The following is a 144,179-nucleotide window of genomic DNA, read 5'->3' on the forward strand; positions in this document are numbered from 1 at the left end:
AACCAAAGCTGCAGTAATTTGAATTTTTCAAGGCTAGAATAGAAAATAAAAACTCAAAAGCACCAGGGGACATCTGCTGAATGCCCCAAGGTGCCTTGTGGGGCGGCAGTGGCTCAGGGGTAGAGTGCCTGGATGGTAACCATAAGGTTGCCAGTTCAAACCCGGGCTCACCCAGAGTTACTGTCGAAGTGTCCTTGAGCAAGACACTGAACCCCTAATTGCTCCCGATGTGCTAGTTGGTGCCTTGCATGGTTTCCGCTGCCATCGGTGGGTGAATGTAATGCACAATCTCTGTAAAGCACCTTGGATAAAGGCGCGTAGCGCCTTTATCCAAGGCGCTTTACAGAAATTGTGCATGCACCATTCACCATTTATGTTAAATTGGACATTTTCATGGTAAAAGGTTAGCTGGACAGGGTTCTTTCAGACATAAGCCCCAACCGTTACATCTCAGGAAACAGGGGGAGAGAGCACCGTCTCCCGATGGTCCTCCAGCACCTTGATGTCATGACATGGGACTTGAACCTGCCAACTGCCTGTAGCAGAGGCAACGGGTCAAGCGCTCCACACCATTACGCCAAGGCACCTTTGGGCATACAGCAGATGTCTCCTGGTGCTTTTGAGTTTTTATTTTTTATTCAAGCCTTGAAAAGTTCAAATTACTGCAGCATTGAGCTGTAGGAGGAACAGGACTTGAACATGGAATGTCTGTACTGAAAGCCTGATGATTAGACCATTGCACCATCAGTCAGACACTCTCAGGCAAAGTCTCCTGGTAATTTTGAAGTGATCTTTTGTTCGTTAGCCTTCAGTTAGTAAAGTTTAAATAACACAGAATCATATTAATCAGATGTTTCTTAGCGCTGTTGAGGTCTTCTTTTATATGATAGTGTAACAGCCGGGAATCGAACCCTGGTCTCCCACGTGGAAAGCCAACATCTTAACCACTACGACAATTAGAGTTTTGAGGTAATCAGGCTGAGGCTGTGAGCCACTGCTAGAATAGCAGTAAATGAAGCTCAATAACTAGCATTAAACTTTAGGAAGAGTGGGATTTGAAAATGAACTCTCTGTGCGGAATAACCCCTACTACACCATCACTCAGTAACATCTGCCTCTTTGTACTGTTGAAGCGATCTTTTGTATGTTAGCCTTCAGATAGTAAAGTTGAAAGAATCAAGAGTTGAACATAGAATCACGTTCATCAGAGTGTAACACGCAGGAATCGAACACAGGTCACCTGCACTGAAGGCCAACATCTTAACCACTAAGCCAAAGCAACTGCCTATGGCTCAGGGGAGATATGAGACTTTTGAGGTCATCAGGCTGAGGCTGTGAGCCACTGCTATACAATAAAAAAATTCAAAAAACGATGGGCTATAACCCATGTTTTTTTTTTTTTTAAATACTCAAAAATGATGAAAAACGGCGTGCTATAGTATGCCGTACGGTATGGGCTATAGCCCATGATCAAAAATGATGAAAAACGAGGTTAAAAAAAAAAAAATTTTCAAAAAACGATTGGCTATAACCCATGTTTTTTTTTTTTTTTTTTCATTTTTTTCAAATCCTCAAAAATGATGAAAAACGGCGTGCTATATAGTATGCCGTACGGTATGGGCTATAGCCCATGTTCAAAAATGATGAAAAACGAGGTAATTTTTTTTTTTCAAAATTTCAAAAAACGGTGGGCTATAACCCATGTTTTTTTTTTTTTTTCAAATACTCAAAAATGATGAAAAACGGCGTGCTATAGTATGCCGTACGGTATGGGCTATAGCCCATGTTCAAAAATGATGAAAAACGAGGTTCATCTTTTTTTTTCAAAATTTCAAAAAACGATGGGCTATAACCCATGTTTTTTGTTTAAAAAAAAATAATAATCAAATCCTCAAAAATGATGAAAAACGGCGTGCTATAGTATGCCGTACGGTATGGGCTATAGCCCATGATCAAAAACGAGGTTAAAAAAAAAATCAAAATTTCAAAAAACGATGGGCTATAACCCATGTTTTTTGTTTTTTTTTTCATTTTTTTCAAATCCTCAAAAATGATGAAAAACGGCGTGCTATAGTATGCCGTACGGTATGGGCTATAGCCCATGTTCAAAAATGATGAAAAACGAGGTAATTTTTTTTTTCAAAATTTCAAAAAACGGTGGGCTATAACCCATGTTTTTTTTTTTTTTCAAATACTCAAAAATGATGAAAAACGGCGTGCTATAGTATGCCGTACGGTATGGGCTATAGCCCATGTTCAAAAATGATGAAAAACGAGGTTCATCTTTTTTTTCAAAATTTCAAAAAACGATGGGCTATAACCCATGTTTTTTTTTTTTTTTTCAAATACTCAAAAATGATGAAAAACGGCGTGCTATAGTATGCCGTACGGTATGGGCTATAGCCCATGATCAAAAATGATGAAAAACGAGGTTAAAAAAAAAATCAAAATTTCAAAAAACGATGGGCTATAACCCATGTTTTTTTTTTTTTTTTTTTTTTTTAAATCCTCAAAAATGATGAAAAACGGCGTGCTATAGTATGCCGTACGGTATGGGCTATAGCCCATGGTCAAAAATGATGAAAAAACATTATCCTCGTTTTTCATCATTTTTGACCATCCCACTGAGCAATAGCCGGCTATTAGACGTGCGTCTAAAAATGGGATAAAAAACGTCTAAAAATAGACGTCTAAAAAACGTCTAAAAATAGACGTCTAAAAAACGTCTATTTTTAGAGTTGTTTTAGACGTTTATAAACAGAACATTCAGGGTTCTAGAACATTTTCACTGTCCATCTAAATTCTAAACGGATGGTTAAATATGAGTTCCCGATTGTACCTCACATGCCAGTGTGGCATGGTAGATAAACCTGGGGTTTATAAGCAGAACATTCCGGGTTCAATTCTCCTGAAGAACATTTTCACTGTCCATCTAAATTCTAAACGGCTGGTTAAATATAAGTTCCCGATTGTACCTTACATGCCAGTGTGGCTCAAAAGATAAATCTGAGGTTTGTAATCCACAGGTTACTGGTTCAAATCTCAAACAAAACTAATACTCAACCAAAGCTGCAGTAATTTGAATTTTTCAAGGCTAGAATAGAAAATAAAAACTCAAAAGCACCAGGGGACATCTGCTGAATGCCCCAAGGTGCCTTGTGGGGCGGCAGTGGCTCAGGGGTAGAGTGCCTGGATGGTAACCATAAGGTTGCCAGTTCAAACCCGGGCTCACCCAGAGTTACTGTCGAAGTGTCCTTGAGCAAGACACTGAACCCCTAATTGCTCCCGATGTGCTAGTTGGTGCCTTGCATGGTTTCCGCTGCCATCGGTGGGTGAATGTAATGCACAATCTCTGTAAAGCACCTTGGATAAAGGCGCGTAGCGCCTTTATCCAAGGCGCTTTACAGAGATTGTGCATGCACCATTCACCATTTATGTTAAATTGGACATTTTCATGGTAAAAGGTTAGCTGGACAGGGTTCTTTCAGACATAAGCCCCAACCGTTACATCTCAGGAAACAGGGGGAGAGAGCACCGTCTCCCGATGGTCCTCCAGCACCTTGATGTCATGACATGGGACTTGAACCTGCCAACTGCCTGTAGCAGAGGCAACGGGTCAAGCGCTCCACACCATTACGCCAAGGCACCTTTGGGCATACAGCAGATGTCTCCTGGTGCTTTTGAGTTTTTATTTTTTATTCAAGCCTTGAAAAGTTCAAATTACTGCAGCATTGAGCTGTAGGAGGAACAGGACTTGAACATGGAATGTCTGTACTGAAAGCCTGATGATTAGACCATTGCACCATCAGTCAGACACTCTCAGGCAAAGTCTCCTGGTAATTTTGAAGTGATCTTTTGTTCGTTAGCCTTCAGTTAGTAAAGTTTAAATAACACAGAATCATATTAATCAGATGTTTCTTAGCGCTGTTGAGGTCTTCTTTTATATGATAGTGTAACAGCCGGGAATCGAACCCTGGTCTCCCACGTGGAAAGCCAACATCTTAACCACTACGACAATTAGAGTTTTGAGGTAATCAGGCTGAGGCTGTGAGCCACTGCTAGAATAGCAGTAAATGAAGCTCAATAACTAGCATTAAACTTTAGGAAGAGTGGGATTTGAAAATGAACTCTCTGTGCGGAATAACCCCTACTACACCATCACTCAGTAACATCTGCCTCTTTGTACTGTTGAAGCGATCTTTTGTATGTTAGCCTTCAGATAGTAAAGTTGAAAGAATCAAGAGTTGAACATAGAATCACGTTCATCAGAGTGTAACACGCAGGAATCGAACACAGGTCACCTGCACTGAAGGCCAACATCTTAACCACTAAGCCAAAGCAACTGCCTATGGCTCAGGGGAGATATGAGACTTTTGAGGTCATCAGGCTGAGGCTGTGAGCCACTGCTATACAATAAAAAAATTCAAAAAACGATGGGCTATAACCCATGTTTTTTTTTTTTTTAAATACTCAAAAATGATGAAAAACGGCGTGCTATAGTATGCCGTACGGTATGGGCTATAGCCCATGATCAAAAATGATGAAAAACGAGGTTAAAAAAAAAATCAAAATTTCAAAAAACGATTGGCTATAACCCATGTTTTTCATTTTTTTTTCCATTTTTTTCAAATCCTCAAAAATGATGAAAAACGGCGTGCTATATAGTATGCCGTACGGTATGGGCTATAGCCCATGTTCAGAAATGATGAAAAACGAGGTAATTTTTTTTTTTTTAAATTTCAAAAAACGGTGGGCTATAACCCATGTTTTTTTTTTTTTTTAATACTCAAAAATGATGAAAAACGGCGTGCTATAGTATGCCGTACGGTATGGGCTATAGCCCATGATCAAAAATGATGAAAAACGAGGTTAAAAAAAAAATCAAAATTTCAAAAAACGATTGGCTATAACCCATGTTTTATCCAAGGCGCTTTACAGAGATTGTGCATGCACCATTCACCATTTATGTTAAATTGGACATTTTCATGGTAAAAGGTTAGCTGGACAGGGTTCTTTCAGACATAAGCCCCAACCGTTACATCTCAGGAAACAGGGGGAGAGAGCACCGTCTCCCGATGGTCCTCCAGCACCTTGATGTCATGACATGGGACTTGAACCTGCCAACTGCCTGTAGCAGAGGCAACGGGTCAAGCGCTCCACACCATTACGCCAAGGCACCTTTGGGCATACAGCAGATGTCTCCTGGTGCTTTTGAGTTTTTATTTTTTATTCAAGCCTTGAAAAGTTCAAATTACTGCAGCATTGAGCTGTAGGAGGAACAGGACTTGAACATGGAATGTCTGTACTGAAAGCCTGATGATTAGACCATTGCACCATCAGTCAGACACTCTCAGGCAAAGTCTCCTGGTAATTTTGAAGTGATCTTTTGTTCGTTAGCCTTCAGTTAGTAAAGTTTAAATAACACAGAATCATATTAATCAGATGTTTCTTAGCGCTGTTGAGGTCTTCTTTTATATGATAGTGTAACAGCCGGGAATCGAACCCTGGTCTCCCACGTGGAAAGCCAACATCTTAACCACTACGACAATTAGAGTTTTGAGGTAATCAGGCTGAGGCTGTGAGCCACTGCTAGAATAGCAGTAAATGAAGCTCAATAACTAGCATTAAACTTTAGGAAGAGTGGGATTTGAAAATGAACTCTCTGTGCGGAATAACCCCTACTACACCATCACTCAGTAACATCTGCCTCTTTGTACTGTTGAAGCGATCTTTTGTATGTTAGCCTTCAGATAGTAAAGTTGAAAGAATCAAGAGTTGAACATAGAATCACGTTCATCAGAGTGTAACACGCAGGAATCGAACACAGGTCACCTGCACTGAAGGCCAACATCTTAACCACTAAGCCAAAGCAACTGCCTATGGCTCAGGGGAGATATGAGACTTTTGAGGTCATCAGGCTGAGGCTGTGAGCCACTGCTATACAATAAAAAAATTCAAAAAACGATGGGCTATAACCCATGTTTTTTTTTTTTTTAAATACTCAAAAATGATGAAAAACGGCGTGCTATAGTATGCCGTACGGTATGGGCTATAGCCCATGATCAAAAATGATGAAAAACGAGGTTAAAAAAAAAATCAAAATTTCAAAAAACGATTGGCTATAACCCATGTTTTTCATTTTTTTTTCCATTTTTTTCAAATCCTCAAAAATGATGAAAAACGGCGTGCTATAGTATGCCGTACGGTATGGGCTATAGCCCATGTTCAAAAATGATGAAAAACGAGGTAATTTTTTTTTTTCAAAATTTCAAAAAACGGTGGGCTATAACCCATGTTTTTTTTTTTTTTTAAATACTCAAAAATGATGAAAAACGGCGTGCTATAGTATGCCGTACGGTATGGGCTATAGCCCATGTTCAAAAATGATGAAAAACGAGGTTCATCTTTTTTTTTCAAAATTTCAAAAAACGATGGGCTATAACCCATGTTTTGTTTTTTTTTAAATACTCAAAAATGATGAAAAACGGCGTGCTATAGTATGCCGTACGGTATGGGCTATAGCCCATGATCAAAAATGATGAAAAACGAGGTTAAAAAAAAAATCAAATTTTCAAAAAACGATTGGCTATAACCCATGTTTTTTTTTTTTTTTTCATTTTTTTCAAATCCTCAAAAATGATGAAAAACGGCGTGCTATATAGTATGCCGTACGGTATGGGCTATAGCCCATGTTCAAAAATGATGAAAAACGAGGTAATTTTTTTTTTTCAAAATTTCAAAAAACGGTGGGCTATAACCCATGTTTTTTTTTTTTTTCAAATACTCAAAAATGATGAAAAACGGCGTGCTATAGTATGCCGTACGGTATGGGCTATAGCCCATGTTCAAAAATGATGAAAAACGAGGTTCATCTTTTTTTTTCAAAATTTCAAAAAACGATGGGCTATAACCCATGTTTTTTGTTTAAAAAAAAATAATAATCAAATCCTCAAAAATGATGAAAAACGGCGTGCTATAGTATGCCGTACGGTATGGGCTATAGCCCATGTTCAAAAATGATGAAAAACGAGGTAATTGTTTTTTTCAAAATTTCAAAAAACGATGGGCTATAACCCATGTTTTTTTTTTTTTTCAAATACTCAAAAATGATGAAAAACGGCGTGCTATAGTATGCCGTACGGTATGGGCTATAGCCCATGATCAAAAACGAGGTTAAAAAAAAAATCAAAATTTCAAAAAACGATGGGCTATAACCCATGTTTTTCATTTTTTTTTCATTTTTTTCAAATCCTCAAAAATGATGAAAAACGGCGTGCTATAGTATGCCGTACGGTATGGGCTATAGCCCATGTTCAAAAATGATGAAAAACTAGGTAATTTTTTTTTTTCAAAATTTCAAAAAACGGTGGGCTATAACCCATGTTTTTTTTTTTTTTCAAATACTCAAAAATGATGAAAAACGGCGTGCTATAGTATGCCGTACGGTATGGGCTATAGCCCATGTTCAAAAATGATGAAAAACGAGGTTCATCTTTTTTTTCAAAATTTCAAAAAACGATGGGCTATAACCCATGTTTTGTTTTTTTTTTTATACTCAAAAATGATGAAAAACGGCGTGCTATAGTATGCCGTACGGTATGGGCTATAGCCCATGATCAAAAATGATGAAAAACGAGGTTAAAAAAAAAATCAAAATTTCAAAAAACGATTGGCTATAACCCATGTTTTTTTTTTTTTTTTCATTTCTTTCAAATCCTCAAAAATGATGAAAAACGGCGTGCTATAGTATGCCGTACGGTATGGGCTATAGCCCATGTTCAAAAATGATGAAAAACGAGGTAATTTTTTTTTTTCAAAATTTCAAAAAACGGTGGGCTATAACCCATGTTTTTTTTTTTTTTCAAATACTCAAAAATGATGAAAAACGGCGTGCTATAGTATGCCGTACGGTATGGGCTATAGCCCATGTTCAAAAATGATGAAAAACGAGGTTCATCTTTTTTTTTCAAAATTTCAAAAAACGATGGGCTATAACCCATGTTTTTTGTTTAAAAAATAATAATAATCAAATCCTCAAAAATGATGAAAAACGGCGTGCTATAGTATGCCGTACGCGGTACGGTATGGGCTATAGCCCATGTTCAAAAATGATGAAAAACGAGGTAATTGTTTTTTTCAAAATTTCAAAAAACGATGGGCTATAACCCATGTTTTTTTTTTTTTTTCAAATACTCAAAAATGATGAAAAACGGCGTGCTATAGTATGCCGTACGGTATGGGCTATAGCCCATGATCAAAAATGATGAAAAACGAGGTTAAAAAAAAAATCAAAATTTCAAAAAACGATGGGCTATAACCCATGTTTTTTTTTTTTTTTTTTTTTTTTAATCCTCAAAAATGATGAAAAACGGCGTGCTATAGTATGCCGTACGGTATGGGCTATAGCCCATGGTCAAAAATGATGAAAAAACATTATCCTCGTTTTTCATCATTTTTGACCATCCCACTGAGCAATAGCCGGCTATTAGACGTGCGTCTAAAAATGGGATAAAAAACGTCTAAAAATAGACTTCTAAAAAACGTCTAAAAATAGACGTCTAAAAAACGTCTATTTTTAGAGTTGTTTTAGACGTTTATAAACAGAACATTCAGGGTTCTAGAACATTTTCACTGTCCATCTAAATTCTAAACGGATGGTTAAATATGAGTTCCCGATTGTACCTCACATGCCAGTGTGGCACGGTAGATAAACCTGGGGTTTATAAGCAGAACATTCCGGGTTCAATTCTCCTGAAGAACATTTTCACTGTCCATCTAAATTCTAAACGGCTGGTTAAATATAAGTTCCCGATTGTACCTTACATGCCAGTGTGGCTCAAAAGATAAATCTGAGGTTTGTAATCCACAGGTTACTGGTTCAAATCTCAAACAAAACTAATACTCAACCAAAGCTGCAGTAATTTGAATTTTTCAAGGCTAGAATAGAAAATAAAAACTCAAAAGCACCAGGGGACATCTGCTGAATGCCCCAAGGTGCCTTGTGGGGCGGCAGTGGCTCAGGGGTAGAGTGCCTGGATGGTAACCGTAAGGTTGCCAGTTCAAACCCGGGCTCACCCAGAGTTACTGTCGAAGTGTCCTTGAGCAAGACACTGAACCCCTAATTGCTCCCGATGTGCTAGTTGGTGCCTTGCATGGTTTCCGCTGCCATCGGTGGGTGAATGTAATGCACAATCTCTGTAAAGCACCTTGGATAAAGGCGCGTAGCGCCTTTATCCAAGGCGCTTTACAGAGATTGTGCATGCACCATTCACCATTTATGTTAAATTGGACATTTTCATGGTAAAAGGTTAGCTGGACAGGGTTCTTTCAGACATAAGCCCCAACCGTTACATCTCAGGAAACAGGGGGAGAGAGCACCGTCTCCCGATGGTCCTCCAGCACCTTGATGTCATGACATGGGACTTGAACCTGCCAACTGCCTGTAGCAGAGGCAACGGGTCAAGCGCTCCACACCATTACGCCAAGGCACCTTTGGGCATACAGCAGATGTCTCCTGGTGCTTTTGAGTTTTTATTTTTTATTCAAGCCTTGAAAAGTTCAAATTACTGCAGCATTGAGCTGTAGGAGGAACAGGACTTGAACATGGAATGTCTGTACTGAAAGCCTGATGATTAGACCATTGCACCATCAGTCAGACACTCTCAGGCAAAGTCTCCTGGTAATTTTGAAGTGATCTTTTGTTCGTTAGCCTTCAGTTAGTAAAGTTTAAATAACACAGAATCATATTAATCAGATGTTTCTTAGCGCTGTTGAGGTCTTCTTTTATATGATAGTGTAACAGCCGGGAATCGAACCCTGGTCTCCCACGTGGAAAGCCAACATCTTAACCACTACGACAATTAGAGTTTTGAGGTAATCAGGCTGAGGCTGTGAGCCACTGCTAGAATAGCAGTAAATGAAGCTCAATAACTAGCATTAAACTTTAGGAAGAGTGGGATTTGAAAATGAACTCTCTGTGCGGAATAACCCCTACTACACCATCACTCAGTAACATCTGCCTCTTTGTACTGTTGAAGCGATCTTTTGTATGTTAGCCTTCAGATAGTAAAGTTGAAAGAATCAAGAGTTGAACATAGAATCACGTTCATCAGAGTGTAACACGCAGGAATCGAACACAGGTCACCTGCACTGAAGGCCAACATCTTAACCACTAAGCCAAAGCAACTGCCTATGGCTCAGGGGAGATATGAGACTTTTGAGGTCATCAGGCTGAGGCTGTGAGCCACTGCTATACAATAAAAAAATTCAAAAAATACTCAAAAATGATGAAAAACGGCGTGCTATAGTATGCCGTACGGTATGGGCTATAGCCCATGATCAAAAATGATGAAAAACGAGGTTAAAAAAAAAATCAAAATTTCAAAAAACGATTGGCTATAACCCATGTTTTTCATTTTTTTTTCCTTTTTTTTCAAATCCTCAAAAATGATGAAAAACGGCGTGCTATATAGTATGCCGTACGGTATGGGCTATAGCCCATGTTCAGAAATGATGAAAAACGAGGTAATTTTTTTTTTTCAAAATTTCAAAAAACGGTGGGCTATAACCCATGTTTTTTTTTTTTTTTAATACTCAAAAATGATGAAAAACGGCGTGCTATAGTATGCCGTACGGTATGGGCTATAGCCCATGATCAAAAATGATGAAAAACGAGGTTAAAAAAAAAATCAAAATTTCAAAAAACGATTGGCTATAACCCATGTTTTTTTTTTTTTTTTTCATTTTTTTCAAATCCTCAAAAATGATGAAAAACGGCGTGCTATATAGTATGCCGTACGGTATGGGCTATAGCCCATGTTCAAAAATGATGAAAAACGAGGTAATTTTTTTTTTTCAAAATTTCAAAAAACGGTGGGCTATAACCCATGTTTTTTTTTTTTTTTCAAATACTCAAAAATGATGAAAAACGGCGTGCTATAGTATGCCGTACGGTATGGGCTATAGCCCATGTTCAAAAATGATGAAAAACGAGGTTCATCTTTTTTTTTCAAAATTTCAAAAAACGATGGGCTATAACCCATGTTTTTTGTTTAAAAAAAAATAATAATCAAATCCTCAAAAATGATGAAAAACGGCGTGCTATAGTATGCCGTACGGTATGGGCTATAGCCCATGTTCAAAAATGATGAAAAACGAGGTAATTGTTTTTTTCAAAATTTCAAAAAACGATGGGCTATAACCCATGTTTTTTTTTTTTTTCAAATACTCAAAAATGATGAAAAACGGCGTGCTATAGTATGCCGTACGGTATGGGCTATAGCCCATGATCAAAAACGAGGTAAAAAAAAAAATCAAAATTTCAAAAAACGATGGGCTATAACCCATGTTTTTTTCATTTTTTTTTCATTTTTTTCAAATCCTCAAAAATGATGAAAAACGGCGTGCTATAGTATGCCGTACGGTATGGGCTATAGCCCATGTTCAAAAATGATGAAAAACGAGGTAATTTTTTTTTTTCAAAATTTCAAAAAACGGTGGGCTATAACCCATGTTTTTTTTTTTTTTCAAATACTCAAAAATGATGAAAAATGGCGTGCTATAGTATGCCGTACGGTATGGGCTATAGCCCATGTTCAAAAATGATGAAAAACGAGGTTCATCTTTTTTTTCAAAATTTCAAAAAACGATGGGCTATAACCCATGTTTTTTTTTTTTTTAAATACTCAAAAATGATGAAAAACGGCGTGCTATAGTATGCCGTACGGTATGGGCTATAGCCCATGATCAAAAATGATGAAAAACGAGGTTAAAAAAAAAATCAAAATTTCAAAAAACGATTGGCTATAACCCATGTTTTTTTTTTTTTTTTCATTTTTTTCAAATCCTCAAAAATGATGAAAAACGGCGTGCTATAGTATGCCGTACGGTATGGGCTATAGCCCATGTTCAAAAATGATGAAAAACGAGGTAATTTTTTTTTTTCAAAATTTCAAAAAACGGTGGGCTATAACCCATGTTTTTTTTTTTTTTCAAATACTCAAAAATGATGAAAAACGGCGTGCTATAGTATGCCGTACGGTATGGGCTATAGCCCATGTTCAAAAATGATGAAAAACGAGGTTCATCTTTTTTTTTCAAAATTTCAAAAAACGATGGGCTATAACCCATGTTTTTTTTTTTTTTTTCAAATACTCAAAAATGATGAAAAACGGCGTGCTATAGTATGCCGTACGGTATGGGCTATAGCCCATGATCAAAAATGATGAAAAACGAGGTTAAAAAAAAAATCAAAATTTCAAAAAACGATGGGCTATAACCCATGTTTTTTTTTTTTTTTTTTTTTTCAAATCCTCAAAAATGATGAAAAACGGCGTGCTATAGTATGCCGTACGGTATGGGCTATAGCCCATGGTCAAAAATGATGAAAAAACATTATCCTCGTTTTTCATCATTTTTGACCATCCCACTGAGCAATAGCCGGCTATTAGACGTGCGTCTAAAAATGGGATAAAAAACGTCTAAAAATAGACGTCTAAAAAACGTCTAAAAATAGACGTCTAAAAAACGTCTATTTTTAGAGTTGTTTTAGACGTTTATAAACAGAACATTCAGGGTTCTAGAACATTTTCACTGTCCATCTAAATTCTAAACGGATGGTTAAATATGAGTTCCCGATTGTACCTCACATGCCAGTGTGGCATGGTAGATAAACCTGGGGTTTATAAGCAGAACATTCCGGGTTCAATTCTCCTGAAGAACATTTTCACTGTCCATCTAAATTCTAAACGGCTGGTTAAATATAAGTTCCCGATTGTACCTTACATGCCAGTGTGGCTCAAAAGATAAATCTGAGGTTTGTAATCCACAGGTTACTGGTTCAAATCTCAAACAAAACTAATACTCAACCAAAGCTGCAGTAATTTGAATTTTTCAAGGCTAGAATAGAAAATAAAAACTCAAAAGCACCAGGGGACATCTGCTGAATGCCCCAAGGTGCCTTGTGGGGCGGCAGTGGCTCAGGGGTAGAGTGCCTGGATGGTAACCGTAAGGTTGCCAGTTCAAACCCGGGCTCACCCAGAGTTACTGTCGAAGTGTCCTTGAGCAAGACACTGAACCCCTAATTGCTCCCGATGTGCTAGTTGGTGCCTTGCATGGTTTCCGCTGCCATCGGTGGGTGAATGTAATGCACAATCTCTGTAAAGCACCTTGGATAAAGGCGCGTAGCGCCTTTATCCAAGGCGCTTTACAGAGATTGTGCATGCACCATTCACCATTTATGTTAAATTGGACATTTTCATGGTAAAAGGTTAGCTGGACAGGGTTCTTTCAGACATAAGCCCCAACCGTTACATCTCAGGAAACAGGGGGAGAGAGCACCGTCTCCCGATGGTCCTCCAGCACCTTGATGTCATGACATGGGACTTGAACCTGCCAACTGCCTGTAGCAGAGGCAACGGGTCAAGCGCTCCACACCATTACGCCAAGGCACCTTTGGGCATACAGCAGATGTCTCCTGGTGCTTTTGAGTTTTTATTTTTTATTCAAGCCTTGAAAAGTTCAAATTACTGCAGCATTGAGCTGTAGGAGGAACAGGACTTGAACATGGAATGTCTGTACTGAAAGCCTGATGATTAGACCATTGCACCATCAGTCAGACACTCTCAGGCAAAGTCTCCTGGTAATTTTGAAGTGATCTTTTGTTCGTTAGCCTTCAGTTAGTAAAGTTTAAATAACACAGAATCATATTAATCAGATGTTTCTTAGCGCTGTTGAGGTCTTCTTTTATATGATAGTGTAACAGCCGGGAATCGAACCCTGGTCTCCCACGTGGAAAGCCAACATCTTAACCACTACGACAATTAGAGTTTTGAGGTAATCAGGCTGAGGCTGTGAGCCACTGCTAGAATAGCAGTAAATGAAGCTCAATAACTAGCATTAAACTTTAGGAAGAGTGGGATTTGAAAATGAACTCTCTGTGCGGAATAACCCCTACTACACCATCACTCAGTAACATCTGCCTCTTTGTACTGTTGAAGCGATCTTTTGTATGTTAGCCTTCAGATAGTAAAGTTGAAAGAATCAAGAGTTGAACATAGAATCACGTTCATCAGAGTGTAACACGCAGGAATCGAACACAGGTCACCTGCACTGAAGGCCAACATCTTAACCACTAAGCCAAAGCAACTGCCTATGGCTCAGGGGAGATATGAGACTTTTGAGGTCATCAGGCTGAGGCTGTGAGCCACTGCTATACAATAAAAAAATTCAAAAAACGATGGGCTATAACCCATGTTTTTTTTTTTTTTAAATACTCAAAAATGATGAAAAACGGCGTGCTATAGTATGCCGTACGGTATGGGCTATAGCCCATGATCAAAAATGATGAAAAACGAGGTTAAAAAAAAAATCAAAATTTCAAAAAACGATTGGCTATAACCCATGTTTTTCATTTTTTTTTCCATTTTTTTCAAATCCTCAAAAATGATGAAAAACGGCGTGCTATAGTATGCCGTACGGTATGGGCTATAGCCCATGTTCAAAAATGATGAAAAACGAGGTAATTTTTTTTTTTCAAAATTTCAAAAAACGGTGGGCTATAACCCATGTTTTTTTTTTTTTTTTAATACTCAAAAATGATGAAAAACGGCGTGCTATAGTATGCCGTACGGTATGGGCTATAGCCCATGTTCAAAAATGATGAAAAACGAGGTTCATCTTTTTTTTTCAAATTTTCAAAAAACGATGGGCTATAACCCATGTTTTGTTTTTTTTTAAATACTCAAAAATGATGAAAAACGGCGTGCTATAGTATGCCGTACGGTATGGGCTATAGCCCATGATCAAAAATGATGAAAAACGAGGTTAAAAAAAAAATCAAATTTTCAAAAAACGATTGGCTATAACCCATGTTTTTTTTTTTTTTTTTCATTTTTTTCAAATCCTCAAAAATGATGAAAAACGGCGTGCTATATAGTATGCCGTACGGTATGGGCTATAGCCCATGTTCAAAAATGATGAAAAACGAGGTAATTTTTTTTTTTCAAAATTTCAAAAAACGGTGGGCTATAACCCATGTTTTTTTTTTTTTTCAAATACTCAAAAATGATGAAAAACGGCGTGCTATAGTATGCCGTACGGTATGGGCTATAGCCCATGTTCAAAAATGATGAAAAACGAGGTTCATCTTTTTTTTTCAAAATTTCAAAAAACGATGGGCTATAACCCATGTTTTTTGTTTTAAAAAAAATAATAATCAAATCCTCAAAAATGATGAAAAACGGCGTGCTATAGTATGCCGTACGGTATGGGCTATAGCCCATGTTCAAAAATGATGAAAAACGAGGTAATTGTTTTTTTCAAAATTTCAAAAAACGATGGGCTATAACCCATGTTTTTTTTTTTTTTCAAATACTCAAAAATGATGAAAAACGGCGTGCTATAGTATGCCGTACGGTATGGGCTATAGCCCATGATCAAAAACGAGGTTAAAAAAAAAATCAAAATTTCAAAAAACGATGGGCTATAACCCATGTTTTTTGTTTTTTTTTCATTTTTTTCAAATCCTCAAAAATGATGAAAAACGGCGTGCTATAGTATGCCGTACGGTATGGGCTATAGCCCATGTTCAAAAATGATGAAAAACGAGGTAATTTTTTTTTTTCAAAATTTCAAAAAACGGTGGGCTATAACCCATGTTTTGTTTTTTTTTCAAATACTCAAAAATGATGAAAAACGGCGTGCTATAGTATGCCGTACGGTATGGGCTATAGCCCATGTTCAAAAATGATGAAAAACGAGGTTCATCTTTTTTTTCAAAATTTCAAAAAACGATGGGCTATAACCCATGTTTTTTTTTTTTTTTTATACTCAAAAATGATGAAAAACGGCGTGCTATAGTATGCCGTACGGTATGGGCTATAGCCCATGATCAAAAATGATGAAAAACGAGGTAAAAAAAAAAATCAAAATTTCAAAAAACGATTGGCTATAACCCATGTTTTTTTTTTTTTTTTCATTTTTTTCAAATCCTCAAAAATGATGAAAAACGGCGTGCTATAGTATGCCGTACGGTATGGGCTATAGCCCATGTTCAAAAATGATGAAAAACGAGGTAATTTTTTTTTTTCAAAATTTCAAAAAACGGTGGGCTATAACCCATGTTTTTTTTTTTTTTCAAATACTCAAAAATGATGAAAAACGGCGTGCTATAGTATGCCGTACGGTATGGGCTATAGCCCATGTTCAAAAATGATGAAAAACGAGGTTCATCTTTTTTTTTCAAAATTTCAAAAAACGATGGGCTATAACCCATGTTTTTTGTTTAAAAAATAATAATAATCAAATCCTCAAAAATGATGAAAAACGGCGTGCTATAGTATGCCGTACGCGGTACGGTATGGGCTATAGCCCATGTTCAAAAATGATGAAAAACGAGGTAATTGTTTTTTTCAAAATTTCAAAAAACGATGGGCTATAACCCATGTTTTTTTTTTTTTTTCAAATACTCAAAAATGATGAAAAACGGCGTGCTATAGTATGCCGTACGGTATGGGCTATAGCCCATGATCAAAAATGATGAAAAACGAGGTTAAAAAAAAAATCAAAATTTCAAAAAACGATGGGCTATAACCCATGTTTTTTTTTTTTTTTTTTTTTTTTAATCCTCAAAAATGATGAAAAACGGCGTGCTATAGTATGCCGTACGGTATGGGCTATAGCCCATGGTCAAAAATGATGAAAAAACATTATCCTCGTTTTTCATCATTTTTGACCATCCCACTGAGCAATAGCCGGCTATTAGACGTGCGTCTAAAAATGGGATAAAAAACGTCTAAAAATAGACTTCTAAAAAACGTCTAAAAATAGACGTCTAAAAAACGTCTATTTTTAGAGTTGTTTTAGACGTTTATAAACAGAACATTCAGGGTTCTAGAACATTTTCACTGTCCATCTAAATTCTAAACGGATGGTTAAATATGAGTTCCCGATTGTACCTCACATGCCAGTGTGGCATGGTAGATAAACCTGGGGTTTATAAGCAGAACATTCCGGGTTCAATTCTCCTGAAGAACATTTTCACTGTCCATCTAAATTCTAAACGGCTGGTTAAATATAAGTTCCCGATTGTACCTTACATGCCAGTGTGGCTCAAAAGATAAATCTGAGGTTTGTAATCCACAGGTTACTGGTTCAAATCTCAAACAAAACTAATACTCAACCAAAGCTGCAGTAATTTGAATTTTTCAAGGCTAGAATAGAAAATAAAAACTCAAAAGCACCAGGGGACATCTGCTGAATGCCCCAAGGTGCCTTGTGGGGCGGCAGTGGCTCAGGGGTAGAGTGCCTGGATGGTAACCGTAAGGTTGCCAGTTCAAACCCGGGCTCACCCAGAGTTACTGTCGAAGTGTCCTTGAGCAAGACACTGAACCCCTAATTGCTCCCGATGTGCTAGTTGGTGCCTTGCATGGTTTCCGCTGCCATCGGTGGGTGAATGTAATGCACAATCTCTGTAAAGCACCTTGGATAAAGGCGCGTAGCGCCTTTATCCAAGGCGCTTTACAGAGATTGTGCATGCACCATTCACCATTTATGTTAAATTGGACATTTTCATGGTAAAAGGTTAGCTGGACAGGGTTCTTTCAGACATAAGCCCCAACCGTTACATCTCAGGAAACAGGGGGAGAGAGCACAGTCTCCCGATGGTCCTCCAGCACCTTGATGTCATGACATGGGACTTGAACCTGCCAACTGCCTGTAGCAGAGGCAACGGGTCAAGCGCTCCACACCATTACGCCAAGGCACCTTTGGGCATACAGCAGATGTCTCCTGGTGCTTTTGAGTTTTTATTTTTTATTCAAGCCTTGAAAAGTTCAAATTACTGCAGCATTGAGCTGTAGGAGGAACAGGACTTGAACATGGAATGTCTGTACTGAAAGCCTGATGATTAGACCATTGCACCATCAGTCAGACACTCTCAGGCAAAGTCTCCTGGTAATTTTGAAGTGATCTTTTGTTCGTTAGCCTTCAGTTAGTAAAGTTTAAATAACACAGAATCATATTAATCAGATGTTTCTTAGCGCTGTTGAGGTCTTCTTTTATATGATAGTGTAACAGCCGGGAATCGAACCCTGGTCTCCCACGTGGAAAGCCAACATCTTAACCACTACGACAATTAGAGTTTTGAGGTAATCAGGCTGAGGCTGTGAGCCACTGCTAGAATAGCAGTAAATGAAGCTCAATAACTAGCATTAAACTTTAGGAAGAGTGGGATTTGAAAATGAACTCTCTGTGCGGAATAACCCCTACTACACCATCACTCAGTAACATCTGCCTCTTTGTACTGTTGAAGCGATCTTTTGTATGTTAGCCTTCAGATAGTAAAGTTGAAAGAATCAAGAGTTGAACATAGAATCACGTTCATCAGAGTGTAACACGCAGGAATCGAACACAGGTCACCTGCACTGAAGGCCAACATCTTAACCACTAAGCCAAAGCAACTGCCTATGGCTCAGGGGAGATATGAGACTTTTGAGGTCATCAGGCTGAGGCTGTGAGCCACTGCTATACAATAAAAAAATTCAAAAAACGATGGGCTATAACCCATGTTTTTTTTTTTTTTAAATACTCAAAAATGATGAAAAACGGCGTGCTATAGTATGCCGTACGGTATGGGCTATAGCCCATGATCAAAAATGATGAAAAACGAGGTTAAAAAAAAAATCAAAATTTCAAAAAACGATTGGCTATAACCCATGTTTTTCATTTTTTTTTCCATTTTTTTCAAATCCTCAAAAATGATGAAAAACGGCGTGCTATAGTATGCCGTACGGTATGGGCTATAGCCCATGTTCAAAAATGATGAAAAACGAGGTAATTTTTTTTTTTTCAAAATTTCAAAAAACGGTGGGCTATAACCCATGTTTTTTTTTTTTTTTAAATACTCAAAAATGATGAAAAACGGCGTGCTATAGTATGCCGTACGGTATGGGCTATAGCCCATGTTCAAAAATGATGAAAAACGAGGTTCATCTTTTTTTTTCAAAATTTCAAAAAACGATGGGCTATAACCCATGTTTTTTTTTTTTTTAAATACTCAAAAATGATGAAAAACGGCGTGCTATAGTATGCCGTACGGTATGGGCTATAGCCCATGATCAAAAATGATGAAAAACGAGGTTAAAAAAAAAATCAAATTTTCAAAAAACGATTGGCTATAACCCATGTTTTTTTTTTTTTTTTTCATTTTTTTCAAATCCTCAAAAATGATGAAAAACGGCGTGCTATATAGTATGCCGTACGGTATGGGCTATAGCCCATGTTCAAAAATGATGAAAAACGAGGTAATTTTTTTTTTTCAAAATTTCAAAAAACGGTGGGCTATAACCCATGTTTTTTTTTTTTTTCAAATACTCAAAAATGATGAAAAACGGCGTGCTATAGTATGCCGTACGGTATGGGCTATAGCCCATGTTCAAAAATGATGAAAAACGAGGTTCATCTTTTTTTTTCAAAATTTCAAAAAACGATGGGCTATAACCCATGTTTTTTGTTTTTAAAAAAATAATAATCAAATCCTCAAAAATGATGAAAAACGGCGTGCTATAGTATGCCGTACGGTATGGGCTATAGCCCATGTTCAAAAATGATGAAAAACGAGGTAATTGTTTTTTTCAAAATTTCAAAAAACGATGGGCTATAACCCATGTTTTTTTTTTTTTTCAAATACTCAAAAATGATGAAAAACGGCGTGCTATAGTATGCCGTACGGTATGGGCTATAGCCCATGATCAAAAACGAGGTTAAAAAAAAAATCAAAATTTCAAAAAACGATGGGCTATAACCCATGTTTTTTGTTTTTTTTTCATTTTTTTCAAATCCTCAAAAATGATGAAAAACGGCGTGCTATAGTATGCCGTACGGTATGGGCTATAGCCCATGTTCAAAAATGATGAAAAACGAGGTAATTTTTTTTTTTCAAAATTTCAAAAAACGGTGGGCTATAACCCATGTTTTTTTTTTTTTTCAAATACTCAAAAATGATGAAAAACGGCGTGCTATAGTATGCCGTACGGTATGGGCTATAGCCCATGTTCAAAAATGATGAAAAACGAGGTTCATCTTTTTTTTCAAAATTTCAAAAAACGATGGGCTATAACCCATGTTTTTTTTTTTTTTTAATACTCAAAAATGATGAAAAACGGCGTGCTATAGTATGCCGTACGGTATGGGCTATAGCCCATGATCAAAAATGATGAAAAACGAGGTTAAAAAAAAAATCAAAATTTCAAAAAACGATTGGCTATAACCCATGTTTTTTTTTTTTTTTTCATTTTTTTCAAATCCTCAAAAATGATGAAAAACGGCGTGCTATAGTATGCCGTACGGTATGGGCTATAGCCCATGTTCAAAAATGATGAAAAACGAGGTAATTTTTTTTTTTCAAAATTTCAAAAAACGGTGGGCTATAACCCATGTTTTTTTTTTTTTTCAAATACTCAAAAATGATGAAAAACGGCGTGCTATAGTATGCCGTACGGTATGGGCTATAGCCCATGTTCAAAAATGATGAAAAACGAGGTTCATCTTTTTTTTTCAAAATTTCAAAAAACGATGGGCTATAACCCATGTTTTTTGTTTAAAAAATAATAATAATCAAATCCTCAAAAATGATGAAAAACGGCGTGCTATAGTATGCCGTACGCGGTACGGTATGGGCTATAGCCCATGTTCAAAAATGATGAAAAACGAGGTAATTGTTTTTTTCAAAATTTCAAAAAACGATGGGCTATAACCCATGTTTTTTTTTTTTTTTCAAATACTCAAAAATGATGAAAAACGGCGTGCTATAGTATGCCGTACGGTATGGGCTATAGCCCATGATCAAAAATGATGAAAAACGAGGTTAAAAAAAAAATCAAAATTTCAAAAAACGATGGGCTATAACCCATGTTTTTTTTTTTTTGTTTTTTTTTTAATCCTCAAAAATGATGAAAAACGGCGTGCTATAGTATGCCGTACGGTATGGGCTATAGCCCATGGTCAAAAATGATGAAAAAACATTATCCTCGTTTTTCATCATTTTTGACCATCCCACTGAGCAATAGCCGGCTATTAGACGTGCGTCTAAAAATGGGATAAAAAACGTCTAAAAATAGACTTCTAAAAAACGTCTAAAAATAGACGTCTAAAAAAGTCTATTTTTAGAGTTGTTTTAGACGTTTATAAACAGAACATTCAGGGTTCTAGAACATTTTCACTGTCCATCTAAATTCTAAACGGATGGTTAAATATGAGTTCCCGATTGTACCTCACATGCCAGTGTGGCATGGTAGATAAACCTGGGGTTTATAAGCAGAACATTCCGGGTTCAATTCTCCTGAAGAACATTTTCACTGTCCATCTAAATTCTAAACGGCTGGTTAAATATAAGTTCCCGATTGTACCTTACATGCCAGTGTGGCTCAAAAGATAAATCTGAGGTTTGTAATCCACAGGTTACTGGTTCAAATCTCAAACAAAACTAATACTCAACCAAAGCTGCAGTAATTTGAATTTTTCAAGGCTAGAATAGAAAATAAAAACTCAAAAGCACCAGGGGACATCTGCTGAATGCCCCAAGGTGCCTTGTGGGGCGGCAGTGGCTCAGGGGTAGAGTGCCTGGATGGTAACCGTAAGGTTGCCAGTTCAAACCCGGGCTCACCCAGAGTTACTGTCGAAGTGTCCTTGAGCAAGACACTGAACCCCTAATTGCTCCCGATGTGCTAGTTGGTGCCTTGCATGGTTTCCGCTGCCATCGGTGGGTGAATGTAATGCACAATCTCTGTAAAGCACCTTGGATAAAGGCGCGTAGCGCCTTTATCCAAGGCGCTTTACAGAGATTGTGCATGCACCATTCACCATTTATGTTAAATTGGACATTTTCATGGTAAAAGGTTAGCTGGACAGGGTTCTTTCAGACATAAGCCCCAACCGTTACATCTCAGGAAACAGGGGGAGAGAGCACCGTCTCCCGATGGTCCTCCAGCACCTTGATGTCATGACATGGGACTTGAACCTGCCAACTGCCTGTAGCAGAGGCAACGGGTCAAGCGCTCCACACCATTACGCCAAGGCACCTTTGGGCATACAGCAGATGTCTCCTGGTGCTTTTGAGTTTTTATTTTTTATTCAAGCCTTGAAAAGTTCAAATTACTGCAGCATTGAGCTGTAGGAGGAACAGGACTTGAACATGGAATGTCTGTACTGAAAGCCTGATGATTAGACCATTGCACCATCAGTCAGACACTCTCAGGCAAAGTCTCCTGGTAATTTTGAAGTGATCTTTTGTTCGTTAGCCTTCAGTTAGTAAAGTTTAAATAACACAGAATCATATTAATCAGATGTTTCTTAGCGCTGTTGAGGTCTTCTTTTATATGATAGTGTAACAGCCGGGAATCGAACCCTGGTCTCCCACGTGGAAAGCCAACATCTTAACCACTACGACAATTAGAGTTTTGAGGTAATCAGGCTGAGGCTGTGAGCCACTGCTAGAATAGCAGTAAATGAAGCTCAATAACTAGCATTAAACTTTAGGAAGAGTGGGATTTGAAAATGAACTCTCTGTGCGGAATAACCCCTACTACACCATCACTCAGTAACATCTGCCTCTTTGTACTGTTGAAGCGATCTTTTGTATGTTAGCCTTCAGATAGTAAAGTTGAAAGAATCAAGAGTTGAACATAGAATCACGTTCATCAGAGTGTAACACGCAGGAATCGAACACAGGTCACCTGCACTGAAGGCCAACATCTTAACCACTAAGCCAAAGCAACTGCCTATGGCTCAGGGGAGATATGAGACTTTTGAGGTCATCAGGCTGAGGCTGTGAGCCACTGCTATACAATAAAAAAATTCAAAAAACGATGGGCTATAACCCATGTTTTTTTTTTTTTTAAATACTCAAAAATGATGAAAAACGGCGTGCTATAGTATGCCGTACGGTATGGGCTATAGCCCATGATCAAAAATGATGAAAAACGAGGTTAAAAAAAAAATCAAAATTTCAAAAAACGATTGGCTATAACCCATGTTTTTCATTTTTTTTTCCATTTTTTTCAAATCCTCAAAAATGATGAAAAACGGCGTGCTATAGTATGCCGTACGGTATGGGCTATAGCCCATGTTCAAAAATGATGAAAAACGAGGTAATTTTTTTTTTTCAAAATTTCAAAAAACGGTGGGCTATAACCCATGTTTTTTTTTTTTTTTAAATACTCAAAAATGATGAAAAACGGCGTGCTATAGTATGCCGTACGGTATGGGCTATAGCCCATGTTCAAAAATGATGAAAAACGAGGTTCATCTTTTTTTTTCAAAATTTCAAAAAACGATGGGCTATAACCCATGTTTTGTTTTTTTTTAAATACTCAAAAATGATGAAAAACGGCGTGCTATAGTATGCCGTACGGTATGGGCTATAGCCCATGATCAAAAATGATGAAAAACGAGGTTAAAAAAAAAATCAAATTTTCAAAAAACGATTGGCTATAACCCATGTTTTTTTTTTTTTTTTTCATTTTTTTCAAATCCTCAAAAATGATGAAAAACGGCGTGCTATATAGTATGCCGTACGGTATGGGCTATAGCCCATGTTCAAAAATGATGAAAAACGAGGTAATTTTTTTTTTTCAAAATTTCAAAAAACGGTGGGCTATAACCCATGTTTTTTTTTTTTTTCAAATACTCAAAAATGATGAAAAACGGCGTGCTATAGTATGCCGTACGGTATGGGCTATAGCCCATGTTCAAAAATGATGAAAAACGAGGTTCATCTTTTTTTTTCAAAATTTCAAAAAACGATGGGCTATAACCCATGTTTTTTGTTTTAAAAAAAATAATAATCAAATCCTCAAAAATGATGAAAAACGGCGTGCTATAGTATGCCGTACGGTATGGGCTATAGCCCATGTTCAAAAATGATGAAAAACGAGGTAATTGTTTTTTTCAAAATTTCAAAAAACGATGGGCTATAACCCATGTTTTTTTTTTTTTCAAATACTCAAAAATGATGAAAAACGGCGTGCTATAGTATGCCGTACGGTATGGGCTATAGCCCATGATCAAAAACGAGGTTAAAAAAAAAATCAAAATTTCAAAAAACGATGGGCTATAACCCATGTTTTTTGTTTTTTTTTCATTTTTTTCAAATCCTCAAAAATGATGAAAAACGGCGTGCTATAGTATGCCGTACGGTATGGGCTATAGCCCATGTTCAAAAATGATGAAAAACGAGGTAATTTTTTTTTTTCAAAATTTCAAAAAACGGTGGGCTATAACCCATGTTTTTTTTTTTTTTCAAATACTCAAAAATGATGAAAAACGGCGTGCTATAGTATGCCGTACGGTATGGGCTATAGCCCATGTTCAAAAATGATGAAAAACGAGGTTCATCTTTTTTTTCAAAATTTCAAAAAACGATGGGCTATAACCCATGTTTTTTTTTTTTTTTAATACTCAAAAATGATGAAAAACGGCGTGCTATAGTATGCCGTACGGTATGGGCTATAGCCCATGATCAAAAATGATGAAAAACGAGGTTAAAAAAAAAATCAAAATTTCAAAAAACGATTGGCTATAACCCATGTTTTTTTTTTTTTTTTCATTTTTTTCAAATCCTCAAAAATGATGAAAAACGGCGTGCTATAGTATGCCGTACGGTATGGGCTATAGCCCATGTTCAAAAATGATGAAAAACGAGGTAATTTTTTTTTTTCAAAATTTCAAAAAACGGTGGGCTATAACCCATGTTTTTTTTTTTTTTCAAATACTCAAAAATGATGAAAAACGGCGTGCTATAGTATGCCGTACGGTATGGGCTATAGCCCATGTTCAAAAATGATGAAAAACGAGGTTCATCTTTTTTTTTCAAAATTTCAAAAAACGATGGGCTATAACCCATGTTTTTTGTTTAAAAAATAATAATAATCAAATCCTCAAAAATGATGAAAAACGGCGTGCTATAGTATGCCGTACGCGGTACGGTATGGGCTATAGCCCATGTTCAAAAATGATGAAAAACGAGGTAATTGTTTTTTTCAAAATTTCAAAAAACGATGGGCTATAACCCATGTTTTTTTTTTTTTTTTAAATACTCAAAAATGATGAAAAACGGCGTGCTATAGTATGCCGTACGGTATGGGCTATAGCCCATGATCAAAAATGATGAAAAACGAGGTTAAAAAAAAAATCAAAATTTCAAAAAACGATGGGCTATAACCCATGTTTTTTTTTTTTTTTTTTTTTTTAAATCCTCAAAAATGATGAAAAACGGCGTGCTATAGTATGCCGTACGGTATGGGCTATAGCCCATGGTCAAAAATGATGAAAAAACATTATCCTCGTTTTTCATCATTTTTGACCATCCCACTGAGCAATAGCCGGCTATTAGACGTGCGTCTAAAAATGGGATAAAAAACGTCTAAAAATAGACTTCTAAAAAACGTCTAAAAATAGACGTCTAAAAAACGTCTATTTTTAGAGTTGTTTTAGACGTTTATAAACAGAACATTCAGGGTTCTAGAACATTTTCACTGTCCATCTAAATTCTAAACGGATGGTTAAATATGAGTTCCCGATTGTACCTCACATGCCAGTGTGGCATGGTAGATAAACCTGGGGTTTATAAGCAGAACATTCCGGGTTCAATTCTCCTGAAGAACATTTTCACTGTCCATCTAAATTCTAAACGGCTGGTTAAATATAAGTTCCCGATTGTACCTTACATGCCAGTGTGGCTCAAAAGATAAATCTGAGGTTTGTAATCCACAGGTTACTGGTTCAAATCTCAAACAAAACTAATACTCAACCAAAGCTGCAGTAATTTGAATTTTTCAAGGCTAGAATAGAAAATAAAAACTCAAAAGCACCAGGGGACATCTGCTGAATGCCCCAAGGTGCCTTGTGGGGCGGCAGTGGCTCAGGGGTAGAGTGCCTGGATGGTAACCGTAAGGTTGCCAGTTCAAACCCGGGCTCACCCAGAGTTACTGTCGAAGTGTCCTTGAGCAAGACACTGAACCCCTAATTGCTCCCGATGTGCTAGTTGGTGCCTTGCATGGTTTCCGCTGCCATCGGTGGGTGAATGTAATGCACAATCTCTGTAAAGCACCTTGGATAAAGGCGCGTAGCGCCTTTATCCAAGGCGCTTTACAGAGATTGTGCATGCACCATTCACCATTTATGTTAAATTGGACATTTTCATGGTAAAAGGTTAGCTGGACAGGGTTCTTTCAGACATAAGCCCCAACCGTTACATCTCAGGAAACAGGGGGAGAGAGCACCGTCTCCCGATGGTCCTCCAGCACCTTGATGTCATGACATGGGACTTGAACCTGCCAACTGCCTGTAGCAGAGGCAACGGGTCAAGCGCTCCACACCATTACGCCAAGGCACCTTTGGGCATACAGCAGATGTCTCCTGGTGCTTTTGAGTTTTTATTTTTTATTCAAGCCTTGAAAAGTTCAAATTACTGCAGCATTGAGCTGTAGGAGGAACAGGACTTGAACATGGAATGTCTGTACTGAAAGCCTGATGATTAGACCATTGCACCATCAGTCAGACACTCTCAGGCAAAGTCTCCTGGTAATTTTGAAGTGATCTTTTGTTCGTTAGCCTTCAGTTAGTAAAGTTTAAATAACACAGAATCATATTAATCAGATGTTTCTTAGCGCTGTTGAGGTCTTCTTTTATATGATAGTGTAACAGCCGGGAATCGAACCCTGGTCTCCCACGTGGAAAGCCAACATCTTAACCACTACGACAATTAGAGTTTTGAGGTAATCAGGCTGAGGCTGTGAGCCACTGCTAGAATAGCAGTAAATGAAGCTCAATAACTAGCATTAAACTTTAGGAAGAGTGGGATTTGAAAATGAACTCTCTGTGCGGAATAACCCCTACTACACCATCACTCAGTAACATCTGCCTCTTTGTACTGTTGAAGCGATCTTTTGTATGTTAGCCTTCAGATAGTAAAGTTGAAAGAATCAAGAGTTGAACATAGAATCACGTTCATCAGAGTGTAACACGCAGGAATCGAACACAGGTCACCTGCACTGAAGGCCAACATCTTAACCACTAAGCCAAAGCAACTGCCTATGGCTCAGGGGAGATATGAGACTTTTGAGGTCATCAGGCTGAGGCTGTGAGCCACTGCTATACAATAAAAAAATTCAAAAAACGATGGGCTATAACCCAGGTTTTTTTTTTTTTTAAATACTCAAAAATGATGAAAAACGGCGTGCTATAGTATGCCGTACGGTATGGGCTATAGCCCATGATCAAAAATGATGAAAAACGAGGTTAAAAAAAAAATCAAAATTTCAAAAAACGATTGGCTATAACCCATGTTTTTCATTTTTTTTTCCATTTTTTTCAAATCCTCAAAAATGATGAAAAACGGCGTGCTATAGTATGCCGTACGGTATGGGCTATAGCCCATGTTCAAAAATGATGAAAAACGAGGTAATTTTTTTTTTCAAAATTTAAAAAAACGGTGGGCTATAACCCATGTTTTTTTTTTTTTTCAAATACTCAAAAATGATGAAAAACGGCGTGCTATAGTATGCCGTACGGTATGGGCTATAGCCCATGTTCAAAAATGATGAAAAACGAGGTTCATCTTTTTTTTTCAAAATTTCAAAAAACGATGGGCTATAACCCATGTTTTGTTTTTTTTTAAATACTCAAAAATGATGAAAAACGGCGTGCTATAGTATGCCGTACGGTATGGGCTATAGCCCATGATCAAAAATTATGAAAAACGAGGTTAAAAAAAAAATCAAATTTTCAAAAAACGATTGGCTATAACCCATGTTTTTTTTTTTTTTTTCATTTTTTTCAAATCCTCAAAAATGATGAAAAACGGCGTGCTATATAGTATGCCGTACGGTATGGGCTATAGCCCATGTTCAAAAATGATGAAAAACGAGGTAATTTTTTTTTTTCAAAATTTCAAAAAACGGTGGGCTATAACCCATGTTTTTTTTTTTTTTCAAATACTCAAAAATGATGAAAAACGGCGTGCTATAGTATGCCGTACGGTATGGGCTATAGCCCATGTTCAAAAATGATGAAAAACGAGGTTCATCTTTTTTTTTCAAAATTTCAAAAAACGATGGGCTATAACCCATGTTTTTTGTTTTAAAAAAAATAATAATCAAATCCTCAAAAATGATGAAAAACGGCGTGCTATAGTATGCCGTACGGTATGGGCTATAGCCCATGTTCAAAAATGATGAAAAACGAGGTAATTGTTTTTTTCAAAATTTCAAAAAACGATGGGCTATAACCCATGTTTTTTTTTTTTTTCAAATACTCAAAAATGATGAAAAACGGCGTGCTATAGTATGCCGTACGGTATGGGCTATAGCCCATGATCAAAAACGAGGTTAAAAAAAAAATCAAAATTTCAAAAAACGATGGGCTATAACCCATGTTTTTTGTTTTTTTTTCATTTTTTTCAAATCCTCAAAAATGATGAAAAACGGCGTGCTATAGTATGCCGTACGGTATGGGCTATAGCCCATGTTCAAAAATGATGAAAAACGAGGTAATTTTTTTTTTTCAAAATTTAAAAAAACGGTGGGCTATAACCCATGTTTTTTTTTTTTTTCAAATACTCAAAAATGATGAAAAACGGCGTGCTATAGTATGCCGTACGGTATGGGCTATAGCCCATGTTCAAAAATGATGAAAAACGAGGTTCATCTTTTTTTTCAAAATTTCAAAAAACGATGGGCTATAACCCATGTTTTGTTTTTTTTTAAATACTCAAAAATGATGAAAAACGGCGTGCTATAGTATGCCGTACGGTATGGGCTATAGCCCATGATCAAAAATGATGAAAAACGAGGTTAAAAAAAAAATCAAAATTTCAAAAAACGATTGGCTATAACCCATGTTTTTTTTTTTTTTTTCATTTTTTTCAAATCCTCAAAAATGATGAAAAACGGCGTGCTATAGTATGCCGTACGGTATGGGCTATAGCCCATGTTCAAAAATGATGAAAAACGAGGTAATTTTTTTTTTTCAAAATTTCAAAAAACGGTGGGCTATAACCCATGTTTTTTTTTTTTTTCAAATACTCAAAAATGATGAAAAACGGCGTGCTATAGTATGCCGTACGGTATGGGCTATAGCCCATGTTCAAAAATGATGAAAAACGAGGTTCATCTTTTTTTTTCAAAATTTCAAAAAACGATGGGCTATAACCCATGTTTTTTGTTTAAAAAATAATAATAATCAAATCCTCAAAAATGATGAAAAACGGCGTGCTATAGTATGCCGTACGCGGTACGGTATGGGCTATAGCCCATGTTCAAAAATGATGAAAAACGAGGTAATTGTTTTTTTCAAAATTTCAAAAAACGATGGGCTATAACCCATGTTTTTTTTTTTTTTTCAAATACTCAAAAATGATGAAAAACGGCGTGCTATAGTATGCCGTACGGTATGGGCTATAGCCCATGATCAAAAATGATGAAAAACGAGGTTAAAAAAAAAATCAAAATTTCAAAAAACGATGGGCTATAACCCATGTTTTTTTTTTTTTTTTTTTTTTTTAATCCTCAAAAATGATGAAAAACGGCGTGCTATAGTATGCCGTACGGTATGGGCTATAGCCCATGGTCAAAAATGATGAAAAAACATTATCCTCGTTTTTCATCATTTTTGACCATCCCACTGAGCAATAGCCGGCTATTAGACGTGCGTCTAAAAATGGGATAAAAAACGTCTAAAAATAGACTTCTAAAAAACGTCTAAAAATAGACGTCTAAAAAACGTCTATTTTTAGAGTTGTTTTAGACGTTTATAAACAGAACATTCAGGGTTCTAGAACATTTTCACTGTCCATCTAAATTCTAAACGGATGGTTAAATATGAGTTCCCGATTGTACCTCACATGCCAGTGTGGCACGGTAGATAAACCTGGGGTTTATAAGCAGAACATTCCGGGTTCAATTCTCCTGAAGAACATTTTCACTGTCCATCTAAATTCTAAACGGCTGGTTAAATATAAGTTCCCGATTGTACCTTACATGCCAGTGTGGCTCAAAAGATAAATCTGAGGTTTGTAATCCACAGGTTACTGGTTCAAATCTCAAACAAAACTAATACTCAACCAAAGCTGCAGTAATTTGAATTTTTCAAGGCTAGAATAGAAAATAAAAACTCAAAAGCACCAGGGGACATCTGCTGAATGCCCCAAGGTGCCTTGTGGGGCGGCAGTGGCTCAGGGGTAGAGTGCCTGGATGGTAACCGTAAGGTTGCCAGTTCAAACCCAGGCTCACCCAGAGTTACTGTCGAAGTGTCCTTGAGCAAGACACTGAACCCCTAATTGCTCCCGATGTGCTAGTTGGTGCCTTGCATGGTTTCCGCTGCCATCGGTGGGTGAATGTAATGCACAATCTCTGTAAAGCACCTTGGATAAAGGCGCGTAGCGCCTTTATCCAAGGCGCTTTACAGAGATTGTGCATGCACCATTTACCATTTATGTTAAATTGGACATTTTCATGGTAAAAGGTTAGCTGGACAGGGTTCTTTCAGACATAAGCCCCAACCGTTACATCTCAGGAAACAGGGGGAGAGAGCACCCTCTCCCGATGGTCCTCCAGCACCTTGATGTCATGACATGGGACTTGAACCTGCCAACTGCCTGTAGCAGAGGCAACGGGTCAAGCGCTCCACACCATTACGCCAAGGCACCTTTGGGCATTCAGCAGATGTCTCCTGGTGCTTTTGAGTTTTTATTTTTCATTCAAGCCTTGAAAAGTTCAAATTACTGCAGCATTGAGCTGTAGGAGGAACAGGACTTGAACATGGAATGTCTGTACTGAAAGCCTGATGATTAGACCATTGCACCATCAGTCAGACACTCTCAGGCAAAGTCTCCTGGTCATTTTGAAGTGATCTTTTGTTCGTTAGCCTTCAGTTAGTAAAGTTTAAATAACACAGAATCATATTAATCAGATGTTTCTTAGCGCTGTTGAGGTCTTCTTTTATATGATAGTGTAACAGCCGGGAATCGAACCCTGGTCTCCCACGTGGAAAGCCAACATCTTAACCACTACGACAATTAGAGTTTTGAGGTAATCAGGCTGAGGCTGTGAGCCACTGCTAGAATAGCAGTAAATGAAGCTCAATAACTAGCATTAAACTTTAGGAAGAGTGGGATTTGAAAATGAACTCTCTGTGCGGAATAACCCCTACTACACCATCACTCAGTAACATCTGCCTCTTTGTACTGTTGAAGCGATCTTTTGTATGTTAGCCTTCAGATAGTAAAGTTGAAAGAATCAAGAGTTGAAGATAGACTCACGTTCATCAGAGTGTAACACCCAGGAATCGAACACAGGTCCCATGCACTGAAGGCCAACACCTTAACCACTAAGCCAAAGCAACTGTCTATGGCTCAGGGGAGATATGAGACTTTTGAGGTTATCAGGCTGAGGCTGTGAGCCTTCAGTTAATACACCTCTAAATGTTCAAATCCCTGTTCTCCTATAGCTTAATACTGGAGTGTTTCAACTTTACTAACTGAGGGCTAACACACACAATTACCAGGAGATGTTCACTGTGTGTCTGACTGATGCTGCAATGGTCTAATGATCAGTCTCTCTGTACGGACATTCTATGTTCAAGTCCCATTGCTCCTATATATCCGCAACACCCATTCTCATACACAGCTATACTTTTAAGTATGTTGCGGTAGAGAGAACGTCATCATTTTGGACCATGGGCTATAGCCCATATCGTACGGCATACTATAGCACGCCGTTTTTCATCATTTTTGAGGATTTGAATTTTTTTTTACAAAAATTAAAAAAACGATGGGTTATAGCCCATCGTTTTTTGAATTTTTGAAGAAAAGAAAATATCCTCGTTTTTCATCATTTTTGACCATGGGCTATAGCCCATATCGTACGGCATACTATAGCACGCCGTTTTTCATCATTTTTTAGGATTTGAAAAAAATGAAAAAATGAAAAAAACGATGGGTTATAGCCCATCGTTTTTTTTAATTTTGGAAAAAAGAATTTACCTTGTTTTTCATAATTTTGGACCATGGGCTATAGCCCATACCGTAAGGCATACTATAGCACGCCGTTTTTCATAATTTTTGAGGATTTGAAAAAAACATGAAAAAATGAAAAAAACGATGGGTTATAGCCCATCGTTTTTTGAATTTTTGATATTATTTTTTAATCCTCGTTTTTCATCATTTTGGACCATGGGCTATAGCACATATCGTACGGCATACTATAGCACGCCGTTTTTCATCATTTTTGAGGATTTGAAAAAAATGAAAAAATGAAAAAAACGATGGGTTATAGCCCATCGTTTTTTTTAATTTTGGAAAAAAGAATTTACCTCGTTTTTCATCATTTTGGACCATGGGCTATAGCCCATACCGTAAGGCATACTATAGCACGCCGTTTTTCATAATTTTTGAGGATTTGAAAAAAAACATGAAAAAATGAAAAAAACGATGGGTTATAGCCCATCGTTTTTTGAATTTTTGATATTTTTTTTAATCCTCGTTTTTTTTTGGAAAAAAGAATTTACCTCGTTTTTCATCATTTTGGACCATGGGCTATTAGTAGAAGTCCTAGGAGGGGTCCACGCGCACCCCCCTTATTTTTATTTCTAGTCTGGTTTTTATTCATCCTTAGGACCTCTAAAATAATAATTTTGATGATCCCAAGAACAAAAATGGTCCCTTTGGTGTTTTTTTCACTGTTTTATGAGTCATACAAGTGCTGCAGGATTACTGGCAGGAACGCCTACGAGCCCGCCTTTTAGAGACTGTGGCACGCTCAATAGCCCAGATAGCCCAAAAGTAAACATACCATTTTATTCTAGACAACCTCAGGTTTCCAATGAGACCAACCATGTCATGCTCCCATGTCGGGAAGGGCGGTCAATACGTAATGATTCAAGTTAAAATAACATTTCGTGAGGGGAAAAAAGGCCATCAACCATTTTCCGAATTACCCCTTGACCTGTCACTTCAATATATGTGAATGGAAATGGGATGCAGGGGTAGCTACAAGCCTCCATGGGATCCGGCGGTAGCTACAAGCTCCATGCAGCTTTGTGAATGCAGTACAAATCGTGGCTTAATCCCCATAGTGTTGTTGTAGTACCGCAGTTAACCAAACCTATTGTGCATTTTATGACTAAAGCATGAAACTTTCTACAGTGTTTCTATATACTATGAAGTTTGTTTTCAGACGTGGAACCACTTCTGAGTTGATGTCTGTAACTCGTTAGAGGCTGTACACATATCGGGTTGTCAAAAACATGCATTTTTCCCTTTTTTGCAGGCACAAAGACAGTATATCAATAAGAAGGGTTCTGGAACCCACTAGTCATCATCAAATTGCTTTAATAGGTTAATTTAACAGTAGAAGATATGTCAATTGTGTTTCATGGGTCATTAGGTCACACAAACACCTCACATAAACTCAGACACAAAAATCGGATTTTCAACCATTTGTGTTGGACATTGGACATCTCTTCTTAACATATCCTATTTGCAGTAAAGAGTGTCTACCATGCAATGACATTATTAGAGAGGCCTAACAGTCTCCTGAGAATGAACAAAGGGCAGACTTTTTGCACTTGCATCGCTTCGTGCACCCTTTCTTGCAACCACAATGTATCAGTTCTGTGAGGCTTCTGGAAGGGTGGTCCACAGTGGCTGCCATCCCAATTCTTCTTTCACCCAGCCCCAATCAGAAGGGCTAGGCTGGATGAAGGGAATGGCATAGAAGCCACATTGATGACCAACAGGGCACAGTGGCACAAGTCCTGTCGAGTAAGATACAATCAAACCAAACTTCAGCGACGGCGGAAGTCGTCAGAAGAGGTGAAACAGTCTGTAGTACCCAAAGTTCACACTCGGTCTACTGACACTGACAGCCATGTCTGTACTAAGGACAGGGTGTGCTTCTTCTGCAACAAGCTAGCAGGCTCTCAAAAAAAAGAAAAACTCAGAAAAGTGCTGAAATGAGGCTTCAACAAAACAGTTGGACTTCATTGTTAGACAAGCTGCTTTGGAAACGGAAGATACTGAGTTACTAGGCAAACTTGCACCTGGGGACATGATAGCCCTCGAGGCAAAGTATCATCAAAACTGCCTCCGGATGCTTTACAACAAATCAAGACAGGCGCATTCAAAGGATGGACATGAGGAAGAGAATCAGGTGCATGGTATTGCTTTCGCATAGTTATTGGCCTTTATGGAGCAAAGTAGAGGTGATGCGCCCCAGTATTCAAACTGGCAAACCTGGGTAAAATGTACCAAGAACCACTTAAACAGTTTTGTGCTACAGTAGATTATCGTGTCCACACAACCAGACTGAAGAACCGGCTTATGTCTCAGTTACCTGATTTAACGGCTTGTACACAAGGAAGGGACACACTATTAACATTTCAGGATGATATCGGACATGCTCTCAAGAAGGCCTGTGATCACTACCGTGATGCCATGCATTTAGTGAGAGCAGCACAAGTGGTACGGAGAGAGATGTTATCCAAGAAGTTAAACTTTGATGGCTCATTCCATCCTAACTGTCAGAAGGAGTCTGTACCTACATCTCTTTTGGCCTTGTTGAACATGATCCTGGATGGGGCCAACATCAAACACCAGACTCAGCTTCTGGAAAAAGGAACTTCTACCGCTGCTCTTTCAATCTCACAGCTGTTGGTTCTCAACAGTGTCAAACATACACGAGCAGAAAAGTCATCAGGTACAGTATGTACAATCTTGCCACGTGTCGCAGCGCTAGGTGTGTGCTAGGGTGAACTAGGTGTGTGCTAGGGTGAACTAGGTATGTGCTAGGGTGAACTAGGTCTGTGCTAGGGTGAACTGGGTGTGTGCTAGGGTGAACTAGGTGTGTGCTAGGGTGAACTAGGTGTGTGCTAGGGTGAACTAGGTGTGTGCTAGGGTGAACTAGGTGTGTGCTAGGGTGAACTAGGTGTGTGCTAGGGTGTTTTCGTCGACTAAAACAAAGACGAAAAATGTTCGTCGACTACCTATTTTCACTGACAAAAACGAATGGAAACTAAATTAAAATTAAACTACGATGACTAAAACTAAGACTAAATATACTGACAATTTCGTCGACAAATAAAAACTAGACTAAAATGTTGGGACTAGTGGACAAGAGATCCAGTAATTGTCATTGTCTCCACCAGCCGAAGGCATGGGGAGAGTATGTTTTGCACTCCGTCCGTCCGTCCGTGTGTCCGTGTGTCCGTCCGTCCGTGACCAGCTAATCTCAGCCACCGTTAACCCGGTCGATGCCAAATTTTGCACACACACTCCCTGGATGCCAACCATGAACCTCTGCCCCAAACTTTCCAGAACGGCCTGTTATAGCGCCACCAGGAGGCCGCTTTGTGCAAAACAGGTTTTTGCACAGCACACCTAGAGATTTTGTCCAAACATCACGCAAATTGGTACACAGTCTCTCTAGAGCCATTCAACCAAACCGGTCTTTCATATTTCTCACACTCCATCCTGATTGGTTAAGATTGGCTTCCAAAGTTCACAGGAGTGCTCAGTTTCAAACAAAATGCTGCAAATCATGAACACATCGCGTGATTTCCGTGAAATTGTGCACCCACATTCCCACTAGGCCGAGGACAAAATGCCACATGAACAATTTCAACTCAGCCTCAAGGTGGCGCTATAACTGGCCGAAAAGTGTTTTTACCTCTAACTGCACGGATCTGTGGATAACCTGGTGGAGACCTGTGCCCAGAAGGGCACTTTTTCTAGTTTTACACTTGGTTGTATGCTGAAAATAGCAGATCTACAAGCGCGCTGTGACGCGTTGTGTGCTTGTAGATCTGCTATTTTCAGCAAGTGTAAAATCAGTCCTTACAACGGCATCAAGGCCCGCCAAAATACGTTTTAGTCGACTAAATCAGCTGTAGATTTAGTGAACTAAAATCTTATGATATTTAGTCGACTAAAACTAGACTAACACTAAGACATTCCTGGTGACTAAAATGTGACTAAAACTAAAGGAAAACTATTCAAAAGACTATGACTAAAACTAAAATAAAAAATTGCTGCCAAAAACAACACTGCACAAAACCTCCCCCGGGGCGGCTCAAAAGACACTTCCTGATAACTTGTATTTTTTTATATATACTTGATGTAATAAGTGTTAAAGGAGGTTTGTGGAAGGCTATGGAAGTGCTGATTTTTTTTTTCTTTTCGTCTTTGATATTTCAGTTTTTTCACAGTCAGAGGCACCGGGAATATGTGTTTTTTTGAAGAGTGTGTGTGTGTGTGTGTGAATATACAAAAGATATTTCGACACTACTTTTCTTTCACTTAAAGGAGGAATCTGATGACAAACGGATAGAAAAAGAGAGAACTATGACTCATTTGGACTTCATGTTGACATACCCGTGGTGCAGTAGATCATATCATGGAGATGCGGTCCGGTACGCCCTTAACCCATTTAGACCTGAAGACATTTCTGCAACATGTCTTCTAAATCCTGACAGTTTTCTGAAAAGCCTGTTTCTATGTCAGTCATTCTTGAAGTTTTTCATGTCAAGGACCCCTTTGAAGCAAAGATTGAGTTAAAAACGATCGCTCTGACAGAATATATATTCAAAGATTTGCACCACATTTTCACGATTTTTCAAAAATAGCAGACCTATAAGCTCGTAGCGTGGCACTCGGTGCCGCGCTATGAGCTTGTAGATCTGCTATTTTTCAATAGCTAAAGCATAACAAAAGGGGTTCCCCATTGGGCGGGAACCCCTTTTGGTGTTTCAAACTTTAGCTGTTGAAAAATAGCAGAGCTACAAGCTCGTAGCGCGCCACTCGGTGGCGCGCTACGAGCTTGTAGCTCTGCTATTTTTGAAAACGTCTGTGAAAAGTCTTTGAATGTATATTGTTTCAGAGCCAACGTTTTTAACTCAAATCTTCTGCTTCCGAGGGGTTCCTGGAACAATATATTTTCAGATGGGGAGGTCAGTGGCCAAATACATATGATTTTTGGGGCGTCCTTGACATGAAATGCTGACAACTGCTGACGTAGAAACATGAGGTTTTTCAGAAAATTGTCATGGTTTAGAATAAAAAAAATTGTCAGGCCTAAATGGGTTAATATGTGCCATTTCTGAATGCTTTCCAAAATATCCTGGGAACCAAAATATTGATTTTGCCCTCTGGTTAATTGACCGACAGGGTAACCCAGGTGTACCTGGCCATAGACGACCGTCTCACCTCACTGAAGACGGACACCTTCAGCAAGACACGAGAAGAGAAAATGGAAGACCCGTTTGCTCAGAAAGACGTACGGTTCTCCTCTCAGCACTCATCTGTATTAGCTGTAAAATGCTCTTTGTATCTCTTTGTTAATCAATTATAATAAATAAATAAACATCACGTAACAACATATAATCAATTAATACATTAGATAGTTAGGTTTCTTTTAGAATATAAAAAGGCTCTTCTCCATTATTTGATTAATCCAACAACAAATAACCCATTCTGACCGGGCACCCATTTTGGTGTCAGCATCACGTCATGCTTTAGCTATTTAAAAATAGCAGATCTACAAGCTCATATCGCGCCACCGAGTGGCGCGATACGAGCTTGTAGGTCTGCTATTTTTTGAAAAATCGAAGAGCGACTGACATTTTTTAGAATCTGATCTCAGGTCAGAATGGGTTCATCAGACCAGTGTGTGTCCTGCGGAAACCTCGTATGAATCTGATCTCAGGTCAGAATGGGATAAAGGTAATGGATAGAACAATGGCTAGTGAAATAGTGTCAGTCCTAGTCGGGGTAACGGAGTGGCATGTTTCCATGTAGATGGAGGAAGCGGACCTACGAAGCTGGATAGAGAAACTGCAGGCCCGCCTCAGGCCTGTGGCCCGGACTCGCCCCAGGCCCGCCTCAGGCCTGTGGCCCGGACTCGCCCCAGGCCCGCCTCAGGCCTGTGGCCCGGACTCGCCCCAGGCCCGCCTCAGGCCTGTGGCCCGGACTCGCCCCAGGCCCGCCTCAGGCCTGTGGCCCGGACTCGCCCCAGGCCCGCCTCAGGCCTGTGGCCCGGACTCGCCCCAGCAGCTGCAGGTTGTCCTGGAGTCCGTTGTGATGAAGAAACAAGGACTGTGTGAGATGCTGCAGTCCTGGAATAGCAGGTTACCTTATATACATATTGTTTCTTCTTTTTTTTTATTAACCCATTTTGACCATTAAAAATGTCTTCTACATCCTGACAGTTTAAAAAAATAGCAGACCTACAAGCTCGTAGCGCGCCACCGAGTGGTGCGCTATCTATCTGTCTGTCTGTCTGTCTGTCTGTCTGCCTGTCTGTCTGCCTGTCTGTCTGTCTGTCTGTCTGTCTGCCTGCCTGCCTGCCTGCCTGTCTGTCTGTCTGCCTGTCTGCCTGTCTATCTATAAAATGTCTTCTACATCCTGACAGTTTAAAAAAATAGCAGACCTACAAGTTCGTAGCGCGCCACCGAGTGGCGCGCCACGAACCACCTAAGTTAAGGTACAGTGTATAAATTAGGCTAATTTTCAGTAATGGCTAGAGAAGCATTAAGTGTGACATATAGGCTATATATTTACATTAAAGTTGTGGTGTGGATTATGGATAAAACGGTAAACATAAAGGCTAAAGAACAACTTTGTTTAGTTTTTTTCAACCAAGGTTTATGTTTTAGGCTGTTATTAGAGAAAGTAAAAGATGTGTGTGTGTGTGTATGTGTGTGGTGTGTGTGTGTGTGTGTGTGTGTGTGTGTGTGTGTGTGTGTGTGTGTGTGTGTGTGTGTGTGTGTGTGTGTGTGTGTGTGTGTGTGTGTGTGTGTGTGTGTGTGTGTGCGTGTGCGTGTGTGTGCGTGCGCACGTGTACCTTACAAATTATTCTACATTATGATTGCATTTAAGCACTTTGATGCACTTCTACTAGTGTGGTAACGGTTCTATGCTTAAGCATACAAGGTGCCTTTCCTGGTTAATGTGACATTATTGTGCCTTAACTACATAACAGATTGTAATTCTGAGTAAATCATGTGAATGTGTGATTATATTAGAGGTTCATCTGAACATTTACTGATGCTGATGCTACAGTTACTGCGGTTAATGAATAAATGGTAACAGAATATTGCATTTTAATGCATTGATGCTATTTACAGTGATTTGCTGATTCAGGGTTAAAGGTCACATGATTAGTAGGCCTACAGTAGTGCTCGTAACATAATAATACTGCTGCTAATGTAAGACGATGTATTCATGATGTACCTGTCTGATTATTGTCGAAATTGAGATAAAAGTGCCGTTTGTGTTTGAAGAGAGACACTGCATTGTGTGTTTGTTTATATTCACACATTGCTCCTTTTACAGGGGCACTACACACGCACATTCCCACTAGGCCGAGGAACACTCGAGGAACACTCCTCAGAACAATCCTATCCAGTCCTCCTATCCTCCTGGTGGAGACCTGTGCCCAGAAGGACACTTTTTCTACTTTGTGAATGTTCCTCTCAGAACAGGCATGGCTGGGGTTCAAGTGAGCAGCCCAACTATTGGAGAGTACTCGTGTACCCATTTCAAGGAGATATGAGACAGACCATGTGACGTGGGACAACACAGATTTAACGAAGATAGGGATGAAACATTGGGATATATTTTGCACACAATACAAAATGAGTAGCTTACTGTACGTATAACTTCCCCCATAGCAGTGAAAATAGACATTCAGGAAAGGAAAACATATTGCTTTGACTACTGTGGACATCCATGGATTGTTAAGTAGTCCACCAGTTTGAGCAAACCCAAACAGACAGGATTGTGTTCAGTTCCCTGACATTCTATTGATGTGGGCCAATACTCTATCCATGTCCTCTCACCCAGCACATACTGGTACCTATGGACAGAAGAGAGGAAAATACATTATGTTAACTCATCTCTAAATGAGTACTGATAAACATCATTCTACAGTGAACATGCACATACAATGTATCTTTCAGTATTGTGAGGTGAAAGAAACAACAATAATTGGGGTACAGAACAAATGTGGGGAAATAGAAAGTCAAAAGTAAGATAAATCATACAGTATACACACCATATGGCAGTATAAAAGCTAAAATGTATAATGAAATAATGTTGAACAGCTGCAGCACACAGCAAACTCACCCTGGGTCATTTGGGTCATCATTTTTGTACATATCTTTTGATGTGCCCATGATCAGATAGGTCCTATCTTTTGTCAATCTCATAGTCACTCTGCAGTGTTGGAAACCTAGAAATGCACGGAGCTGCCCCTGTGCACCCATATCAGTTCCTGTAACATGAATATTACATAAAGAGTGAATGAAATGCAAATAATAATTCAATGGAGCGTATAATAAAAACCCTTCCATTTACCCAGTACATTCCTCAGATCAACTGGATACAAGTTCACGAATCATTTGTGGGTGTAAAAATGTGAAAAAGAAAGGACTAGCCTCAGTAGCCTGCAGACTCCTGATATTTTCACATCCGCCTAAAGCTCCAGTTTGAATACTGATACAAAAAGCACCACCATAACAAAATGGCACCATCAAGTTTGAATGTTATGATCATTAGAGAGAGGCATTAGAATCTATTGATAATAATTGATCATTAGAGAGAGGCATTAGAATCTATTGATAATAATTGATCATTAGAGAGAGTCATTAGAATCTATTGATAATAATTGAAAAATAATGCATCACACTTAACCCATTCTGAACGGGAACCCATTTTGGTGTTAGCATCATGTCGTGCTTTACCTATTGAAAAATAGCAGATCTACAAGCTCATATCGCGCCACCGAGTGGCGCGATACGAGCTTGTAGGTCTGCTATTTTTGAAAAATCGAAGCGCGACTGACATTTTTTTAATCTGATCTCAGGTCAGAATGGGTTAATCAGACCAGTGTGTGTCCAGTGGAAAACCTCGTATGAATCTATTTAGCGACAGCATTTTTTTAAATGTGAGCTCTTATTTTGAAAAGCCACCATTTCCGGTCATTTCGCCGTAGGCCTAAATTTGGAAACTACACGGAGCTGGGCCTTCCTTATTGACAATCTGAATCCAGATCTTGTATGCAGATCTTCTGTTTTATTTTTCTGAGTGGTGCAGCCACTCCAAGGATCAGCAATGCCTTTGTATGTCTGTATGTATGAGAGTACCAACAGGTGACAAAGTGGCACTGTTGAGCACAGTGCACAGGTGCATGATGGGAAGCTGAGGTTTTAGTGTAACACCAGTAGTTTTTAGTGTAACACCAGCACAGAGCACAGTGCAGTACAGTCTATGGTGTAGCACATGCACAGGTGCATGATGAGAGGCAATACAGTACAGTACAGTACAGACTACATACGGTAGTCTGACAGCCAATAGTCCGACAACCAATAGTCCGACAGCCAATAGTCCGACAACCAATAGTCCGACAGCCAATAGTCCGACAACCAAGTTCCGACCAGTCATTGGTCCGACAACGACAACCTACGGTACCTACCTCAAACCCTAACCTAGCCTCGGTCCCAGGCTTACTCATCTGCCAAGAGAAAAGCCTGGTCACAATATAAGGCATAGAGTGCATAGCCGGAAATGTGGGCCGGAACATCCGTCAGATTTATTTCCCACGGATACGATATTTTTCTTGTTTCATACACGGAGAATGTAAACAGATTTGTAAAGAGTCAACGTCATTTCCTTGACCCCTGAGGGTACCCAGACCCAGCTTAAAGAACCGCATGTTTAAAAGCACCCTTCCTCTATTGCAGATCCGATGATTAAGCTTTAAGGAATTTGAGGGGGAAATTGAAGGCAAACGTTAAAATAGATCAACCGATAAGAGAGAGGAATATCTACCTATCTTGATGACTTCTTCTATGCGCATATGGTAAATGTCTGTGGATTTAGCATCTTCAAATTGCTCCAGTCTTGCTTTGTACACTGTGGACAGACATGTTGCACACTGTTAACAGTAGTTTACTGTGCACGCACACGCACATGCACACGCACACGCACACGCACACACACACACACACACACACACACACACACACACACACACACACACACACACACACACACACATACCATAATCTATTCTGCTGTCCACTGCAGTCTCACAGGCCTTAGCTGAACGCTCATCATTGTTAATATTGCCCTTCTTCTGCATACTGCAGGTCTCTGGAAATGTTCACAAATTAAATACAGTAATGAGCTTTTGTCTGAGATTGTATATCAATGAATATAAAATTAATGATTAATTACAATATCTAGTGTCAGTCAAAATATACAGAATTTAATATGTAATGTTATGTTTATTTAAGGGTACCATGTCTCAAAGGTAAATATTCTATATCAGCTATGTGTGTATAATATTTGAGAATTTGAAAATGAGAAAATGTATACAGATACTTTGTATGTACTGTATTTACAATAGCAGCAATCAAGGATAATAGAGAGACAAGTAAATGAAAGCTGTGACTTCAGGTTTGACTGGCATAGTTAGTCCCTTCCTAGAGCTAAATGGTTGTTGCTGACCTTCAGCACATGTACATTCAGCAGCGTTCTTTTTACAGAGCGTTAATAGCTCTCCCTGGGGCCTCTCTGGATGGTAGAATTTCACACATTTCTTCTCTAGAAGGAGAACAGAAACAGAGAGATCCCTGTGATCTTTGCAGACAAACAGATGAAAACTTGATTCAATGGGCTGTATTTTGCGTGTCTTAAGTACCAGGTCTTATTACTTAACTTAAGACCTGGAGGCGTGGTGAATGCTTTTTGGCCACTCAGAATAGCCAAATGGCATTGATCACGCCTCCAGGTCTTAAGTTAAGTAATAAGACCTGGTACTTAAGACACGCAAAATACAGCCCAATGTCTCATATAGCATATTGCAAATGACACTGAGAACATGAAGCTATAGTACAGGTAGGGTTTCACAAGGGTTTTCATGTTTTCATTATTGTAGATAGATGGTCAGAACCTGAAACTAACCTAAAACATCTTGAAACCATGGTTACAGCAACACTTATTTATGTGTGCCTATCTATGTTTGTGTATCATGTAATGTACCGTATGTACTGGTATGCATGTATACATACACTTGAATGTATGATGTACGTACGTACGTACGTACATATTTTGTATGATGTATTTATATGAAGCATATATATTTTGTGTATATGCTTGTGTTTTGTGTTTGTATGATTGTGTGCATGTGTGTATCCCCGGCGCCGCACTGCAAAGACAGAGCAAGTGCAAGGGAGTGTTCCTGTCAACTCACCATTGTAGTACTCATAGACAGACACTGCTGCGGGTTGCATGATGCCCACTTTCATTGTCTGGGTGACTCTAAAAGCAAACTCATCTGGCCGTTTGTGAGACACCTAGATACAGTCAAACACCAAGGTAAGCGACAGAGGGAGATTGTGTGTGTGTGTGTGTGTGTGTGTGTGTGTGTGTGTGTGTGTGTGTGTGTGTGTGTGTGTGTGTGTGTGTGTGTGTGTGTGTGTGTGTGTGTGTGTGTGTGTGTGTGTGTGTGTGTGTGTGAGTGAGTGAGTGAGAGAGAGAGAGAGATATACACATTTTACAGTATAAAGAGAGCTGGACTTACCTTGTTCAGGTAGATTATAAGGGAACCTCTTTCTGACAGAACTGTGTTCATCTCATATTTTGAAATGACTTGGTCGACTCCGTCGATTAACTACACACGCAAACATACAATATTAAATTAACATCCCATGCATGTTATATGTTTGCTGGCGAGTGTAAACCTTGTCCAAGTGACACTTTTGTATGATGAAAGTAGGGCATTAATTAAAAAAGAAACTTGAATTTGAAATATGGTTATACAAGGTTTCTGCCAGACAGCAACAATATTTTTTTTTTTCAAATGCACCTTTCTATTTGCGTGCGTGCGTGTTGTGGTTTAACCCTTACCAAGTCCAGATCCTTTGTGTTCACAGTAAATCCAGTGAGCAAGCCAATATCCAAAATTGACATGCCGGAATCTGCCTCCCTGTCCTTATACCTGTGAAGATAGACAATGGATGGATTAGTCAAAAGAAAAGATGAGCAAAGCATGAATATTCCCTCAGTCTGACACTCAACTTCGCAGTCTTTTTCAAAGCTAAATAAAGAATATAATGTGTAAAGTATGAGCCTGGAGACAGTAGCTAGCAAGCAAGCAGGGCAAGACAAAGAAAGATTATCAAATTGACTGATCACTGGAAAGTAAAGTAAATTAATATGTTTCTAATGTGGCTCCAGAAAATGGTATTAGTAGTTTACCCCTCAAATAATCACGGAGAATCTTTTGTTTTTGGCGCATTCCTAAGACAATAATTTGATGACCGGCAGAGTCTCCGGGCAGGAGACTAAATTGCATTTGAGTGTCCTGTCATCAAATTATTAAAATAATAATAAGGGTAATAATAATAATAATAGAGAAAACAATAAAGGCAAAGGAGAACAAGGAACAGGAAAGAAAGAAGGAGAAGAGGGAGCAAGGGATGTAGTAAAGATAATGTTGCTGGTCAGAAAATATCAATCTGCAATACAGGCACAGCCTTGTCTATCACTTTACTTACAACACCAATATTCTCAGCGTGTATGTCTTCAAGTCTCCTACTGTTTTCTCTGGTGGGGATGAACAAAAGATCATTTCAAAGACAAAGAAAAACAAACTCAAACAAGGTACACAGTCAAACACACAGCAAGCAAAGTGACACACAGCCAGAAAACAAACAACATCTACACTAAACCAGTGGTTCTCTTCTCAAACATTTTCATCTCGAGGACCCCCACATTGATGTGTCCACAGCTCACCAGCTTAACCCATTCTGAACGGGCACCCATTTTGGTGTCGGCATCATGTCATGCTTTAGCTATTGAAAAATAGCAGATCTACAAGCTCATAGCGCGCCACCGAGTGGCGCGCTACGAGCTTGTAGGTCTGCTATTTTTGAAAAATCGAAGACACTTTTAGAATCTGATCTCAGGTCAGAATGGGTTAATAATGAAACTGTCAGGATGTAATAGACATTTTTAGAATCTGATCTGAGGTCAGAATGGGTTAAAGAACTTTATGACACAGGCACAAGATTTGTGTTAAGAAATGTAAAAAAAAATATATAAAGTATGAAATAGGGATGAAGTTGTTAAACTTATTCTGAACATGATGCTACTGTATACAAACATGTTTTGCCGGCGACCCCCCTGGAACCCCCTCAAGGACCACTGCACTAAACTGACAGCTAAACGGATCAACACATGGCAGACAAACTGCACACGCAGCATCCAATTCACCTGGGATGAGTTCCACAGAGAGGTTAAACTTCTGACAGTCACTCTTCCCTTCTTTGGGTAAGGCATAATAGAGTGACACCACCTGTCAGCAGATGGATAGAGTTAATGTTAGAAGGATCAGCAAAATGTATTCGTGTAACATAGAATGCCTCTATTATCCGCCTATGTCTCATCGCCGTCAGACAGAAACCTCTATATTTAGCCTTTTAATGTTTTTATTGGTGTGGCTGGAGAGTGATGCTCACTGTGAGAGTTGCTTCTCCTCTTCCTGTGGCTGTCACTTGCAGGTCATGGTTTACATCTTTGATCTGTCCAAAGTTGCACACACACACACACAGTTAGATTTCTCGTGTGTGTGTGTGTGTGTGTGTGTGTGTGTGTGTGTGTGTGTGTGTGCGTGCGTGCGTGCGTGCGTGCGTGCGTGCGTGCGTGCGTGCGTGCGTGCGTGCGTGCGTGCGTGCGTGCGTGCGTGCGTGCATGTCTGACCTTAGATGTTCTAGTTGTATAGAAGTTGTCATGGTTGATGTTGAAACTGTCAGGCTTTGCTCTTCCAGGAATCAAGATGTCCACATCCAGATCATATTCTATTTCATTTGCACTGACCCAGTACTCAGACACTGCCTGGTACACTATCATGGTCGCCTGGAAAGTGGTGGGAAGAGACTCAACTTTATTGTCACAACACAATTACAGGTTGTAGAAAAGTGAAACTCTTGTTTATGCAGGCTTTCACGTTTGCAGGTTAGGAATGTTTGTAATGTTTGGACAAAATGTGTAATAATAAACATGTTGTTTTGTTGTTTTGTTTTTGCCCCCTGGTGTCACTATAATAGGGCAATGTTTAAAGGGTGGCATTAATTGTTCCTCAATGTAGTGGAAATGTGCGTGCTAAGTATCACATCAATTGGACGCTGCATTCATGATTTGAGGTATTTTGTTATTAATACCTGCAAACTGAAACTTTAGATGTCAACCACGATAGAATATAAAAACATCACACAGATCCATCTTGATCACATGACTATAAAGATTGTGTACCAATTTGTGTGATATTTGGACTAATATAAAGAATGTGTTTCACATAAGTCGGCTCCTGGTGGCGCTATAAAAGTCGGATGTGAAAAATACAGGTAAAAGGTTTGTCCTTGGCCTTGAGTCTAGGGAGTGCATAAAAAGTTTTACACAGGTTGGTGCAGTTATAAGTAAAAATACAAATTGCCTTATAGCACCACCATGAGGCTGATTTAAAAATGTGACACGGACGGACGGACAGGGTGCATAACATACTCTCTCTGCATGCCTTCGGCTTGGTGGAGACAATTAGCAGAATAAAGTCAAACAAATGAGAGACAGTGTAAAGGAGAGGAGAAAACAGGATTATTGCAAATTGAAAAACAGAGAGAAGGTTTGTAATGTGCGTGTACAGCTTATGCATATGTGTGTTACCTGAGTGGAGCCAAAACCTCCACCGTCCTTTCTCTGTGTGTTGAACCATTTGACAACATGGCTTGCGTCCTCAAAGGCCTTCGTTCATAAAAATGAATGAAAAGAAAGGAGCTAAGTGATGAATCGTTGAAATGGAAACTCATAATATTGTTCTGCTGGTGTCACATATCGATCTGCTTATTATTATTTATATTATTGATCCACAGTTTAATCTTGTCTTTGTAGACCTTTTCTGATCCAGAAAAGGTGGTGAACCATTGAGTTAGTGAGATACGCTCACCTGGACCTTGACGAGAGCTAGAAGAGCGTAGGCTGTGGCCTCCAGTGAGTAGATATGACCCCTGGGAACAGGCCAGTGATTGATGTCTGATGAGCACACACAGTCACACACACAGTCACACACACACACACACACACACACACACAGTAGTCATTGACCCTGAATGACTAAAGGCTAAAACTATGAGGAACAGTATCTAAAAATAGTAATCTGTCCATAGATGTGGACAAACAATTTAACGCGCGCACGCACGCACGCACACGCACACGCGCACACACACACACACACACACACACACACACACACACACACACACACACACACACACACACACACACACACACACACACACACACACACACACACACACACACACACACACACACACACACACACACACACACACACACACACACACACACACACACACAGTATAGGCTATTAACATTTTATTCAAAATCACCTGATATAAATGTGTAGAGAAACTGTTTTCTTTCTATTGTGAACTTGTCTTCTTCGTTGGCTAGGGCATACGATGTCATGGCAACAGCATATGGGTTAGTGAGGCTGGGCATTCTTATCTCCAGGTACTTCACTGCTTTTTGTATGCTGCCTGCCATACTCTGGACACATAGAAAGAACAGACTATGAGCCGTGCATTTTGTAAGGTATGAGAAGGAAGGGAAAACTGTGCTGAGGATGAAAGAGTCACCTCAAATGCACAGGGAACCACAAAGAAATCTATCATTCAAGCATATATCTAATTGCCACGGCTAATATGTTACTTAATTCCAATTCTTTGTGTGACCACATGTTTTCGTCAAAAATAACAGATTTTCAAGTGTGTGTGCGAGCGTGCGTGAGTGAGTGAGTGAGTGCGTGAGTTCCTTACATTAACATTGCCATGACACACACCGCGTGCCTCCTGCATGGCGATGAGTACAAAGGCAGTCATTGAGGCGTCGCTGTCTGTTCCATGGACATCCCCCTAAATATGAAGAGAATTATTGTAACAACCAAGCATTTTTTTTAAAGAAAGACTTCTTTTTTAAGTATTTTAAAAAACAAGTACTTATTTGACTGAGCAACATTCAATTGCAGTGGAGTAATATTTGACCAGTATTTATACTTTAGCTAGTACTGGGTAGAGCACTTTCTCCACCACTGGTTGCTCTTGTTTTGTTGGCACCAGACCCATTGAAATGAGAGTTCCACCAATGAGGGGGCAGAGAACAGCGTAACGTGTTTGTCACTAATAAAGCCCATAGACTCCAATGCATTCCATCAACTTCCGGTTCAGGCCTTTGTCACTCTTCGCCAATAGAAGTCTATGTAGAAGAGCCGGCATTGTACTGGCCCCATGAAGTGAACGGAGGTGGCGCAACTCTCTCTCTCCAAGGCTCTGGTTGACACCAAATTGAACAATTGAACAGCAGTATTTGTCACAGTGAAGCGCCAGCTGTTTGTTGGCTCAGTGCACAGTACATACCCGCATCTCCCAGTGGATCACATATCCAATTTCTTTGAAAACGCCATCGGGCGATTGTGTGTTGAGAATGAGCCACTTGACGGCATCACAAATCACATGGTCTTGCACTGCCACCTGCAGCTTACTGGTCATGGCAAACACCTTGACAACATAGGCTGTTAGCCTGTAGGAAGAGGATATGAAGTGAAGTGAATACAAGTGTAGCGTTATTGTTCAACAATGTGTGTGTGTGTGTGTGTGTGTGTGTGTGTGTGTGTGTGTGTGTGTGTGTGTGTGTGTGTGTGTGTGTGTGTGTGTGTGTGTGTGTGTGTGTGTGAGGGGGGGGGGGGGGGGTGGGCTCACCAAGTGCTGCACTTATATCCTTTCCACACAGAAAAACACCCATCTTTGAAACGGTAGGCAAGCTGGTTTTCATAGCCTAAAACAAAGCACAAATATAGCCCAACGTGATTAAGTTACTGTTACAGAGACATAAGAAGGGGGGTTAATAAACACATAAATGCTTATAATTAATGTCTTAAAGGGAATTGTACATATATGCAATATTTCCAATTCCTTCTTTAATCAGTAAGTAAAGTGGAAGCAATGCTAATGCACAATTTAAAACCAGAACATCCTGTCAACAATGTCCTTCAAGTTGATAGGCAACTAAATGGCCTTTTAAAACAGTAATAACAAGTAATAAAGCTATCCTGTGAAAATTGCTATGAATACAGATTAGTTCCATTAATTCCTACCTTTTCTGATGTGTCGAAGGGCTACATTGCGTTTGTCAAGACCCACATTTTCCCACTTATTGGTTTTGTCCAAGTATGTGGTCGCGATGACAGGCAACGTCATATAGATCATGTTCTGCTCGCCACAGCCGCCAGGCTGTCTGATGAGACTGCCCATAGACTCCCCACTGATGGCATTCTCTACAAACACACTCGTCTGCTGTCCACCTACAGTACACACAGGCATTAGTTCCACACCCTACGCAAAACACAATCCCTAAACCTAACTTCTCAGGAAGCCACAGGGTTAGTTTTAACCTGCCACACATGCCGGGAGCCACGGGTTAGTTTTAACCTGCCATGCATGTCGGGAGCCACGGGTGAGTTGTAAGTTGTGAGTTGTTGCCTGTCGGACTGTTAGTATGGCTAACCAACGTATAGTAACAAATAGTAATCTATAGTAATAGATAGTAACAGACAGACAGACAGACAGACATCTCACCTGTTATTGTGACCTGGGTGCTGCAAGGCGCGTTTACGACTACATCTGCCATAGAAATTCCACTGTTGATAACTATTTGCTGTTTACCATCTGAATGACATAGGGAAAGTTTTAATGTTGCCTTAGAAGAGGCAAGAAATATATAATATTTTATATGTAAAGATTATTCCATTGAACTCACTGTGTTTAGCAGGGTCAAGAAGTATATGCTTTGGTTCCTTTATCAATTCTCCCTCAGGCTGACACACAGAAATAAGTAAACAATTAAACAGCATATCAGTCTTTTCCAGCTATACCATTTACATTGTGGGTATTTAGCTGACACGCTTATCCAGGGCTTGGTCACAGTAAATGGCATGAACCCTAGTCAACAAAATGACAGGGTTAAATGATCAATTAAATATTAAATAGAGAGTAAATAATAAATAAACTAAGTGCTACAAAGTAAGTAAAACACCAGGTAAGCATCATAGCATCAACATGCACTCTAAATTTGTGGACAAGCAAACAGTACATCACATAATGGTACATAGCATGTGAGAACAAGTAAATGGTAAATGGTGTGTTTATATGGGCAGCGGTGGCTCAGGGGTAGAGTGCCTGGATGGCAACCGCAAGGTTGCCGGTTCAAACCCGGGCTCCCCCAGAGTTACTGTCGAAGTGTCCTTGAGCAAGACACTGAACCCCTAATTGCTGCTGTGCTATAGTTGGTGCCTTGCATGGTTTCCGCTGCCATCGGTGTATGGGTGAATGTAATGCACAATCTCTGTAAAGCGCCTTGGATAAAGGCGCTATATAAATGCACCATTTACCATTTTATATAGCACCTTTATCCAAGGCGCTTTACATATATAAATGCACCATTTACCATTTTATATTATATAGCACCTTTATCCAAGGCGCTTTACATAGATTGTGCATTACATTCAGCCATTCATACACCGATGGCGGAGGAAACCATGCAAGGCACCAACCTGCACACCGGGAGCAATTAGGGGTTCAGAGTCTTGCTCAAGAACATTTCAACACTAACTCTGGGGGAGCCCGGTGTGGGTACCAGATCTCTGTCCCTACCAGAAGTCTGTGGGGTCCTAGTCGCGCAGGAGACCGACGTCATCACGTATCACGTACGTATCACGTACGCAGCTTGCAATACACAGAGCTCTATGACACAGAGGTAATATTATGTTATATTATGCTTTATGCAATGTTATATTATGCTTTATGCAACATAATGACTAAACGGATGTATAATGTTGTGTGTTTATTAGGCTCTATGTTATGTGTTCATCTGATTAAAGAAATAGGAGCTAATCTAGCCAAACAGATGTCGTTGGTTAGCCAAACAGAGCTATTAAACCTGTTAGCTCTGCCTTGTCTACATCTTCTATTTAGCATAATCGTTTCAGGAATTTAACATCACAATGCAACGTTTGGTTCTCCGATATCATGTATTATTAGTCAGTTAAATTAACAATGATTTTACAATATAAATTGTGGTCTCAGAGATATAAATGCCATTAAATGGGGGTCCGTAGCCTGTTGCATGTCAAACTGGGGGTGCTTCTTTGAAATTAAACTGGTTGACTGCTACAACTGTAAAAATCTTCTCTTATGGGGGTCCCTGGCATATCTTTTAAAAATGGGGGTCCACATGAATGATAAGATCAATGTGGGGGTACTTGGCATGAAAAAGTTTGGGAATCACTGGTCTTGAGAACCTATTGAATATATTTTCCCATAAATTGGTTATTACTGGACAGTGCCAGAAACTATGTGGCTTTCTAAACATAATTGAGCTATAGATAGACAGTCAAGCTGGTCAGATAGACCTATTTGTTACAGCAGATCTGCTAGCTCACAATGTTGTGATCTTGTAGATCTGCTCATTTCATATAGGCAATGTATGTAGGGTAAAAGGTTAATAATTAGATGTCATACTGTGCAGATTGCAGATTGTACTGCTGATTGTACTGTAGGCCTATTCACATGCAAGTAACTTTAGGCAAAGGTGTCACAAAGCAACAAAGAAAAGCACTGGTGGTAGTACTATATCATACTGTATGATATACAGAGTGCAACTCTCTGCGATGCTCAACCTTGGGATGTATTAAATTTACAAAACAGTTCATCCACAACTAAGACTGCAGCAGAATACTATGAATTGTACAAGAGTGAAAGTCAAGCCTTGTTCAAAGGCTGTTTTAAATGTAAGCCTTGTTCTATGGCTGAAGTCATTTCATGTTTTCTTTAAGCCTTGTTCAAAGAGGGCGCCCGATGGCCAAGTGGTACAGGCGCATGCTTTGGCCTGACAGCGTGTTGTGTGTTCGAGTCCTAAGTGGTACAGGCGCATGCTTTGGCCTGACAGCGTGTTGTGTGTTCGAGTCCTAAGTGGTACAGGCGCATGCTTTGGCCTGACAGCGTGTCGCGTGTTCAAGTCCTTTTCATGAAGACCTTTGCTGCATGTCTCTCTCTTTCTCCCTCTCCTTACTGTCCATCTTCACTTGATACTATCAAAGGCAGGAAGGCCAAAAAAAGCCTTGTTCAAAGGCTGTTTTAAACGTAAGCCTTGTTCTGTGGCCTTAAAATAATTTCCATTTGTTTTCTTTGAGCGTTGTTCAATGGCTGTTTTTCTTTGAGGCTGTTGTAACTAGGGATGCACCGATATTGAAATTCTTGGCCAATACTGATGTTAAAATAACAACTTTGCCGATACTGATTTCCCCCCTTTTGTGACAGGGAAACGAATACAAAAAAAATACTGTTGACAATCTACAACTGTAGGCTGCAGATAACCAACACAAAATGTATGCTTATCAACAACAGATTAATATTGGCTACTGCCATCGGTTAATGTCAAGTTATTTGCAGATACAGATATTGACTGATAGCGGCACATATCGGCCAATGCCTGTTCGATACATCAGTGCATCCCTATAGTTGTAACTACTATTTTTTGAATGTAAGGGAACCAAATATTATGAAATCTCTTGTGCAGTAGTAGTACTGTAGTCTTGCAAATTATATTGCCAGAGTGATAAATGACATATCAATTAGATAGCCTATAGATAGTGGATTTCGTTCGGTTTCCTTACACCTTTTTTTCAGAAACCACTGCAGTGGGTAATTTGTATTTTCTGATTTATTTTTAACAGTGACCTAGCTCAACGAATTGCTCCAGGCAAATGGACGACCATGTTCGGGACAGACATTCAGGTACATTTCTCTTGCATCTCGCATGCACGTCTTTCTTGTCCACTTTAAATTGTCTATCTGTTTTTTAGACAGAAATGTAAAAACGGCAACAGGGTACAGTCAAACACTCCAAAAGGGATAGCACCAAAAAAGTCCTTGCTGTCTTACATTTAGGCCCTATGCAATCAATGTCTTGCATAGACATGATAAAATTCACAGGTAAATAAATAAAAGAATAGGGGCACGGTGGCACAGTCGGTAGTCGCCTCACAGCTAGAAGGTCCTGGGTTTGATTCCCGCTGGGGATGCTGTGGCCGTGTTCCCTCCGCGTCATCAGTGCCCATACCCGAGGTGGGGTTAGCGAAAGCGCCTTTCTGTGTGGAGTTTGCATGTTCTCCCCGTGTCCCCTAGGGTAGGTACCCTCACAAAAACATGCAGTAATGCTGGTCTCTAAACTGCCTCCGGGGCGCCTGATGGAGGGGAAAGGAAATGGTCGGAATAACGTGTTCTTTCCACGCGCTACGTCCGGCCAAGGAAATTCCCCCTTGTCAGGTGAAAAGAAGCCGCTTGGAGTGGACTCCTCATACATAGGAGGCATGAGGTCAGTCCGCTGCCCCCCCAGGTTGGCAGAGGAAGTGTAGCGCCCAGGATTACATTAGATAATTGGCACTGGGTGAAAAAACTGGCTTGCAAAATCGTGGGAGACAAATTATAGAAATCTTTTTTTAAAGAAATACATTTCAATATCACAGTAAAAAGAACTAATGCTGCATTGCTGTTCCCAATTATTTTACAGGGTTTCCCTCACCAGACGAGTGGAAATAGTTGTGGCATATTCATGCTGATGGTAAATAACTTTCTTTTGTCTATATATAAAGTGTTATTATTTTATTCTGATTTGTGACTTAAAATGAACTCAACTTAAATCTTCCCTTTCATTTAGGGGACATGCCACATGTCCGGAAATGGTGGTGTGTTGGACTAATGGAACGGTTCCAGATTGATGGGTAAGACAAATGTAAATGTACTGTACTTCCTAAACACCATTCGTTAGGGCTTTAGTTAACTTTTAATTGTGATACCAATGTCTCATTCAAAAGCCATGGACAGCGCTTCACTCACTGGACCGATGAGGCCACAGCCTTGCTGCAGGGGTTGCTGGAGCCCATATACAGCCTCCCAAGGCCTAAAAAGAGGGTGAGCAGAAATGTAACACACACTGACCAAAAAAGTATTTAAATGTAATTTATTGGCTTGCAAGAAAGTCTACGGGTTTCATTTGTGTGTGTGTGTGTGTGTGTGTGTGTGTGTGTGTGTGTGTGTGTGTGTGTGTGTGTGTGTGTGTGTGTGTGTGTGTGTGTGTGTGTGTGTGTGTGTGTGTGTGTGTGTGTGTGTGTGTGTGTGTGTGTGTGTGTGTGTGTGTGTGTGTGTGTGTGGCTCTCGTCCACTCTCAGGCCAAGGTTAGCAAAAGATTAGCATTCTTCTGCTCTATTTTTCACTCCCTTCACCCTCCAGGCACACTTTGCTCATCATATACACCTAACTCGATAACCGTTTAACCACCGACTTCAAATTCGACACACGCGTTCCACCTCACCACAGGTGCAGTGTCCAGTCGCCGGACCAACAGTTGTCCAGAACCACCTCCATATATGGAGCTGGCCTGTTCTGACATCATTCTGACGTCTGCATAGACAAAGAATTCCATATATGGGCATGAAAGGGACACAGACATAAATATCTGGGTGGGGCATGTATTTCCAACATGCATCATTTCAAATAGGCCAGTGCCCAAGGGACACCGCTCTAGTACTACATATTGTTGGATTCATGTATTTAACCCCTACTTTTGGCTGGTAAGATGGCTACAAGTTTGAGTCAAAGCTTGTGTTATGGAGATCCAATATTATTCAGCTCACTTTTCAACTTGATTGCTGTAACGTTTGACTGATTTCGGATAATAAGTACTTGTTTACGCTGTAATTGATTTAGACCTAGAGCAGAAAACTATGCTGAAGTTTTTATTCATCTTTAAATGCATACTTTGTTTACTGAAGCACAGTAGCTATGTTCCTTTTGTTCTGTTTTTGTATTGATGTTTGATACTGTTGTCCTGCAGTGTTTGAAGCTGTCCCAGCAGAGCCCACCAGGACAGAGTCCAGAAGAAATGTTGAAGGTATTGTTTGTTTTTGTGTTTTTACTTCAAACTGTAGGGTGTAACGATATAGTAACTGCATCGAAAAATCTATTAATTTCAAGAATCGAAATATATCGAAATGTAGACAGCAACATTGACTTTGTATTGTGTTGTTTTGCAATGCAAATAATTGGCTGGCTATCCCACACCGGCGGCGTCCGACGCGCGCTGACGCCTCGCCTGATGCTCCGATAGAAACCAGTTCTATTTTCCAGGCGTTACCGCGCGTCAACGCCTGTGCCGCGTCGCTGCGCACCCGTCGTGTGTTGGGCTTCAATTGGCCTGAAATGCTGCAGACAGGTCTTGCATTTTGAGTTTTCTTAAGAAATCTCAAACTGCATTGATATATTGTTAGACACCTCACACCAGGAGAAGAACACTGCTACGCAAAGAAGTGGAGAGAGGATGTAGTGTGGGTTAGTGTTGCTGTTGTTGTATCGTATTTTTGTTAAAATGTATTGTTACACCCCTACTGCACATAGAATAGGAGGAAAAGCAAGACAGAGAACATGCAACAGAATGTGTTGGGTATGGGTGATTGACTGAACATTTCAATTCTCAATAGGAATCTCCTGTGATGAAGGGAATAGAAGAAGCCTGCAAGTGGCTGGACTTCAACGGGCACCTGTTCCAGGGGTCGGTCTGTCGACCCTCTATAATGGACATGGGGGGGGGGGGGGGGGGGGGGACGCTCTGGTGGCCCTGACAGCCTACTACAGGTTTTTTTTAAATCATGATGGGGAATCTGATGAGAACGACATCAGAGAACCGTTCCTATTTGGATTTCGCAATCCTGCTGACATGGAACTTTTTTTTCCAGAGGTTTCCGACAAAAGGAATGTTCGCGTGTCTGCTATCTTATTATAATATTTTTTTATTTATTTTTTCATTTTTTCATTTTTCATGACTCTAATGCAGCAAGTGTTCAATTATTCTGGTACTGCTTCTTCAGCTTAAGTTTGTTTCTCGTTTTGCTAGTTTACTTTTGTTGGGGAAGGAGAACAGCTCTAGGATTTATTTTTAGAGCGATTACAACTTTATTGTGGTCCTTTTTTGTCTAATTAAAAAGAAAAAGGTTTCTTTAACCATCCTGATATATTTCTTTACCACAGGATTCTTTGGAGGGGTTGTGAATATGTATTTGAATTTCTGTTGAAAATAATTGCCTAATGTATTCTGTCGCAAATAACAGACCTTCAAAATCACAATGCATATCAAATGGAGGTGTTGTGAGCTTGTAGGTTGGCTATTGTCGTCATGCGCCGCTGTGGTGTGACAGTATGAATGAGGCATAACACATCATAAATAAAAAAGAAGGTTTTCACTATGTTGTGGCTCTATTGTTGGTTCCAAACACATGGAGTGTTGCAGGCTTGTTGGCTGCAGGCTTGTTTTATTTAATCGTTCATTTATTGAACGATTCATGATCCATGTTGGTACCTCCCAGGTGGGTGGATGCTGCTATGACATGTGTAATATGATACTATGAACTATGATAAGTGTAATGGTGTATGTAATAAGTGTAATAGCATAGTGTAATAAGTGTAGTAGTGTAATAGCGTAGTGTAATAAGTGTAATAGCATAGTGTAATAAGTGTAGTAGTGTAATAGCATAGTGTAATAGCATAGTGTAATAGGTGTAGTAGTGTAATAGCGTAGTCGTGTAATAAGTGTAATAGCATAGTGTAATATCATAGTGTAATAGCATAGTGTAATAGGTGTAGTAGTGTAATAGCGTAGTCGTGTAATAAGTGTAATAGCATAGTGTAATAGCATAGTGTAATAGCATAGTGTAATAGGTGTAGTAGTGTAATAGCGTAGTCGTGTAATAAGTGTAATAGCATAGTGTAATAGCATAGTGTAATAGGTGTAGTAGTGTAATAGCGTAGTCGTGTAATAAGTGTAATAGCATAGTGTAATAGCATAGTGTAATAGCATAGTGTAATAGCATAGTGTAATAGGTGTAGTAGTGTAATAGCATAGTGTAATAGCATAGTGTAATAGGTGTAGTAGTGTAATAGCATAGTGTAATAGCATAGTGTAATAGCATAGTGTAATAGCATAGTGTAATAGGTGTAGTAGTGTAATAGCATAGTGTAATAGCATAGTGTAATAGGTGTAGTAGTGTAATAGCGTAGTCGTGTAATAAGTGTAATAGCATAGTGTAATAGCATAGTGTAATAGCATAGTGTAATAGCATAGTGTAATAGGTGTAGTAGTGTAATAGCGTAGTCGTGTAATAAGTGTAATAGCATAGTGTAATAGCATAGTGAAATAGCATAGTGTAATAGGTGTAGTAGTGTAATAGCATAGTGTAATAGCATAGTGTAATAGGTGTAGTAGTGTAATAGCGTAGTCGTGTAATAAGTGTAATAGCATAGTGTAATAGCATAGTGAAATAGCATAGTGTAATAGGTGTAGTAGTGTAATAGCATAGTGTAATAGCATAGTGTAATAGGTGTAGTAGTGTAATAGCGTAGTCGTGTAATAAGTGTAATAGCATAGTGTAATAGCATAGTGTAATAGCATAGTGTAATAGGTGTAGTAGTGTAATAGCGTAGTCGTGTAATAAGTGTAATAGCATAGTGTAATAGCATAGTGTAATAGCATAGTGTAATAGTGTAGTGTAATAAGTGTAATGCGCCCGGGGCGTCACTCTGTGGATTCGTCTATAGCTGAAAGCCTGGAGGAGAGGAGGAGTCACACTCACATCATGAGTGATACATCTTTGTATGGGTTTATGAGGACGTAGAAACCATTTAGACATTTCTTTGAAGGAACTCAAACTCAAGATTGTACCCCAGCACACAACGCAACTCAGGAGAACATGTAAATGAGTAATTGAGGGCCACACAACTAGACTTAACTTGGAGATAAAATACAACACACACACACATTTAACATCTTTATTTGCATTCAGAATTTACAAGACATTTCTTGAACACAAACAATAGTGGATGCGCAAACTTGAATAAACTCTACAACAAGTGCTTCAGGATACAGATCACGGGTACAGAAAGCATCGCCTTCTCCATATATGGCGACTGCCAGTTATTGCAGACACTGAACAGAATTTTGCCGATGCCTTAGCTCTCGGCTTGGTCATGCCTGCAATCTGCAGGCCCCTCACGACTGATTTATGGACAGAGGCTTCCAAATATGAACACAAGTAGTTTACATTTGTAGCCAAGCTGTATAATAGCATCCTTAAGCACCTTGGTAAGGAATGCCTCTTCCAGACTGTGGTCAAATGTACATGCCACTTCCAGTTCCAAAATGGTCACTTCTCTACTGTCCTCATCAACAACAACAATATCTGGTGTATTATCTGTGACATCTGAAAAGGCATCATTTTCATTATTGTGCATGAACATGGCAGTTGAAACACGTGAGTGCTTAAACATTTTGGCAGATGATGAAACATAATGAACTTATGTCCTTAGCTAATAGGTCAACAATTCTGTCGTGCCTAGCAATGTACATACCCTTATATACTGTACATAGCAGCCATTAAGAATATGTGACAGTGTTTCTGTAAGTGGAGTGTGGTCATGGTGCAGACAATGAGGAGGAAACGTGTTAGGGTACCACATAGAGAGATTGAGTCTGGTTGGAAGGACCTGTAATCTGGCTTTGACCTGTAAAGGTGACTATATCCTCATCAACTGCATAATTCTTGAATATTGTATGAGATACGGTGTGGTCTGAATCAGGAAGGCAGGCTAGCTTCCCCTGTAGTACAGTATACAGTACTAAATGGTAAATGGTAAATGGTGCATTTATATAGCGCCTTTATCCAAGGCGCTTTACAGAGATTGTACATTCACCCATTCATACACCGATGGCAGCGGAAACCATGCAAGGCACCAACTAGCACATCGGGAGCAATTAGGGGTTCAGTGTCTTGCTCAAGGACACTTAGACAGTAACTCTGGGGGAGCCCGGGTTCGAACTGGCAACCTTACGGTTACCATCCAGGCACTCTACCCCTGAGCCACCGCCGCCCCGTACTCCTTACTGAGAACGAACAGTTGGTAATAATGTACTCAGAAACTGCTACAGATTCAGAGCCAGGTCGAACCCAGCACAGAGATACTCCAGTTCTCACGCAGAGGTCATTGAGGTCAAGCCAATCTGACGACACCCCAAACCCAGTAGCATGTGAGTCCATTTCTTTCTTCTAAACCCCAAGAAACTTGGGGTTGGATATGAAACAGCCGTTTCATATCTAGAAACAGATCTAGCAAGTTCCCTGACAGTCGTGTCATCACTGTTTAGCATGTTTATCAAGTGAGCCAGGCTTGTGGCGTTATATATTCACTCCACGTTCGGCACACCAAACCCACCGTCATGTTTGGACTGGAAAATAATGTCTCTGGTGGTGTGGGTGTTTTAAGCCCGAACCACTTCCTTACAAAGTGAACTACATTATCATTTAGATCACTAAGTGTTTTACATGCTAGAATAGATGAACGTTGGAGAAGAGGTGTTGTACTCTAGTCAGTGCAAAATGCCTACTAGCCTCCAACTTCATCAGCAGTGTAGCTGTAAACCGCTTCATCTAGCTGTAAACTCAGATGTTATGTACTCAACCTGTTCTTTCCATTCCCCTGCGATATTAAATCTATGCCCTATAAGTTGTATGACTCATGTAGGTCATACACACGTATGGGCTGTGAGTTGATGGTGAACTCAGGGCTTTTGTCAGCCTTAGACTTATACCAGCGGTTGCCACCACTGCGCCTCTGGTAGAGAACAGCACACTTAGTGTGTTTTTCCTCTAGATCGGACCAGTCTACAAACCAATCTGTTCCACACACACACACACACACACACACACACACACACACACACACACACACACACACACACACACACACACACACACACACACACACACACACACACACACACAGTCAGAACTGCAGCATCACTCCCAATCTTCCGCTGTAGTCTGAAAACCCACCTTTTCAGATCATCATGGCCCTTAGCACTTACCCTACCCCTTAGATAGCTCACTTTTGTAGACTTAGATAGCATTTGATACAGACTTATAGCATGTTACCAGCTCATTGGCCTTGTGGTTAGAGTGGACGCCCTGAGACTGGGAGGTCGGGGTTCGATCCCTGGCCGGGCATCGCAGTCAAAGACTCTAAAAATGGGACCCAGGGACTCCCTGCTTGACACTCAGCATCAAGGGTTGGATTGGGGGTAAGTCCCTGCGACATACTAGCGTCATGTCCAGGGGGTGTACTTGTACATCAAGCTGCCTCACGCTACAGAAACAGGAGATAGGCTCCTGCCCTATGGGACTCATGGCTCGGCAAGGATACTTACTTATAGTATGTTATGTAGACAGCACTATAATTGCATTGTATGTAGTCATAGCACATCATAGTACATATGTATAGCATAGTATAGTATATATGTACAGTTTCTTTATATAGATATTCCACTGTTACGTTCTTAGCTTACGCATGTTTCATGATAAATGCTTTTTATATATGTGATGTATTCCCATGTCTAATCTACGGCTTCAGGATCAGAGGATAACAGGTGAAAACATGATCAAAAGAAGTCCAAGACGGTTTAGTGTAGTATTATAGGACATTTTGGATACAAAATGACCTTGACCTTTGACCTGCACTGCACTCAAATTGCTTCAGTCACCTCATAAATCAACTCGGCACCCCACCCCAGAAAACCTATGCTTTGATGGCAGAATTATCCAAATCGGCCCATTATTTGCTTAGTTATGCCATTCACTATACAATTTTATATCAGATAAAAAGGGACAAAAACAAGTAATCAGCTGCCATTTTGACATTGCTATCACATCATTTCATAAACTACAGACATGTAGCAATACAAAAATCACTGTCCCTTTTTATGGCAACGATATCCGATAATGAGGCATTTGGCCTGTGGACTACATGTTGGCGGAGGGTGTGTAGATCCCAGGATCACATTAGATAATTGACACAGGGGTGAAAAATGGGTTACAAGATCGTGGGATAAAAATTCATGGGGAAAAAAGAAATGCAGCATAAGTAAGCAACAGAGCCCAAAACAGTGACTTCTTCAACACATCTATCTAAATCAATGACATAGATCTGCTACGTATATTGACTATATTGGAGTTTGGAGTTTTATTTTTTATATATATATATTATATATTGTTTTTATTGTTTTGTGTTTTGAATGTTCTTTGGTTGTCTTGATTTGGAGTTTGTGTTTTGTTGTTGTGTGTGTGTTTTAGTTTATTTTGTATTTGTCACTCTGTTTTTATTTCTCAATTTACTTCTATATAAAAACAATACAATGTAAAATGAACAGCTGCCATGCACAGCAGCAGGCTGTCTGACCTAAAATAAACATTATATATCACAGTTGTAATCTCAACACAGCGTCTTTACATTCTAATTTATTGAAATTGTGATTGACGTTTGATGTAAACTAACATGCATCAGGACTAAAGTGACACAGCAAGGTTGAGCATTGCAGAGAGTTGCACTCTGTATATCATACAGTATGATATAGTACTACCACCAGTGCTTTTCTTTGTTGCTTTGTGACACCTTTGCCTAAAGTTACTTGCATGTGAATAGGCCTACAGTACAATCAGCAGTACAATCTACAATCTGCACAGTATGACATCTAATTATTAACCTTTTACCCTACATACAAAGATCATAAAAGATCACAACATTGTGAGCTAGCAGATCTGCTGTAACAAATAGGTCTATCTGACCAGCTTGACTGACTATCTATAGCTCAATTATGTTTAGAAAGCCACATAGTTTCTGGCAGTGTCCACTGTCCAGTAATAACCAATTTATGGGAAAATATATTCAATAGGTTCTCAAGACCAGTGATTCCCAAACTTTTTCATGCCAAGTACCCCCACATTGATCTTATCATTCATGTGGACCCCCATTTTTAAAATATATTGCAGGGACCCCCATAAGAGAAGATTTTTACAGTTGTAGCAGTGATTCTCAACCAGTTTAATTCCAAAGAAGCACCCCCAGTTTGACATGCAACAGGCTACGGACCCCCATTTAATGGCATTTATATCTCTGAGACCACAATTTATATTGTAAAATCATTGTTAATTTAACTGACTAATAATACATGATATCGGAGTACCAAACGTTGCATTGTGATGTTAAATTCCTGAAACGATTATGCTAAATAGAAGATGTAGACAAGGCAGAGCTAACAGGTTTAATAGCTCTGTTTGGCTAACCAACGACATCTGTTTGGCTAGATTAGCTCCTATTTCTTTAATCAGATGAACACATAACATAGAGCCTATTAAACACACAACATTATACATCCGTTTAGTCATTATGTTGCATAAAGCATAATATAACATTGCATAAAGCATAATAATATAACAAACCAACGACATCTGTTTGGCTAGATTAGCTCCTATTTCTTTAATCAGATGAACACATAAAGCATAATATAACATTGCATAAAGCATAATATAACATAATATTACCTCTGTGTCATAGAGCTCTGTGTATTGCAAGCTGCGTACGTGATACGTACGTGATACGTGATGACGTCGGTCTCCTGCGCGACTAGGACCCCACAGACTTCTGGTAGGGACAGAGATCTGGTACCCACACCGGGATGGAACTGGGATCCTCACGGCTCCCATCCAGCTGCTCTACCAGCCACTCTACCCCTGATCCACAGCCACAAAGTAGCCAACATGCAACAGCTGCCACACTTTGAATTGCTGCTGACTGGTTAAAATGAGCAGAGACTAATTGCTTGTGGCTGGTTGAAAGTAGCAGAACATTCCATGCCGTTTTCACTGGGGGGTGGGTATATCTGCAGTGTGAAGGATCACGTCCAAATGGTTGCCGATATACAATGCATTCGGTCTTGCTTACCACTACTTTCAGTAACTTCCTGATTCCATCGCTGAGATATGAGTTTTTAATCTGGGCTTTGACCTCGATAGGGTGATGGCCGTCCTTCATGGGAATGATGATAAAGGGCACCGACCGTGTGGTGTATTCCCCAACAGTCACCTCCTCGCGATACTTCCCACGTTTAGAGGCTGCACTGCACAAGTGCTCTGAGGTCTCAACTAGTTCCACACGCACCTATAGGGATTCAAGTTCATCACTTTATTCTCCAAAAGGGAAATAATAATAATAATAATAATAATAATAATAATAATAATAATAATAATAATATACACAATAAACAATATACAATATACAAAACCCTGCATAACAATGTTATGCAGGGTTTTGTATATTTCATTAAGGGATGTTGTTTTCTGTTCCGTTGTGGTTAGACAGAATGGTACAATAATATACTCTCTCTCTGCTAAGGTCTAATGAGATAAATAGTGCTCCCAACTATAGACTAGTCTATACTTTCTCACACCAACTTTTCCTCAACAAATCATTTTGAACAAAAGAAAACAACGAAAGGGTCTGTTTTTCAGAATGTTAACTAGAAGCATTTGAAAATTATACTGTACCCTGGCCTGAACTAAGAACGACCAGAATAAGGTACATGACTTACTGTAGCCGGGTCAGGACTATTGTTGTGCAGGATCGCCTTGACTTCCAGCTGCTCTCCGCGGACAGCTGAGTATGGCAGCTTGAGATCGATGAAGAATGGCTTCTGAACGACTATATCTAATGAATCAGCCACACAGATGCCTTTAGGAGAGAGGAAACATTTAAGACTAGAAGCCTTCCTAAAAACACTTCATATAGACTAAAAAATGCAGAGCTGTAGTTGGATTAAATGTGTATAATGTCTAAGCAAGAGGAGGCAGTTCTCACCATGCGTCTTGGACAGGCTAATGCCTGTGACTTTCCAGGTGGTGATGGAATCTGGTAGTGGTTCATTTCTGACAAAAGATGTGGTTACACTGAAAGAGAAGAGAGGAGAGTCTCTGAGTGTGTGTGCGTGCGTACGTGCGTGCGTGCGTGCGTGCGTGCACACGACTGTGTGTTTGAATGAATACTTTATTAACAAGTTTGTTAACAGTTAATACGGTTAAAGGTCATGGTAAAAGCCTAACACAAACTGCTCTAGGGGGCTTGTATCCACTGTGTGTGTGTACGTGTAGGTTTTAATTTGCCTCACCAGTGAGGATTCTTTAGGTCGCATTTGGGCAGTGGGACATCCTTCCATAGCCAGCTCTCAGGGAACTGAGTACGGGTAACAATGTCATTGCTGTCCAGATAACTATCATCATCATCCTCACCTAGTGGTAATATAGGAAAGAAAGTTTCATTTTTAATTCAAGGCTATTTTCACTATCATTGAAGTGTTTCTGTAAGTTTATCCCGGGGAAGACACAAACATGAATCTTTTGGAGTGTTGAGGTCTCTTACTGCGAGCCAGGTGGAGTTCCAATTCTTTCCTATCCGCTCGCTGGCTGGTCAGCTCTGTGCAGCAGTGCAGGAAGGCTTCAGTGCATGCCACACCGTCACTGATGTACTCGCTGCGACGCTGGCAGTCATATGACAGTGGGGTGTCTTTCATTCCATCCACACAACACCTGTGCAGCAGTTTATCAGGGTACCGGCCCGCTGGGAGGGAGAGGACAAACATGTCACCGTCGATGCATTTTAATTCTTAGATATGCCAAAATAGTTTATATAATTTACAGTTATTTGTAGGCAGTTGAACTAGGAACTATGAACTAGGAAAAGGGCCCTTCTGGGCACAGGTCTCCACCAAGAGGATAGGAGTGTGAGTGATGTTTGGCAAAATGTTTAGGAGTAATATAAACATGTTTTTTTGTTGTGGCATTTCTTCCTCGGCTTAGTGGGACTGTGCGTGCAACATTTCACTGAAATCACACCATGTGTTCATGATTTGCAGCATTTTGTTTGAAATGGAGCACTCCTGCGAACTCTGGAGGCCGATCGTAGTCAATCAGAAAAATCTGAAAGACCCGTTTAGTTGAATGGCTCTAGAGAGACTGTGTACCAATTTGCGTGATGTTTGGACAACATCTGTAGGTGTACTGTCAAAAAAATGGACAAAGCGGCCTCCTGGTGGCGCTATAACAGGCCAATGTGAAAACTTTGGGGCAGAGGTTCAGCTCTGGCATTCAGGATTGTGTGTGCAGAGTATGTCTGCGACCCATGCCTTCGGCCTGGTGGAGACAATAATGAATCCTATAAAAATAGATGTGTGTACAGTCTACCAACAGTGAATGGGAGAATTTGTGAACTTGTAGAACAGCTCTTATGTTTCTCAAGTATAAGAGGGTCAACTAAAATGGTTAATAGTTACCTAGAGTTCGCCTAAGATCTGTTATGGTTGTGGATCGTTTCCTCCTCGCACTGTCACTGCATGGACACTTTAATTCTGGAAACACATTACACAACAAAGGCTAAAACAATAATGAGGCTGTTTTAACACTTGTCTTAGACAAGTGTTGAATGTCAACCTAAAAAGAATAATGTTAATGAGATTTATTTCGTTTGAGAATCATTGTGTTGTTGTTTATTCTTTCCAATGTTACCTGTAATCTAACTTATCACACTAACCATAGCTCAGAAAAAGGACATGCACCACACCTGAGGCACACACAAATAAATACATATTTTAGTGTGTGGGAGCTGTAGCCCTAGTAGGTCAATGCACAAATGAAAACACCCAGAACAACACAATAAAGGTATTCCCTATAGCTGTTGTTGAGGTATTTTCATATACCTGAAATTCTTCCCATGTATAACCCATTCTAACCATTGCTGCCATTACAGAGGAGCAGTTAGGGGTCTTGCTCAGGGAGACTTCTACAAGAAAAACAGAAGCCACAGAAATCAGTAGGGTTCAACCTGGAATCTGTGAGGATGTGATATCTAGGAAAAGGTTTATATTTTTTACCTGAGGGTGGCGCTAGATGATAAGTAAAGAAGGTCACTAGTAGTAACAGGGAGTGGGTTGCAAGTGTAAAATATGCAGTTTTAGATTATTTTTTTGCTGCAACATTATAATCTTTGATACCATACAAATGTACATGTATGTTTGTGTACATGCTTCTTTAGATAATAAAATAATGAACTGAGAGAAATGGAACATGTCTTGCATTATGAAACAAATTGCCTGTAAACTATCTTATAATGGCAATAAACAAGTTAAAAAAAAAAACTTTGATATTGGAGCTTTTTGATATCGGACTACACTAGAGCTTGAATGAACCATACCGCCATAAATGTCAAATCAATCTGCACTTTCAACTGTATTATCATGACTTCCTCTTCCCCAAACCATAGATTCCATCAAAGCTTTCCAAATGTCTGTCTGTCTGTATAAAAGATACAAATCAAATATAAGTAGGGACAGAAATGAGGATAAGTGGCCTTACCTTGCCTGTATGGAGTCCCATCCGCAGTGTTGGTCTCAAACAAGAGCCCAGCATCATAGAACACACCCATACTGTTCCTTCCCCCACCTGCTGTACAGCCAGTATCATACTTCTCCACTAGGTCCCACACCTGAGGCGCACACAAACACAAAACAGCAATTCAGCACAATACATTATAATATTTAACATTTACTAAATGGCAGTTGCTTTATTCATTATGCAAAAATATAAAATATAAATATATTGTTGACGCACTGCTCTAAAACCAGGCTGGTTTAAAATGTTTTTATTACTTTCCCTATTGTAATCAAATAATATAATAGTGAAGTTTAAACAGGTTTTCAGGAATATTGAACAGCTAGTGAACATGAGATTACTATGTTTTATCCAATATAGTAATCTTGGGAAGCACCACCTTTATATTTTAAGTAACCCATTAAAACCATCGGTGTCATTTTATATCAATTGAAAAAAGGCAGAGATCCGGGCACACAAAATATTTATAAGAGAAGAATCTTTATTAAATAAAGTTCAATAAAGATTCTTCTCCTCTTTTAAATATTTTGTGAGCCCGGATCTCCGCCTTTTTTCAATTGATGTCTTATCCCAATTGATCCAGGAACACCTTTTTACTATTTTTACATATTTTATCTACCTGCATGTCTCCGTCGAGCACCTGGTTGCTTTCTTGCCTCTGCTGTGTCATTTTATACTTTGGATATAAAAAAATTGGCGATATACTACAGTAGCTCTCTCTCTCTCTCTCTCTCTCTCTCTCTCTCTCTCTCACACCACACCACACCACACCACACCACACCACACTCAAAACACCTTTTTCTGGGTGAGACGATGTTTGTTGTTGAGGACGTAGATGCCTTTGTCCACGGCTACCAGTCCCACCGTGGCTCCTGGGTCTCCTGTGACCTTCAGAACAAACCTCTTACGAGGCTCAAACGAGCCTTTTTGGACTGATTCTAGCTTCAACTACAGTACAATGACAGGGAAAGACAGTGGGAGAGGTAGAATAAATGCTATGTAGTTCATGCACGAGCACCAATCACTGTTTTTTGATATAAAGTGTGTAATCCCTCCTTCAGTCTCATACACTAAAGTATTCGAGACAACCACTGATTTCTGCTATCATCAGTGACACTTATTTTGTGTGCATGTGTGTGTGTGTGTGTGTGTGTGTGTGTGTGTGTGTGTGTGTCTCTCACCGAACCCATGCAGGTGTCCTTTACATCCACCCAAATGGAGTCTGACACCACTTCATTGGTTCCAATGTGGTAATAGGCTATGATGCGGAATGAGGGTAGCATGTCCTTGGTAATGACCAATGACAGAGACACCAAGGTCTGGCCTTCTCTCTTGAAACGTTCAGCCTTGATTAACTGGCCTCTGCTCAGGATCTGACGTAATAGATGAACGCACATTATTCCAGTCGTTCACAACCCGGTGAGTGGTTAGAATATTGGCAATATAGTCCCCCAAATAAACGGCAAAACTAAGATATTAATGATATTTAATATATTATATATTTATTTAAAAAAATGTAAAATGTAGTTGTCATTTCACTGTTATAATGAAAGGTAGGAACTGCCATTGATCCAGGCACAATCGATTGACTGATCATTGAAATAAACACATCTGAACAAACACATCTGAACTCACTAGGTATGTAATGTCTTGCTTTGGAGCTGCTTGACTGAGAATGTTCAGGTTGATTTTCATGTTGTCTCCTAATTTCACGCCAGTTGAGTCCACACCTGAAATATTAGCAACAATAACAGGACTTAATGTTAAACAATTACTGCTTTGTTTACTGCTTAAACAAAATTATAAAATGCATGCATGCAAGCTACCTGCATTACATTGTCGAACTCTAGGATAGGCCCCATCACATGGAGTAACATAGTTGTTTGTTTGTTTTTTCTGTATTTTCTTTCTTTCTTTTTTTTTAATTTACCTATGTGGAGGTAGTTGTTGCTCCTGGAAATATATGGGAGTGCACTGTATTTAGCATACGCCTGCCTGTCATCTCGAATGTTTATATCAGTGGTCTTTGCCTGGAATCACATACACAGCCGCACACTTCAACCTCAACAACATGTTCATTGTCACATCACAATTTTGCAGATGTAAAAGAGACAATAGAGAGACTTACAGTGATTTCCAGTTGTGGGGCCCCTAGTATTGTGTTGACGGTGACTTTGGCCATGCCATTGCCTCCCGTTAGCCCACGCGAGTCCCCAGGACCCACCAGCACAGGCACGCCCACGGCCGGAGAGTCATCAGGGTTCAGAACCACAACCTAATGTACAGTATAGTATGTGACAAACAGCTGACCATTCAAACCATGCATCAACTTCTCACATTCAAAAGTAATGAAAGGTAGTTGGGACCTTCGGGGAGGACCACCAGGGATCCTTGAAACAGGTTCCAGGGGGTCCACAAGCAAAATGTATTTGTGAACCAATTTTAATCATTTAGAAATCTTTTAGATAGGGGCCCGCGACAAAAAGATATTGATATAAGATTAGATTACTTGAAATTGAGAACCTCTGATTTAAGGCCATGTCCTATATAGCAAACCACAGACAGGTTTGGCTGTGGGAGATGATGTCCCAAAGTACAAAAGAAGTCAGTGTGTGTCTGAATGGAGATACTAGCTGTTGATCCAACAGCAATGTTTTATCATAGGAGGGCATAGGGGTGAATTTTGTTTATTAGAAATAAAAGTGAGTGAAGTGACTTTGGGCGATAAGAAAAGTGCTATAAATCTGAGCTATTATTTTACCGAAACATCAAAGGACATTCCTGGCTTGAAGTACTTTGGTGTCATCTTGAAATGGATGGTATAAGGAGATGTGACTATCTGGATGCCTCTCAGCTGCTCCTCCACCATTTCACTGCCTGAAAGAGCAGGCAAATGCTATTCAGCCTACACATTTACAAACGACATATGCCCAAACATGCAGACGCACATGCTCTCTCTCTCTCTCTCTCTCCTTACCACTCTCTGTCAGCACACTGACAGACACAAATATGGCGCTCTTCGTCAGACTTTCGATTTCGGGGAAAACGTCAGTGATGTGCCTCCTCAGCAAGATGGCCTTTCCTTCACCTCTTACCACCTAAACATCATGCATAAAAAATTTACAGTTACGAACATATATACACACACTCAATATATATATTTTTTTCATGGAGCCCAAGGCCTAACACACACACACACACACACACACTCTCTCTCTCTCTCTCTCTCCCCATGCCGTCGGCCTGGTGGAGACAACAATAGAGGACAAGATGAAAGAGACCATAGATTGAAGAATTAGAGACAAGCCATAAGATTTCTACAAAATGCTAACAAACAGATAGGATTTGACAATATTATGCTAACCGGCACTCTCTGAAGAGACGGGGGGAAACTCTTCTTTTGATCCTGGTGAACTACTCCAAACACCACGTAGGCAACCCCATCCACCTCCTTACCAAACAGATACCTACAGTATAAGCACACGTACAGAAATAAATGTGGTCAATAATGTACAGACCAAAGTAAATAATCAACACATGCACCGATGGTGGAACAAAGTACGTTTAGTTCACTACTATACTTAACCCATTAAGACTGGGAATGCACCTGTGCCATTTTAGATTTTAACTACTTTAACTATTATGTTATACTTTGGCAATTCAAAGATAGCAGATATACAAGTGCACAACACGTCAGCAGCTGTGCTGCAAGCGTGTAGATCTGCTATTTTCGGAAGATCGTGATTTATTTTGTGCAAAGCTTTGAATGTTATTTTAAAAAATGAAAACAAGTGTTTTTCAAATATTTGTGTAGTGATCCTTGACATGGAAAAAGTTTGAGAACCACTGAAAAGCAACATAGGTTTGTCACCCATTTTCATATCATAATGGTCCTTTTTTTTGTGGCTTTCGCTTTTATTGAATTAATTTTTTTATGGAGGGACAGACAGTAGGCATACAGGAAATGGGGAGAGAGATGAGGGGGTGACATGCAGTCGGGATCGGGAGTCGAACCCGCGGCACACTGCCAGACTGGATTACCAGCCAAGATGCCTGGACCTCTGAGCCACGGCCCAGGCCCATAATGGTCCTTTTAATATATTTTGAGGGGCGCTAGCCCCTCCTATGTCCAGCTTTGAGGGTATGTGTAAACACAAACATTGAAGACAAAAGTGTGTAAACACAAACATTGAAGACAAAAGCGTGTAAACACAAACATTATTGAAGACAAAAGTGAGGACGCAAATTGTGATTTGCTCACCACATGAGCTTGTAGACAGGGTTGGGAGGGTTACTTTTAAAAAGGAATCCCCTACAGTTACAAGTTACTTGCTAAAAAATTTAGTCAGTAACGTAATCCCGATTACTCCATTTAAAAAGTAACTACAAGTTACTTTCAGTTACTTTTGGATTACTTTTAAGTAAAACTCAATTTAATTAGATAATACAAGTTTTACCATTGATAGACAAGAATGTTGAGCCTATGAAATTAAGATAAGGACAACTGAAATATGGTTAAGGTCATTTAATTGTTAAGAATTTGACCTCTCTGAACAGTTACATTACTGTAGAGTCATTGTGTCAACTTATAACAGATCATAAGAAAAATGCATCTTGACCTACAGAACCATTTTGATTGTTTGATCGACAACAACCAACAACTTTGACAACCAACAACTTTGACAACCAACAACTCCATCCATGTGTGGTCAAAGTTGCAAATAAAAACTCTTTTTGACATTCCTGGCTGACACTCATTTAGATAGACATGGCATGAGTTTAAAACATTGACTAGACAGTAAAGACTCATTTATAATATTCTACAAAGAACTCAGCCCTATACAATTATATTTATACCCCGTAGGCTACTCTTTAAATAAAAAGCCAACCCAATCCAATATATCATATATGCTCTCCTATCTAGTATCTCTGCAGTGTTGCCTGGTCTGATTATTATAAGCCACATTGGGCTTATTTTTCTGAAGTTGCTTGTAAATAATGGTAGAACGGTTGTGAGCCTGTAGATCGTCTATTTTCAAATAGCCAACATATATAAATATGCACATTGTTTAACGGACGATATATATAGCTTTGAAGTGCTCATGTGGCCTTTTATAGTGGCTTCTTTTGGGCTTGTTTTCAGTCAGAGAGGTGCGCGCTGCGCTCAACTCCAATCCATTCCGTTTGGTGTTATAATAATTTATAACTTGTTTGTAAAATTAATGAGGGGAAGGGGAGAATGTAATTCTCATGTAACCCCCGTTACAACACCCCCGTTACTGTAATCCAGATTACACATTTTAAAATGTACTCTAAGACGTTACAGTTACGTTTTTTTTTTTACTCTGATTACAGTAACGCATTACATGTAATCCGTTACTTCCCAACCCTGCTTGTAGATCACTTTTTTTTTTCTGGTAGCCTACATCTTTAAATCTTTTTGGAAGATTTTTCTTTTCCATATTAAAAACAAATTGTACTTTTGAATAGGCCTATAGTTAAAGTATTTTTCAAAGTAGATCTAAGTGCTTTAACTCAAGTATACATTTGACAAGGCAACTTTAACTTGTACGTAGTTCAGCAATATTTGACCAGGAGCATCCAAACTTTAATTCAAGTAGCCTTGTATCTAGTACTGGATATAATATACACAACAACCCTACTGTCCCTTTATCTCTGTAAACCTCAACCATAACCCAGTCTCTTTGCACAATATAAAGACATTCACAATTTCACGTACGTAGCTCTGATGTCGATGTCTAGTTGATCGCTGTCCACGTAAAAGAAGGGGCTGCTAGGGGTCAGTTTCACCTCAAAACTAGGAAGCACTAGAAATAGGGATGTGGAATTCACTTGACCGTTCATTCATATTTCATTTTTACTTATTGTTGTATACGTTCTAAAGTTTGAATATCAAACATTATACATAAATAAAAACTCTTACCGTATTCCTTGACCTCAAAGTCAGCCGAGTAGGTCTCCTGAGGGTTATTTTGGAAACGGGCCACCACCTTCCACACTCCAATACTGCATGTGCACGCGCGCGCACACACACACACACACACACACACACACACACACACACACAAGGATATTGCGACACAAAGATAGCACCAAGTCACACGTCTTAGTTTGGACTTGTCTTAGCAGGATAGCTTGATCCACCAGAAGGTATAAGAAAAGAAAAACACCTGGCAATTTCTGGGATGTCATAATTTCCAGAGTGGAGCCCTGACTTCAAAGCGACGGTTTCCACTGGCAAAACGATGCTGTCAGGAGTCTGGTAAATGAAAACAATAGTGAACAACCATTGACGACCATTACAAGGTAATTCGCATAATAAAGCATGTTGTAAGCACGGTGTAAATATTTTTCTTGACCTTTTTCTTGAGCTTGCAGATTTGCCATTCATGGCGAATGTTCTCCACAGAATATATAGGCAGGCATACTGGGGTTCAAGTGATTAGTATTACGCTTTAATTTTTGCATTCTGAAGTATAATTGTTATAATTGAACAGCTCAACTTTATGACACAAGTCCTGTCTTAAATTGTAAAGCATTGGCAATGCTCTGATGAGAATTAACCCATTAAAACTAGGAAAGCATCTGAGTAACCACTTTAACCATTCATTTATACCTTGGCCATTAAAAAATAGCAGATGATATAGCATGTCACTTAGTTTTGTGCTATGAGCTAGCAGATCAGCTTTTTGTTTTTAATCTTGAAAATGTATACAAATCTTTGAATATAGTATATAGTTCTTCCCAAAAAGAGTGCCAGGTTTTCCTCCAAGAGAACTTGACCTTTTCTCTTAAGTGCCCAGTTCCGCTTTAGAAGTTACCGCTAGTGTTGCCTCACGTCTAATGCCACGCGTCGTGGCAATGCAATCTCAGTGAGACACACACACAGAAACCGTACATTTTGAATGAAGGCAGACAGCAATTTATCTTTGGCCATTGACCGTGTTGTATCTATGCTGGGCAGGTTGTGTAATGGGTCCATCGCATCACGGAAAGGGAAACTGCGAACACCCACAAAGCTGGGTTGAAAACACAGAAGTGAAGTCAGTGGCGTATCACGGCCATAAAGCACAGGCGTAAACAACCCTTCCACATACTTCGCCTACATTACAGTCTATGACTTGGACAACCGAATCCCGCACAAAGCCATCTGCGCACAAAGTGTGGTCTTCTCAATTGTATATACTGTACTAGTCCTTTGCGGTGCTCCATATAGATGAAATGGAATTGCGTTTGGCTCTCTGTTGATTAAACGACCCTCGACATGTGAATAGAATTTGGCCTATATATGGGGAAATTCCGATTTTACGACCTACGGTTCAAGATGTATAAGGTGAAATATAAAGTGGGCTGTTATAGCGCCACCATGACTGATGTAATTATTTATTACATTAATTTTAATAATTATTATAAACAATCACTGTCCAAGTGTTGCAACTGTAGCCCTTATGGTTTCTGAGAGAAAGATACTTGTGAGTTTTCACATTTTCCCACGTTAAAGGTATATTCAGTGATTTCACTCAAAAAACCTTAGGTTTCGTTTTTGGCTGTGGGACCCAGCCTTTCGTCCAATCAGGATAGAGAGTCAAAAACGAAACCTAAGGTTTTTTGACCCCCAGGGGTTAACTGGGGACAGGGAGGAACTCCTTATATGGCCAGCACACTCTATAGTAGGGAGGATTATCACAACAAAACAAAAAAATAAGTGATATTTGAATTAAGTGAAATCACTGAATATACCTTTAAGTCGATGTGAAAAGTATTGTCTCACTCGGGGGATGAAAACAGGGTGTCTCCTAGCCTTGCTAGGGCTGCCTGAATTGACCAGCTTACTGTTTCTACAGAATACATATGATATTAATATATGGGGTAACCATATATACCACAAACAGCGATACATTTGATAAACTGAAGAAGGAAAATAAATCAGAGGGATCGGTGCGGTCAGTGAGGAGCAGCGACAGTGTTTCAGTCATTCATTCACAGACAGACAGACAGACAGACAGCCAGGCAGGAAACAAAGAGCCACTCTGGTCAGAGGACAGAGAAGTGGCTGCCCTGCCGTGGCTGTGACTAGAACACATATAGTGTCGTACCATGGCCCGGGTACGACACTCAGACTGCAGCTTCTTGATGAAGAGTACAGCGGACATGATTTCAGAAAACAAACTGTATATGAATTCATGAGTGACGTCACGCTGCACAGGACGGCATGTGAAAGATGGGAGGTAACACTTAGACTGTGACTCTAAATGGTTGACGGTTGATAAAAATGTGTTGACCAGAATCAAAAATGATTCCACTAGACATTTTAAGCATATACTGTATAGTCCCTGGAAAATAACAGGGCTCCCCAGTAGCACAGGTCCTGACAGATTTTGACATGCTGACACAAGCTGTATTATGCAGCTGATCATTGAACGAATGTTATGTTGTTCATACTGTACCATAATCTCAATAGAAATGGAGGCAGTTTGGTTAGCATTAGCAGCATCCCTCTCAATGGGCACCATGCCAGGATTCACAGCAAACATCCTGAAATTAACTGAATTTGTCGAGGTGTGTGTGTGTGTGTGTGTGTGTGTGTGTGTGTGTGTGTGTGTGTGTGTGTGTGTGTGTGTGTGTGTGTGTGTGTGTGTGTGTGTGTGTGTGTGTGTCAGACAGACAGACAGAAAGACAGACAGACAGACAGAGAGTTTTGTCAATATTTATCAATCGCTTGTGTGCAAGAAACCCTCCCTGTTTGTTGAATAGTGAACTATAAATGCTATTTTAAAGTCACAATTTGTATTATTATTATTTTTATCACATTTATAATAATAATAACTAACTAACTAACTAGAAAAGTGTGCCTTCAGCCTGGCAGAGACAATAATAGCATCTCACTCTGCATCTCCTATCATAATCTGAAAAGTCAGGGCTTCCAGAAACACCTTTGTGCCCTGTCCCCCAATGCACGCATATTTGTGTAGGCTACATTGTATATAAAACAATAATTTTCCACCTTCTTTGGCATTCATGGCTAAAATGTTATATTTAACAATCTTATAGTAGTATAGTATTGTTCTGACCTTTAGTATTGGGGGTGTAGATGGTCTTATCTGTCTGGATGAAGATGTAACCTGACTGGAAGGAGACCATGACCACCTTCTCCAGCAGCCGTCCAGGGAACTGAGCTTGCAGGTAGACATACTGCTTCATGTTGGGATCCTTCTTAAATGTATCAGATGGGATCTGAAACCAGTACAGGCAGAATACATTGGCTTTACCCCAATTAGATTTGAATGTGACATTCAATTGTGGTATTCCCATTTCTTTACTTTAGTACAGTACCTACAGTATACCACAAATACTCGAGTAAAGTAAAAGTCTAAACTTTTATTGAGTAAAACAAAGTAGCAAAATATTGGCATCACAATATAGTTAATGTTCAAAAACTAAAAGTAGGTGTCAAATGTCAATCCGTTGCGACTTGTGAGCTTGTAGATCGGCTATTTTAAAATAAACAAAGTATAAAATATGGCTATTATGTTTTGCAATATTAATCTAAATCTAATCTAAAGTACCAACTTGTAATAATTTGCCTCTTAGATGTTGTGGAGTAGAAGTATAAAATATTGCTAAGTAAATACTCAAGTTACCGCTAAGTAAAATTACGTCAAAATTGTATTTAAAGGGATAGTTCAGATTTTTTTTAACTTAAGCTGTATGAAATACTTGCCATTAATATAGTGGTTGCAACTGTATTAATTGATTGCCCGATTTTGTGGGGGGCACTGGGGCCACGCATTAAAAGTAAATTAATCCACAAAACTAACGTCATTTGTATGGTATATTCTAAAATATTAGTTCATTTTTGACCCCTCTATCACATGAAAAAAATAGTTCCATGTGATAGAGGGGTCAAAGTTGAACGAAAGTTGCGCTAATATTTTAGAAATAGGTCAATACAAATGACTTTACTTTTGTGAATTAATTTACTTTTACACCCCACAAAATGACCGGAACTACTTAATTAAATATTGACCAAAACCAGAGCAGAACTCCCACCACGGGACTCGGGCAATCAATTAATACAGTTGCGTATTTCATACAGCTTAAGTTTAAAAAATCTGAACTATCCCTTTAAGTACAATATTTTAGTAGAAATACTAATTTAGCCTACTTCCAATTTTGTTGAAACTTATTTTGATTTTGATCTTATGTGTGATAGCAAAATGGCGAATATGGATAATTAGAGAAAACACATTTTCCGTGTGTCTTTTAGCTACAGATTTATTCAGCAGTTCATAATTTTTCGATTTGGAAATTAAAATGTTCAACCACAATAATGACAATTTAAACTTTTTAGAGGGCTTAAAAAGTATTTATATTATACCGTAATATGTCCGATTGCTTGGAAGTTGTTGCCACTGTTAATGGTTACAGCTGTGGACTTCAACAGCCTTGAATTAGCCGGATAGTCCTTCACGTTGATTTCGATGACCTGGTCTCCACCTGTACAATCTTGACACTCCACAAAAATGTTTTCTGGAGATCCTACACGCAGCACGTTAGGAGCAGACATCACCTGCCTGCAGACAGGAAAGGACAATGAGAGAGAGGGGGGGGGGGGGGGGGAGGGGGTGAGAGAAGTTGCTGGTTCGATTCCACGGACTGTGTTTCTATATTCAGGGTGGCGTTGCTGAAAATGAACACTCAGCTATACGTACTATACCCTGGGTAAATAAAGAACAAAAAAGTAAAAAATAAAAAATAAATGATAAATTAGACCTCTATTACACCTTCTAATAGAGAAGTGTGTGCGTGCTTGAGCGAAAGTGGGTCATCATGTCCGTAGATCCATGCCAAAGACCCGAAAATAACCTCTGGCCTCTATACTGCATTTTCATCCTCTTCCAATATCCTTATAGCCCACCAGTTGGCCCCAGCCCAGCCCACGGGTTGAGAATCGATGGTATAAAGGTCAACTCATCAGGTCCTGCATGAACATTGACCACAATGACTAATCCACTGATCATCCAGTATACAAGATCAAAACTATATATATTTCATCATTGTTTTAGCTTTGCTTCTGACCGAATGCCTGTAGTATGTATGTATACTCAGCAAAACATTAAACTAAACATAAAAAACATGTCCCTGAAGGAGGCCATGCACACAATGAACCTGTTATGGACTAATACATTCTAGAACTGTACGGTCATTTCCCTCTTAAATAAACAAATATAAGTAAAGAATGCACCAAAATAATGTTTCTTTTTACACGCGACCCCCAAACATGGGTCAGTTATTCGACCTTATGCTACAGGTCTACTTACAATGGAGATGCATCAGCCAGATAAGAGAGGGTCAGAGAGGCCACACACAGCTGCCATAGTAAAGTCTCCCGCATCCTGCTTGCTGCCTATACTCTGCTGTCAATGTGGACTGAAACCACAGACACTTACTTTTATCCTCTTCACCCATTCCAATCTGCAGGGTTTCCCGTCACTCCCCTCCCCAAATCCTAGCAAACACGCGCACACGCACACACGCACACACACGCACACACACACACACACGCGCGCACACACACACACGCACACACACACACGCACACACACACACACACACACACACACACACAAACACACACACACACACACGTGTTTTCCCAAGCACAGGAAGGTAAATAGCAGAAAATCAATAAGGCAGATAATATAATACATTGCACTTATTGGGGGTCAGAAGTAAAAATCCCTCATTATCATTGTCAAGGATATGGTTAAGGATAAGTTGTCATATACAAAAAATGCCTAATAAAAAAAAAACCTTTCATTTAGAAAAGAGAAGAAAAGAAAAGTCTGACCTGTGTGTGTGTGTGTGTGTGTGTGTGTGTGTGTGTGTGTGTGTGTGTGTGTGTGTGTGTGTGTGTGTGTGTGTGTGTGTGTGTGTGTGTGTGTGTGTGTGTGTGTGTGTGTGTGTGTTATACAGTGCGACTTGGTTGTGTGTTAGGCTGCGCAACAGTGACACTTGGTGGTGAAAATATGCTATTTCCATGCTCAGACGCAGGGACACAGCCAGCCAGGGATACACATAGCTGTCTATAGCAGTGGTTGCAGTTGCACCACTCAAAAAGATACAAAAAACACAAAAACAAAAAATGCACTAACGACCGTATTGATGTTTTGACTATTTACCAGGTCACTGTTTGCACTGTCTGCATAGAGGGAATAGTGCCATTGAGTAACATTTTAGTTGTAGATGAGTTGGCCTATATATTTACACCAGGGGAATATACAGAACTCTGTCTGTCTTTATGACTCATTAAGCTACTAATATAGACTGAAGTAATTAAAGTGAGTCATGTTTGCATGTTTGGAATAACAGCTGAAATGATCAGTATTCCGACATTAACCTGGGGGCCACATTAAGCCCTAGAGCAGGAGTTGAGAGGTAAAAGAAAACAAAAAGAACACAGGTCACAATGAATCACATAATCAAATAAGATAGCTAGCAGCACTGAGTTTGTAACATAAGAATAGATAATGGATGCAGTGTAACTGTGCTTAAAGCACCAAGGACTCTAGCTATTTGAACATGATTACGTTTTGTTTGGTTAGTGATCCTGAATAGGCCACGCCAACTGATCAAACGGTGTCCCAAGAAGACTCACTGTTTTGAGTCAGCAAACATTGCCTTTTACGCTCACACAAGGCCATTTCTCTCTAATTATTAAACCCAGTTCTGTGTAAGTACTTGTGTTCTGTTGTCAATAAAAAACGAACCCATAGAACTAATTAATTAGTTGTTGTTTGTGTGTGTGTGTGTGTGTGTGTGTGTGTGTGTGTGTGTGTGTGTGTGTGTGTGTGTGTGTGTGTGTGTGTGTGTGTGTGTGTGTGTGTGTGTGTGTGTGTGTGTGTGTGTGTGTGTGTGTGTGTGTGTGTGTGTGTGTGTGTGTTACAGAGAGAGAGAGATTTGACACCTAGGCTAGCTCGATAAGCTGATTGGTGCAAGTTGTGCATGTGACCATGGCTATTTGCATATGGACAGGTGAGCGTGCAGGAGAGAAGTGTTTCACCATACTGTATGATTTGGACACACCGATCACTTCACTGGACCATGAGATGTGCCTATAGTCTCCACCACTCATCTTGGTAGACTGCAGCCTATACTATTAATGACAGGTGAGTGACTGGGTTCATTGGAAAAATGCGTTTCTCTGTTGTATTAGCCTGTCCCTTGAAGTATTACACCTGCCGCCATACAATGTTGTATAGCAGGTTAAGCGATGTAACCCATTTGGGTTGAGAACATCTTTAGGAGGAAACTATTGTCTATAAAGACACTAAGCTAGGTTTTAGGAGCTCCTATTGTCGGCGTCGTTGTTTTAAACACGTTTTCTTTCTCATGTTGACGCGCTTGTCAGAACAGTGATATATATTAGCCTACCTGTGCTGCGAGAAGAGAAGAGAAGTCTGATCAAACAGGTGCAACAGGATCGGCGGCATTCCTGCTGCTGCGAGTGCGACGTGCATTCGCCCGTGTCCTGGTGTGGTGTCCATGCCAGGTGATCGCACCGAAGTTATGTATTTAGTGTGGTCATTGACTGTGTAACCTATGTATCCGAGTTTTATTAATATATATAATACGACTATCATCTGCGAGACGTGAGTGCGTGGACGGGCATGATACTAACTAGTCTACTATAGTCTAGCCATGCAGTTTCTTTTCAGTGTTGTTTGAAACGAGGCGTGGTAGAATGATGGCGATTGGATGTGCTCGTTCTGACACAATGGGCCTAAGGATTTGGATAGGTTACCTGAGCCAGTGTACTTATTCAGTAGGCTATATCGAGAGGTCCTATTTCAGCACATAATAGGCTATAAGGTTGCTGCAACATATTGTCTTTACCCGCAGTGATTAATTATACAGTCATTATATTCTAGCTTCGCCTTCATTGTTATGTATTAGGTTAGGGATTTGTTATTTGAACCAAAGTCAGTTTGTGGTTTATTTTTATTTGTTGATCCCATCACTGAAGGAGGAAATATTTGAGTTTAACTATAATGTTCTCTTTTTTTCAGATGCTCACCTGTCACATATTGATGGATGATCTATTGTCACAGATGTGATGATTACTTGGTTTAACTACTTCTGTCCTTCGGGAGGTGAGTTTAGGCTGATGGTGCATAATGGCCTCATTCACTATGCTTGCATGTGTCCATTGTGTTTTAAATTGAACTGAAATGAAGCATACAAGCATACATCATACTGAAACACCTTTTTATTTTCCACCCGTTCCAATTTGACAGCCCGTACCTCCATTTCACCTCCCCTGGGCTTGCTGTGATGCTGTTGCAGGTGTTTCTCCCGTCGACGGTGTCGGTGCTCGTGTCCACGGCACTGTCCCTACTCAGCCTGTCCCTGGTTCTGATGGTGTGTGTCATCCGGAAGAAAAGAAGGCTGGAGGGTGCATACAGGCCCAGTGCCGAGGAGAAAAAACAGACTGGAACAGCAGGATCGGAGCGCCCAGGACTGCCCCTTCCGCTGCCCAAGGAGGAACGCCTCATATGACACAACCCCATGTTCGCGCGGATGCCCGCATCGTTACCACACCTGAACACTGGGCCCTTCCTCGTCCACAGTATAAAGTCCTCAATGAGAAAATCTCAATGTCCATTTTGGTTATTTGTACACTTGACTTTAATTTAACACTGAGGATTTTGCTGTGTGTTTGGAAAGTGGTAAAATGTGTGTAAACTTTTTATTCTGAATGTGGATTCCTCCATTTTTCTTCCCTCATATTCGGTAATACCAGGCTGTGCCATGTTTTACTTTGTGCCATTAACATACTCTTATAGACTCGCCCTTCTGTTTATCTGCACTTCACCTTATGTTCATCTGCATCCAAGATTGTGTAAACATTAACCACTTAAAGAGTAGGCTACAAAAACAATTAAAGCAGACATGTTTTGCTGTACTTGGACTTTCTTTTCTTCCCTAAACCAAGTTTCGTTGGAAAAAATAACTGATCTGTGAGCTTGTAGATCTACTATTTAATTGGCTAATGTTGGCCCCAGAATTTGGATGCTGGGGTAAAAAAAATCGTTATTCAATGTCCAAATACAGTAGGGGGCATGTGATCTTGTGTGCACATCACCCCATATATGAAGTGAAGTATTTTTTATGTTTTTGTACTTGTATAGATGTACTGTATTTATATGTATTTTAAAAAACTTAATATTTTGTATCTAAAAGGCTATTTTCATAATCTGAGGTGTAATAATTATTAAAGAAAAATCATGATTCTGATTATGTTGAAATCTGAATTGATTAAACAAATGTAAGAATGTGTTTACATGACATCTTCTGTGGTCCGTCCAGGAATTTGTGTGGGATTTGCTACCTATAGTGAATAGCCTAAATTCCAAGAGCCAGGTTCAGTATGATTTGGTTAAGTATAAGTCAATTTATTGACTGATGTGATGGGAATGTTTGATTCACTTTGATTCATTCATCATTTTGGTCTCCTATTGAGACCAAAATGATTATTTTTGGTCTCCTATTGATTGTGAATGGCCCCACATTTTATGCAGTGTAATGGTCATCACAAACGGCAATTCATCATCAGTTATTGCATCAAGCAGAAGACGTAAGTGCTTGCTAAATAATTTTCATGATAGTGGCAAGATAACCTGCCAATCAGATGCCGAGCAGTTCTGCCTCAAATCTTTTCTTCAGCTCAGAGACCTTGACAGGTTGCAGGACTTCCTTAGTATTTTCCGACAAGTCATCCTTAACAAATGGGGTGATTGACTCCTTTGAAAGGGAATTCTGCAAATTCTCTCTGCCTCTAGGTATGCTCAGGGTCCTTTCAGATTGAGCCAAGCCGCTGGCCATGGACCTGTTCTCAAGGATTTGCCTGAAGGAGTTGGACTGGAATCGCTTAACAGAAGATACCCTCGGAGGACAGGACATCCGTTCCGGCTCTTGTTCCTCATTTCCCCGCTGTCTGCCATCTCTTTTCTCAACTGAGGAAGGTTTGGAGACTGCAAGGTCAACTGCAAGGTTCTGAGGCTGAGGAGAAACTGTGGTATCCAGGTTGGCTGTGTCATCCTGCCACTGGTGGTGGTCCACCACATCCACACTATTAGGGTGATAGTCATGCTGAGTGTCCCCTGTCCCTCCGATCCTGGATAAAGATCCTATCACCCCCTTATCCTCATTTTGCTCCCTCAGCAGATCATTCTGCCTTTGAACTGCATTCTCTGTTAATCTCCCCGCCTCTGCACTCGCCCTGACCTCCTCACTGCAGCTTATGTCCTCTACCCTGCTGGCCCCCAAACTATCACACTCATACTTCTCAATCTTCCCTTGTACCATGAGCTCTTCAGCACCCACTTTCATGTCCCGCTGTCCTGTCTCCTTCACTTCCTCTGCTATGACTTTCTTACTGTCTGATCTGATGTTCATTTCTTCTTCTTTCCAGTTCATTGGCACCTCCGTTACCTCCTCTCTCTTTCCTTGGACCTCCCCCTCCTCTCTACACTCTCTTGGTCCAGTTTCTTCCAACCAGACTTTCTTCCATTCCAGCAGACTCTCGGGCCCCTCTTCCGGTACGCAGGTGTCAAAACTCAACCAGCCCTCTGTCACTTCTGATTGTAGCCCCTCCTCCAGGTTCCAGCTGTGCAGACTGTCACTCAGACTCTCCTGGCTGGGGGTCACCAGGCTCCTCTGTAAAGTACAAACAGAGTTAATGATGATTCTATCACACCATCGATGAGACCGTTCTTCGGTGCATGCCCTCACGTACACCACCCTCACTATAAATGCTTTAACCCATTCTGACCTGAGATCAGATTCATACGAAGGTTTCCACTGGACACACACTGGTCTGATGAACCCATTCTGACCTGAGATCAGATTCTAAAAATGTCAGTCGTTTTTTTTTTTTTTTTAATAGCAGACCTACAAGCTCGTATCGCGCCACTCGGTGGCGCGATATGAGCTTGTAGATCTGCTATTTTTCAATAGCTAAAGCACGACATGATGCCGACACCAAAATGGGTGCCCGGTCAGAATGGGTTAAAACTTCTCACACATGTGGCCAAATAGTGCAAATAGCAATGTAATATTAATAGACATTTGGCATAATTATATGGCATATCCCACACAGGAAATAATACTGGATTTCAGATATATAAAAAAAAAAAATACCTTTCTGTATGGCAGCTTTGTGATGTAGTCATGGCTGTCGAGTGCAAACAGATCCAGGCTGCGCGTGCCGTACAGCAGGCCGCACTCACGGGAGCTCCGAGAGCTAAGCGTTTCAAAGATCTCTCCCAGCAGGTCCATCTCCTCTGGGTCACACAGCTGGGACTCTTCACCGTCCTCTTCATCCTTTTGGAGGTCAGAATCACACCCAGCCACTGGCCTGCTGGTCACAGCACTGAGATAGACAAAGGACAGACATGCAAGAGCCACAGTCAAGGATATGTTGTGTTATCTGTAGAATATTTTAGGACTTTATAGTTCCCAGAATCTCACACACCAGTCAGCTTATCGAGCTAGCCTAGGTGTCAAATGTCTCTCACACTGTCACACACGTGCGCGCGCACACGCGCGTACGCACACACACACACACACACACACACACACACACACACACACACTCACTCTCCCCCACTGTTTCTCATTTGGTTACCCGTCCCAAGTGTCCTTGCTGTCCTCATCTGTTCTCTGCTCCTCTCTGGAAGCCCTGTGTGTGTGAGCAGGTCGACGGGGACGAGACTAGCATAATGCCACATACAGTAACACAGCAAAGCAAGGCATGGCCACAAATCATCCACCAACATTTATGGTAGATACGTACAGTATAGGCATGGAGATTATACATCAGCATTTGGACATAGAGAGCAATGCAACATGCAGAGCAGGCAGTAACGGACAGAAAACAAAAAAGGAGATGTTACTTCAACCAGTTATTCCTATTAAAAGAAACGTTTTTGAAAATCTGTGAACACGTTAAATGCTAAAAGCAGCGATGCCGGGGTTAATTAAAGGGGTTAATCTCTTACAATATGTTATTATCACCACTGAGGACTTTACTGTGTACTGTACACAGGATGTTCAGCTGCATGTGTTACACGGTCAGATGGGCGGGTGGGCGGGCGCATGCATTTTCAGAGTATGTTTATTAATCAATTTCGAACCGGCTTGGTCAATGAACTAAAGTAGTACACTTAAAATTCCCTCTTTATCTGTATCTCAATGAAAACAAAGATTTTTTCCTTTTTCTTTTACATGAAGTTATATTCATAAAAGGGTCACTTGCAACATTCTGCCAGACAGCCCACCAGTGGGCCCCAGCACAGCCTCACAGGGAGGCTGTGCTGGGGCTCTCACCCAGAGGCGTATCTACAGTAAGGATGAGGACAGGTGTCAGCCTGTCAAATCTTCTGCCATTTCAGGACAAAAACAAGACCTGAGAACTATTAGTGGACAGCGGATTGGCCCTCAATCACCCATTCGAATGCAAAGGCATGCCTTTCAGCCTTTGTATATGCTACTGTCTGGAAGGTATATCTCTTTGAAAACCTTTAGTGCTGCTGATTGTGCGCGGGGGGACGACAATTAACACATTTTGCCTGCCCAAAATGTCATTCTTGCCTGCCCAAAAATGTAATTCCTTTGAAACGCCACTGCTCTCACCATTCCAAAGTGTTGTGTGATTGGCAGGCGGTTCTGCAGACCGTCTGACCGGTGGAATTTTACTGACCCACCCCTCTGAAGTGCGGGTGTTTCACAGTGGTCCTGCATGACACACACACACACACACACACATGTGCGCGCGCACACACACACACACGCACGCACGCACGCACGCACGCACGCATGCACACACACACACACACACACACACACACACACACACACACACACACACACACACACACACACACACACACACACACACAATGTAATGACATCTCAACCACGGCAGAAGTTGCATCTACTATGGCTGGGTGATAAGATCAATATCACGATTAATGGACGATTATACAAAAGAAAGGGGGTGGGGTGGTAGCCAAACTACAGTCTCTGTTCAATGATAGATTTAACCCATTCTGATCTGAGATCAGATTCATACGAGGTTTCCGCCGGACACACACTGGTCTGATGAACCCATTCTGACCTGAGATCAGATTCTAAAAAAATTCAGTCGTTCTTCGATTTTTCAAAAAATAGCAGACCTACAAGCTCGTATCGCGCCACTCGGTGGCGCGATATGAGCTTGTAGATCTGCTATTTTTCAATAGCTAAAGCATAACATGATGCCGACACCAAAATGGGTGCCCGTTCAGAATGGGTTAAGGTCTATTCACAAGAAATCTTAAAAGCCAACCTACAATGTGTTGCAGGCTCATTTTGCAATCAGTGAAAAAATGTAACATGTTTTTGCCTATAATGACATTCCCAAAGTAGGGACGCCATGTTTGAAGTGGTTAATGTAACCCTGATAATGTACATTATGCACTTTGTGGATAAATGAACATTGAGGGCATGCCCAGCACACATATAGTTTTGCACACACCTTGTGTAACAGCAGGTTCTTTAATCCACGTTTGGTGAAACCTTTGGCCTTGAAGAGATTAATAGGATTATCAAACAAGTTGCTTTTGGGATATAGGCTAGGTAGCCTCCGATCACACACATAAATGTCCCAACAAAGAATGCACAGTACACACACACACACTAATTGAATTTAATGTATTGTGTTTTACATTTTGTAATTCTGTTTTGTTTTGTATTTGTATTTACCGTCATGTTGGCCTTGGATTTCATATTGAGGATGAGTGCGCCTCCTCCTTTCTGCATAAAATGCAAATGCATCCGTGTCATCTTCCTTTCAATTCCCACATTCGAGTTACATGTTAAAATATTTCAGTTGTAGTGACTCGCTGTTACCTTTAGGTTACCTACAAGCTGCTTGTAAGATGCGTTGCCCCCTAGTGACAGACAGGAGATAAAGGAATTGAGTTGAAAGGTTCAAAAGGTCAAACATGAGACCTTTGACTTTACAGTCCATGCTGGAGACATGAAAAAGACAGACACGCACGCACCTGTTCTACACTGTTGAATTTCTTCTTCAAAGAGGTCATCTGGTTCTTCTCCCTTGTTCAGAAGCTCCAGACGTTCATCAATGAACTGAAAATGTATGTTCTGTCATCAGGAAACTAGTAAAAGTGTCTTGTAATACTAGGGTATTTAGGTGTATCTGGTGTTTCACATGAACCTCCAAAAGTCTATAACAAAAAGTAAAAAATCTGTCCAAAAATGTATATGGTATTTAGAAAATGATTTAGAAAAACAATTGAAGATATAATTTAGTTCCAAACCATTTAAAAAAAAAATCTTTAAAATTATACTTTTGGCCATTTTTGTTTTGGGGTGAGGATACCCAACTTGTCCTGCAGAGGGCAGTAGTGTAGCGTACCTGTTTGAAGAACTGCAAATGCACAGCTCCCTGTAGGAACTGTGTCATAGCGGGAGACTTGTGGAGCAGAAACAGCTCTTCACTAAAGCACTTCTCACTCTCCTCCTGATCAGAGAGACGGAGAGAGAGAGTAGAGTGAGTTCATCACCAATATTTAAACAGTGGTGTTAATAATAATAATTAAGTATATTTACTACAATTCTGAGGTGCTTTTAATACTTCCACTATCCACCACATCTCAGAGGCAAATTAATTGATAAATGAATTGTCATAGGCTAAGAAGCTATATACCCAGCAGCACAAGAAGTAGGCAAATGTACAATAACAAAGTGATGAACACGTTACAAAGTTGCAAATAGTATATACATTTGGTACTTTATTGTGATACCAAATACATTTCTACTTTTCCTCGAGTACATTTTTTATTATTGTGTTATTGCTGGATTAAATCAGAGTACTTCTTCTACCACTGGACATATATTATCTATAGTAAAACGAGCTGTATGAAGAGGTCAGGTGCACTCATTAACCCATTCTGACCGGGCACCCATTTTGGTGTCAGCATCATGTTATGCTTTAGCTATTTAAAAATAGCAGATCTACAAGCTCATATCGCGCCACCGAGTGGCGCGATACGAGCTTGTAGGTCTGCTATTTTTGAAAAATCGAAGAGCGACTGACATTTTGGGAATCTGATCTCAGGTCAGAATGGGTTCATCAGACCAGTGTGTGTCCGGCGGAAACCTCGTATGAATCTGATCTCAGGTCAGAATGGGTTTATGTAGGGGCAGTGTCAGGGATGTTTAGTTTGACCTGTGCGTCTTGCAGGGCATCCTTATAACCACCGAACAGCTTGGCCTGAGCTCTGAGAAAGGCCTTGGCAACGCCGCAGCCTGCAGCCGCAGTCTGACGCTTCAGGTGTGCCTTCAGCCCCGACATCTGAAGACACAACAACAGGGAGTCATGTGACACTGGTGTTATCTCACCGATAGGGCACCAAGTCTGACAGACCACTGCTGGTGTGAAGCGTTAGGGGATTTTCAATTATTTGAAGGTTTGAGGGCAATGTTTGAAATGAATACAGCTATTTGTATTTATTTGGCAGGTTGCAAAGTTGGTGCCATTTCATTACCACGTCTGTAGGTATCCTCTTCAGGTCATCAAAGGGATTCTCAAGAGTGTTTGTGTCAACATTTAGAATGACAACTTCCTCCAATCCGCGACTCCTCACCTTCTGTCATAGGACCAGATTTAACGTGCTTACAAGTTTACACTCCCATCACACTGTAAACAATACAGCAAGTGCTGTAGACACTATGACACTATGACACTTGAGTGGCCAACAAAACTGTGTCATAGAAATAACTGTGTGCTAACATGTCAATGATCAATAGTCAGAGGATGGTTGAATTACTTGTAATTATCAGCAGCATCTTACCTCACTGAGACTCGCATGAACCCCGATGAGGTAAGGCATCGGCGCACTACAAAGTGATGAATACACAATAGAGGGTATATGCACATGACATCATCATCATACCCGGAAGTTGCGCGGGAACGCCTACTGAGTGCCAAAAAACTACTTTCTGGCCTTGACAGCCCCATACATCCAAACAGAAAAGTCCCATCTGATTGCATTAAACGATGTAAAAAAGGACGTATGTATAGTATGTACAGTCTATAATAAATATAAAATGACATGTGCAGTCCATCAATACATAGTGAATGTATACTTATACATGTATCAACTGTGATATGGCTAGTTCTCACCAGCAGTAGTCCAGTAGATGTGGGGGAAGCACAGGGATGAAGATGTGTTGCCAGTACATGGGATAGAGCACACCACTGAGTGCATGGACACAAGCTGTCAACTACAAACACAACATGGAGGGGATTAAGACACACTGAACACGCTCTCTCTCTCTCTCTCTGTGTGTGTGTGTGTGTGTGTGTGTGTGTGTGTGTGTGTGTGTGTGTGTGTGTGTGTGTGTGTGTGTGTGTGTGTGTGTGTGTGTGTGTGTGTGTGTGTGTGTGTGTGTGTGTGTGTGTGTGTGTGTGTGTGTGTGTGTGCGCGTGTGCATATGTGTGCCTGCCTGCAAGCATGCATGCATCTTACAGTGCTTAGTTTGCTGGCAAAGAGCAGGACTCGTCTCTCAAACAGCATGCTGGCATAGAGCTGGAGCAGGTTCCCCACGTCTACTGCTACAATCAACTCTGTAAGATTCCTCTGTCACACACACACACACACACACACACACACACACACACACACACACACACACACACACACACACACACACACACACACACAATAAATCGAGCAAATGGGAATAGCATATAGCCTACCATAGTGTAGCAAATCAAAATACAACATTTTAGTTAGTAAATATACCAACACTCTCAGGGATGGAGGGCAGACTTCTGGGGTCTGGAGCAATGAAATAAGGAACCTGCAAGAAGGACAGACAAGACAGCTTTTACATCCAGCTTTTAAACATTCACAGAAAGTGATCTGGCTTCACTAGGGTGAGTTTTCAGCCCTTTCGGTCTCAGTGTCTCTAGCAATGCACAAACACACTGGTCTACTCTAATCAACACAGGTTCCAAATATTACTCAAGACAGCAAAACAGAAAGCCTACATGAGGATGTCGATTTGACACCGCACAAAACACATCTTTGTCAGGCAGACCAGGAATCAAATGCCTCAGCACATACTGTACTTTTGATTTAGTGGTTATAGGCAACTAATACATATATATAACAGTTCACATGCACTAAAAAGTTAGTTAAATATTAGCATGTTCACAGGAGCTCGTTTCTGGAGCTCAATGGTTAGGACAGAAGTGTAAGTATAGACAAGGTTTTAGTCAAGTCACAGTGGATATTGTCCGGTATCCTGGCTTTGGGTATGTTAGTCCAGACTGAGTTAGGCTGTCTGGAACTCACCCAGTCCTGTCCATCTGCGGCGTGTGCAGGCCAGGACACCTCTGTGCCGACCAATAGCTGCTTCCCCTCAGAAAGAAAACCACAACACGCTAACCATTTCAGAGCACCGGTCAAATAATGGACAGTAGCTGTCTTTGCTTTGTTTTACCTAAACCTACCATTTGTAGAGTGATGGAGCCTTCAGGCAATGGCATGGGCTGCTTATAGAGGGAAGCCAGCAGCTCCCTCATCTCATTGGTCTGTAGGAGAGTACAGGGTTAATGACCAAGGATACTCATACAAGAAGACTAGATAGAATGTAGGCAGACAACAGAACAACAGAAAGATACACACCCACCTGTCCTTTTGTACGGTAATCAGCCAAGTTGTTGAGAAGTTTGTAAAATACCTCAAACCATGGAAGATAGCTGTAACCAAATTTATAATGTTTTTTAAATAGTCAATATTTATCTCTCTCTTACACACACGCACGCACGCACGCACACACACACACACACACACACACACACACACACACACACACACACACACACACACACACACACACACACACACACACACACACACACACACACACACACACACACGTACCTGAGGATGCAGAGGCACGTCTGTGTGTTGTTGTTGAGGCGGCAGAAGCCAAAGCGCTGGCATCCCTCCAGGTCTGTCAGTACAAAGCAGAAGTGCTGCACTGCCATTCTGTCCCTCACTCTGATGGATGGATGGATGGATGGATGGATGGATGGATGGATGGATGGATGGATGGATGGATGGATAAACGGACGGACGGACGGACAGACGGACGGACAGACAGACGAGCAGACAGATAGGCAGAAAGTAAAATATTAAGATTGTCAAAGAGCAAGATAAATACATTGATAGTGGGGTAAATAGAGCTGTTATGATCATGGTAGATCTGACCCACCTTTGTATGTCATAAGGGAAACAGAATCTGGGCAACTCTTCTCGGGACTCCTAGGGAGTAGGAGAGAAGGACATGTGGAAGACAGCAGATACTGTGCGCTAAGCTGTTAACACATCAAATGCGTGAAACGTATCCATACGCTTTTTATATCTCGACCACGGTATGCGCATAGCGTATCTATACGTTTTTATGTTTTTTTTTATTGATTACTGTACTTCATCTTTATACGCGCCCAGACAACATAGAAAGTAACACCGATCGGCTCTACAAAGATCCGGTATGTGATCCGGGAGTATATAAACCAAGAATAATCTGCAACGATCGGCATTTCATAACATTTGCAATACACACACGGAGTCATGGACAGATGCACGAAACGAATGACATTATCGAGGGACCGCCATGATCAACTGGCCGCTTTACATGTCTTTTGTTGAAGATCGCCATAGCATCTTCGCCAGCCAATGCAGCCATCACTATCGGCTGTGTGATTTTAATCTTTTTATTCATTATAATTGCAGTGATAAGACCGCAATGAAGGCGTCTGGCGTCTGCGTCTGCGGAAGCCAGAGTTGTCATTTTGTTGATATCACAGCCGGGCTTAGCGTCTCTCTCGATACCGTGGATGAAGCTCTTTTCCATTGCTGATCGCTCCTATACGTGCTTCTTTGCCCAAACATGTCCAGACATGTCAACCACTAAACTCACCGATCCAGTAACGCGTCTCACCGTTATACTATCGTTCTGAAACGATCGGTGGAAGGTAGCCTACACTGATCAAGACTTTTGTTGCCCCCAGCTGTTACTTCGATTGAGACAATGATCAGATATGTGCGCATAATCATCATCATCATGAAGTTATCATCATAGCGAGTTATAAAGGTTTAAAGTCACAGAGATTGACAGGCAGATATAAAAATAAACATAAATAAATTATTATCATATACATACTACACACTGGATGAAAGCCCTAAATGTCTACTTTTAGGAGGAAAACAAATACACATTGATCCCATGTACAGTTTGTCAGTAGGCTATTGAATCCAGTTGTTCACAAAATAAGGCCTATAGCGACATGTACATACTAGCCTATATACTGTATGAAACAGAAGACTCTCTGCTTTCATAAGAAAAAAACGAATACTGTAATAATAATAAAAATCACACCCCTGTGAAGTGAGCAGTGCAACATTGCACTGCTCACTTCACAGGGGTGTGATTTTTATTATTATTACAGTATTCGTCACACCCCTGTGAAGTGAGCAGTGCAATGTTGTGCAACATTGCACTGCTCACATCACAGGGGTGTGATGATGTCTGTCAACTTCAACCTTCCATATCTCTGCTGTTTTTTCAAGCGAGCAGCGTGCAGGCAAAAGCAGGTGTTAGAAAAATAGTGTGGTACGAGGTGTATTTCCGTAGGATCTTTTTGCTAAAAGTGATTTATTTTGCTTTTTTGGCTTTCATAGGGACCAAACTGTCAGAAAATGATGGGGTTCAAATTTTCCCGACCCCCACCCCTTATTTGGGGGGTCATATATTTTGGGACCTCCCATAATAGTACGCCAGACAATAATGTCTGATTTTCATAATATTAGGGTTGTTTTATAGGTTTTTAAATACTCTGAGTTGATTTCTTACACTTTGAAAGTAGCCAGAATAATCTTTTCTGACTTTTGGTTGGGGTCTTTCTTCACCCGGGGCCCCCCGGACTCATCTCAGTACTCATTACATTCCTCGCTCTGCTCCTGTTCCAGAACAATGTCAAATTAGACAATAATTTAAACATTAAAAGTTTTTGTAGCTGGGCACTGATTACAAAAATGAGTACAGGTAGTAGTTAATACCAGGGGTCTTCCACAGGGGGCCGGGACTAGTTTTGCCCTATTCTTGCACCCATATATGTGATTTGCAAGTATTTCGAATAGTATTAGAATATCTTGCATTTATGTAAAGTACTTTGATAGTTTATTAATATTCTACCATTATTGTTGACAGATGTTACTGTAGGGAATAAAAGTATTGCAACTTCTCACTTTGGGCACGCAGAACGTGTCCATTTATTTCACACACTGCACTCACACTAACAACACAGCACACACACCTATCTTCTTAAAGAGCCCATGGTCAATTATGCCTACAATACATTATTTGCAGGATCTATTCATCTTCGTCATCATCATCTTGAATGTCCTCCCTAATAGTGTTGACACCATAGCATTTGCAGAGAGTGCAAGGCAGGTTGTTTGAGCAGCTGCACCGTCCCTTGCAACCTGCTTTGCAACCACAAGTACTGCCTTTGGAGCAGGGAGGGCAAGACACCTGACTGGAACATACCCTCCACTATCTGAATTCCATCCATTTTGTTCGATTGGTGGAAGCTCAGGGCAATTTGTCAGGTATGATGAATGACTTATCCCGCATTGTGACGTAGTTGGCACAGAGGATATGTGGTAGCAGTGCAGCACGAGTTGGAGGTAGCATCTCACCCTCCAAGTTCTTTGACCGAAATAGTTCCCATCTAGTAATAGCAAGGTTGTTGGACCTTTTTGGACTGTAAACACTGCATGCAAAATGTTCCAATGGTGAGGAAAGCTTGCCGTTAACAAGCTCAGGAGGAATAGAACCCATTCCAAGGTCCTTGAAGCAGTTAATGGCATGATCATCATCATCAAGCCTCAAGTAGGCATTGACCCATGTCTTCTTGGAGATTCCAACAAAATTTCCTCCCCAGTCAGCACCAGAAAAATTGTGCAGGCCCAGGAAGCTTGTGTAGGCCCAGGAAGAATGTAATCTTTTGCCCCATCTGACACAAGCGATGATGAAACCAGACTCTTCAATGGTGTGTTCTCTTTGAACAGATTGCCTCCACAGTGCAACTCAATCAATTTACATTGCTTGAGAGCATTTTCTCTTGACCTCAATGCAATCTCTCCTGAGAGCTGATAATGTTCTTTCCTTGAAGACCTGGAAGCTTTTGGGAAGCTGTTGAGGTACTGATTACAGCTCAGTGGCCTTATGGTTAGAGTGTCCGCCCTGAGACTGGGAGGTCGGGGTTCGATCCCCGGCGGGGTCATACCAAAGACTCTAAAAATGGGACCCAGTGCCTCCCTGCTTGACACTCAGCATCAAGGGTTGGATTGGGGGTAAGTCCCTGTGACATACTAGCATCATGTCCAGGGGGTGTACTTGTACATCAAGCTGCCTCACGCTACAGAAACAGGAGATAGGCTCCTGCCCTATGGGCCTCATGGCTCGGCAAGGCAAGGTACTGATTCACTAGACCAGAAAGATGAGGTGTGGTAGTGACTAGTCGGTCCAGACTCCAGAGCTGCTTCATCTCTACTGAGTCCAACCATCCCACCATGTCCCTTTAGCTTCTTGATTTCCTGCTCAAGGGCTTGATCTGTGAAGAGATGAGTGAACGGTATCTCTGACTTTGCCACCACAAATTCACCTGACTTCAGTGCGTTCCATGTTTCTGGGTCATCCTGTTCAAGAGCGTTCATTTGGGCAAGATAGACTGGCATCAGTCGAGCATATTTAAGGAGATCACGAGCAAAGAAATACTTGATGATGACAAGTAGCCCTCCCAGTCACCTGACCGACAACAGAAAGACAAAGAGAAAAGAGAAAGACAGCAGCAGCCTGTCTGATCTTGACTGATCTTTATTTAGAAGAAATATTTGCTACACTTGGGTCTGAGGCACCTTACTTTGAAAATAGCTGATCTACAAGCTCAAACTACAACCTTGTAGATCAGCTGGTATTGGCTACTACTATTTTTTTATATCAGAGCCCAGCTACAAATACTTTTATGCTTCATTTATGATCTAATTTGACAATATTCTGGAGCAGAGCAAGGAATGTAATGAGAACTGGGATAGGCCCATGGGTCAGTCCGGGAGGTCCCTAGTGAGGAAACACCCCTACCAAAAGTCCAAAAAGATTCTTCTGACCACTTTAAAAGTTTAAGAAATCAACTGTTTTAAAACATAAAAAACTATTCTAATATTATGAAAATCGGACATTAACTGGCTGGCATACTGTTCTGGGAGGTCACAAATAGATGACCCCCCCAGAAACGGGGTGGGGGTCGGGAACATTTGAACCACATCATTTTCTCATAGTTTGGACTCTATAGAACCAAGATCTGCAAAAAAAACAATTTTAGCACAAAAGTCCTACGGGAGCTGTTTTTTTGACGCCTCGTACCACACTAAAAGGTCAATATCTCCAGAATGGAAGATGGTAAAATCATGATATTTTTTAAATTGAAGTGGACAAGTTAGGCTTTCTTTTGATTTATGCGGTGTGATCCTCGCTATAAGAGGCCCCTCGCTGTGGGCCCCGAAAAAGTTCAAAAGTCCAATGTTAATCGCTCAGCACCACCAAGCCTGAGCAAATAGAAAACTCTAGCAATCAATGTGTTAATGCTCACTTCATAAGTGCCATCATGCAAATGAGATATCTGCAAATATGAAATAATATGGTGCAGGGATGTAGATGCTGATGTGTAGTGTACCTCATCACTGAAGTCCTCTGGAAACTGAAATGAAAGGCCTGGATCTGTGAAGAAGATGAATGCACAATTGCAATCACGTTCACTCCAGTTCTTCTCCTTCAAACAACACCCTGTACTTTAAAAAGGACCAGCCGGTTTTTACATGGCGGCCTCTTCAAATACAAGTGTTTACACGTGGTGAGAGGAAGTATATAAGCACTCTCCTCAGCAGAAATATATTACCTTTTATAATCACATACCTGAATTAAAAAGCAAAAGTTCATAAACATTTTTCAGATATTTGTATTATATAAAGGCCTCACCTTTTTCTCTGGTAATAGGGCAAGTTGCTTCAAAGAACCAGTTGAACGTTCGGTCTGGGTTTTCTCTGAGAAAGGGCATTTTGGCATTCAATTTGAGATGTCCCACTGGAAAGAATTCTACAGTACCTCACTGATCTGTACTTCACTTTGTTGTGTTATCTTATTTCTTCTGTGGTCCATTTGATTTAGTTCTGATGTGTAATTCCTACTCATTAGTTTTTCTGTGAAGTTTTTTATTTCATTTCTTTATCACACTGGTCACCTTGTACTGTAAGCCAGAATTCTTGTATTGCTCTTATTTAACTTTTAATATGTTAATTTATGACCTCTTCCACTGAGGAAAGGATTCCAAATAAGCCTATTGCTTCTTCCCTTTCTTGCACAAAAACCTGTTGTTTCTATTTTATATTGCAACGTGCTAACTAACAAACTACACCCTATTATTCCAACAATATTATGTAGTTTCTTAAAGAAATATTTTAACGGCAAATAAATGTGGTGCAGAGGGGAACAAATGGTGGGAGCTTGGGGAACACATATAGACCTGTAGGGGACCCTGGTCATACCGGTATATGGTTTTAAGTTGTTATGAACAAAAGGCAAACACTGTACTTTCATGACAGCTATAGAGAGGGTGCCTCAGGGTGGCTTGAACTCAGCTTTGAACAAGACATAGGCTACCATTTCATTGTACATGGCGATTCTGTCAAAAATAATAGCAGAGAGACACTTCCTGTGCAGCTGCAAGAGGAAGTATTGAAACCCACAAGAACATAGAAAAGAGCAGAGAGAGGATGGAGAGTTTGAGAAAATTAGCCATTACACTTACTTTAGTCTGGAGCCCATGCTGCTAGTACACCTCTGTGCCCATGTGGATGGACAGCAAGCAGGACAACATCAACAGGTGTGTTGGAGGGGCAACGTCGTTCTAATCAGCAGACAATACAGATAAACCCACAAATACACACAGTCTGCACACTCGCTGCGCTACACTGAGCACAACACTTCCTGATTGATGTGTGCATGCATAGGTGCCTGTGTGCAGTCTGACGTATGTCTGTGGCTAAGTCTGTCTGTCCTCTTCAACTATCAGCACATTCATTTCCATTCTTTTCCCTCCACACATTGTGAGGTCTGTCTTTTTGTCATAGCTCCAGTCCCGTCATCTGACCTAGAAATGTCTCATATATATGAGGCTACTGGACACAATAAAATCCTGAGTTGGACATTCTAGGAGTTGTTACCACATTGACCCTGGTCCATTTGGTTACATTTGTACATTCATGAGTTACATCAACACTGGGCGCACGCACGCACACACGCGCACACACACACACACACACACACACACACACACACACACACACACACACACACACACACACACACACACACAGGACTATGCATGTATGATGCACAGAGACAAATATCTGACTGTTACTAGTACTACAAATAGAGGAAGTTATTTGCAGGAATAGACTTCCTTTTCACTGACATCACTGGGCTTTGCATAAAGTAATTTGCCATTTCTGTCTCCCATATACAGTAGTATCTCTACAACACAATTTATATTATTTTTCTTTTATGTTTTTGTGAGGCCATGCAGTAATTTCACTTAGAAAAGAAAGTGGTTGATAAAAACAAAACCACTGTCAAGAAACCGTTTTGAATGTATTACTAATGACATGCGTGTGTTTCACAATAGGAACACTGTACACTTCCATTTTTGGGTGTCGTTTCCCTTTTAGTGGTAGTTAAAGGACGACTTCACCTATCTTTATATAATTGGTCCTCTCCTCACTAATGCTCATTATAATAATTATGGTAACATTTTTGTGTGTCTCAGACGGGAGCTGTGGATAGTTCAGAAACCCACCTACCAGTGACATCATTCATGGGGAATCCAAGCTAATAGAAACAGCAGGATAAAAAAAAAGGAAATAAAATCAAAGAAAACGGCAGGCTTTCTATTCCTGGGAAGTTAACATGCTATGCATAAACCATTGTTCTTGCGTTAATACAAATCTAAATACAAACATTTAAATCTTGTTTGAAAACTAAATAAATAAAAACTCTGTCCAACAACAGTAGAATACCTTTATCCTAAACATTAGTGAGGACCGGATGAACATAGGTTGAACATGGGTGAAGTTCTTGGTAAACACAATATTATAGATAGAGGAACTGACCATGGTAGATGGATACACAATTGATTAAAAGGAGGCCGCACAGCTCATAGCCACAATGCAATTCTATTTCATTTTAAACCAACATATGACAGCATAGTCTACCTGACTACCACATAGAAATACACTTTTTGACAGGGTAGTCTTTCCTCAGGGATCAAACCTTGAGGGAAGACTACCATGTCAAAACTTTGTTTCTGACTGTATTTTAACCCATTCAGGACGGGAACCCCTTTTGGTGTTTTAAGCGTTGTTTCACTTTAGCTATTGAAAAATATCAGATCTACAAGCTCATAGTGCGGAACAGAGTGAGCTACGAGCTATGAGCTTGTAGATCTGATATATTTGAAAAGTCGTGAAAATGTGGCACAAATCTTTGAATATATATTCTTTCAGAGTGAATATTTTTAACTCAAATCTTTGCTTCTGGGGGGGGGGGGGGGGGTGGGGTCCATGGAACAAACTATTTTCAAATGGGGGTCCGCGGCCAAATACAGATAATTCTGGGGGTCCTTGACATGAAAAAGGTTGAGAACCTCTGACATAGAAACATAAGGTTTTTCAGAATAATGACGTACTCAGGTCTAAATAAAATAATATTGCATTGTGTCTACTACGTGCTTTTAACCAGTCAAATTCTTGGTACCTGTAGATCTTTTTTAGGTCTGTCTCAACAGGATGCTTACTGTTGCAGGGTCTGTGTTTGATGTGTGATGAGAAATGATGGACGGCAGGCAACTTGGCCCATACTACCCCCTTGTGATATTCCAAACAAACTGCCTCATTCATAGAAACTGCAGATCTCCATTTTGGATTGTGTCTAGAACGGGCGATCCAAGTAAGTCTCAAATTATTGATACTACGAGAAAAAGAGAACACAACCAGAAATATTTTGACCTGACAATTTTATTTGAATGATGCCAAATTAGCGAAGTCATCAAATTGTTTTAAGTCAGCTGAAACACAATACCTTTTGGGAATGAGCGATGGAAGTATGGATTTACTTTATTTAATAAGAAAAAAAAATATGAACAAAACAAAACTACTCACCAAAGACCACAAGCACCTCTATATGACCACGGAGATGAGGGAGTGAATGAGGTGTTGTGAGCCCTACTCAGGCTGAAAGAAGGGAATAGGGGAGCAATAGAGATAGAGCACTTGTTCTCAAATTGGGTTCCAGAGTCCCTCACAGTTCTTTGAGGGGGTTCTAAATGGACCCTTACAGGTTTGTTTGGGTCCATGTGGTTCCATTTATACACTCTCAGAGTTACGGGGGTCCTCAGAATTAAATCGTTTAAGAACCACCGAGAGTAATAGAGAAGGAAAAAGAGAAGGAAATGTGGGAGCAGCAGAAAGAATCGAGATAAGGGATAGTTCGAATATTGGAGGGAAAAAAAGAGGAAAAGGAAACCAGACAGAAAGGCAGGGATGAGTTGAGTGGATGGATGGAATAATAATGACCAGGATGAACAGTGGTTAAAAGTAGGAGTGAGCATCCATCCGTCCATCTTAGGCCACCTCCTCCTCTCCCTCCTCCTCAAACTCGCCCTCCTCGGCGGTGGCGTCCTGGTACTGCTGGTACTCTGACACCAGGTCGTTCATGTTGCTCTCGGCCTCGGTGAACTCCATCTCGTCCATGCCCTCTCCGGTGTACCAGTGGAGGAAGGCCTTGCGGCGGAACATGGCTGTGAACTGCTCCGAGATGCGCTTGAACAGCTCCTGGATGGCCGTGCTGTTGCCGATGAAGGTGGCGGCCATCTTGAGGCCACGGGGCGGGATGTCGCAGACGGCCGTCTTGACGTTGTTGGGGATCCACTCCACAAAGTAGCTGCTGTTCTTGTTCTGCACGTTCAGCATCTGCTCGTCCACCTCCTTCATGGACATGCGCCCGCGGAAGACTGCCGCCACGGTCAGGTAGCGGCCGTGCCGCGGGTCGCAGGCAGCCATCATGTTCTTAGCGTCAAACATCTGCTGGGTGAGTTCTGGCACGGAGAGGGCGCGGTACTGCTGGCTCCCCCTGCTGGTGAGAGGGGCGAAGCCCGGCATGAAGAAATGCAGGCGGGGGAAGGGCACCATGTTGACGGCCAACTTGCGGAGGTCGGCGTTGAGCTGGCCGGGGAAGCGCAAGCAGGTGGTGACTCCGCTCATGGTGGCAGAGACCAGGTGGTTGAGGTCGCCGTAGGTGGGTGTGGTGAGTTTGAGTGTGCGGAAGCAGATATCATACAGCGCCTCGTTGTCGATGCAGTAGGTCTCGTCAGTGTTCTCCACCAGCTGGTGGACTGACAGGGTGGCGTTGTAGGGCTCCACCACAGTGTCTGATACCTGGACGTGGGAGTGGGGGGGTGTGGCAGGGCAAGGAGGTGAATGATTGGGAGGCAGAAAAGGAAAGACAAACGATTAGAGGCTAATACGCACTGCTCGTACACACTGCACAATATTTGCTCCGATATGCTGTCGGGGAGCATTTTTGGCACTCGAAGATCCAGCGCTGATAAAAGCCGGCGCCTTCCTGAGCGTTTCTGAATATGTAGCAGGTTTGATATTTGGCACAACCCAGTTCATACTATCGTATGAACTGGGTTGCGAGAGTGCCAAATGCAGTCTGGCGACCGCGGCCCGAGAAGGCCTGTATTACAGCCAATGAGAGCACAGGACAGCTGTGTGTGTGTGTGTGTGTGTGTGTGTGTGTGTGTGTGTGTGTGTGTGTGTGTGTGTGTGTGTGACACTGTGTGTGTGTGTGTGTGTGTGTGTGTGTGACACTGTGTGTGTGTGTGTGTGTGTGTGTGTGTGTGTGTGTGTGTGTGTGTACATACGGAGAGACAGAGAATTATTTAATAGGCTACACTATCACAAACATTTCGCTCTGTGTAGCCTATTCCTGTGTGTGTGCAAGCAGAGAGAGAGAGAGAGAGAGAGAGAGAGAGAGAGAGAGAGAGAGAGAGAGAGAGAGAGAGACGTCCTGTGTTGGTCTCTCGCTTGTATCATGGCATCCTACACGTGTCAAAATTTATTGGAATAAAAAACAAATGTAACCTATATGGTCTGGATGGCATCTTGGTGAACTCTTGCAGTGTGTGATGCCTACTCGGCTGTCAATCGTTTAGTGTTAAAGCCACAAAGATATAATGACATAATGACATAATGATGTACATAACGATCTGATGACTCGCCAACAACTTTAAAACTACAGTCTGTAGGGGCCATAACTCAGTGCAGAAGACCGTATAAGGCAAATGGCATGAACTAACTGCAACATAGCAATACACTGGAGGAGCGCTTCCCAAGTAATTGCTCGGAAACCATTTTTATGGGTCGTGAGAATTTCCTACAATTTTGTATTATAATTATTTCAAAAGATTAAAAAAAAAGTCTAAGAAAGTCAAAAAAAAATAACCCTCCAGAATTGTTATTGGAAATAGCAGTTCACACGTGTTATTTTCATTATTTTTTATTCACGTGGTTATGTAGTTAATTAATGTATTTTTGTTCTTTTGGGTTGTGGGAATTCACTAAATGTTTCTTTTGGGCATTAAACTGAAAACGTTTGGGAGCCCCTGCAGTGCCTGTACAAGAGGTTCTAATATAACTCAACACACAACGTGACAAAGGGCAGTGATAGGTTCATGGGTTACTGTACCTTAGGAGAGGGTACTACACTGAAGGTCATCATGATGCGGTCGGGGTACTCTTCACGGATCTTACTGATGAGTAGTGTTCCCATGCCGGAACCGGTCCCACCGCCCAGGGAGTGTGTGAGCTGGAAACCCTGGAGGCAGTCACAGCTCTCAGACTCCTTCCTCACCACATCAAGAACTGAATCCACTAGCTCTGCTCCCTCAGTGTAGTGGCCCTTGGCCCAGTTGTTCCCTGCTCCACTCTGGCCTGGAGATGAGTGAGGAGGCTCATTAAGACTTTTGGCATAGCATAGCCATAGAGAGAGACCTATTTATTTTAATAAAGCAATGCGACTAGACAGGGTTTTTGTTAAATGTTTTAGCAGGTCAACCTGTCTTGATGTAGTTCACCCTGTAAACTATGACATTTAAATCAATATGTCCTTGCGACAGGCAACTGTTTCCGTGTGTGTAGCAGGTCACATACAGTAGTACATACCAAAGACAAAGTTATCGGGTCTGAAGATCTGTCCAAAGGGGCCGGAGCGAACAGAGTCCATGGTGCCTGGCTCCAGATCCACGAGGATGGCCCTCGGCACATACTTTCCTCCTACAATGAAGGTATTTTGTTTTTATTAATACACACATTATCACTCTCATATATATAAATATATATATATAGACAGACATACATGCGTGCGCACGCAACGCACGTACGCACACACGCACGGGCCGCCCCCCCTGGCCGCGTTCCTGGGGGTCCGGATGTTCCTGGGACCCCCACATGGTAACTGTCATTTCTTGACCGTTTCGGATGCGGGCGGCTTGCCGGAACCGGCCCGGCCCCCTGGTCACATTCCTGGGGGTCTGGATGTTGCGGGGACCTCCCTGGGGACCCCCACATGGTATAGTTGCACCGCTCACTTAACACTGGTGTGATTTTTTATTTTATACAACGCTTCATTAAAATAAATAAATGTTTAGATTTTTCCACCGTCTTTTGGCAGACAGTAATTCAATAGAGGGTATGCGCATGCATAAAGTGAATGGCAAATCGAGTGGCGAATCGAGTGGCAAAGTGAGAGGCAAAGATTGTTTAACATCGTTTAATGCAATCAGATAGGACTTTTCCATTTGGATGTATGGGCTGTCAAGGCCAGAAAGTATTTTTTGCCACTCTGTAGGCGTTCATGCATAACTTCCGGTTATGACGATGATGTCACGCGCATAGTTGCATACCCTCTATAGATTACTAGCAAAGGTACTGTGCTATAGTAAAGTGGTAGTGCCGCTGGGAATTCCCGAGTATGGGGAGGGAGTTGTCTAAAAACGTGTCAGGTGTAGCTGACACTGACAGCCTCACCCATGTTGGAACGCAGTCGCTGTATGCAGCATTCTATGAACCAACAATTCTATGAAGCATCAAAAGGTAACGGTAACTGTTTTGGTTCATTTGTGCCCAGATCAACTCCACTGTCTCCACAGTTGTGTATTCTAACACACAGCTTAGCGGCTGATGTTGATCAATGTATGAGCTAATCTTGCTGCTGTATAATCCCTGGATTGTGTGTGTGTGTGTAGTGTGTGTGTGTGTGTGTGTGTGTGGGGGGGGGGTCATAAACAATTTCAGGTTTACGATCTGGTCGGGAGCAGATGATAATTCACGTCTTGTTGTAGTCTGGTTTGTAATCATGACCCAAAATAATTCCCTGCACATTTTATTCCAACTCGTAGCGACTGGCAAGACTAAAAACAGGGGGGACCACAATTCTTTTTTTTGGGGGGGGGGGACTAAAACAAAGCGGTGTCAAGTTTTTTTTTTCCTTTTTATCATCCGGTCTAAACCTTGCCTATAGACCGGATCACACGGGCCATTTGGGAACACAGACCAGGCTTTCCTCTGAGGTGGAAAGTCTGCCAGTCTGGTGGTGACGCGAGGTTAGTGTGTGTATGTGTGTGCGTGTGTGTGCGTGTACCTGAGGCCTCATTATAGTAGACACTTATCCTGTCCAGCTGCAGGTCACTGTCTCCGTGGTAGGTTCCTGTCGGGTCGATGCCATGCTCATCACTGATGACCTCCCAGAACTATAGTCAGAGTGTGGGGGGGGGGGGGGGGGGGGTTATATTAAGGCACTTGACAATGTCGGATTCAATTTATTATTATCATCATAACCCTTACATGGGCTAAGAATTGAATATGAACAGCGTGACAATATCATGAATGACCTCTGATTGACAAGACACTGGTGAAATACAAAGAACATTACATAGCAAGTGCCCTTCAAAAGCATCGGTTTCAACATAATTACTCAGCACCCACAATTATTTTCATTATAGTAATTCATTATCATAACATAATTGTCAATTAAGTATGTTGAGTTCCACAAGTTAAAAGGAGAAAAAAAATAAGAAAATACTGTAAAAATGACCAGATGGCCATAGGCTAGCTAGTCGAGTGTCTGAGCCACACCCCTCTGTCTGTCTCTTACACACACACACACACACACACACACACTCACACACATGCATGTCATCGTGATATCATGTCTTCTTATGTTGTCTATTACAAAAGTTTAATAGAAATCAGTGTCCTGATAAATGGCGACGCCCAGTATCCCTGTGAGAGTACAGCTATTTTTTGTTCGACTGTCAGCGACAATGGGGATGTCTCCGCTCGCCACCGCCCATGCCCAGGCATCCATCCATCCATCCAAAGGATGCTATTGTATACTGCCTAGCCTACATCAATGATCAGACTAACAATGGCTACTATTATGTCGACCTATTTAGCAAAGCCTCGTGGCTGACAGGCCCGACAGGAAAAGGCTGAGCCTGCATTCAATCACACAATAATGTATTGCAGTTAAATTAAATTAATTTAAAATACCGGTGCGTGTGTGCGTGCAATATCAAATATAGCCTACCTTTGCTCCGATCTGATTCCCGCACTGTCCGGCTTGCAGGTGCACAATTTCACGCATGATGAGTCCGAAGAAGTCTCGAACTGGACGTGGAAGTTAAAACGACGTTTGTTTTGTTTATGGACAAGGATGCTGTGCTTGTTCGGTCTGTATCACAGCACAGTATCCTCTCTGGCAGCCAGTCTGAGTGAATGAATGGCGGAGGAGAACTGCGCACTGGATCTCTGCTCGCTCGCTGGTATTCTCCGGTCTCATTTATGCCTCGTCGCACAGGCGGTGTCGCGCGTTGAAAATAACAGAGCTACAAGCTGAAAAGGCGTCTCATCCGCGACGCGGTGTGTGCTTGTAGGTCTGCTATTTTCCCATTGCCTCTCTCGCGGTTGCGCTGTGCCCCCCCTGCTCAAGGGTGCAGCATGACGTCATCTCCATGGCAACCGTCAAAACCGGGCTAGACTGGAAAAGGGCTGGAATCAGTGGAATATGTGTTCAGCCGAAATGAGTGACCAATGGAATTCTGTCTCCATGGGCGTCGCTACTATCGGAGGCGATGTATGCATGCAATCGCATCATCGAGGTGTCTTTATTTCTTATTACGGTAAACTAGAATTGCCAATTATTGTCCACTCATTTTAAAAACGTAGAAAATGAACTGCCTGCCTGACACAAAGTAGCATGTCGTGATTCTCTCTCCTTAAAATAGCTAAACAGCTAGCGCGACCTCTGGTGGTCGGAGAATGCGATAGGTCTTCAATTTCAGATGGTAGCCTACTGGAAAATAGGTTGAAAGCCTACAAAGAATAGTTAGAGGAGGGGATCGAAGAGTGAACAAGTTCATGCCGTTGATAAGTGATGATTGGCTGGGGTCTGGGGCCTGTGGTATGCACTGTCATGCACTCCACTCAGGGTTTACTTACTAGCTCTGGTCCATACCCTCAACCTCAAGGGCATTAGAGCTATGGATCAGAGCTAGGGGTTTTCAGTTGACAAATCACTCTCTTTCTACCACGCCCACATCAGTCACATGGGTGATTGCACATGATTCAACATCTTCAGCAAATTCTTAAGCCTCCATGGACACTGTGTAGTGTGTATAGGCCTATCTGTCAGAGTCAGAGAGAGTCTATATCTGTCACATCCGATGGCAAACCATGAGACCATTTTCAGCTGTAAGTAGCATTAATTGTAGGAATGTTTCATTCATTTATATTTTACTGTGTCAGTCAGACAGTCAGCTCGGCATCAGTCAGTACAGCCCGCACAGTTGAATGCAGGCTCACACAAAACACCCAAATTGAACACAGTAAGTTCCCTTGGGAACCTTTGGAACTATGTCCAATATCCAATAATATTAACGTGATTGGGTGCAGGACCTATCATTATGAAGATCAGTGATATCAGTGATCTCAGCATCATCTTGCTGCTACAGTCAGCTGACTCAGTTCTCTCTCTCTCTCTCTCTCTCTCTCTCTCAGTCTTATCTCTCTCTCTGTCTCTCTCTCTCTCTCTCTCTCTCTCTCTCTCTCTCTCTCTCTCTCTCTCTCTCACACACACACACACACACACACACACATTGATCAAAATCTTTTTTCTTTCCACACGATTTCGTTTATTTTGATTTGATTAGAAATGCAGCAATGTTGCAATTTGATTTCTCTATTCAGACTTTGTTTCCTTCTATGAGATTACTTAATTCTCAAAAAGGTGGGCATAATAAGCTTCGGCTTCAGCCCTTTCCTTTTTGGTCAATTTTATCATCATGTCAATCCTTTTTTCTGTATGTAATCATGCTGGGATAAACCATGACAGAGACAAAAACTAAACACACACACACACACACACACACACACACACACACACACACACACACACACACACACACACACACACACACACACACACACACAGACACACACACACACACGCACACACACACACACACACTCAAGTGCTTTATATAAGGACTCAAGTGCTTTATATAAAATAAATCGGGGTGGGGGTGGTAGCCAAAATACAGTCTCTCTGATATATTTAAAGTCTATCCACAATACATTTTAAGTGAACTATGAGTGCACGATAAAGGTTAAAGAGCTCATCTTGCGATTCCACAATAAAGCAAAACGTTTCTGTGCCCATTTGAGGCAAATTAGATAATGAAGACGTAATACACTTTGTGGATAGTCTACTTGGATGTGTATTCTGATGTAGAATAGCCACTGTGCACACAAGGAAAGCCCAGCTTGGACGCAATATACAGCAGCCTAGTCACTACTCACTAGACTAGGCCCTAGTGAGCCTACACATTCCACATCATCTACAGCACATTGAGGGTTGAGGACCTCAACCCTCAACCCCCCAAAAGATCCCAATCTGCCATTTTCCAAAAAACGTAGCTTTTCAGATAGGCCTCTCACTGAAATGAAGGTCAACTGTCAGATTAGTGTGATGGCCAGTTTAGCTAGCCTTATTCCAACTGCATCACTTTCATCACAACATTGTGTAGAAGACATCCAAGTCAAGTCAACATGGAGTAGTTGATGAATGATATAACATGATGTAAATTGTAAAGCATACCCAGCATACTCTCTCTCATCTCGGTTCTCCATACATCTGGTCAGTTTGTTGGTACTTTGAGCTCCTGCGTCGTTCTTGAGTAAATCCACGTATGTTAATCCACTGTCTATTTGTGTAACTGCACTGTACTGTATGTAGTGTTTTTCCCTGTGTATGGGACCCCCTCTGAAACGAGGGGATATCCTTTCAATAAAATTCTGAGCAAAAATTCTGAGTGTGGAACGTCCTCGTGATGGATGCCCGTGTGTTGATTCCCACAGCACCAATCTGCTGGCTGGCAGTTCTTCATGTCTTCGGCTATATAGTCTCATTCCCCTGGCTGCTATTTCCTGACAATGACAACAATGTAAATGACAAATGATTTACATTATATAATAATAACAAAATAATGAACTTGATCTCAAATAGTTAGTGTTCATAATAGTATGAATTCCACACTAGTAGTGATATGCATGAACATGACTTATGCAGAGTCCTGGGTTTGGATGGAAATATTGAGAGAGAAGCTCAGTTTACTTATAAATTGTCAGATTAAGCGTAGAGTATACGTTTCCTCTAATGTTACAAGTGTACATCACGAGTTAGAAGATTACTCTCAAGTGTTACTCTTACTGTTACCGCCCCACTATTATTAAGGTTATTGTCGTGGTCAATTTGTATTGGGGATGGGGAGGGGGGCGGGGCAGGGCAGGGGTCGCGGGACATGGCCAAAGCATTTCCGGGGGTCCCAGGGCCCAGACAAAAACGTTGAGAACCGCCCTGTCTTAGACTGGAAGGCTGTATTTGCTGGTGAGTGCAGTTAAAGGACAACTTTAGTTTTTTTTCAACCAAGGTTCATGTTTTAGGTTGTTATTAGAGCAAGTAAAAGTTGAGTGTTAATTATTTTTATTTTTTTCATTTGCTGCTTTCTTTCGTTCTAGGGATTTTAGCTATTTTTGACAGGGGGGCATGGGGCATTCGAACATGGGGCTAAGTATGTATTATTATTTATTTTTTTACAAACTATAACGGCGATTTCTTTATTAATATTTACTATGGTCCTAATAGACCCCAATAAATTAAATCTGTCCACAAAAGATCAAAGGTGTGCCTTATGTGTGCTCAATATGTCACTTTGTCACATTCATCCTGTGATCTTTTGTGGCCAGATGTAATTTCCTGGGGTCTAGGACTATAGTAAATAATAAAAAATAAACATTTTGTAAAAAGAAAATACATATTTAGCCCCATGTTCGAATGGCCCCCCTGTCAAAAATAGTTAAAATCGCTAAAACAAAAGAAAGCAGCAAATGAAAAATAAATGAACACTCATCTAACTTTCTCTAATAACAACCTAAAACCAATGGCCCTTGGTAATTGTATGTTTTTTTTTCATGCCAATAAAGCTCCATTGAAGTGAATTGAATTGATATCAGCCACATGACGTCTTACGTCGTTAGTGCCCTAAACAAACATAGAGGGGGGGGGGGCGGGGGGGGGGGGGCATGACGATTATAAAAACATTTCGTCTCTGGGAAAGCCTCCCATATATGGTGCCCAGGTCTCGTGACATCATGTGACATCATGATGTCATAGTAAATGCGACGTGCTGTCGCATTAAGATACAGTAGCAGTAGTAGTTCAGGAGTGGTTCAGAGGGCCTCCTGCATTTCTTTCTCACGTCGTGCTCAGGTCGGTGCGTTCCCCTCCGCCTGCTGCAGCATCTGCTGGAGCAGGTTCCACTGCACGTCCAGCTGAACTCCAAGTGAGAAAGAAATGCGGGAGGCCCTTGGTGTCCATAATGTCCAGGAGCGCCTCAGAACGTCGTGCACGATTCCCAGCGGAACGAGTGCTTACAGGAGGTTGCGGAGCTCCTCCAGCGTTATGTCGGCCTGCCCGTTGACTTTGCATGATTGACAAAGAACTTTCCAGTCAATTTCATATGTTGATCCTTATATAGCCAATACAGAATTCATTTAATGTTGATCTGACCCCCCATGCCAAAGCGTCAGCGCTCACCCAGCAGTCTGCCGTCAACGAGGCGGATGCGTGCATGCGGCCGGGCGAGGTCGCGTCTCGCCCTCAGGCGTATTACTGGCGGATTACTTACTGGTCATATTTGTAGGAAAAATGTTTCCCTCTCTGTGCGATGTAGAATCAATAATGCCACAAATGCCCAAATGTAGTAGCCTATCTATGTAATTTTGCAACTTAATTGCAACAAAAAACGTGCATGAATTCCCTGGCTATACCTACTCTACTGATTCACGATAAGATTTGGCTTTTCACAATACACACTGACAAACGCAAATCTGATCCTAGACCTGTGATCGGAGGCAAAGTCATGGTGAAAACTCAAGTCGCATTTTACAGGTCAATCATCATGTGACATGAGCAGGGTAGCGTCCACTGCTGTTCTCCATCAGAATCAGAAAATGACTACCCCAGTCCATCAAATCTATGATGCAGCCGTGAGGGACATCGACTCAGAGGTTGAAGTTGAACTCGTGCCAGCATTGCTTTCACAATGCCAATTATTGATACAGGATATTAAATACATTGACAAAATATAATGTTATAATTATCAACTATTCCCCCCAGAGTAGGGAGGCTGGTGGGGTTCATCTGGTTAATAGCACCCTCTATCGGCGAGTTTCTATGTTTTCAGATCAGGGGATGCCCTATTTTTTGCAGAGGTCCCTATAAACTATTCTTTTTTCAGGGTCTCGCTTGAAACTTACAGTGTTTAAGGGCGCCATTCAGACAGTTTTTATGAACCACACTTTTACTGAAATGACAAATAAACAGCTAATTAAATGAGCATGCAAATTGTGTATATATGTGCACGTCTAAAGACTGGATACACACCTAAACTATATCATGATTGTTTCTATGATCTTCAAAATGAATGTTTAGGCTTTTCCGTCAGTACTTCAATAGAGTTGAAGTAACTTCATACAGAGTTCTAGTAGGCTCTGTGGGTTGACTCCTGTCCGGGCCCCTCCTTACTGTACGTCTCACCAGGTCCACTCCTGCTCTCACCAGGTCCCGGACCTCTGCGTTGCACCAGACATTTAATTCAGGAGTGGTTGATTCTTGAGCCGCATTGGTTCTCCAGGCTCCACCTGGGCAATGGCAGACAAACACTCGGAATATAGAGCATACAAAAGATGTCACTTACACCCCGTTACATTAAGGTCATGGCAGGCGATGTGTTCTGACAGCATAATATGAGCAGCAATAGCTTGTTTCTGATCTATTTATTTACAGTACATGTAGAGAATGTACTATTAAATAATGCATATATTGAGTAAACCTCAATCTGTAATACTGTGGAAACTGCTGACATCCACAAAGGGGCAGCACAGATCTTTCTACTGTTCATGAGATCATCTGATGAGAGCACAGATCATACATTGCACCTGCTGTATATGTTCCTAACCCAACCTCAGAATTCTTAAAATTACGGTTTATGTGTTAGATTCTTTGAAACATATAAAGAAGCAAAGATCTGTGATTAAGGATTAGGTAAAAACCGATGGTCTAGTTCCAATAAGTGAGCGCACGCCACTTCATACCTGCAGCCTGATCTGACTACAGAATATTTTCAAGGCTCTTTCATTTTGAATGTCATACCTGAAATTGTATTGTATTGTATTGTATTGTATTGTATTGTATTGTATTGTATTGTATTGTATTGTATTGTATTGTATTGTATTGTATTGTTTTGTTTGCACTATATGCCTCTGAGGATTTGCTGAGCATTTTCTGAGAGAATAATGGTGGGTTTCTGTGCAGTGTTTGTTATGCAACTCATCACCTGATGAAGGCCGTTCACGGCCGAAACGTTGTGTCTTATTTATGGAGTATTGAATTAAAAGCAAACACCTTGGAGCAAACCTCTCCTCTCTTCACTGTTATGCAACTCACTCATGAAGATGGTAGTGAAAACGGTAGCCACTGGTTCACTGAAACTCATATAACGTTTATAAATTAATTAATATCATTTTGAATGTATGCATTTCCTCCCTTGGGAATCTACTACCAGGGGTCTGAAAGTAATTAGCTTTCGGTTCTGAATGCATGCCTAAAGAGACCAATCAAACACAGCATTAGGCATTTAGTTGCTGCTTTGAGTGCATGTTCTCTTCCCGGTTCCTGCAGAGGATATGAAACCTGCAAAGTTGTCTTGTCACCATGGTGGAGCCAGGTATCATCGTTTTCAGGTGAAAACCATGGATGTCCAAAAGTGTTGCTATTCAGGAAATTGATAAATTAAGCTGTGTTCGATGGATCCAGTGTAGTTATCATTTGGTCACAAGCTCTTGGCTTTTCTCCACCAAAGGTCTTCATATATTGTATTTGTATTTAAAAAAATAAGATGACTGATATTAGACTACTGTTCAAATCTAGTAAGGTTGTGGTGTTATGTTTTCTTGGATGAGATAACTCCATAAACAATGGTGAAATTGAATGAAATAATTACACAGTAATTAGAAAAAGATAGACAAAAAAATTACATCAGCATTTACAAAGTTTAAACAAAGTTTTGCTACTTTGTTTACCTGATTTCTGAGCCCAAAATAATTTCTCAGATCACCATTGACATACTTTTAACATCAGACAGATCTAATATTGCAAAAAGTGGGGTTATTCACTACAGTCTGAGCGACCATTCCATTTCTTACTTAGCAGATGAGATAATGCATCGGGTTGTTTTAAGTCCATGTTCTCACCAGTCATTGATAAACTTCCCCCTAGTAAAGAAATCAGGACTATAACCAGAACTGGACCCTGGATTAATCCAGGAATTCTAACAGCTATCGGATTTAGAAATCATACTAACGGTTCAGAAAGATGCCTTTTCTCTGAAAGAGGATAACAAATGAGGATGTTCTGCAAAAACTTAAAGCCCTAAATCCATCCAAAGATACTGGCAATGACAACATCGATCCCTCGAGATTTTTAAGAGACTCAGCTGAAGTCATCTCTCCTTCAATAACCCATATAATAAACCTATCCATAAAGGAAGGCAAATTCCTCAGCTTTTTAAAGTTGCTAGAGTAACCCCTCTCTACAAAAAGGGAGGCAAGCTAGATCCTAGCAATTACCGACCTGTTTCCATTCTCTGTTCAATAATAATCTAAGGGGCCCAGGCCGTAGCGTAACGGTCTGGGCACCGGACTGGTGATCCAGTCGCGGTGTGCCGCAGGTTCGACTCCCGGACCCGACACGGCCTCTACCGCATGTCATCCCCCCATCTCTCTCCCGTTTCCTGTCAGCCTACTTTCTATCCCTTAAAAAATCAATAAAGGCGTAAGCCGCAAAAAAATATCTTAAAAAAAAAATCAACACTCTTGTACGAATAATTAGTGCACTAACTTACAAAAAGATAAAGAGTTGAAATATGGAAATACAAAGTTTCTGCCCAACAGCGACCATATCCAATAAAATTGGTCACACACTGCTGGTTTCCATTTTCCCTCTCAGTCCCCCCACCTCCCGCCCACACACCACCATCTTCACATCTCCATAATGTTGGCCACCCCAGGGCTAATATTTCTTATTCACAAAGCACGCACGCGTTCCCTCATGCATTCTTCTTGGTGATGAATTTTGTTTTAAAGCGTCCCAACTGAACTTTGCACTTGGCCAGCGGTTGTCATTTCGTACAAGAGTTGTTAGACCTACTCCGGTAGCACTTTACACAAATGTAAACAAACAGGTTGTTAATGATTTGTTAATAGTCTACAATCTGCGTATACATGTTTATAAATGCTTTATAATGGGGTCATTACAAATTATTTAATAATCATTTACAGATGTATATAAATGGCTTATTAATGAATAGTTTACTACTTACTAATACCTTATAAATGATTTGTAACCATATAGTTATAACGGTTTTAGTAATCATTTACGAATGTCAACAAACGGGTTGTTAATGATTTGTTAATAGTCTACAAACTGCTTATAAACGTTTATAAATGCTTTATAACGGGTCATTATTGTAAAGTGCTACCAATACTCCTTCTCATTAGGCAGAGTCATAAAACCACCCAGACCATCACTGGCACTTACCCAGGTGACAGAGCCATGATGAGGACGGTCAGCACTTTCAGAGGACGGACGGACAGACACACACACAGACACACACACACACACACACACACACACACACACACACACACACACACACACACACACACACACACACACACACACACACACACACACACACACACACACACACACACACATGTAATTCATGTGGATTTAAAGGGGGAAAAAAAGAAGGAATGGAACCGAGAGGACAATTTGAGAGATTAATTGAGTATGGACCTGGGAAATGGGGCTAATTTACGGTATTATTTACAGTTAGATAAAAACAAATTACCTTGAATCAGGCCTTTCTTTTATTGCAGTGGCTCTTCAGATGAGCTAGACATCCACTCTCCGATAAATCAATGCTACATTTAGTGCAGTAAATGTTAAGGTAATTCAAAGTAAAAGGTTACGTTATTCAAGGTAAGGTTAAGTTATTCAAGGTCAAAGTTACCTTAAATTATTGCACTAAAAGATCAAAGGAGCCTCGATCTATTTAAAATAATAATCTTCAATGTATCAGAGCCGTAACAACATTGCACTTTATATACAGTAGGCTACTAGAGTCTCCAATCAAAATACAAATTAACAATAATTGTAAAAAGTCATTACTTAATTACTTACTTAATCATCGGCCTGGGCTTTTGCTTGCTCCCAGCTCACTCCGATATTCTTTAGGTCTTATGGAGTGTGGGGACATGGCAGGTGTTTCCCTGCCTCTTTCCCTATATATATACACACTTGTGTGTGCGCCATATACCGTACACTCCATTGTATAGGCATAGCAGTGTTCTTTTTCTATGACTTTGCACATTGAGCATTACCACTATTCTGCCAAGTGAAAAGTCTATAAGGAGAGGAGAGTATGAGGAGAGTTTAGTGATGATTGAGCTGGCTGCTTTAGAGATAAACCCACACTAAATGGAAAGAGAGAGACAAAGAGGCGTCATTACCCCAGCTGCAGCTCAATGCGTCAATTAAGTAATGAAGCTTAAAAAGTCCTTAAGCAGGATAAGAGAGGGATAATATCCCTGCGATAAGAGAGTTTAGAGAGCATGGAAAAATGGACAATTCAGCATGCATGCATGCATAGTATTCACACTGTATATGGCTTACAGGCTTGGCTTGGACTTTGACACGTTGACACATTGCCAGGGCTCGAACCACGATTGATTGATTGATTGATTGATTGATTGAAGTATTCATTAACACTTTGCAAAATTACAGTACATTCCAAGCACAACTCAAAAACGGTTTACCACGGACGACACCATAAAGCATTACACTTGTTTACAATAGGGTCCACCATTCAATTCATTAAACAAGGAATCCTGACAAATTATGCTCCAACTAACTCCCCAACTAAAAATGTTGGGGTTATCCAATTCAGGTATGAATCTGATATTATTATTATATTATATTATATTGAAGGTCGTTCAACACTACCCCTCAACAAATACTTCATCTCAACAAAAGGTTTCCTTGACTATGAATGTGTGAAAGTGAATCATGCTGCTGAAGAAAAATATGTATTTTGAACAATAAGAAATTCTGACCTTTTTCAGTGAGCATGGTTGCTATGGTGATCAACAAGGCCTAGTAATAGATAATAGTAAAAGTAAAACAAGGGCAAGAGGGTTACATAACTGAGATACGAAATACCTACCGTAACTTGATTAACTATGTACATAATTATCATACACCATCCAGGATATGTCATCATGCAGGGAAGTGAAAAGGCTTGAGGAAAGCACACAAATGTAATCAGTCCCATCTGTTGACGATGAATAGCTCAGAAGTTATGTGCAATAACAATTGACCTTTGACTACCGGATTGTCCCATTGATCAGATATTGAGTTTAGAGACTTAATAGGCTATATTAATTTCCATGGCCTAGTGCTGTGATTCAATAATGATGCATCCATTGAGTTATTGTGGACAGAGTGATATTATACATTCTCGTTATCTTTGATGCGTTCAACAAATCTGGTGTCAAAACATGTTCTGATGACTTCCGGTAGGAGTGGCTAAACACATGGCCGCTTGACTTTTCAGCTCTCTCCGGTAAAATGCATAAATCTCTCTAAATCGAATTTAAATGTTTTAATTACAATTTTTTTTTTGGAATGAACGAGAGGAGACAAACAAGGAGTCATACAGTGAAAAATATACGGGAAAAAACCACCGAATTCAACGAAATGGACGAAGCAAGACACGCTGCTGGCAACGAGGGAGCAACAGGTGACTTACTCCAGAAGGCCCTCGAAAACATCACCAAAGAAATAAGAGACTTTAAAAAGGACTTGACCAGTGAGCTAACCTCTTTTAAAGAAGATTTAAAAAAAGAACTGATGGCAGACCTTAAAGACCTCAGACAAGATGTAACGAAGAGATTTGAGGACACCGCGAAAGAAGCCCAGAAGCAAGACGCAAGAGTCGCCGAGGCAGAGGCCCGCATCGAAGAGTCGGAAAGGTGGAACGGCGAAGTAAAAGAAGCTCTGCTCTGGTCTCTGGAACAACAGCGAGTTCTGCAAGAATCCCTGGTTGAATTAGAAGGAAGATCAAGGAGGAACAACATGCGTGTCTATAACGTAGTAGAGGACAGTGAAAAAGACAGTACTGTCCAGGAGTTTATTGGCAAGTTGCTGATTTCAGAACTCTCCCTCCCACCAGACACCGACCTACAGATTCAGAGGGCTCACAGATCCCTAGCCCAAAAGCGAGGTCCAGAGTTCCCACCGAGATCCATCGTGATAAACTTTCTTCAGTTCAATACCAAGGAGATGATCCTCAGGAAAGCATGGCAAACGAAGATTGAAGTCGCAGATAAACGCCTTAATTTTGACCATGACTACCCGAATGCGGTGATGCAGAAGAGACGTGAATATCGCGGAATCAAAGCGGCTTTGCTGAAAAAGGGAATAAAGTTCCAATCACCGGGCGCCATGATTTGCATCAAATGGGTCGAAGGCAAACGCACATACGGCAGCGCAAAAGAAGCCACGGAGGAGCTCGTGAAGAGAGGAATCGCCGTGGAGGAACCGAGACAACCAGTGGCCAGCTCCCCCGCAGAGGAGATGACAGCTCGCCTACAGCGGAGAATGCCGTGGCAACGCACTGGGGGGAAGCCGGGCCGCAACGAAGCAGTTCAACGAGCAAAAGAAAAACTTAAAGCTTTCCAGTGGGGCCAATCCGGCCAAACTAAATAAGAGAAGAAAGATAAGTACCGAATGAATCCAGAGCGCACTTAGGGTATTTTAGCATAGATTTCCCATGTGGTTGCTGAGTCTTTTGTTTTTTTATTTTTCCTTACTTTCTAGGAGGGACCTTGGGCTGAGTCTCTTTTCTTTAATATTTTTATAGAGGTTTTACTGAGTGGTTTAGTTTATTGGTTATATTTTCCATTGCTGACAGAGGTAGACGTAAGATTTGGCATTTTATTTAGTGTGTATGTATATATGGGCTATATATATTCGTATGTATGGCCTGGTTATGTATATGCAATCATGCGGGTGTATTGCATGTGTATATATACGAGTACTGTGTATGTATATAGGCTTTTTTCTTTTCTTTACGGTTTTCTCCCTTTTTTTCTTACCACACCTAATTGTTTTCAATTACGCGTGGCTTGCACGCGCGGCGGATGATAAACCATTTGATTAATGCACCGTTGAATAAGCTGTTGGGAGCATAGAGACATTTACGGAACAGTCTTGTCTGAACTCGGTCAGAACTTTTTTTCTTTTAGCCTATATATTCTGTTTCTGTCCACTCGTGAAATGAGTGACCAATAATTGGAGTTAAGTGCTGGAATGCAAAGGATTCTCTAGGCATAGTATATCGTCTCATATCTGGATCATTGGATTTGGTCATTGTATTTTTTATAATTTTTTCCGTGGCCTTTTTTCCCGTATAATCATTATTTTTCTCGTCAGATTTAAACTGACTCCTGTAGATCATATATATACCGAAGGAGTTTTGAGCAGGCATGTCATAGTGGACACAGCTTGTGTGGATTTTAGCTTAGTTCTTTTTTTTCCACATACAGCGGGGGCCTTCACTTTGAGTGTAGTTTTTTCCCCCCCACCCTCCCATCGGGATACAACATGAGGTGGCAAGAGCTTTTTTCCTTTCTTGGAAGCCACCTGGCGCGTCGTGTTTTATGTGTTTTTCTATATGGTTTTTTTGTTGCTTTTATGTGTTTTTTGTGGGCTGTATACATCATTATTACTGTGAAAACAATGTACAATGGCTAATAGAAAATTTAAGGTGATATCCCTCAATGTAAACGGGCTGAATAATCCAGTTAAACGGAGCAAAGTCATCAGTAAGATGAAACGTGAAAAGGCACAAATAATATTTTTACAGGAAACACATCTCTCTCGGACGGAACATGAGAAACTGAAAAAGTTTGGGTTTAGAAATACTTTCTACAGCTCTTTTAAATCGGAAAATAGGCGTGGTGTGGCTGTATTAATCCCAAACTCTTTAAATGTAGAAATTATTAAAGAATATAATGACAAAGAAGGTCGATATGTCATGGTGAAATGTAAACTTGAGGGCTGTGTAGTAACTTTACTGAATATCTATGCCCCTCCAGGGAGTAATAAGCTTTTTTTTAAACATATTTTCGATTTGATAATAACAGAGTCGGAAGGAATATTGATTTGTGCAACAGATGCAAATAATATACTTAGTAAATTGGACACAACAAATAAAACGGTAACTACATCTCCACAAACAAGAACAATAAATGCTCTACTGGAGGAATCAGGTATGTTTGATGTGTGGCGAGAATTCCATCCGTCCGAGAGAGACTACACACACTTTTCAGTGCCTCATTCTGTACACAGGAGAATTGACTATATTTTCATGTTCAAGGGTGACAGACATAGAATAAGAGATTGCTCATTGGGTTCAACTGATATATCTGACCATGCTGCTGTTTATTTGACTTTACATCTGGACAGTAGACCAAGAAATACGCTATGGAGACTCAATACAGGTATTCTAAATAACAAATTACTCACGGAGAGCATCAAATCCGATATTAAAACTTATATACAGGACAATGATAATGGTGAGGTGAACCCAGTGATGCTATGGGATGCTGCTAAAGCAGTACTTAGAGGAAAGATGATTGCCATTGCTTCAACTTTAAAGAAGGCAAAGGATTACAAACATCAACAATTAACCACAAAATTAAAACAATTGGAACAACAACATAAGGACAAGCAAGATAATCAGTTACTACATCAGATTAAGGGTATTAGAAAGGAAATTGACGATGTCTATAAGAATGACTATGAGAAAAAATGCAGATTTATTAAACAAACTTTTTATGAATCAGGCCCAAAGGCTACGAAAATATTGGCCAGGCGGCTACGTAAACAACAGACTCATAACGCAATCCATAAAATTAAAGATCCTCAAACAGGAGAAACTTATAGTAATCTGGATGATATCGAGGGAGCCTTTGAGACATATTATAAAAATCTGTATACGCAACCATTTCAAGTGAATAAGGAAGCAGCAACATCTTTCCTGGATTCCTTAGACCTCCCCTGTATTGGAGAAGGCGAAAACAAAATCATGACTGCCAAAATAACAATAGAGGAAATAGATAAGGCAATTTCTAATCTCAAAACAAATAAATCTCCAGGCAGTGATGGCCTACCAGCAGAATGGTTTAAAACCTTTCGTATTGAGATCTTGCCTTTACTCCTGACATCTTTTAATTTTACTCTTAAGGAGGGAGTAATCCCTCCCTCATGGAGCGAAGCAATTATAACAGTGATTCCTAAGGAGGGCAAAGATAAGGCCCTATGTGGCTCATATAGGCCAATATCTATTCTGAATGTTGATTATAAATTATATGCCTCAATCATGGCCCAACGCATGAACACCTTTCTGTCCGAGATCATCGAAACTTGCCAGACTGGCTTCATACGTGGCCGCCAAACACAAGACAATATAAGGCGGACTTTACATGTCATGAACCACATAAAACAACATAAAATAAGCTCTATTTTAGTAAGCCTCGATGCTTTTAAAGCATACGACACTGTTTCGTGGGACTTCCTGTTCCTGATACTTAAAAAATTTGGCTTTACTGAAGAATCAATTAAGTGCTTCAAAACTTTGTACACAAAACCCACAGCAAGAGTTAAAATAAATGGACATCTATCGAACCAATTCACTCTGTCACGTGGCGTCCGTCAAGGCTGCGTCTGCAGTCCAGGACTGTTCGCCATTTTTATAGAACCCCTGGCCCAGGCAATCAGAGAAGACCCTCAAATACAAGGAATCCCTATAAATGATGAGGAGCAGAAGCTGGCTTTATATGCAGATGATTTGTTAATTTATTTAAAAAATCCGGATAGATGTCTCCCCAAATTAATGAGCTCCTTGGAAATGTATGGTCGGTTCTCAGGCTATGAACTCAATGTGGATAAAACTCAGATACTCTCTTATAATTACAAGCCCTCAAAGGAAACAAAAGAGCTTTACCCTTTCAATTGGAACTCTAAATCAATTAAATATCTGGGAATAAGGTTGACTAAGGACCTATCTAAACTCTATGAAGCAAATTATCAACCCATAATCACACAAATTAAAAAAGATATTGAGAGATGGTCTCTGTCTCCCTTGGACTTAAGTTCTAGAATAGAAGCAGTCAAGATGAATGTTATACCTAGGATATTATATTTCTTTCAGTCTCTACCAGTGGAGGTGCCTGCCAAACAGTTTTGTGAATGGGACAAAATGATATCTAGATTTATCTGGAACGGAAAAAAACCGAGAATCAGATTCCAAACTTTACAACTCCCTAAAGAAAGAGGGGGACTATCCCTTCCAAATTTGAGGGATTACTATTATGCGTCACAATTAAGACCTTTAATATGTTGGTGTGATGATAAATGCGAGGCAAAATGGAAAGCTTTGGAAATTAAATCAATCAACATCCCTATTCAGTCTTTAATTGGGAACAAAGACCAGGCTAAGTCATACTATGACATTTTAGACCCATTCACAATATTTACTTTAAATACTTGGTTCAAAGTCGTGAAACAGTTCAAAATGGAGAGGACAATCAGGGTGTTGAGGTGGCCCGCTTACGATCCAGATTTTAAGCCTGGTGTGTATGATCAAACTTTCAGGCGATGGGCTCGGTATGGTTTTTCCTCTTACAGTACTGCCATGAAAGGCAATGTGTTATTGAACTTTGAACAATTGAAAGATATGTGTATGTGCATAGATAACAAGGACTTTTTTAGATACCTCCAAATACGAGAGTACTTCATGGGGGAGGTGAAAGCATCCGAGCCGGTGGCCTCAAACGATCTCATACAGGTTTTTATTCAGGCATATAAGCATGAGTCCAAAAGAGTAGTATCCAGTATTTATAATGCCCTGGTTTCAGCTAGGGTCAACTCCACAGAGTACATTAAAACTAATTGGGAAAAAGAGTTGGAGATTACCATCACATCAGAAGAATGGGCAAACATGTGCAATACACAAATTACATCCACCAATTCAAGAATGTGGAGAGAATTCTGTTGGAAGAACCTAATGAGATTTTTTATTACCCCCAAAATTAAATCGAGACAACTGAAAACAGATCAGCCTTGCTGGAGACAATGTGGCCACAAGGGAGCGGGCCACGCTCATATTTTCTGGTCTTGTCCTAAAATTCAGAAATACTGGCAGGACATCCATTCCACCTTGGAGACCATTCTGTGTTTTGAGATACCTCTGTCTGTTTCTTTTCTACTGTTGGGAAATATCCCTGAAGAGTTTCTAACACATGATAAATATTTAATCAAGATCCTCTTAGCAGCAAGTAAAAAAGCAATCACACGACGCTGGTGCCAGCAGGACCCACCAACGAAAGATCAATGGATGGACATTATTGAGGAACTGTATTCTATGGAAAAACTAACATTCATACTTAGACTACAAGAGGATAAATTCTATAAAAAGTGGGAAAAGTGGAATTTCTTCTCTCAGCCTAGCGATATTGCAATTGGATTTCATTGAAAGTTTTTTTGTAATATGAGAAATGCAGCCTTTTTTTTGTTTACTTTTTGTCTTTTTTCTTTCCGTATTGTCTTGTCAGTTGTGTATGTTTTTTCCTTCAATAAAAATTAAGTGAAAAAAAAAAAGAAACATGTTCTGATAAATGCCCCATTATCATGACTACATTTACATTAAAACAAACAAACAAATAATGACAAATAATTAATCATGGCATGTTGTAATATGCTTTTCATAGAGTACACATCTGATTAGTTACCACTGAAAGAAAATGCACAAGGGATCTGTTCATCTCGTTCTCTCTTCATTCTCTTCCTACTTTGGGTATTTACTGTTCCATCACTCTCCCCAGTATCCCCTGCAATCTCTCAAATTAGTTTTTTTCATCTCCCATCAACACTCCTTTTCTGCTCTCATCCAGTCAGTGAAGACCACTAAATTGCTTCTCCTAGTAAGCTATCCACTAAAATATAGTGTCACACTGTCACTGATTTCTGCCCTATTACTGGGCGTCAAATTAAAACAATTTCAGCTTGGTTAGAAAACCCAGTTGAACTGGGTTACAGTAAGCATCGCCTTAGATAAATCTATTTATAATACTTGTTTTTCACAGTATGATAAGAATCTGGAAAGAAATCAAAACTTATTTTGGGAATGACTCTCTGCTCCTCCCCATAAGTGGAAATCCCTCATTTCCACCATCACAAGTGGATGAGTTTTTTGTTTAGTTTTTTTTTAGTTTTTACATGGTGGGCTTGGGTATATGCACAAATGGGGATCTGTATATAGATTAAACATTTACCTCATTTACTCAGTTAAAGGAGAAATATGAACTCCCTAGGTGTAATCTTTTTAGGTTTCTACAGGTTAGGAACTGTAATACACCCATCATTTTTCTCGATCTTTGGAGAGAGCATCACCTTCAGTCCTTCACCCTTAGATTCCTTCTCCAAATCGATCCAGACAAGAAGGTGTCACATTTTTATGAGTCACTACAAGCTGTAAAAGTCCCTTCTACATCAGCAGTTAAATCTGCATGGGAAAATGTTTTCAAATTCCCAATGAACTCTGGGAAGACAGTCTTGGAGAAGTTAATGCCTGCTCTGATCAACGGCCTAGTTCAGTTTCGAGTCATACATAGACTCCACTATACCAAGTAAAAAGATATTTCTTCGCATTGTGACAAATTTAACACAATAGTTGCAAATCTTCTTCAGCGTCGCCCTTTGTCCTCAGCAGTGGTGTCATGCTCATACTGTAGAACGCAGTACCACGGCGTGGTATAAAATAAAATAAAAGACGTGCACGCGCAGGTAAGGAAAGGAACAGTGCACCGGCGTGCACGCTATAATTAATAACCTCACGTCCACGACACGCCATAAGTACCCAGTGGTTACAGATTTGTCCAAAGCAAACTTTTTAGTTTTGCAAAAGAGTTGTCTCATTATTTTAAGTCTATTTTTTGTGTTTTTTGTGTGTCTAAAACTCTCATACACTATAAACACAGCTGTTATGTGTGCATGCTCACATGTGGCGTCATAAAAATCCCGGTGCCTATATAAGGCTGGAGTCTGGAGACCTCTCGAAGCCAGACAACCACCGAGGCATCAGCCTGACATGTATCATTGCAAATGTCTATACAACCGTATGATCCTGAACCGGATACGGGCTGCCATCGACCCTTATCTGAGGGCGAACCAGAATGGCTTTTGAGAAGCGAGAACTAACTACCGTGGCCCAGATCTTGGCCCTAAGGAGAATAATCGAGGAGGTTAAAAGGAACAACCTGGCTGCCGTGTTGTGCTTTATCGACTTCAAAAAGGCATTTGACTCGATCCACAGAGGCACAGTGACGAAGATCCTTAAGGCCTACGTCGGTGTCCCTCCCAACTTACTCTGGGCAATAGAGACCATGTATGGCAGGAACAAGGGCCAACAACCCCAGATGGCAACAGTGAGGGCGGCGGTGGCTCAGGGGTAGAGTGGCCGGATGGTAACCGCATGGCAACTGCAAGGTTGCCAGTTCGAATACAGGCCCTCCCAGAGTTAGTGTCGAAGTGTCCTTGAGCAAGACACTGCACCCCTAATTGCTCCTGATGCCTTGCATGGTTTCCGTCGCCATTGGTGTATGAATGTGTGTGTGAATGGGTGAATGTAATGCACAATCTATGTAATGCGCCTTGGATAAAGGCACTATATAAATGCACCATTTGAGGAGTTTGACATCTTGGCTGGGGTACTGCAAGGGTACACCCTATAGCCCCCTTCCTCTTTGTCCTTAGGCCATCAGTGGACGAGAGCACGATCTTGGCCTCACCATAACACCAAGGCGGTCAGGACGACACCCCACAGTAGTCCTGACAGACCTGGACTACACAGACGACATCAGCCTGCTCTAGACCACGTGGAACAAGCTCAGGAGTTCCTGATCAGAGTTGAGGCATAGTGTTCCAAGGTTGGCATTCGGCTGAATGCCGTTATCAACTATAACATCCCTTCGGAACATCCACCTCTGACAACAACAGATGGCACTGCTCTGAAGGAAGTGAAGGACTTCAAGTACCAGGACACACTTTGTCCTGTGAGACCCAGAAGTGAATTCTCCATTAATTTTCTCCATAGGCTTTTCAAAAAGTATTTATTTAAAGACATTTACGCCGCAGATAAAGCCAACTCGAGTTGTGACAAATAATGACAACAAACACAACATTTTGGACCGAACAAATAATTACAAAGAAGAAAAACAACAAAAAAGTGTTGTAACCTGCCGTTTTCTTCTAATTAATTGTTCTGCCCTGGTTTTGGGTATCATCTCCCAAAATGGATTGTTTTTTAAATGGTCTGCACAGGGACAGGTGTTAATTATGTGTTTGGCAGTTAAGGCTCACCACATTCATATAGGCCTACTGCACTGTCTTTACATAATTGTTCTATGAACACTGTAATAGAATAAAAGCAACACGGCACATTTATTTAACCAATATGTTATTTTCTTTCTTTATAGACTATTGTAATTGTAACACTGTATTTTCACTTCTTGTAGAGTAACTTATTTTGACGCACTACTCCTCCCACAGTTTTGACGGTACGCACTTGAGCCATATGTCAAATCAACCGAAAAAATCTGAGAGAGAGATGTATAGAGAAAATGTATAGTTTAATTGATATTAATGTATTTGTGAATTAAATTTCCCCATTGACATGAATGGGAAAATGCGAAAACTCACATTCAAGTATTTTTTTACTAAAATTAATTAACTTATAATTATATCGGTCGGCCTCATGGTGGCGCTATAACAGCCCACTTTACGTTTTGGCTTATAACTCTTGAACCGTAGTTCATAAAATCAAAATGATGCCTCCCCAGTCCCCCCTGTGCCTCCCCAGTGTCCCCCAGTGCCTCCCCAGTGTCCCCCCCTGTGCCTCCCCAGTGTCCCCCCCTGTGCCTCCCCAGTGTCCCCCAGTGCCTCCCCAGTGTCCCCCCACTGTCCCCTTAGTGACCTCCCCAGTGCCTCCCCAGTGTCTGCCCAGTGTCCACCCAGTGCCTCCCCAGTGCCTCCCCAGTGTCCCCCCAGTGCCCCCCCCAGTGCCTCCCCAGTGCCTTCCTGCAGTGTCTCTCAGTGTCTGCCCAGTGCCCCCCCAGTGCCTCCCCAGTGTCCCCCCAGTGCCTCCCCAGTGCCCCCCCTGCAGTGCTTCCCCAGTGTCCCCCCAGTGCCTCCCCAGTGTCTCCCCAGTGTCCCCCTATAGTGCCTCCCCATGCAGTGCCTCCCCAGTGTCCCCCCAGTGTCCCACCAGTGTCCCCCCAGTGTCCCCCAGTGCCTTCCCAGTGTCCCCCCAGTGCCTCCCCAGTGACTGACTGACAGGTTTTGCAGGTTTTCATAGTAAACTGCGATCTACTGTCACAGCACGCAGGTCCGCACCTCAGCCACATGGTATACGAATGCACATATACTGAATCAGTGGATCTCTTGATTACATGGGCCCTTAAAGTAAGCGACAGCATGGCTCTTTAATCAAAATACTGCTTTTCATAAGAGTGCCTCTCCTCTGGAGACCTCTGGAGAGCGTGAGCAGGAAACGTAATGACACAAGATGGAAGAGGTGAGGGAATTACTCGACCATTATGCCAAATGTAAAATCCAGGAGGAAAAAGTCCAACGAGGGGGACCTGGCACGACAGATCACTGAAGGAAATTGAGGTACTGAAGGTCAAGGACAATGATGGAGGTGAGAACCAATCGTCTGTCTGGGCTATCACTCAACACTTAGTTCCCCTTCAGACAGGGAAGGGGAAGATAAGGAGACAGACAGACAGACAGACAGACAGACAGACAGACAGACAGACAGACAGACAGACAGACAGACAGACAGACAGACAGACAGACAGACAGACAGACAGACAGACAGACAGACAGACAGACAGACAGACAGACAGACGGGAGCTATAGGGAGGGATCGATCACACCGAACAATGTTTGAGCTTCTGGGAGTCTTTTTGCAATTGTTAGCGGGTTTTTTTGCAGATTTTGCATTGCATGTCGCCTTGAGTTTATGTGCTCTACAACTAAGCCTCGAAAATCAACTCACAGCAAAAGCGTTCCAGATCATTGCTGCTTTCTCCCCACTGTCCAATTGGACGAGTTGAGAGAGAGGTGGCGAACAGATAAAGAGATTGCAAGAAACACAACTTCTGTGTGATCAGGGCAGGCCCTGAAAGTGACGGACAAGCAAGCTGCTCCGCTTTGAAGAGTCTGAAGACTGCACAGAAAAAGAGGTTTTCAGCCTGCAAACAGTGTTCGGTGTGCACAGCCCCTTAAGAGGCAGCCTTATTTGTGCTTCCAGGCCCTTTCTGTCATTCTTTTCTATGGCAAAGATGCACAGTGCATCTGCCATGCATTTGCGTTTTGCTCATCTGAATGTGAAATGTTCCAAAGATACAAAACACAGTAAACACTACTGTATGTTCTATACATGCAATTAATATGCATGTATAGAGTCTGTGTAGGCCTACTGTTGGGTTGGGCCTATGGGAATATATGGAAAGGATTGTCAAAGCATGTCTGTGACAATACTGAAGTTGTATGGACGTATGATCAAACTGTCAAGAAATCGGTATTCCTGTTGTACTATAGCTAAGTCCAAAAAATATATATATTTAGTCTACATGCAAGTATGTCCCGTTTCTTCAAAACTATTATACCGGTAGCTATAGCTCATATGTCATATCACATAAGTAATACAACCCCAACGTAAGTCATCCCAGAACAAATTAAATTTCCATCCCTATGTGTGCACAACACTGTGACTTGTACACTATTGCTGTCGCTTCATGAAATTATCGGGGAAACTTTACAATGCCCAAGTTCATTGGACATTGATTGATTGATTGATTGATTGATTGATTGATTGATTGATTGAATAATACAAATTGTAAACATTACAGCAAGTACAATTACGCAAGCTACCGTATGCTAAAAGGATAACACAAAAAGCCCCGAGGGCTTGTTTTCATTGTGGTCCAATTTATTCAATTCATATAATCAGGACATGATTGACAGAGTTCTATGCCTTCTGGATATGAACTTGACAAACCAAATACTTTTAACTAGGATAAATCCATTTTTCAGTTTAACTTTTCTAAGTCCACCCCAATGATTTGCAACAAGTTGCAACTGCAAAAACTTGAAACAGAATCCCAAAACTGTGCCGACCTGCAATGGGTCAATTCAGACCGCTTCAACTGCATGGTTGCAAGTTGTAAGTTGTGTTGTGAATCATTGGTGTGGACTGGGCTTAAGGCTATGTGTATGTGTACATGTTGACATTGACAATATGTTTTCCTATAAATTGATTGCAGATTATATATTGTAGGAAAGGTTGTAGGTAATGCTGCATCACTGTGGAGCAAACTGCAAATGGCACACAGTCGCTAGGTAGTGGAGTCATCTTCCCCCACCAAAATATGCATTGATTTGTTTGTTTGAATTGATCTACATAACTGGTAGAAGAACTGGTAAAATAAATGGTAATTGATATATTTATATATAGGGGAGAAATAGCAATAGCTTGTAAACTTCCTCTGATTGAACTGAACATAAAGTTACTTGTCCGTACAGAGACAACTTTGTGAAAAGATGGTGGAAAATTGGCCATTATACTTTAACATATCAGTAACAATTTATAATACTGGTGATGAGTTATGCACTACTACAGTAGGCCTGTTGAGTTGCATCACAGCCGTTTTATTTCCAAACGCAGTCTGTTAACAACGTTGGCTTTTTTGTCAGCTCAGGCCTCAGATATGTCGGTTCTGTTTGACGTGGGCGACACGTACTGGTGTATAGTCCTTTTAAAGCTTCGGTACAACATCTAACAAATGTCAGAGGATAGAGATCTTTTGTGAATCATCCTGCCAGCCTTGCCAGCCTTGATCCCCGGAACCCAAGAGAGCTGTGAGAGAAATATCACAGTCACATGGAAAGGAAAGGTACTATGTTTACTGGTAACTGGACTAAGGAAAGGAAAGGTACTATGTTTACTGGTAACTGGACTAAGGAAAGGAAAGGTACTATGTTTACTGGTAACTGGACTAAGGAAAGGAAAGGTACTATGTTTACTGGTAACTGGACTAAGGAAAGGAAAGGTACTATGTTTACTGGTAACTGGACTAAGGAAAGGAAAGGTACTATGTTTACTGGTAACTGGACTAAGGAAAGGAAAGGTACTATGTTTACTGGTAACTGGACTAAGGAAAGGAAAGGTACTATGTTTACCCAGGGTAACTGGACTAAGGAAAGGAAAGGTACTATGTTTACCCAGGGTAACTGGACTAAGGAAAGGAAAGGTACTATGTTTACTGGTAACTGGTCTAAGGAAAGGAAAGGTACTATGTTTACTGGTAACTGGACTAAGCTCAAGAACTTGTTTACAGCCAGGCCCTGCTCATAGAACATTTCATGGTAGAGGTTCAATGCCTTGTCCAAGGGCACTTCAGTGGTGGTCATTTTAACGTGCCGGTCCGGGGATACGAACTAGCGACCTTCCGATATCAAGACCGCTCCGCAGACCGTTCGGCCACCGCTGCCTTTTGTTTACATGCATGTAAACAAGCTATTGATGCTATTAATTTTATTAAGTGTGACCCTGATTAGTTGGTGTACTTGCATGCTGATGAGTCTCATCTGTTTTCTTCCCACATTGTTGCATGCTGCCCACTCCTACTCCCTTCAAACACTTCAATCCATCATCTCCACATTAGATACTTATAATAAGGGCCTAAATGAAGCCCTTGATATCAGACAGTGCTTGTAGTTTGCCTTTCTAGCTGTGTTTTTCTCCACTAATGGATCCCCTTTTGCCTGTGTTTCAGAGTCTCCACCTGCAATGACTGTATCACAAAAGTATGGGACATTACCGTTACTGTGTGGTGATATGGTCCCTGTTTTAAGGGGCGCTATAGCCACTTCTATAAACAGCTTTTGTCCCCACACGTCTCAATATTTGCCATTGACAATGAACGGAGAAATTACGCCAGAATTCGGCTAAAACCGTAATTAAACATCAAAACATTAAACGGCATTGACATTGAAGGGAAAATGTACGTCATAATATGTAAACGCGCTAACCAATCACCAGCAACAGGCATTCTGATTGGCCAGTATAAGATGATGCATAATGATGTATGATGATCAGAGCTGATAATTCCTCTAAATATGGCGAAAATTAAACATCAAAACATTAAACGCCATTGACATTGAAGTCATATACTGTATGTAAACGAGCAAATCGGCTAACCAATCACATGTTGGTGGGAACGCTTGGCAAATAAGGGACCACCTTACGTAGCAAGGTCAAATGTCCGCTAACATAAATTGATGTATGATGACAAGAGTGCCCTCATTTCACACGGGTGTGATTTTTATTGTTCACTTCAGTTTTAAATATCACTGTCTAATCACTCTAATGAAACGTATACTATACTATACTATACTACTATACGTATATATATATTTTGCATTCAAATTTTGTATTCAAATGTTTTTATGTGTCTCCACCAGGCCGAAGGCATGGGGAGAGAGTATGTTTTGCACTCCGTCTGTCCGTCCGTCCGTCTGTGTGTGTGTCCGTCCGTCCGTCTGTCCGTCTGTGGACATCTAATCTCTGGCACCGTTGGCTTGATCGCAGTCATACTCTGCACACTCTGCATTTTCAGACTCCATCCTGATTGGCTAAGATTGGCTACCAAAGTTCGTAGGAGTGCACGGTTTCAAACAAAATGCCGCAAATCATGAACACATCGCGTGATTTCCGTGAAATTGTGTACGCACATTCCCACTAGGCCGAGGAAGAAATGCCACTGGAACTCAGCCTCATGGTTGCGCTATAACTGGCCAATTAGTGTTTTTACCTCCAACTGCACGGATCTGTGTAAAACTTTATATGCACACTCACTAGAGGCAAGGAAAAGCCTTTGCCTGGAATTTTTCACATCTGCTCTTTATAGCACCACCAGGAGGCCGACCCATTTTATAATATTACTCCTTCAGATTTTATCAAAATTTCACACAAATCGGTACACATTCATCCATAGTCATGTGATCAAGATGGGTTGATTTCTCATAATCCATCCTGATTGGCTACGATTGGCTTCTAAAGTTTTCAGGAGTAGCCCGCTTTGTACCCGTTTTGTACAAATCGCCACAACTCCTCAACGCGCATCCAATTCCGGTGAAACTGTGCATGCATATTCCCACTAGGGGAAAATGCCACTTCACAGTTTCCAAATCGGCGACATGGTGGCGTTACAACAGGCAAAGTCGCGTCACACACACACACACACACACACACACACACACACACACACACACACACCCACACACACACACACACACACACACACACACAAAACATGTAATCCTAAACATTTTGCCCAGAAGGGCACTTTTTCTAGTTACAGTATATTGTGCATTATTTTGAATTTAGATTCTAGATGTTGTGTACTTGTGGTTCAGTCCTACCATAGGCTATGAACCTGAACTTGAGTAAATCAACAGACACATTGACTGCACATTGTGTGCATTATTGAACATATTGAAGCTTCAGTTCTGTTCGTTCCGACCATAGAGTAGTTTCTGTAAAACTCAGTCTTAGATCCTCCAAACCTTCTGAGCCACACCCTATGAAGACAATTGATTGGAAAGAGGTCTCTTGTAATCAAGACCTTGCAACAAGTTTCACTCTTGAAGTATACAACAAATTACAGTCACTCTCATCTCTCTATATTGACGCAGATAATACGCTGAGATACGTTATAGCAGCCACCAAACAATTGAAGTCATCTAAAGCTTTTGGTCCGGATAATATTCCAGCATTGATCTGGAAAAATAAGCAAAAATTATCTATTGCTCAATGCTCAATCTCTGCAATCATACCTTCAACACAGTCAATGCACCAACTATATGGCATAAAAACCAGATCATCCCAACACCTAAGAAAGGAGACCTCTCATTAGCCAATAATTATAGAGGAATTTCCTTGATGCCAATTGCTGCAAAACTTTACAACAATCTCATCCTTAATAGTCGTATCCCCTTCGTTGAGCCTATACTCCGAAACAATCAAAACGGATTTAGACGTGGTAGATCCACTTTGAGTCAAATCCTATGCTTACGTAGGATTATTGAGGAATCACAGCTATGCAACATCGATCTCGCACTAATCTTTGTTGATTTCTCAAAGGCTTTTGATACGGTGGACAGAACCAAAATGTTTGAAATTCTTAAATGATATGGTATCCCCGACAAAATGATCAATGCCATAAAAGCTCTACAAATAGCATCCTTACTCCTGACGGAGAAACACCATCATTCCCCATCCTGGCTGGCATAATCCAAGGCGACACACCGTGTCTATTTATTATTGTTGTTGATTATGTTCTTCGTATGTCAGTTGATAAGGGCTACAAACTAAACCCTAGGAGAAGCTCTTGTCATCCTGCTAAATATCTAACAGACACTGACATCGCGCTTATCAGTCAATCATTGGAATACGCTCAGACTCTCCTTCAGTCTCTTGAGCAGGCCTCCAACTGTGTTGGTCTTTATCTCAACGAGACGAAAACTGAATACGTAAATATTATGCAAATCCAACAATAACTACACTATAAAAACACTTAACAACACTCCTCTGAAACAGGTTGATGACTACAAGTATTTCGGTTCAAATATCTTCTTCCCAAAAGGACTTTCAAACTAGGAAGGGTATATGGTCTGCATGGTCAGCTTGCAATGACATGCATACGATTCTACTCTATGGCTCTGAGACATGGACACTTCCAAAGAAATTAGAGAAACGGTTGGATGGCACTTACACCCGCCTTCAAATGAGAGCGCAAAATCTGTCTTGGAAGAGCCACCCATCGACTAATCTAATATACGGCAACATTCCCTGTGATTCTTCACAATCCGATCCAGAAGAACACAGTTTGCTGGCCACTGCTACAGAGCATGACAATGAGGTTATATCTTCCCTTCTTCTCTGGAATCCTGCCTCAAAGCAGACCAGAGGTAGAAAACTGTCGTTCCCTGATGTCATCGCTAGGGACACATGCATCAGTAAGCAGGAAAGTTGCCAGAGGCATTGTGAAATCCATGATCTCGACCACGATGACGATTATGATGACTAGTTATTTGTGCTCACAGAGCGAGAACTATTAGGATGGAGTATTTCTGCAAACTGTGTGCATAGTAAATTCACGTACGTACGTGTCACGTGTAGGTGAGGTAAGGACCCAAACGCAGGACAGCCAGGCATGTAGTGTTGGAAACCATGAAATGGTGTTTTAATTCAGAAGACAGGTGAACATGAAATAACTTAAAACAGACTGAAACAGGTGACAGGATACAATGACTCAACAAACACTGACTGGGGAACAAGACTGATATACACATGAGGGTTGATTACAAAATGAGACACAGCTGGAGCAAACAAACATAGAACCATGAAAACTAGACCAGGGAACAAAATATAGAAATACAAGACCTAGACTGTACAATAAATGACACAAATCTGTGACTGTGACAGTACTTCCCCCTCAAGGGACGGCTCTTGACGTCCCACAATGTCCATGAAGAAGAGGGACTTGGGGATAGTGGAGGGGGCAGGCTTGAGAGCACAGGTAGACAGGAGGGCAGGCAGGGAAAGGGGCTAAAACCCCCCCGGAGCTTTCTTCCACTGCCGGACAGGAACAGGGATTGACAAAGGGACTGAAGTGGCATAGGACAGTCAATACTTGCATGACCAGGACTTCGAGCGGAGATATTGGAGCCATCACGACCAGGACTTCTAGGAGTGACACTGGAAACTTGCACAACCAGGACATCACAATCAAACTAGCATGTGCTTCAGTAGTATCCCCTCCAAGTAACAGTTGACCAGCCGGTGTATCAAACAATGTCCCCCAACAGTCGACCAGCCACCTGTAGCACCAACAATCCATTTGCCACTCATAGGGCTCGTACTGCAGTCACAGAACCATACAGCTCACTGGGTGAATGGCAGCCTGTGTGGTAGGTGGGTGCTGTCCGCTGGGTCCATTTGGTTGAGTCATTCTGTCACGTGTAGGTGAGGTAAGGACCCAAACGCAGGACAGCCAGGCATGTAGTGTTGGAAACCATGAAATGGTGTTTTAATTCAGAAGACAGGTGAACATGAAATAACTTAAAACAGACTGAAACAGGTGACAGACAGGTGTTTTTATATTAAAAAACATTCCTATTCAGTGATCATCACAAAAAAGAAAAGGAGGCTTCTCCCAAATCTTGGATATTATCATAAGCATTATACATACTGTGTGTGTGTGTGTGTGTGTGTGTGTGTGTGTGTGTGTGTGTGTGTGTGTGTGTGTGTGTGTGTGTGTGTGTGTGTGTGTGTGTGTGTGTGTGTGTGTGTGTGTGTGTGTGTGTGTGTGTGTGTGTGTGTGTGTGTGTGTGTGTGTGTCAACAAACACTGACTGGGGAACAAGACTGATATACACATGAGGGTTGATTACAAAATGAGACACAGCTGGAGCAAACAAACATAGAACCATGAAAACTAGACCAGGGAACAAAATATAGAAATACAAGACCTAGACTGTACAATAAATGACAAAAGTCTGTGACTGTGACAGTACGCACACACACACACACACACACACACACACCGTCTTTTCCCTTTTAGGAAACAAATACTCCCAATTAATTACTTACTTCCCAAGACAAGTACTTCTATTGAAATCCAGCTACTCAAATGATGCGATACTGATATGTCCCTGTTTCTTTCTATATCTAATCTATCCCATATCTTCCTAAAGCCACTTCGCTTGCCATATGAAAAACATGTTAAAAAAGCAGATCTATAAGCTCACATCATATCGCGATGCATTGTGTGCTTGCATATACTATTTCCGCTCTTTTTGAAATAGGATATACTGTACGGCGGGTTACGTGCATGCTCTCTCCAGACCCCACTATGAGAACCAACCCCAATGTTGTGGCTCATGTCTGTGGATATTGGCTCACAGCCTGTGAGTTGTTCCATGACATCCATCTGGCACACAGGGTTGCTATAAGCTTTAAAATTCAGATTTCATCTAGACCATAGAATTCTTGTTCTATTTTCTATTTCTGTCAAACATGAAGTCATCAATCCATGGGGGCCTCCTTGATGCATTAGTTTGGTATATAGATATGTTGGTATAATAATCAATAAGCGCAAAGTCAGTATATGACCTTATGATCCAGACCAGTGGTCTACATCAGGATGGAATTTCCCCCATCCCTTCACAAGCATGCGTGCGCACACACACGCGCACACACACACACACACACACACACACACACACGCACACACACACACACATGCGCACCGTGCTGAATGATTAAGGATGTTGGTGACAGTAAACTCTGGGCTCGCCAAACTGTTTATCATTAATAAGAGCCTTGAGCAAACACTGCAGAGTCTCTGTGGACACATCTCTCCCTGTCGTACTACCGTTTACCCATCAGCCCACAGCTGCAACACAGCGATATGAAGGGGTCAATTTACCACAGCAGAGACCTTTCATAATCCCTATATTCCACTGGCTCCTACTCTAATGAACTAGTGTGTCAGACATTGATAAGGTCCCAGGCAGCTAATATTCACCCATATCCACCACCACAATGGAATGGTAATGAAAGGATGTGTTCTCATATAGAATGACATATAACTATAGCTATACCCAACCTGTGCACTGGTGGGCTGTGAGGATAAGTGGGCCCCCCAAATAACTGTCAAAAAGAACTGGCAAAACACTTAGATTTGAATGATATTATAACATATTGCTCTCACATATACTCAAAAGCAGATGCGAGAGAAGATAAGAGTGCTGGCAGACACCTCGTCACAAATTGGCCTCACCATCCATAAAGGAAAGACAAGAGTCCTCGAGGTCAACACAACACACAGAGATCCAGTGACACTAGAGGGAACAACACTTGAGGAAGTAAAAGCCTTCACATACTTGGGCAGTGTCGTGGACAGTCAGGGCGGCACGGACGCAGACGTCAGAGCCAGAATCGGCAAGGCAAGAGCCGCATTCATCCAACTCAAGACCATTTGGAGCTCCAAACAAATCAGCCAGCGGACAAAGCTCAGACTCTTCAGCTCAAACGTCAAGCCAGTACTATTGTACGGATCAGAGACGTTGGAGGACAACAAAGGCAACAACAATGAAGGTGCAAACTTTCATCAACAGCTGCCTGAGGAGAATTCTGAGCATCCGCTGGCCAGACACCTGCATCAGCAATAACGACCTCTGGCAGAGAGCGAGTCTACCACCAGTGGAAGAGGAGATTAAGAGAAGAAGGTGGCGATGGATAGGCCACACACTCCGGAAGCCCCATACCAGCATCACAAGACAAGCCCTTACATGGAACCCACAAGGCACAAGAAAGAGAGGGAGGCTGAAGAACACCTGGCGCAGGGACCTTTGAGACCGACATCAAGCAGTGTGGACTGACATGGAAACAGCTGGAAAGGAAGGCCCAGGATAGAGGACTCTGGTGAACTGTAGTCAACGGCCTATGCTCCATGAAAAGGAGCAAACAACAATGTTTTTTATTGGGTCAGAAACATTGTACAATTCCTGTTTTCACATATTCTACTGTATATCACTGTTGTTAACGGTTGTTAAAAAAAAAAGTGTTTGCATACATTATACAACCCTTCACCAAGGAAGAAAACCAGAAAATAAGAAATCGGCCCAGACTAAAAATAATGTTTAATGTCCATTAAAATACAAATAATGAACCCATTCTGAAACGGGAACCCATTTTGGTGTCGGCATCATGTTATGCTTTAGCTATTGAAAAATAGCAGATCTACAAGCTCATATCGCGCCACCGAGTGGCGCGATACGAGCTTGTAGGTCTGCTATTTTTGAAAAATCGAAGAACGACTGACATTTTTAGAATCTGATCTCAGGTCAGAATGGGTTGATCAGACCAGCGTGTGTCCCGTGGAAACCTCGTATGAATCTGATCTCAGGTCAGAATGGGTTAAAAGATATACAGTAAAGACACAGAGAGAGAAAAGGGAAAAAGGGGGGGGGGGGGGGGGTGAGGGTAGGCTTTCTTTTGTGATGTTTGTAGTATAGGTCTTCCGTTTCCCGTTTCCTTTCTTCTTTTATGTAAAAGAATGTTGTGAATTTCGTTCTTTAAAACCTTCAAAAAACACTCATTGTAAATATCGATAAATAGGAACAAAGTATGCCGTTTGCCTTCACGTCACTTTTCAGTCAACCATCGTGACTTCCCCTTTGTTCCATTGCTTGGCATTTTTTTTGTGTCACGTCGTGTCATCAGCCTCACACATGACTGGAATTTGTCTCCATGTAATAACGCTGTAATGGAATTCCATGGGTATGACAAGAAATGTCATGTTTTGATTAAAGCGCCCTCTTTTGATCTAAAATTGCTTTTCTCTACAGATTGCAGATTCTGAAAACAGTCCAATTGTCTTTTTATATTATTGATAAAGACATAACAAAAGCACTAGGGGCGCACGCTCTTTCACTCTGGAAGAGCGTGCCCCTTCACATTCGATCTGCCCCATCCATTAAGTCTCACCTCAAGACTCATCTCTTCTCCCTGGCTTTTAATCCCTCTTGAGTCCATTTTTAGGTTTTTCCTGTATCTTAACTCTTTTTTGTTGTTGTTGTTGTTGTTTTTGCTTATTTTAACCTTTCATGCTTATATATTTGTCATTTTTATTATTGTGTTTCTGGTTTATATTCTGTGTTCTCCTGCCTGTTCTCTGTTTTTGCCACTGATGTACAGCACTTTGGTCAACCTTGGTTGTTTTAAAATGTGCTCTATAGATAAAGTTTGATTTGATTTGATAGATATGTGCAGTACTACTGCCCCTGATTGTAAAAAAAGAAAAAGAAAGAACAGGGAAAAAAGTAAATGAAGTGCAGAGATGAATGGTTCATGGTACAGTATACTTTTATTGTAATATTCTGACGGACACGTGACATAAAGTATGTAACATGAATAGAGAACATAGCAAACAAACATGATGCAGTCTGCATTACGTTAATCAATCTATAGATTTTTCCAGCCTGGATCAATGTATTAGTATTAGGTTATATCAGGGGACAGATATATCTCTATGTCAAGAACTAAAATACGACACAGTGACAAACTCAGTCAGTGTTTAATGCATTTCATTATCGCATCATTGACAAATGACTTTCCTTTCTGCCTTGTTAACATTCCCTTCTCAAGCCAAGCAGCAACTCATTCAAACATCTGCAGCTGTAAAAACCGAGAAGACTAAGACAAATGTTAAGCCATGCGAGAAGTGTGCGAGTGTGAGTGTGTGCATGTGCGTGCGTGCGAGTGAGTGTGCGAGTGAGTGAGTGTAGTAGTGATGCACCGAATATTCGCCACAGAACATATTCGGCCGGAAATGGCAAAAAAAATCACTGAATAGTCAAAACACAGGGTTACCTTAAGGGGCCAGTGAGGCGCTACAACGTTGAAGCGCTGGGCCCTAGTGGTAAGAGGAAGGACTGCAGGCGGACCCGTGGATTCATGATGAGGAAACCCCGTGCAGCTGGGCTTTAACGTTGAGCGCTCGGTTGCACTTCCGGATTTGACCACCAAAGTTTGGTGGTCACTGAGCAACTTCCACTGACATGAATAGCGGGGGGGGGGGGGGGGGGAGCTTCGCGCCAGTTCAGTCTCTATCCTTCTTTATGGGTTACCTATATACGTAACATGTTTTGTTGTGACGACGTGATCAAAATGCGGCTACAAGCACGGCGCGCCGTGTCACATGTCACAGTCTTCTGCGGGCAGTGTAAAACTTTTAACAATAATGTATTATTCTTTTATAGGGCTCCAGGGAGCAATGCACCTAATTGGGGAGATTGGGACCTTTGGCTGACGCCTATAGACATGAGGGGAGTACCGTATGCCGGTAAACTAGAGATAGACACAGACAACACAGACCCTGCAGGCAAGGCTAAAGGGGATGTGACACATATGGCATACCTGTGTTGTTGATTGGCTATTGTGTTACCCTGTTGGCGTGTGTGTGTGTGTGTGTGTGTGTGTGTGTGTGTGTGTGTGCATGCCCGTGTGTGCGCATGCCCGTGTGTGTTGGGGGGAGGGGGGGTTGACTGTCAGTGTTTCTATCATTCATCAAATTCAGATTTGTGCATGCTTCTACACTCCAGTCCAGGCTCATGAACATCCAATAAAACCTCACATACTTTTGATACAGTAAGTGCATGCAGTGCCTGTGTCCCATGCCCGCATGCAACCGCACGCACACACACACATGCACACACACACACGCACACACACACACACACACACACACACACACACACACACACACACACACACACACACACACACACACACACACACACACACACACACACACACACACACACACACACACACCTACCTCCCTGTTAGTGTTTCCTCCTCACCCACTCTTTGTGGCTTCCAGGACTCAAGTGCTTTCCACAATAGACCTGTCAACCAGATTAATATCTCCTACAGTGTAGCTTCTCCAACACCGCTATGTGCCCTGCTCCCAGAATAGGCCCTTCTGGCTTCATGTGGCGTGTGTTTACAACTTCCACTTAACACAGGAAGCCAATGGTAAATAAGGGCTTGGACAGTCTCACCCAGACAAATTGTGTGTGGAAGGACCCCAATGGAAACAAGCCATAGGCTTTCTTGAGTTTCAAATCCTCTAGCAGACCTTGTATTGAACTGTACTTTCTTGTGCTTTAATCTGCAAACTGTTAAAGTTTTCAGTCAATTAAAAATCACACGCACACACACACACACACACACACACACACACACACACACACACCACACACACACACACACACACACACACACACAAGTGTCTGCTAATTCCTCATTTAACCCCCAACACCCAATACTACAACATATTTAATTAATTAATAATAATTTATTTATTTTATGTCTTTTTTCACCTAAACGTCATCATTGATGTTCATTGCAATGCCATTGGTCATATAAATACCTGCCACAGAGCTGAAATTCACACAAATTAAAAATCTCTGGGCTCAATTTGAACAATTTTGAACCTATGACCTTTAACCCTGATAAAAGTAAGTAAAATAACTGTAATATGTATTTTTTGTGATCATTAGAATGTCTAGATTTTATTCATTATTGTGAAAGATATCCCCAAATGTAAATTATTAATTTATTATTATTGTTTTAATAATTATTATAAATGTGCATAAAATTTGCAAAAAAATAAGTAGTAAAAAGTAGTAAAAAATAAGTAGTAAAAAGTAGTAGTAAGGTTGAAATCTGTTTTTTGCAAGTAGAAATTAATCCGGGTTTTACAGGGTTAAGGTTTAGATTTTTTATTTTAATCAGTGTCTATAGGAGGAGACATTCTTGAATATTGCATTTCTAGTACGGGAGACAATTCATTCATATTCAATAGAAATGATTTTGGCCTTTGAGGTTGGACTGGATGCATTTGTATTTGTTGTACTTGCATGTATCATTCAGTTATGAATCATGATGAGTGATGACCTTTCAATGATCACCTTCAATCTCTAATCCAGCTCTCTCTACTGGTTTCATACTTCTCTTGAGATCCAAGCCATGCGTGACCTTAATTGGGATGCTATGCTATCTACTGTATCAAAAGTACGTGAGGATATATTGGATGCTCATGATGAGCCTGGAGTGTATAAGCATGCGCAAATCTGACGGCCGTCCACACGCTAATTATTATTCATCTGTTGATCCTGTTATATTCTATGGCTGGTATATGCTCATTATAAAAACACACACACACACACACACACACACACACACACAAACTTGTGTGCAAATTAATTATTAATCATCTGTTGATCCTGTTATATGCTATGGCTGGTATATGCTCATTATTGTTTCATGTTTGTATCCCAAAGGAAACAAATTAGTTTCTTGATTGACTTTGCATTCAACATGTAATAGAATCAGACTAACACGTCATTTTGTAATTGTAATTTTGTAAGTAAGTATTTTGTGTATACCATATAATGGTGTGCTGGCTCCATCCATCTTTCAACATGTAATAGGCCTAGAATAATATGCGTGCATGCTGCACACACGCACACACAGGCGCGCACAACAAGTCGACAATGCCGATTGTAATGACTATAGGTTTGAGAAATAGCTCAATGGCTAAATTGGGGGAATAGGGAGAAAAAAAGGTTTTACTATTTCAGAGAAGTGACACCTATTCTGAAAAGGTTGTTCAATGTTCAAAGTCATTCCAAGGGAATTAAAATGGGTTGTACGTGTTCTGAGAGATAAATTTAAACTTTATTACACATAATCCTCTGACACCACTCAGTTTAATTAATTTGAATGTGGGAATGACCAGACAATAAGCAATTAATTAGAATGACATTGCTGGCTTTGGCACTTGGGACAGCGCCACCCTTTGACAGAAACAATAGGATATCATGCCCTAGGCTGTGTGTGTGTGTATATACTGTAAGAACAATCCAATTGGATTTGTTCCAAATTCTAATAGAATTTTTCTATCAGAATCCTATAGGATTGTTTTCTACTAGGGTTTCCTGTTTTTGCACCTACAGAGTTTTTTAGGCGGGAACCCCTTTTGGTGTTAGCATTACGTTATGCTTTAACTATTTAAAAATAGCAGATCTACAAGCTCAAAGCGCGCCACCGAGTGGCTACGAGAATCTGATCTCAGGTCAGAATGAAAACTGTCAGGATGTAGAAGACATTTTTAGAATCTGATCTCAGGTCAGAATGAAAACTGTCAGGATGTAGAAGACCTTTTTAGAATCTGATCTCAGGTCAGAATGGGTTAAAGAAAAACTTTCAACTCAGGTTAATGCACCATTCATTTTTATCTTTTGGACCAACTGGACTACAAACAAGAACACATTGACTCAGTTACAGCACCCTCACGTCTTTACAAGAGTTTGCATTTCAATATTTACAGCATCATCATCATTCTTTGCCTGCACTCTATAGAAAAAGTGTTATGTGATTCACGAAATGATTCTTATCTACGTGGAATGTGTCATATTTAATGACAGCGCTCGTGTTGTATTCTTGTAGAACACTTTAGTCATTATACGCATGCTTTTTAAAAACATTCAGATGAAAATTTGACTGAAATCAAAATTACTAAACAGAAATCTATGCAACACCTTTTTTTTCAAAGTTTAACTGACAATGAGTAGTTTGAAAACAAAAAAACAAGGTGGTTTAATTGTCCTTATCCAATGAGAACATTTACATAATCTCTAACACATCATGGCTTTACATTGCGAGAATGTGAATGACACTCTTCACTCAGCACCGTACTGTAGGTAGGACTTGAGAAAATGACATATTTTGTATTTTGTTTGTAGTTTACCAACCACCTTGTATTTGTTGTTGATATTACAGTCTTTTTCAGTAAAGCCTGAGCAGACTCTTTATTTTGTGTCTTTATTGTTTTCCCCTAAATGCTTCATTATCATCTTCATCACATTACTTTCTCTATCACAAAGAAAGAAAGAAAGAAAGAAAGAAAGAGAGAGAAAGAGAAAGAGAAAGAGAAAGAGAAAGAGAAAGAGAAAGAGAAAGAGAAAGAGAAAGAGAAAGAGAAAGAGAAAGAGAAAGAGAAAGAGAAAGAGAAAGAGAAAGAGAAAGAGAAAAAATACAATGACCATAATGTCAAAAGCTTCTGCCTCTATAACAGGGGTGTCCAAACGTTTTTCAAAGGGGGCCATATTAGAAAATATTAAATCACCCAAGGGCCAACTACATTACCAAATGTAACCAGACATGCAAGGTAAAAAAAGAAGAAATAAAATGGCCTTTCTTTGACCCCTTCAGAATGAGACCACAAGGAATCCTGACAAATTATACTTTGGGAAATGCCCAGGTGAATAAAAAACTTCAATGTAAAAATGTCGTTCATAATGCAATTCAGGTAAGAAGCCGCTGGCCCCATAAAAATCTTCCCCGGGCCGCATTTGGCCCACGGGGCCACACTTTGGACACCCCTGCTCTATACTAAAGTCACGTATAGTATTATTAACATTGGTCTGCGTTTGCCATATGCATTCAAGCGTGATACAATGTGATGTAGAATAAAAGAGAGGCAGGCCTTCATGGGATGAAGAGGCAGGAAGGAGAGAGATAAAAGGCTTCCATGCCTGCAATTAGCCCTGGTCCAAGGCTTACAGCGAGCCTCTCTCTGACGCCTTGTGGAAGTACCTTCCACTGCCCTCTGGTCATATTTCCACTCCCGTGCGCTGTTTTTCTAATACCAGCAAATAAACAAAACGACGAAACCACTCGCCGAAACAAAGCCTGCTAGACCTTGGTAAAAGTCTATTCTCGAACCTGGGAAGCGTCTCAGGTCCCCAGTTTCTCTCTAAAATGCAATTTGTGCCATTTTAATAACGCAATGTACCCTGAATTTAACTGCGTAACGCTATCCTACACTCGCGAACCGCCAGTAATGTGATCCTGGCGGTTCGCGAGTGTAGGATAGCGTTACCGTCCTTAAATTCAGGGTACATTGCGTTATTAGAATGGCACAAAGTGCATTTTAGAGAGAAACTGGGGACCTGAGACGCTTCCCAGGTTCGAGAATAGACTTTTACCAAGGTCTAGCAGGCTTTGTTTCGGTGAGTGGTTTCGTCGTTTTGTTTATTTGCTGGTATTAGAAAAACACCGCACGGGAGTGGAAATATGACCAGAGGGCTGTGGAAGGTACTTCCACAAGGCGTCAGAGAGAGGCTCGCTGTAAGCCTTGGACCAGGGCTAGCCTGCAATATACAAATGAGATGAAGAGAGAAACACTAGAGCAGTGGTTCTCAAACGTTTTCATGTCAAGGTAGGCCTACTAGAATGCATGCCCCAACTGGCTATACAATACCCCTTGTACCCAGCATTGTTCCCGGTACCCATTGTACCCGTCTTGTCTGACTGTGTCCCTTTTACGGCTATCTCTGTGCCCGTCTGTCTGCCTATGTCCCTTTAATGACCATACAGTATATGGACCCCACTTTGGGAACCACTGCACTAAAAGGATGTGTTGGTACAGATGTCCTGGGTCAGCATGTCCTTGTAATGTTTAAACCTGAATAATGTCTGAGACTCCATCTGAGCCTCTCTCTTTAAGTCATAGTTCTATAGATGCATATTTTGGAATGCTTCAAAATTCCAGAACATTCTATGTCAGGGGTCAATGATCTCCATGGTGTCCTGTCCCGTTTTTTTTCCTGCAGATGGAACGTTACAACATGTATATGCTGACTAAGCTCTAATAATGTGACTTTATGGCTTTCCACGTACAGTATACTGCTTTTAACATTCATGTTCAATTTGTTTGTTCATGGAAAAAAAGGCAATTTGACACAATATGTTTTGTACATTGTCTGAGTACACAAATAAAACACAAGCATGGCTTACAGCGCTGATACTGTAGCTAGCTATACAGACTGAAAGGTCCAGCATCCAAACAGCAGTCTCCTCAATATACTAACACACACTCATTCATAAAAATACACACGAGGCACACGCACACGCTCACACGCACACACGCACACACACACACACACACACACGCTTATACCCAACATTACATTCCAAAACTAATAAATAGGAATTTGCAGAGCTAGCTTTCGACCGTCAGAACAGAAAACTTGGACCAGTTCAGGCTCATACCTCATCCTCCACTGACCTCCTGGGCTTACCTGCCTCGGCAGAGCAGGACAAATGTCAAGCAAGACCCCCCCCCCCCCCACACTCACAGAATAGATTCATCTGGTGCCAGGGCCTGCACAGAGCACCGTCCTCTGTCCTCCAGGGAGATGTTCTCTGTGTTGGTGCTGGTGTTAGGGTCAGGGCCTCGCTGTGGCAGGGACAGGCAGGGCCAGGTGAGCCTGCCCTTTCCACACCTGCCTTTCCCCGTCCCGTTGCTGTAGGACACCACGAGGCGGCGGTTCTCCTCGGGATGCGCAGAGGCAACACGGCCCGGGTTGGCCTCGGCGCCAAGTGCCCCGTGGGAGTCACCCACGCTGGGGTCACTGTCGTCCTGGAAGTCGGGCAGGTTGGCGGAGACGATGCTGCCCGTGTTGGCGTGTGGCGTGTGGCTATGGGTGTGACTGTGGGTGTGGCGGTATTCCTCGTCTATGTCCTTGCCCAGCTTCCACCTCCTCCACTTTTTGAGCATCTCTGACTGCACCTGGGGTTGACGAGGATAGGAGCCAGAGGATTGAGAGGGGTGGGGGGTGGGGAAAGACTTATGTGGAATGGTTATTAAATATACCAGTGAAAGATTATACCAATATAACCTTTGTTTAATTGAATAAGTTACACAGTATGACTTTAAGCATAGAGAGTTGGTAGCAGTTGATTATGACCTTACCAGTATTCTCTAAACAAGAA

General features: G+C 40.8%; 5 protein-coding genes and 1 long non-coding RNA gene across 13 annotated transcripts in view; 2 read left to right on the forward strand and 4 right to left on the reverse strand.

Annotated features, from left to right (window-relative positions):
* Positions 1-39,620: 39,620 nt before the first annotated feature.
* Positions 39,621-77,035, reverse strand: LOC310859548 (complement C3-like). 7 transcript variants are annotated; one of them, XM_083766152.1, is made up of 42 exons: positions 76,951-77,035; positions 75,644-75,806; positions 75,020-75,117; positions 72,743-72,831; positions 72,496-72,578; positions 72,292-72,379; positions 69,916-70,018; positions 69,529-69,649; positions 69,313-69,428; positions 68,680-68,826; positions 68,482-68,581; positions 68,187-68,281; positions 67,733-67,924; positions 67,347-67,499; positions 66,516-66,645; positions 65,438-65,512; positions 64,528-64,725; positions 64,277-64,397; positions 63,970-64,058; positions 63,704-63,843; positions 63,058-63,273; positions 49,940-49,997; positions 49,759-49,848; positions 49,278-49,484; positions 48,883-48,958; positions 48,541-48,703; positions 47,944-48,039; positions 47,515-47,674; positions 47,052-47,137; positions 46,772-46,849; positions 45,812-45,967; positions 45,571-45,633; positions 45,326-45,407; positions 44,608-44,656; positions 43,958-44,048; positions 43,632-43,721; positions 43,302-43,404; positions 42,557-42,652; positions 42,107-42,199; positions 41,876-41,959; positions 40,172-40,319; positions 39,621-39,902 (listed from the first exon to the last, which is right to left on the reverse strand). In XM_083766152.1, exons 2-42 carry the CDS (start codon positions 75,771-75,773, stop codon positions 39,761-39,763), a joined length of 4,695 nt encoding a protein of 1,564 aa, XP_083622278.1. In that variant the 5' UTR covers positions 75,774-75,806; positions 76,951-77,035; the 3' UTR covers positions 39,621-39,760. The 7 variants fall into 7 exon arrangements, 5 of the variants coding, with proteins under 5 accessions (XP_083622278.1, XP_083622277.1, XP_083622280.1 ...); XM_083766151.1 differs by lacking the exon at positions 76,951-77,035 and having other exon boundaries at positions 75,644-75,910; XM_083766154.1 differs by lacking the exons at positions 49,278-49,484; positions 76,951-77,035 and having other exon boundaries at positions 75,644-75,910.
* LOC310859173 (uncharacterized protein) lies at positions 50,894-55,856 on the forward strand (the record flags this gene model as incomplete). Its single annotated transcript, XM_083765575.1, has 7 exons — positions 50,894-50,935; positions 52,914-52,974; positions 53,750-53,800; positions 53,897-53,960; positions 54,054-54,150; positions 55,073-55,129; positions 55,716-55,856. Exons 4-7 carry the CDS (start codon positions 53,902-53,904, stop codon positions 55,854-55,856), a joined length of 354 nt encoding a protein of 117 aa, XP_083621701.1. The 5' UTR covers positions 50,894-50,935; positions 52,914-52,974; positions 53,750-53,800; positions 53,897-53,901.
* A 2,592-nt stretch (positions 77,036-79,627) lies between the features above and the next one.
* Positions 79,628-80,917, forward strand: LOC310859106. Its single transcript, XR_014569273.1, has 3 exons — positions 79,628-79,741; positions 80,642-80,725; positions 80,870-80,917. It is a non-coding gene; the product is annotated as an uncharacterized lncRNA (long non-coding RNA).
* Positions 80,918-82,082: 1,165 nt separating this feature from the next.
* Positions 82,083-96,853, reverse strand: dennd1c (DENN domain containing 1C). Of its 2 annotated transcripts, XM_083765452.1 has the most exons (23): positions 96,583-96,853; positions 95,754-95,818; positions 95,452-95,495; positions 90,927-90,976; positions 90,593-90,712; positions 90,339-90,408; positions 90,160-90,240; positions 90,002-90,067; positions 89,451-89,504; positions 89,171-89,281; positions 88,825-88,925; positions 88,493-88,538; positions 88,187-88,288; positions 87,868-87,993; positions 87,055-87,159; positions 86,681-86,765; positions 86,526-86,566; positions 86,379-86,429; positions 86,152-86,199; positions 85,269-85,370; positions 84,262-84,347; positions 83,775-84,006; positions 82,083-83,291 (listed from the first exon to the last, which is right to left on the reverse strand). In XM_083765452.1, exons 1-23 carry the CDS (start codon positions 96,597-96,599, stop codon positions 82,260-82,262), a joined length of 2,835 nt encoding a protein of 944 aa, XP_083621578.1. In that variant the 5' UTR covers positions 96,600-96,853; the 3' UTR covers positions 82,083-82,259. The 2 variants fall into 2 exon arrangements, with proteins under 2 accessions (XP_083621578.1, XP_083621579.1); XM_083765453.1 differs by lacking the exon at positions 90,002-90,067.
* Positions 96,854-98,833: 1,980 nt separating this feature from the next.
* On the reverse strand, positions 98,834-104,787 carry LOC310859117 (tubulin beta-4B chain-like). Its single transcript, XM_083765508.1, has 5 exons — positions 104,481-104,787; positions 103,533-103,641; positions 102,056-102,166; positions 101,580-101,824; positions 98,834-100,264 (listed from the first exon to the last, which is right to left on the reverse strand). Exons 1-5 carry the CDS (start codon positions 104,535-104,537, stop codon positions 99,452-99,454), a joined length of 1,335 nt encoding a protein of 444 aa, XP_083621634.1. The 5' UTR covers positions 104,538-104,787; the 3' UTR covers positions 98,834-99,451.
* Positions 104,788-143,538: 38,751 nt separating this feature from the next.
* Positions 143,539-144,179, reverse strand: part of gcgrb (glucagon receptor b) — a gene marked incomplete at its 3' end in the record, with an annotated part of 49,422 nt that continues 48,781 nt past the window's right edge. Inside the window, exon 14 of the mRNA XM_083764520.1 lies at positions 143,539-143,976. Within this exon, the coding sequence (XP_083620646.1) occupies positions 143,539-143,976 (438 nt within the window). The remainder of the gene's footprint in view (positions 143,977-144,179) is intronic.

The sequence above is a fragment of the Protomyctophum parallelum genome (genome assembly GCF_964188405.1).
Source record: "Protomyctophum parallelum genome assembly, chromosome: 5".
NCBI classification, from domain to species: domain Eukaryota; kingdom Metazoa; phylum Chordata; class Actinopteri; order Myctophiformes; family Myctophidae; genus Protomyctophum; species Protomyctophum parallelum.

Excerpts from the sequence above, each read along its gene's own strand:
- LOC310859548 (XM_083766151.1), bottom strand. The coding sequence starts at position 75,884 with ATGGGAATACCACAATTGAATGTCACATTCAAATCTAATTGGGGTAAA. Across the intron at positions 49,998-63,057 it reads GGAAGTTACTGAAAGTAGTG|CCTGAGGGAGAATTGATAAA; the intron begins GTAAGCAAGACC and ends TCTGTGTGTCAG. Across the intron at positions 47,138-47,514 it reads TCTCTACACATTTATATCAG|ACATCAATCACTGGCCTGTT; the intron begins GTGATTTTGAAT and ends TGTGCTCATCAG.
- dennd1c (XM_083765452.1), bottom strand. Across the intron at positions 90,713-90,926 it reads TTCCCTTATGACATACAAAG|AGTGAGGGACAGAATGGCAG; the intron begins GTGGGTCAGATC and ends TCCATCCATCAG. Across the intron at positions 84,348-85,268 it reads TCACACAACACTTTGGAATG|TCTCGTCCCCGTCGACCTGC; the intron begins GTGAGAGCAGTG and ends GCATTATGCTAG.
- LOC310859117 (XM_083765508.1), bottom strand. The coding sequence starts at position 104,537 with ATGCGTGAAATTGTGCACCTGCAAGCCGGACAGTGCGGGAATCAGATC. Across the intron at positions 102,167-103,532 it reads CTACTATAATGAGGCCTCAG|GAGGAAAGTATGTGCCGAGG; the intron begins GTACACGCACAC and ends CCTTCATTGTAG. Across the intron at positions 101,825-102,055 it reads ACCCGATAACTTTGTCTTTG|GCCAGAGTGGAGCAGGGAAC; the intron begins GTATGTACTACT and ends ACTCATCTCCAG.